This window comes from Taudactylus pleione, unplaced genomic scaffold (genome assembly GCF_031769625.1).
Source record: "Taudactylus pleione unplaced genomic scaffold, aTauple2 ptg000421l, whole genome shotgun sequence".
In the NCBI taxonomy this organism is placed as follows: Eukaryota; Metazoa; Chordata; class Amphibia; order Anura; family Myobatrachidae; genus Taudactylus; species Taudactylus pleione.
The window spans coordinates 454,282-584,159 of NW_028284823.1; the positions used below are offsets into that span (position 1 = coordinate 454,282).

The 129,878-nt window shown below is 43.1% G+C and overlaps 2 protein-coding genes across 3 annotated transcripts; one reads left to right on the forward strand and one right to left on the reverse strand.

Moving 5' to 3' along the window:
* Nucleotides 1–3,947: 3,947 nt before the first annotated feature.
* LOC148506185 (uncharacterized) lies at nucleotides 3,948–17,602 on the reverse strand. Its single transcript, XM_088447134.1, is given in 4 exon segments — nucleotides 3,948–4,433; nucleotides 4,435–5,170; nucleotides 6,185–10,166; nucleotides 17,534–17,602. Coding segments are annotated over 3 exon segments (4,578 nt in total). The 5' UTR covers nucleotides 10,008–10,166; nucleotides 17,534–17,602; the 3' UTR covers nucleotides 3,948–4,414.
* A 9,269-nt stretch (nucleotides 17,603–26,871) lies between these two features.
* Nucleotides 26,872–88,872, forward strand: LOC148506186 (torsin-1A-interacting protein 1-like). 2 transcript variants are annotated; one of them, XM_088447144.1, is made up of 14 exons: nucleotides 26,872–27,015; nucleotides 45,036–45,113; nucleotides 46,379–46,432; nucleotides 48,067–48,114; nucleotides 55,459–55,500; nucleotides 60,259–60,330; nucleotides 63,722–63,772; nucleotides 67,556–67,594; nucleotides 73,480–73,542; nucleotides 73,714–73,755; nucleotides 79,136–79,166; nucleotides 80,620–80,636; nucleotides 83,185–83,247; nucleotides 84,256–88,872. In XM_088447144.1, exons 1-14 carry the CDS (start codon nucleotides 26,973–26,975, stop codon nucleotides 85,035–85,037), a joined length of 1,425 nt encoding a protein of 474 aa, XP_088303270.1. In that variant the 5' UTR covers nucleotides 26,872–26,972; the 3' UTR covers nucleotides 85,038–88,872. The 2 variants fall into 2 exon arrangements, with proteins under 2 accessions (XP_088303270.1, XP_088303269.1); XM_088447143.1 differs by lacking the exon at nucleotides 26,872–27,015 and adding an exon at nucleotides 27,788–27,867.
* The last annotated feature ends 41,006 nt before the right edge of the window (nucleotides 88,873–129,878 follow it).

Sequence of the window (129,878 nt, forward strand, 5' to 3'; positions counted from 1 at the left end):
GTCTACGTGCCAGGATGAAGGAGATCAGTCAGTTTTAGTGCCATCACCCCATCCCCTGGACCTGCTGGCATATCTGTACTAGTGCACGCTGATATTGTCTGGGGTTCACCAGATAATGGGGTCTATTTACTAAGCTGTGTTAGGAGATAAAGTGAACAGTGATAAGGTGCCAACCAATCAGCTCCCAAATGCCATATTTCAAACACAGCCTGTGAGATAGCAGTTAGGAGCTGATTGGCTCTGTTACCTCTGTTCACTTTATCTCCTAACACAGCTTAGTAAATAGACCCCATAATATCCACTAAGGGATATTATGGGGTCAGTGATAGAGAGGAATCACCTCTGTCAAATTACAGTGCCCCTGAGTTTATTGGAAGCCAGGATCAGGGATACTCCCCTATATCCATGGTCATCCTTATTATCTCTGTCGTGTTAGATGGTATTGTCTGTTGATCACAATGATCACCAGAAGTAACTATTAAAGTGGCATGCGCTTAGGTGGCGGAGCTGGCACAGGGTGCCTATAGGGCCCTGCTACGCTGTTGTTCTGAGGTATAGGGTGAGAACAAGAATAGCTATAGGGCGAGGACAAGTCCCACTCATGCTTAGCATTAAAGGGGTTAATATATAGGGCCAAATGTAATAGGGTGAGAGTTTAGAAAAGTGAGAGTTTCTGACACTTTTTAAACTTTGCCAATGTAATAGAGTCCAAAAACAAAGTAACAGAGCAAACTTGCATGTTTTATTAGACTTAGAAAACTCTCAAGATTTAATATCTCATTCAGATGTTTTCCCATTTTGAAGATAAAACTCCACCAATGTGAGAGTTTACAGCTAAACTCTCACATTTTCTAAACTCTCACCCTATTACATTTGGCCCATAATGTTTTTGCACTGCAGAAAGGGTGAAAGTAGACACATCAACACCAAAATATTTTTTAAAGTGCATCTACTGCATATAATGTTATTTTTCTTCTAAGCTGTGTTTTCATGACACAATTACAAAAGCATGTTTTTGCAATATCATATAAAAAGTACTTCTCATGTATATGTATTTATCTATCTATAATATGTATAATACAGTACATACATAGACTGCCGTGATTCCTGCGAGTTCGCCACTAAGTTCAAAGCGGCCGCCAGTTATAAAGCAAACCAGCCGTATATCTGAATTGCCATTTTACTTTTAACAACAAACTCGCCGCAATCACGTTGTTCCGTAATGTCAGAACCTATTACATAGCTCTCACAGGGCCTGATTCCGTGTTGTGAGGAAACCAAAAAGAGCAAATAACTGTGCACCTTAGCAAAACCACGCTGCACTGCAGGTGGGGCAGATGTACAGTGTGCAGAGAGATTTAGATAAGAGAGGGGGGTGTCCAAACGCAAATCTAAATTGTAGTGTAAAAATAAAGCTAATAAAGCTGTCCAGCATTTCTGGGCTACATGCAACAGCAGCCAGTATTTATCCTGTATGCAAAAAGAAGAAATGTTTTTGCACCTCTTGTATTGTAGCATATTTTGTCCATGTACACAGTTACGTGCACTTTTTTACTTTATTCCCAAGTCAGAACCAGGCCCACAGTGTGTATGATAGCTGAGTAACCACAAATGTGAACACAGTGGTAAATGGTAAATGTGCATAAAATGAAGGTTTTAAGTTTCATTTGCATGGGTAATTTTAGTAACAACTACTGTACATGTCGAAACTGCCAGTTGTTGCAATGGCATTGTACAGTATGGAATAATTCCCACTTATCTTACCCAGATGGCTGTAGAGATTGTGATGAAAGCAGGTTCATTAAAACAACTAAAGTAATTCCATTCCATCAGCTACAGAAGCACTTAGAAAGCTTAGTTTACGTATAACGTCTAACCCAGTGGTTCACAAACTGGGTGCCGTGGCACCTTGGGGTGCCTCGGGCTACTTGCAAGAGAGCCTTGGGTTGGTGCTCCGGAACCAAATTAAAATATTTATGGTCAATGTGATAGGAAAATCAATGCTGGTGGCTGCCAGTCATAAAATATTTGGACATATAGGTCACAACACTGTCCACCACCACATAACTGAGCCTAAGGCCCGTATTCAATTTGAGGCGAAAACTCGTTAACGGTGATAATTTATCGCTGATGACGTCATTTTCACCTGTTTCAATTATCCCGTATTCAATAATTTTTCTCCACACAATAGGTGGCGAAAAAAAGTGCAGAATTGGGGTTTAGGGGTGCAGGCTTAAAATAAATAGCCTGCATCCCTGGGAATGACCCCTAAAAGTAATGTGTGTCCAAAAAAAGTAAAAAAAAAAAAACATCGGGACACCCCAAAAAAATAAGTTTCATTTTGGGGGCAAAAAAAAAAAAATATGGGGGACAAAATCCTAAAGTAGCAAAGTCCAGACTTTTCACCTCAAATTGAATACGGGCCTAAGAGTAATAGATAAAGACAATTTACTTAATTTAATAATTGTTGCTAAATTTCTCAATAAAAAACTTTAGGCCTAGGGGTGACGTGAAAAAAATGCTTCTAAAGTGAGAGTTTTTAGAAGTGGAGATGTTGCCCATAGCAGCCAATTAGATTCTAGCTATTATCTTCTAGAAGGTGCTAGTTAAATGCTTAGTAGAATCTGATTGGTTGCTATGGGCAACATCTCCACTTCTAAAAACTCTCAGTTTAGTAAAAATACCCCTTAGGATTTTGGTTCTCCACACCAACTTGACACTTCAACTAACGTCAGATTTGGGAGAGGTACTGTATACTCATATTGACTCCTTCATTCTCCGAAGAGTGTTTAAAATAATAATGTTAAAACTTGCCAATTTGAAAATTCCAGGTTCTGACCCCGGCCAGCAGCTGGGGAAGGAGTAGCAGACTAGAATGGTCATTGCCAGGCTGAAGGGCAGCATTTACATGTGACAGTGTTAAACACAATTGTGCCACAATTCTAGGCACAGAGGGTCTGATTCAGAGCCGCTCGTAAGTGGCCGCTCGTTCGTTCCGAGCGATGTTCGCACATCTGCGTATGGGTTTTAATGCGCATGCGCCAACCAGTCAGTGCGGTCGGAAATCATGTGCTCGCAAAATAGCGAGTGCCTGCTAATTTGAGTGACAGGATGAGGCGTTTGTGGATCGTAATAGGGGAAGGTGCTTGAAAACGGGGAGTGGAGATCCGAAACGCAGGCGTGCCAAGCGGTCAAAACGGGCGTTTTAAGGGTGTGCATAATTAACAAAGCAGCGTCATCGACCACGTCACTTGGTTGTCTTTTAGCCTGAATTGCTCGCATGATTGCGGTAGGAAAATGCTACCACAAGAATAGCGAGCAGTTCATACGCCTTTCGATGTACTCGATTAATCTAATAAATAGCGTAGATGACGTATGATGCGAGCGGCCAGGGGGCGTCTTTACAAAATAGCGAGCGCATGTTTCGTTCGCTCGTTCAGACATAGAGACGTCAACAGACTTCAAAGAGCGAGCGCTTAATTTAAATATCCGGCCCCTTTTTCAGAACGACGCAAATAGCGTCCGGCTCTGAATCAGGCCCAGAGCCCCAAATGCTCAGAAAAGACAAATTAAGATTGGTCCCACCTAGCACTAGATAGAGCTTCCAGCACTAGGCAGGGAATTCATCAATAGTCCATGTTTTCTGTCTTTATGGAAAGTGGTAGACATGTCGCTAAACCCACAACAGTCCAGTCCAGGGGAAAGAGCTCCTACTAATGTAATAAACCTGGCTTGGGCTCACCAGCTGTGGAACTAAAGGTTTCAATGTGTCCTGCCAGAACCAGCAGCTTCGCAGCCTGGAGACACATTAGTTTTGCATTTAACATTGCCAGACGTAAGTACATATATCAAACGAATTTACATAAGAGAAACAAAGAATTGTTAATAACAATTAATTGTAATTACTTGTTGACTTTAACATTAATGCAAAATTTACAAAAGCTACTTTTTAAAAAACCTATTATTTCTTTACATTCATTTTCTTTTGTTCATGGCTTATGTAGTTTTTCCAAAGTCTTAGATATGTGATGTTTAAAACTTGAATTATGTTTCCCTAAAAAAAAAAATTAAAAACCTTCATAATTAATTACTATACAATGTAGTTATTACATGCAATCTTATTGGTTGATCATGATGCTAAGCAGCTCTTTTGATTACGTTGTAATAGTGCAAATAAACTGATTTCATGAAGAAAAAAAAAGAAAAAACTTCGTATTGGTGCCTCCTAGTCTTCTCTTCATTGCTTGATGACCATGACATATTTCAGCCGCTTCAGCGCTCTGCGATATGCGCATATTACAGACAGGCAGCCATTTTATGTGACGGTCTTTAGAAAAGTTAAGGCACACTTAGATGAATGGCAATCTTATGGGCCAGTACACCGTTATCTATTATCGTCTCAAGTCGGCCATCTTTATTTATCTTCCATCTGGATCAGGACAGGTTCCAGCTTCGATGGTGTCCACAGGCAGAACAGGGAGAACAAGGTGCGAAATGCGGCTCCACACCCCGCTCAGTTTGTCACTGTCTAACTCGTGGTGCGATTTGATGCTGTCTGAGCTAATGAATCGTTTCCACAAGAAATCTTTCACTTTCTCTTCCAGTTCTGTGAGAGACATGTCTGTGTTCAGTGATTTCTCTTCCAAGAGTACTGTGAGCACTAGTGCCACTTTCTTAAAGGCAGCATTTTCATGATCACAGTATTTGTAAAGGATGAGCAAGGAACTAGAGGGCAGAGTTTCTATGCGGGAAAAGACTGCTGCCCGAGCGGTAGACTCAAACCCTGCAATAAGCTGTTCATCTATCAGCAGTTTGGCTTGGATACCATCTGTTTCAGCCATAGAAGGTCCATGAATCACCAACCAACTAGCATTGTGGGCGGTGGCATAGGTACTTGCTAGATGATCACTTAAGCACCGTAAAGTGTGTTCCCCGTCTTGGGCTGCAGTGAGGATGAACGTAGCAGGTTCTAGTGGTTCAGATTTGTTGAGATGATTTTTCAACATTTTTCCACTTCTCAACCACAAATAATCCTTTTGTCCAGGGAAATCAGCTTTGAGGTTATTAAACTTATCATGGAAAATCTGCAGGATTGGGTTACTGGAACCTGAAGATTCTGTGGGTCCTCTCCAAAAGCCGATATAGATAAGTACAATAATTGCAATAGAACCTAAGGGCAGACAAGACAATATACAGTAAGTCACGTTTTACTGAAGCTCCATGAAAAGAAATAAAAGCAAATCATCTGCACCAAATAGAACAAAACAAGCACCGAAATCTATTTATATCTAAATAAAACAAAAATTATGTTTAGTTTACAAATTATCACCAAGCAACCAGAAATTTACTAAGCTTCGAGTTTGGGTTTTTATGCGAATTTCGGTCAGATTTGCAATCCAGAGATTTACTAAAGGCAAATCCAAAGGAAATTGGCAGGAAAAACCTGATTTTAGATGGCAATAGACCATCAGACCAACTATTGATTATTTAAAGCCTGGAGCATCAGGCTTAGAACCCACTGCAAAACTAACGGCAAACCCGACCAAGTAATAGACTTCTGACAGGTGAGATGGAGTGAAGCAGTGCACAGATCACTATGGTCTGTGCAGGCTGGGGAAGTGGAGACCCCCAATATCAGCGTCTGATGTGCCCTTTAGATGCAGAAATCTGATCACACTACGCACCTTAAGGTTTGACCATGTTACCGCCAGCCCCGCCATCTTACTACTGATGTTGGGACAGTATGACTGATAAGAGGCGCAGTCTAATGGCCGTGAGTGGAAGCAGTGGCCTACCTGCTCTGGCCTGGGGGGAAATTAGAATGAAAGGGAGACCATTACACACGTGAGAGGTCTTGTTACGTTACTTATTGAACCACTCTCGTACATTGTGTAATTCTTTAGCAACATGTTTGTTTAAATTTTTTTCTATAAAGCCTTCTAAATATTTTTGCTTGTTACTAAACCTATCTTTTTAGCCCAGGACTGTAATACCTGAGGAGAAATAGACCGTTCAAGCTACTTGTAACTTTATATCAGTAAGGCTAGTATTGTATATCACAGAACCACCTAGTATATCATATTACCAATTATATTTAGTGAACTATTTTACATGCAATTTTTGATGATAATCTGTTTATAACGGTAACTTATTCATTTATAGTTTTAGATGTATAGCATCTTACCAATAACCACTGGTACCACCAGGTTCCACGTTGCGCGTATGTTTATACTCTCTGTTTTATCTGCAACAGGGGGTGATCTACCAGTGGCTTGTTTCACTTCATGGGTCTCAGACAGCCTTTCTAGGCCTCTTTTTCGAATGGCAGGCTGTCCTGGCCCAACTACAGCAGATGGTGCCATTGTGTCAGCAGTTGTTTTGTCTTTGTCAACAGAGGGCTTCGATGAGTATGAAGTTAGCGTTTCAATGGCAGGATGTTCTGGGCCCTTTTCTCCAGATGCTGGAGTCATTGTGTAGGCAGTTACTTTGTCTTTATCAACATATGGCTCTGATGAGATTGAAGTTGACTTTTCAGTGGCAGGATGTTCTGTGCCTTTTGCACCAGATGTTGGTGTCCTTGTGTCAGCAGTTACTTCGTCTTTATCAACAGAAGGCGTTGAATAGTATGAAGTCGGATTTTCAATGGCAGGCTGTTCTGGCTCCTTTGCATCAGATGTGTCAGCAGTTGCTTTGCCTTTATCAACAGATGGTTCTGGTGAGCATGTCATTTGCTTTTCAGTGGGAGCCTGTTCTGGCCCCTCTGCACCAGATGCTGGTGTCGTGTCAGAAGTTGCTTTGTCTTTGTCAACAGAGGGCTCTGATGAGTATGAAGTTAGTGTTTCAATGGCAGGATTTTCTGACCCCTTTTCTCCAGATACTGGTGTCGTTGTGTCAGCAGCTACTTCATCTTTATCAACAGAGGTCTCTGATGTGTATGAAGTTGGCTTTTCAATGGCCGGATGTTCTGGGCCCTTTGCACTAGATACTGGTGTCATATTAGCAGTTGCTTTGTCTTTATCAGTAGATAGCTCTAATAAGTATGAAGTTGGCTTTATAATGGCAGCCTGTTCTGACCCCTTTGCACCAGATACTGGTGTCATTGTGTCAGCTGTTGCTTTGTCTTTATCAGTAGATGGCTCTGATGAGTATGAAGTTGGCTTTTCAATGGCAGGCTGTTCTGACTTCTTCACACCAAATACTGATGTTGTTGTGCCAGTAGCTGCTTTGTCTTTATCAACAGATGGTGCTGGTGTGTATGAAGTTGGCTTTATAATGGCAGGATGTTCTGACCCCATTTTACCAAATACTGGTGTCATTGTGTCAGCTGTTGCTTTGTCTTTATCAGTAGATGGCTCTGATGTGTATGAAGTTGGCTTTATAATGGCAGGATGTTGTGGGCTCTTTACACCAAATACTTGTGTTGTTGTGCCAGTAGTTGCTTTGTCTTTATCAACAGATGGTGGTGGTGTGTGTGAAGTTGGCTTCGTAATGGCAGGCTGTTCTTGGCCCTTTGCGCCAAATACTGGTGTTGTTGTGTCAACTGTTGCATTGTCTTTATCAGTAGATGGCTCTGATGAGTATGAAGTTGGCTTTATAATGTCAGGATGTTTTGAACTCTTTACATCAAATACTGGTGTCGTTGTGCCAGTACTTGCTTTGTCTTTATCAGCAGATGGTGCTGGTGTGTATGAAGTTGGCTTTATAATGGCAGGATGTTCTGGACTCTTTACACCAGATACTGGTGTTGTTGTGCCAGTAGTTGCTTTGTCTTTATAAACAGATAGTGGTGGTGTGTATGAAGTTGGCTTTATAATGGCAGGCTGTTCTTGGCCCTTTGCACCAAATACTGGTGTTGTTGTGTCAACTGTTGCTTTGTCTTTATCAGTAGATGGCTCTGATGTGTATGAAGTTGGCTTTATAATGGCAGGATGTTCTGGACTCTTTACACCAAATACTGGTGTTGTTGTTCCAGTAGTTGCTTTGTCTTTATCAACAGATAGTGGTGGTGTGTATGAAGTTGGCTTTATAATGGCAGGCTGTTCTTGGCCCTTTGCACCAAATACTGATGTTGTTGTGCCAGTAGTTGCTTTGTCTTTATCAACAGATGGTGCTGGTGTGTACGAAGTTGGCTTTATAATGGCAGGCTGTTCTTGGCCCTTTGCACCAAATACTGGAGTTGTTGTGTCAGCTGTTGCTTTGTCTTTTTCAGTAGATGGCTCTGATGAGTATGAAGTTGGCTTTTTAATGGCAGGCTGTTCTGACCTCTTTACAGCAAATACTGATGTTGTTGTGCCAGTAATTGCTTTGTCTTTATCAACAGATGGTGCTGGTGTGTATGAAGTTGGCTTTATAATGTCAGGATGTTTTGAACTCTTTACATCAAATACTGGTGTCGTTGTGCCAGTACTTGCTTTGTCTTTATCAGCAGATGGTGCTGGTGTGTATGAAGTTGGCTTTATAATGGCAGGATGTTCTGGACTCTTTACACCAGATACTGGTGTTGTTGTGCCAGTAGTTGCTTTGTCTTTATAAACAGATAGTGGTGGTGTGTATGAAGTTGGCTTTATAATGGCAGGCTGTTCTTGGCCCTTTGCACCAAATACTGGTGTTGTTGTGTCAACTGTTGCTTTGTCTTTATCAGTAGATGGCTCTGATGTGTATGAAGTTGGCTTTATAATGGCAGGATGTTCTGGACTCTTTACACCAAATACTGGTGTTGTTGTTCCAGTAGTTGCTTTGTCTTTATCAACAGATAGTGGTGGTGTGTATGAAGTTGGCTTTATAATGGCAGGCTGTTCTTGGCCCTTTGCACCAAATACTGATGTTGTTGTGCCAGTAGTTGCTTTGTCTTTATCAACAGATGGTGCTGGTGTGTACGAAGTTGGCTTTATAATGGCAGGCTGTTCTTGGCCCTTTGCACCAAATACTGGAGTTGTTGTGTCAGCTGTTGCTTTGTCTTTTTCAGTAGATGGCTCTGATGAGTATGAAGTTGGCTTTTTAATGGCAGGCTGTTCTGACCTCTTTACAGCAAATACTGATGTTGTTGTGCCAGTAATTGCTTTGTCTTTATCAACAGATGGTGCTGGTGTGTATGAAGTTGGCTTTATAATGACATGTTGTTCTTGGCCCTTTTCACCAAATACTGGTGTTGTTGTGCCAGTAGTTGCTTTGTCTTTATCAACAGATGGTGCTGGTGTGTATGAAGTTGGCTTTATAATGGCAGGCTGTTCTTGGCCCTTTGCACCAAATACTGGTGTTATTCTGTCAACTGTTGCTTTGTCTTTATTAGTAGATGGGTCTGATGAGTATGAAGTTGGCTTTATAATGGCAGGCTGTTCTTGGCCCTTTGCACCAAATACTGGTGTTGTTGTGTCAGCTGTTGCTTTGTCTTTATCAGTAGATGGCTCTGATGAGTATGAAGTTGGCTTTTTAATGGCAGGCTGTTCTGACCTCTTTACACCAAATACTGATGTTGTTGTGCCAGTAATTGCTTTGTCTTTATCAACAGATGGTGCTGGTGTGTATGAAGTTGGCTTTATAATGGCAGGCTGTTCTGGGCCCTTTGCACCAAATACTGGTGTTGTTTTGTCAGCTGTTGCTTTGTCTTTTTCCACAATTAGCTGTGGGGAGGATGAGGTTGTCTTTTCAAAGGCAGGATGGTCTGATATGTGCAAACTTTGGTTATCTAGAGAAAACTGTTTTTCAGGGGAGATATTTATTTCTTCTGGGACTTTGGTGAGTTGTTCTATATTATCACTGCTTTCTTGTTTCCTGTCCATTGAAGATTCTATATTATTTCCTTCTTTTGTATTTGGCGAACAAAGATCATCTTGGCATAATTTAGAAGTTATAGATGTATGGTCAGTTGAGAGCTGAGGAACCTCGGGGCTTTGCTGTGTTGAATTAGATGGTTGTTTATTCGGAGGTTCATTACCATATAACGATTGCTGTAAATTTGGTTGACTTTGGCTCTCCTCTTGATGGACTGATGTTGCTGGGTCCATCATTTGTGTTGATGACTTTATTAAGTGGATTGTTTTTAGTTTGCCTTTGTGTTCTCCACGTTTCTTAGGTAATTCTAGTAACTTCTATAACTCAGACATGTGATGAAAACTCAGTCCTCTCATTATATCTGTCTTTACATGCTACAACCCCTTTCTTCTCTCCTAGCAGAGAAAATAATAAAATATTTAATACAAAGCAATGTCTTGATACTAGTCTTTATGGTACAGTACAACCTAATATATATTCATCAATAGGGATCAATATACCAACTATTCACAATGTAAGATTAATACACATTTCTAATAATTCCATTCATCACATAATCCCATATATGAATTGATTTTAGCATTTCGTTTTCCATAGTGATTTCAGACCAAGAAAATAGCTTTTTGGACTTAGAAGACCAAAATCAAACATAGGGCTTGATTCACTACGGATAGTAACTGCGATTGCAATAGCGATTACGCACACAGTCTCACCGCGATGATATGCTAATTCTCTGCGATCGCTATGCCGCTGCAGCTCAACAGAAGGACACCCATTCCCCTTACTTAGCAAGACTGCAAAACCATTGGTAACAAGTACCATCGCAGCCTCGCGCACACTTGCACAAGCTCTGACCTTACTCAGGAATTGCTAACCTCATCGCACGCTGTGAGTACACAAGCTGCGTATGGCATCGCAGAGGATAATTTATGCACACCCCTGCAATGGCGTTCGAACGCACTGGCACACCTGCGTTTTGCCCACCCCCCGTCATCACTCCCAATTGGTACTTCCTGTCAATCTCTCTCCGATGGGTCTGCGAAGTCACTACAATCACTGTCCCGATCGCAGTGGAGTGTTCAGGCACGCACACTTCGATGCCTACGCAACATTCGGCCGATTGTATGCGTAATTCCAGTTGCGATCCTTGCTGAATCAGGCCCATAGTCCAGTCCATGCCAAATTCATTCAATCATTTGTAGTCATTACAGTGAAATGTATCCATCCAAATATTATTAACAAAGTTGGGTGGTTGTCATAAAAGTTATCGTTTTTTATGAATGCTATTTGAAACTAGAAAAAGATAGAAATTATTTATTTGCTGCTATAAAAATATGTAGAAAATACAATTAAGACAATGTAAATAAAAATGGTCATTGTCCAACTGTTGTTGTTGTCCAGAGCATGGATTTGTATCCTTATCTGAGAGGAGAAATGTTGGTCTGGATTATGCAGAGCTTCATAGGAAATCCAGCTATGAGGGCCCACTGTACGAGTATTGAAAATAACATATTGGGTCACCGACAGCTTTGCTGGGCCCAAGTACTGGAAGGGGCGTGGCCAACTCGGGGAGGTGTGGCCGGACCACCTCTTTATGATTAGGAAAAAACATAATATATTCGTGGATGTGAAGCGACTGCGTGCACCACATGTGGGGGGGGGCGCCAGTGTCCGGTGTGGGGCGCCGCAGGTGTCTGGGAGGGGAGCGGACGAGTGTGATTGGCATGGCTCCCCCCAACACATCATGCAGGGAGAAAGAGGACTGACCACTGCTGCAGCAGCAGCCTCTCTCCCTAGCCCAGCACATAGAGTGACAGCAGCGTGTGTGCTGGGGAGACAGGCTGCTGCAGCAGCAGTCAGTACGCTCTCTTCCTGCCCAAAGTACCACATAGGGAGTGGGAGCAGGTGTGGGGAGGGTGGGGTGCTGCAGGATGTGGGCCCCCGCCAGGCCCCTCTAACAGGCTGGAGTTAAAGCTGTCCAGTATTTGGGGGCTATATGCAAAAGCAGAAAGTATTTTTCCTGAATGCAAAAATATTGCATGAATTTGCCCCCCCCTCACATGAGGGCCGGATTAAGGTTTGTAGGGGCCCTGGGGTGACAACCTTGTGGGTCCCTATCTATATAATTGTATTAAAAGTATATATATATTTGTGCAGGAGAGCTGCATGGGCAGACAGGCAGGCAGGACAGGTTGCGGATGTGCTTGGGCAGGTGTGCAGGTTCCGTGTATATATATATATATATATATGTATATATATATATATACACCCCTACATACATACACACACCACACATGCATATATTTATATACTTACACACACATACATACATGTATTCACACAGAAAAACACATACTGTATATACACCACAAATGCGCATGTGTCACACATACATTACACACACACATACATATTTACACACACAAGTATCACATACTTAAGTTGCAGCACCTGCACTGCATGTTGTGGATGGGATGGGGACGGGACCTGGCAGGAAGGTACCATGTTATTAAGCTCCACCCCCCTCACGGCAAAATGCAGCAATTTTCGGGTCAATTGGAAATGATTGACCCATGAATCGCAGCCGTGAGGTGGGAGTGGCTTAATAACATTGCGCCTGCTCTGGTGCAGCTGCTGCTGTGTGGAGGCCCTCTAGGTGTGAGGGTCCCGGGACGACCGCCCCTGTCGCCACCCCTATAATCCAGCCCTGCCTCATATTGCAACATGGTTTATCCAGATGCTAAGTTACTTAGTTGTCTTTGCTTTGCTCCCACCTCAGAATCAGCCCCATTGTGTGTAGCACAGAATTTATTTAACAAAATGTATGTATAGTAATCTATAATAAAGAAAATTGTAACAAACTAAAGATTTTGTTGGTGTTATTTTTTTCCTTTGAAGCCTGAGGTGCGTGCTCCAATCGCCCAGTGCAGTGTGAAAAAACTGTGCTGCAGGCTTGGGTCTTCGGAACCTCTCTAAAAGGAGTTGTCCTATTTCACCCCGTTCCCTCAGAGCCAAAAGCCCCCATTGAGGGGAAAGAGGAATCTTCTGGACCCTTTTGCCAAAGGTAGGAGGTCCCCTTGACTTCCCCAACCCCCCCGGAGCCAAAAGGCCTCTTAGGGGGAAATGGTCTTTGGGTCTCCTTCTGCCTCAAGGATCCTTGCCCCGGCCATAAGGCTATCTCAAAGAAAGGGGCACATAGCACCTCAGGCTTCAAGCAGCTGGCCTCTTGGCCAGAGGACCAGGTGATGGCCCATTGCTTACTGGGGCGCCTTTAAGCCCCATAGCGTACATACTGTAGGCATCTTCACCTGATCTTAGCCAAAAGGCCGAGAAGCAACCCAGTAATTATGTTGCACTTGTATGTAAAGGTGTATTCCTGTTGGAGATATTAGCTGGGAATATAAAGTGGTCTCTTATATGTCTACTACCATATACCTATTGGTAAGTCAGTCTCATTAGTAATGTCCTCCAATACAGCAGAAATGAATGGAACAAACTGGTAAAGCACCAGAAGATGTCTCTTTATCAGTATAGAAAGGCACTTTGCACTCAATTCATCAAAGTGACACTTGTAACTACTGATTAGATGTCTATGAGTCATTTTTCTGAGTGTATATTATTACTGTGGTCAAGAATATAGCAGACAACAGGCAGTCCAAGGGACACAGTAATATTGATAATTCAGAAAAATGTATGTGAAAGTCAAATGATATAGTCTCACGCCATTTAGACTTGCCCTAGTTTTACAGAGGGTGAGTTAATAATTATATGGGAATCTGGAACCAGATATAAGTTAAGAGTACAAAAATATGACATACAAAGTACAAGATACTTACAGAATATTCAGTTCCACTGAGTTCCCACCCACAAAAGTACTAGACAAGGAAGCCATTTTCGGTTTTAGAAACAATATATCTTATTCTATTACTCCAATCATAGATTTATCTATTTTACTTCGCTGAAAATCGCAGTCACCTACTACATACTACAGCAGTGCTGGCCTATACATTGATCGCGATCTACCGGTAGCTCGTGGAGCTCTCGTCGGTAGATCACGACCAACTTGCTGCAGCAAAACGCTGGTCTCTGAAGCAATCAGAGACTAAAGAAGCCTCTGATCGATTCAGAGGCCAGCATTCCCAGGGATGCAGTGCGCTAGTGACGTCATGATGTCACCCGTGATGTGAAGAGTCTGTTAGATCAAGTCGGTGGCAGGCAGCGGCAGCGTGGGAGTGTGGACCAGCATGAAGAGAGGTTAGTACTGCACAGGGGAGGGGGCACCAGAACTGGGTGCACAGCATAAGGAGCACTTCTAGGGACATTACTGGGGGTACAACATAAGGGACACTACTAGGGGCATTACTGGGGGAACTACATAAGGGGAGCTACTGGGGGCACTGCATAAAGGGCACTACTGGGGGCACTGCATAAGGGGCACCAGAGCCGTAACTAGACTTTTTGGTGCCCTGTGTCAGAGAGAGCATTGGCGCCCGCCCTCCTTTTTTAAAAGCTCGTGGACCGGCAGTCAATCAGGAGCGGCCGCAACGGCCGTGTCTGATTGGCTGCCGTTCCGCGATCTCACTCGGGCTGGCTTGTGGCCCCCTCTCTATCCCTTCCCTCCAGGCGCGGGACTCGATGCCCGGTTGTCCCCCCTGAATGCTGCCCTGTAAAGGACACTACTGTGTGTTGTAACATTCATAAGGGACACTACTATGTGGTGCAATGTGAATAAGATTGTGCTGCTGTGTGGAGTAATTTGAATTGGGGATACTATGTGATTTCGTCAGGACAGACCACACACATCCCTTGTTGCGAGGTCATGCCCCATTTTTTGCACACCAAGCCCCCTTTTTCGGGCTCGGTAGATCACAAAAGGTTTTTAGTTTTAAAAGTAGGTCACTAAGTCCAAAAGTCTGGCCACCCCTGTTCTATAGTATATTATTTGTTTGATTACTTGCAAAAGGTTGTACAATAAGATATGCTTAAAATAAAATACGTGTTTTTTTTTAAGATACTGAAAACGGCTAATTTTAGCCAAAACTGAAAACTCAGGGTTTTTTTTAGTTAGAATGTCATAAAAGAAACATTAATCCTGAATGTTACCAACTTCGGAGCCCTCAGTTTTACCAATTCTGGTGGGTCGCCTGATGGCTGCAGCAGTCTGGCAATGCTGTCCTGTCCCTAAGTGTTGCCATTATAAACCAATGCTGCGGCAGGAGCTAGGCTCATTCCCAGGTCACTGCAGACATTGGGGATCACACACTGCACCCCAGATAAATAATAGCGTGCAATGTTTCTCTCAAAGAATTTCATCCAGAATGGATTTATTATTTTTGGGAGGAGCTATCCTTTAAAAGCAGCATTAACAGTAAATAGATTTCCGTGTCTACAACTTAAGAATTAAGGGTCTAATTCAGCAGTTTCCATTATTGGGAATCTGCGCCTGTGCAGAACGGGTCCTGTGCGATCGCATGCAGAGCAGCAGCACAGCCACAGCAGTCTCCTAAGCCTGTGGGGGGGCGCGATCACACTGATTGCGCCCCCCCTGGCTTTGAGCAGGGCTGAGAACCCTGGGGAGCGCCCCCTCCCCAGCGCAAATCTTTTTTTTCCGGGAAGGGGGCGTCCTCCCGCGATTAGGCCATGCCCCTTATTACCCGGGCCCGCCGTGGCTCTCAGCGGGTCTGATTGTCGTGGGGGGGGTAGCATCAGCCTCCATTTCCCAAAACGGATGCGTGTCGCCACCATGGGAGGGGGGAGACGCCATGATCTCCATCGGCAGACAGAGATTTCCTGGCCTCTTTTGACAATCTGCGAAGGCTGGCTTGCATGATTGCGTGACCACATGATAACTCGGCCGGCCGAGGGACACACAGATGATCCAATGCTGCGTCCAAGGACGGAGCTCGGATCAGTAATGCATGCAAGACGCGTGACGCCTCCTGTTGCATTACTATACTACAACTATCGCAGCTGCTAACATGTCACCCCCTAAGAACACATCTTTATTGAGTTGCTGCAAGTGTCCCTCCCTTCTGTACATGATCTACCTTTATCTTGAACCTGCGCCTATGTAACCCTTACACCTTCCTGCTTTTGAACTATCATATATAATATATTAGGAATGTTTGTCAGCCTAGCCTCTGCATATTTATAGGCTTGTGCAGTTAGAAGACAGACTGGCCATGCCAGTTTTTCTTATGCTCAAAATAACTCACATTAGTACTAGAAGCCCTGCTCTACAGAGCGCCTAATAACACCTATCTGTGTGTCCCAGCGAAACCATTTAAAACAGAAGTTGATTTGGACACAATCTGCTACATCTTTGATTGTGTTCATACCCTCTAATTTCTTGAACCATATTACTGTACCCTGCAATATTGTAAAGTGATGGATAAATTATTGGGCCTATACATTACTCATACATACATGAGAGCAAGTACAGATTAAAGGGAAACATGTCAGATGAGCAACAGGCAAAGCTCTAAGCTGGTCCTTACTGGCCAGTAAAATGACTGGGGGTCTAAAGGTCAACAGTAAATCCAAGAAAGTCTGACACACCCCATACACTGATAATATGGGAAAATAATATCTTGTTGATTATTTAACATCTTACTATAAAGCTGATCTGACTATTCTTCTGAAATGTCTGGGAGACTCCTGAATTTCAGGGTGGGCTCCCAGAGAGAGGAGACAACTTTCCTGGATCCCATCTATTTCTTGAGTGTAGTTGGTAAGACAGGACTGTGATGACATAATTCATTGTGAATTGCATCATTTTTGCACCATCTCCTATCTATGTATCCCCTATATATGTGGCTTAATGTTGTGCAGGGCGCCGACAGAATTATGGAATTAGCAGCACCACGCCCCCCCACACACACACCTCCCGCTTGGTACCCCCCCTGCTGAATCTCCCAGAGAGCAGCATGATAAAGTAGATTAGTATGCCATAAAGCCTCATCGCAATATGGCATGATCACCTGTACATAAGGTATAACTAAAAATTGCTACATAAAATATTGCTTTCTAGCAGTGAGCCCTGATAACGGAATACTGTGGATGTCTTCCTCACTGTAGTCCAAAGCTGCTTTATGGATTTTTGCTCTTGAAAGGGCTAATTCACATATAGGCTTAGAAAATGGGTAAAACGCATGAAGCTAACGTGCCTTAAATGCATTTTATATAAACATTTGATGCACTATGTTTTTATCAATAACATCCATGAGAAATAGGTCTTGGCGTGGTAATTACAGGAACTAATAAACCAATCATCCTAATTTTAAGGTGATTTCCAGACATTTTAATTACATTATTAACAGCGGATAGGTGAGATTGAGCAATACATATTTTAAAACTAGGCAGTCCCTTCTCAAGCTGGGTACAACTATAGGATTTGTGTACCCAGCGATGGAACCACCCGTTGTAACAATACATCGCGCGCTCTGTACACACTACACTATTCGGTATGCAATGGCGCGATATATATCGTTACATGCTACATGTAGCAGCATGGCGTAATTCATTGCATTGTCTCATGTGCTGTTCCAAATAGCAGAAGGGACAATGCATTGAACGACCATTGCGAATGACGGATGTGTACAATATATCATTCCGATCCGCGACGGAACTATGTATCTTACAACGGATCGTATAGTGTGTATCCAGCTTTCGCCGGGAGAATGGATTCATCTCCGGCAATAAAAGTGCTAAAATAATATTAATAATAATGGTGACACATAGACAGATAGACAGTGACACATACCTCTGAGTTACAGGAACTTGCAAACATCCACTCTCTGCAGTAATAAAAAACGTACACAGCAAGTTATTCTGTATTTGCCCTCTGTGTAAAAGTTTCCTGTGTAACTACCACTTCTATGACAGAAACGAAAGTGAGCATAAAACAGACTTGTGTCAGGAAGGGAGTTTCCTGATCTTTGGCACAATCATATATGTTGACTAGAGGGAAGGGGAGGGTGTATTACAGCACGGCATTGAGGGAGATGTAGTTCATTAGCTGTACATCAGCTGTACAGGCAGATACTGTATATGAAACTACAATTGTGTGACTAAATGCCATAGTTCCTATTATTTAACACTCTATTTTTATCATTGTAATTTAGAGATTATTTATGTCCTACCTTGTCTAGCTATCTACATTACATTGTTTTGCTCGGACTATTCCTCGACAGGGCCTATATAGAGTTGGACGCATTCTGTATAAAGAGATGCAGGTGCGTAATGCGCCCCCAAAAAGACGCTTTTTGTGCAGTGCCCCGCTATGTAAGACCAGTTTTACTACAGAAGAGAACAGTAGTAGATCATACTTACCTCATTTTTAAATGTCTCCTCGAGCCTTTATGGAAAGGACTCCTATCCGGGTGGGGATGTAGTCGGCATCGCGGCGTCCGGAATGCCGAAGGTCTAAATATTGGCACTGAATTCCCGACAGGTCGGGATCCCAGCATCAGTATCCTGCCCATCAGCATCCCGAATGGTAAGAGTTAGGGGTTAGGGTAGGGAAAATACTTACCTTGCGTTCCTATGGGTGTCGGTATTCTGGCTGCCGGGATGCTCCTGTCGGTATTCTGAACAGCGACTTCCCGAGAGCCAGGATATCATACCCAACCCGGGTGGGTGATGTGAGGGGCATAGTATCATGAATTACAGCACCATGGCCTGGCAGCACAATGCTGTAGTTTGTCATCACATCACTTGTGAAATGGTCTGGCTCATGCTCCCCGGCGTATGGTAGAGCTGCAAGAAATTGAGAAGTCTCCTGTAGATTCCAAGAGATCTGGAAGCAGCTATAAGTAAATACGACAGGTTGACGCTAAGAGAAAACAGTAGTATACGGACTTGGATTACACCAGAAAATAGTGTTAGTAGTAAACGCTAAATTTACAGTACACAATTTATCAAGTTACAGTACACAATTTATACACAGTATAGGACACTCTTGGCCTAATTCCGAGATGAACACAATGGCGATTCCGTACGCAGATCGAGCGATTGTTTGCCATCGCGCATGAGTATAAGCGGCACTGTGCGTGCACTGCGATTGCATTGCGATTACGGATACACATAGGAATACATCACACAATGATTGACAGGTTGTAGGTTTTGGGGGATGGTAAAGGGGGGTGGTCAGAATAACGTAAGTGTGTCTGACCGTTTAAACGCTGTTACATAGGTGTGCACAAATTAGCCCTTACGATCTCCTAAGCAGCATGAGAGCCCTCTGCGTGAGAGGAGAGCTGCCGAGTCTGCGGCTGGTCAGACCTGCCGCAAAGGCAAAATGGCCGCTCGATGTGAGTTGATGTTACCAAAATTTACGCAGGTATGCATCGTCGCATGCAGTTAAGAAGGCAGCAGTGGGCGTCCTTATGCTCGGATGATCGTTTGCAAACATTAGCATATTTTTGCAGCTGCATTGTGAACGAAAGCGCAGCTGCAATCGCATTAGCGTCCATCTTTGAATCAGGCCCTGTTATTAATAAATAAGTCGCGCTTATCATTTAAAATACAATTACATACAGATGTCAGTGGCATATCTACAATGGGTACAGAGTGTGTGCTGCAAAGGGGCCCAGGCGAAATTTGCCAGTATCCGTGCCTCCGGCTGCACAGCCATCTTTCCAGCGATCATGTAATCAGAAATATGGCGCCACCACAGCAGAGAGCAAAGGCTCTGGCATTCTGCATGTGCCATCTTTGTGATCATGAACACCAGAAAGATGGGCACATATAGGTGGTGAACACGAAAATGTAAAGTTACAGCCAGCACAGGTATTGTGGCGGGGAGGGGGCAGCTGCGCAGTGGATGACCCTGACAGATTTAAATAGAAAATAAAAGTACAAATTAACCTCAAATAAATAGAAACATCACTGTTTTCCTCTTCAAATCATATGGAATCTGCTTTAATGCCACAAACCGAATGCAGATGTGAAATAAATAATGTTATTAGATTGCAGAAGCCACACTAATAATAGTAACGCACTCAGCAAATCAAAAGCGGCTGCCAGTCTTCTTCATCAGTGCGTACTTTGCACGCGGCCACCTAGTGTACTCCGTCAATGCTTTCACACTCCCCTCCCCCCCGTACCGCTCATACAGATGTGTGCATACATCTGACATGGTGACATGTGTGACATGTGTAGTACAAAAATGGGAGTTTTCCCCCATAGTGAGAGGTATGGAATTTACTACCTGAAATAATACTATTTTACGATTTTCAAGATAAGGGATTATGCTGTAATTTGATAATAAAATATTATAGTAAAATATACTAAAATACTGTTGCAAATTACCTCCGTCTTTGACAAAACTTTTCCTTGCATCCCCCAACTCCTCATTAAATTGTTTAGCAGTGCCCCTTACAGTGGGGCCGATGCAGAGTGAATAATTAATATGTTTGGTGCAAATAAAATAAATGGTTTACAACATGGGAGCAAGTGTCTGTGACGTATGCTTAGGCTAAACTGAATGCATATGCCGACCGAAATCGTAAACTCTGCGTATGGGTAAAAATTAACCATTAATACTACTTCATGCTATCTAGCTCATAATTCAGTTGTGATCTCTGAAAAAATAAAGGTGCATTTCCTGGTCATCTGGTGGAACTACAGGGAGTTCAGCTGCTATGTGGCCTGGAGGTGAGGGGTCACCACCCATACCGAGTTCCCCACTTTGCTCTTACAGCAGCAGAACAGGAGCCACTTCTGAACCGCTGCATGTGAAGTGGGTGTCAAAACCACTGCAAGTTCTCAGTACAGCACAAGAATTCATGTTTTAATAATAATGCCACTGCAAAACAAATACATCAATCCGCACTGGTATCCATTCTCATAAAGATAACTAGTATATGTATATTCTCATGGGCCCCTTATATCATATAACCTTACTTAATTAATTTTAATTTAGAGGCAGGGGGTGCTATCAAATGACAAAAATTAGACTGTGTAAACAACAAAGAAGAAAAAGGATATGTCGTTACTTGATGCACTTTATTGTGTATATATAAAAATTAAAAATATTGGATAGTAAAACAGTAAGATATAAAAGATAGAATTTTGTGAATAAAGAAGAAAATAGTGTAAAAAAAATATCAATTCTGACCGCTAAAGGCCCCCATACACGGTGCGATAAAGCAGCTGATCCGACTGATTGGTACGATTTGGCTGCTATATCGCGCCGTGTATAGGCCCACACACGGTGCGATATAGCAGCCAAATCGTACCAATCAGTCGGATCAGCTGCTTTATGTCAGATGCCAGACCAAGCGCGCACCCATTAAGATGGACAATCTCCCCCGTCTGATTTATAATACAGCGTACATGACACTATATGGGGATGTGGTCAAGCATTGGCTATTCCATGTAAGAACCTCTATTATTAAGCCGCATAGTAAAGAATATTTCTTGGACTGCATAATACTAGATAATTTATACCTTAGGAGGAACAAGGGACAGTGGGCCTGATTCAGACCCGGTCGCAAGCAATGTGCGCTCGCAACCGGGTCGATGGTGGCCCAGAGCACATGCGCACAACGGAGCCGGCTCCGTCGTGCGCATGCGCGAGACCCGGATAGCGACGGGCAATCCGTCACTCCAGGTCTCGCACCAAAGGAAGCGTGCTGTCGATGTTGAGTGACAGCTCGCCCCCTTTGGTGGGCGGGCCGGGGGGGTGGTTGCCCAGACGGAGGCGTTCCCATGAGAACGCCTACCGTCTGGGGGTCAGTGGGAAAGCTTTCGGCCACAAGACCCTACCACAAGGGTCTCGTCGCAAGCCCAATGGTCTTGACCATCGCGACCATCATCCTGGCCGCTCGCATTAGCTGTGGGTGGTAACCGCCTCGCAACAAAAAAAACCACGCCCTGATTCAGAGATGTGTGATGCGAATGGCAAAGGGGCGTCTTTACAAAATAGCGAGCGCATTTTTCGTTCGCTCGCTCAGACATAGAGGCGTCAACAAACCGCAATGAGCGAGCGCACAATTTAAATAGCCGGCCCCTTTTTTTGAACGACTGTCCGCATATAGCGTCCGGCTCTGAATCAGGCCCTTTGTTTGCTAACACACATGATACCACAGAGGTAGTCATATTTATTCCCTGGGAACACTGATTTATAAAGCATATGTAAACAGTATTTATAACTTATTTCTAATAAAAACACGCACAGGTGATCATTTGAGAAAAAATACATTTGTTTATTTATTCCTGTGTAATATATAGATTAACATCAATAATAAAATATAGTTTAGGTCATTAGAAGAGCTCCAAGCGGTCGGAATTGATATTTTATTTACACCATTTTCTTCTTTATTCACACATTCTATCTTTTATATCTCACTGTTTTGCTATCCAATATTGATAATTTTTATATATACACAATAAAGTTTATATTTTAATCTAAGTGCATCAAGTAACGACATATCCTTTTTCTTCTTTGTTGTTTACATGTTTTAATAATACAATATAAAATATTGTGTATAGTAGTGTTCACTCTAGCTCCGGCGGCAGGCAGGGCCCTGGAGCTAGAGAGCGCACCCGAAAAGGGGGCATGGTCATTGAAAAGGGGGCGTGTCAATAAGAAGCGTCACCTTTTCGTCACTCTTTGGGGTGTGCCTGGCACTTACGGACACGCCGGGCAGCCCCCAAGCGCTGCTGACAGGTAGAAAAGATGCCGGGCGCATGCGCCCAGCGTCTATTCACCGGCGGTGACCGGGTCACCGCACATTTCCCCACCCGCGGGTCGCAGGGTGAAGACGGCACCCACAGGCCGTCTTAGCGGTGCGCTGCGCGGTGAGGGAAGAGCGCTTTTTGCCCTCCAGAAGGGTAGGGTGCAGCGCCCTGCTAAAACAGCCTAGCGGGAACGCTATATAGGACTTTATATATAAAGAGGATACTTTTTTTTTTAAAGGCAACATTATATTTACATAGTACCCTGAGGCAAACTGTTTATGCTATTTGCGTTTTGTCAAATGTTTTACTTGAAGTCTGTGTTTTGAAAACACGAGGCATGGTAGCTGTGATTTAGGAAATAGTTTTACCGGTAGTGAGAATACCGAGGATTGATCATTATGTGGCAAAAAAATCAAGAACAATCACTACATTTGCATATACCTTACACTGTAATCATTCAGCACATAAAATTGTCTGTGAAATAGGGCCCTGATTCAGAGCTTAACGCTCTGACAGAGCGCTCGCGCTGAATCATGGCATCTTTTTTTTTTTTATGGAGCGCCCTCCTGGCCGCACGCATTGCTGTGGGTTACCACCCACAGCTAATGCGAGCGGCCAGGATGATGGTCGCGATGGTCAAGACCATCGGGCTTGCGACGAGACCCTTGTGGTAGGGTCTCGTGGCCGCAAGCCCAGAGAGATTTCGTCTCTAACAGAGCCGAAAGCTCTCCCACTGACATCACTTGTGATGTCAGTGGGGCCACTCCCAGACGGTAGGCGTTCTCAAGGGAACGCCTCCGTCTGGCCCAGCCACCCCCCCGGCCCGCCCACCAAAGGGGGCGTGCTGTCACTCAACATCGACAGCACGCCCCCTTTGGTGCGAGACCAGGAGCGACGGATTGCCCGTCGCTATCTGGGTCTCGCGCATGCGCACGACGGAGCCGGCTCCGTCGTGCACATGCGCTCTGGGCCACCATCGACCCGGTTGCGAGTGCTCAGCGCTTGCGACCAGGTCTGAATCAGGCCCTAGGTGTATACCTCCTAACTATCCCAATTGTTTGTTGATTGGGTAGTAGCAGAGCCAGATTAAGACACCATGGGCAAGACAACAGCCTGGGGCCCTCAACCTCCGTTACATCCGGATTACAATTTACTTACCAGGCCCGGGCTTGTTAGAGGGGCACGGCTGTCTGGATCTGCTGGTGCCCCCTGTACAGCAACGAGGAGGAGGGCACCTCCTGCAGATCACACAGCCCCTCCCACAGCAGCCAGCACCTATGGGGAGAGACTTCCTCCTGATTGCACAAGGGTTATGTAGTGCCATACAAGGGGATGCAATGTACTACAGGATACATAAGTACAGAGTAATACAGACAGTATAAGAATTCCCTTAGATACATAATTAGTATAAAGTAAGAGGCCAGCTGTGTATATTAATGCAGTACGCTTTGAGGCCTGCTGAATATTGTCATGAAAAATTGAAAAGTCCAGACTGGTGATTACAAAATGTTTCAGAGTGGGGCTCATGCTCTCATCCGCTGCCGTGAGAATTTATCTACCTCCGCAGCCTAAGCTTACTCACAAACGTTTGATTCCGCTACTGACAGAAGGGAAGCCTTGAAGAGATAAAGAGGATAAAGTGGATTAGTTGCCCAAAATGGGATGCGGTCAGGATACCGGCGGGCGCCATCCCGCCCGCCGATATCCCGACATTCACACACCGACATGGGACTAAAGATAGCCGTCAAAATCCTGATGCCTATCATTAGCCCCACTACTAAATCCTGACACCCGTCTTACCAAATGAAGGTAAGCCGGGTATCCTAGTGTGTAGCCGCGGGGGGGGGGGGCGGGCTATCTTTAGGGACCCCCGGGGAGAGTTGGTGTTAGGCACCCCCCGAGAGGGTTAGTGTAGGGAAAGGGGTGGTCAGGGTTAGGAACCACTAGGAGGGGTAAGGGTTAGGCACTAAGGGAGGGTTAGGGTACTTACCTCCTGCTGTGGGGATTTCGACGCGTCGGGCTGCCGCTTTCTGTATTTGATCCGCCGGCATTACATACCGATTCCGCCCAAAATAACCAGTCAGCTCCTAGGCAGATTCTTCAGAAAACATGCAGCCTCGATACAGCAAACTCTTCCCATTACATTTACTGCTACTGTCTTTACAGATAGTCTCACATCTCTTCATGTCTTCTGTCTTTATCACAAGTAACAATTTTTGTAAAAGAAAAGTGAGGTGAAACTGGAAAGTAAAAAGTAAGGAGTGGCCTCAAGCTGCTAAATTCCTCAGATCGTCATGTGCAAAATGTTTTACCACCATTGTTGCCTAAATCATGTCCAAGAACTCCAATCGCTTAAGATTAGGAGCACTTGCACAAAGCATAGGCATATCACATCACAAAACAGCATTAGTACTGTTTATGTAATGGACCTGTAGGGGCTGATTCTGAGTAGGATGGGTCACACGGACGTAAATAGCGAGTCACAGCATATGCACAGATGCAAATGTATGAAATAATTTTTGCAAATCTTTCGCCAGTTTTGCCTTTCTGTGGAATAGGTGTTCCAGGGAGAGAACAATGCGATCGCATGGAGCTGTTCTGTCTTGCGGGAGTGTAGTGGGCATGAAGCTAGCGTTCCGTATGAACGGGGCAGGGAAGACTGTGTCAGGCAGATTTCTTGCACCTAGCATGAAGCTGGTGGAGTTACAGTGGGGGGAGCCGCACAAGTCCTCGCATTAGCCCTGCGGAAACTCACATTGGCATAGGCAGTAAAACAGACTTCTGTGGCATCATCAGCCCCTTAATTTATTAGCAGTTATTTATACAGTACACACATATTCTGCAGCGCTTTACAGAGAATATTTGTCCATTCACATCAGTCCATCCCCAGTGGAGATTCCTACCACATGTACACATACACACACACTAAGGTTATTTTTTGTTGGGAGCCAATTAACCAACCAGTATATTTTTGGAGTGTGGGAGGAAACTAGAGTACCCGGAGGAAACCCACGCAAGCACAGGAGAATATACAAACTCCACACAGTTAAGGCGCGTACACACTAAACGATTAAAATAAGCGATTGAACGATTACAACATCGTTCAATCGCTCATTAATCGTCCAGTAAAATTTCGAAAATGACTAGCGATGCGCGCTCCTGCTGGTCGTTTTGACATCTGTCATTGCCTGAACATGCCGATAATGACAGGTTGGGCATGTTCAGTGTGGGCACATTATTCACTGCACTAGATGGAGAACAATTGCATGTCTAGCAGGGCTGGATTAACAGGGGGAAGACAGGGGTTAAAGTGGGCTAGAGGAGACTCATGAGCTCCGGCTTCCAGCTCACACAGTGCACTATGGGAAGGACGTCATGACGTCTCTACCATTGTGCAGAGGAGCAGCCGAGCGGACTGGACGTGGATGGCAGAGGACGCAGGGGCGGGGCTTATGGTATTAGCTTTTTTTTTTGTGCAAGCTGGTTTTCTATTGGGGCATTACTCGGGGAGTAGGCATTACTACTGGGGGCATTACTCAGGGGGGTGGGCATTACTACTGGGGGCATTACTCGGGGGGTTGGCATTACTTCTAGGGGCATTACTCGGGGGGGGCATTACTACTAGGGGCACTACTACAGAGGGAGCATTACTACTGGGGGCATTACTGTTGGGCACACACAGGGGGCATGACTACTGGGGGAATTACTATTGGGAGCACAACACAGGAGTATTACTACTGGGGCATTAACTGTATACAGGGGGCATTACTATTGGGGACACTACCACAGGAGGCATTACTAATGGGAGTATTGCATAGAGGGCACTGCATAAAGGGCACCACTACTGTGGGCTCTGCATACGGGGAACTACCACTGTGGGCACTGACACTACTGGGGGCTCTGCAGAAGGTCCCCATTGCGCATACCCCCAGTTCGTCACATTTAATCAGGGCCCCCACGACCTTAATCTGGCCCTGTGTATACGCACCATTAGGGTCATAGTGGGAAGTGAACTCACGACCTCAGTGTTGTGAGGAAGTAATGCTAACCATTACACCATCTGTGCTGCACATTAATGGCTAGAGCAAAATAAATAAATAAATTAAAAATCCCGAGGTACTTTATCATGGATGAAGCAACAATACCAGATATCTCCCAATACAGGCAGCTAAAGAGGGACGCTTAGAAACTGATGTACATAATGCTCTCTTCTACTGTGTGCTTACTGACACCAGAATGTACCGCAGCTTAGCTGGCATATAAATTACAATGATATCACCACCACCAAATAATAGAAACTACGGATCTGGTTTCTTATTTTGATCTACAGATCATAATATTGGACAGTGCACACCGGAACTGGCTGGTGAAGGGTGTACCGCGGCTTCATTCCCGGTGTAGCACGATTAACTGTCCCCCGGAAACCTATCCCCACTGTATAATTTCCTACCCAGGAAGTAACAGGGAATATACCCGTGCAGTCCTGGTGTGGCCGACGTTACCGCTGATAGTGAGACATGGAAGAGGGGAAGATGATGACTCGGAATATGGCAAAAGCCGGTGAGTGGGGTACCCGTGCCCGTGGGATCAGTACCAGCATATCTCCCAGCATTGTTCCATTGATCTGGAAACGCGGTAGAGCGCGCTAGTTGCAGTGGGGAAATCGAAACTATTTCTCCACCAGAGTTTCTGTTCCTGTCATTTACATCTACACCCTGCTATGTGGTTATAATAATATCACATCACCAGTTTTAATTAAGCATTTATTGCATTTTCATGACTGACATCAGCTCTGTTTACTTAAGTTAGCATTTATTCAGCTTTCTAACACAGAGTAATGGGGGCATTAGTTTTACAGCCCTGTCGTAGTTCTTATGAGGAAGTGTTATTTATAGGTGCCAGAAGGGTTCTGTAGCTCTGTAAAAATGCCTTGTTCAGTATGCATTCAAAGTCCCTGGTTTTAGAGATTTCACACTGGCATTGTCCCGATATTAATGCTGTCCAACCGTAAAATAAAACAGAATTCTGTATCATTCTTGTAATTCTTCATATTGCAATGAAATCATGTTCTAGTCAGTTTGAGGGACCATGACAATGGTAATGTAAGGCACATCTATGTCCTTTTCTAAGTCGGACAAATCTTCTGCCATTCTGTGGAATAGCCAACCATCCAACATGACCCGTTCCACCCCACACAAATTATTCTGCCGCTGGGCTTCCCATCTAATGTATGATTGCAGACACCTGTGTTTGACCTAGGTAATTGATGAGACAGGTGTTTTTCAACACAGGTGTCTGCCATCGTAAATTAGGTGGGAAGTCCAGGAGCAGAGCAATTTGTAACGGGTCATGTTGGAGGGTCAGGAATGGGTGTTTCAGGGCGAGAACAATGCGATCTATGTTTAAGACAAAGTAAGAGGCCCACTGTGTATATTAATATACTCTCTATTATCTCTTGTGATGGGCCTATATACATTGGCAGACAATCGGGAGGGAATTCAATTGTTTTTTTTGTTGTGTTTTTTCCCGTGATAAACGTGTTTAGCTGTGATAAAATTTAGTCGCTATTCAATTGAACATTTTTTGGTCGTGATAATTGTGGTTTATCACGCCTAAATTCCAGCCTATCTGTAACATAGTCAGAGTCTATTAAAAATACATAAAAAAATGTGATGTTTTCCTGCAAGCCCTTAGGAGCAGTCACTGTTAAGAACATATCCCCTATGTAGAGTCTGATGCTGGTAGACAAAGACAACACAATGAATACAGATAAAGGGATAACTGCTCTTATTTTGGATGTAAATGGCTCTATTGCACGCATCAGTTTGTAGATCTTGAACTACGCTCCATATTTTTTTTTTTCGTGGGGGTATTTTAAATGACGCAACACTGTGGATGTGTTTTTAGTTTTCAGTTTGACCTGTAGAAATAAGTAGTTATAGAGAACTTACCTTTGTGGTGCAGTGTCCTGTACAGTGGCGTAACTATGGAGGGTGCAGGGGGTGCGGTTGCTATGGGGCCCGGCGGCTTAGGGAGCCCGCCGGCCCAGCAAAGAACCCCCTGCACTCAGGGCCGTATTAACAATGGGGCGAGTGGACAGCATGCTGGTCCCTGCTGCAGTGTTGCCTAAGGGGAGGGGACCTGGGGAGTAAGTACCCCCGGGCCCCCCTCTCTAAGAGTCCCCCCCCACCACAGATCGGATCTCTATTACCGATCCGGTCTACAGCGTAGCACACCACACTCACAGCAGTCAGTCAGTGACAGCCGTCAGCACCGCGCAGAGCAGTGCGGGGTTGAACTGCTGAGCGACGGCTCAGCTGTCCAATAGGATGGGCAGCTGCAACCTGTGGCTCCCACTTGCTGGCCAGGCTGCAGGGAAGGAGGAGGCGGGAAGAAGGCAGGGCACAGCCGCAGCCCGCCCCGGCCCCACTAAGAGGTTGACTTCTTCTGTGGAGAGAAAGGAATGTGTAAGTGCATCCACATAGTGCTCTCTTCTTGTTCTGTGTCACAACCTGTCTATGTGTGTGTGTGTGTATGTATATGTATATATATATATATAATTACAAGTAGTCCTGCACTCTCAATCAACAATTGTCAATATAGGGGTGCTTCCAAGGACCCTAAGGTCCCAAACAACAGACATGGATTTCCCGGAAGGAAGGATGCACTCGCCATTCAGTATATCATCTCCAACTTTATTCGTTATGCAGCTTGATTAGAAGGATATGATTATGGTCGACGTTTCGGTACACATCTGGACCTTTTTCAAGACCTCAATACAATCATATAACATGAATGTTGTATTCAGACAATAATGTTATACATCTGTGGAGAATAAAAAAAAAAAAAAAAAGAAAAACCCCAAATAACCTGTCTATCAGGCTCCTGTAAATCCCAAGTGCTACGATAGGTCAAGAATATATCAATGTATAAATATCCAAAGTGTGGACCAACACCACACCAGAGTGCAATAATTCTATAAAACTACCAATTTGCCAGTGCTCCCAGCATGCAGACTGTCAAATGATATAATATTGGAATACCTCTAAACACTTATACATTGATATATTCTTGACCTATGGTAGCACTTGGGATTTACAGGAGCCTGACAGACAGGTTATTTTTTATTTTTATTTTTTATTTTTATTTTATTCTCCACAGATGTATAACATTATTGTCTGAATACAACATTCATGTTATATGATTGTATTGAGGTCTTGAAAAAGGTACAGATGTGTACCGAAACGTCGACCATAATCATATTCTTCTAATCAAGCTGCATAACGAATAAAGTTGGAGATGATATACTGAATGGCGAGTGCATCCTTCCTTCCGGGAAATCCATGTCTGTTGTTTGGGACCTTAGGGTCCTTGGAAGCACCCCTATATTGACAATTGTTGATTGAGAGTGCAGGACTACTTGTAATAGTTTGGGTATCATTGACTGGAGTCATTTATACCTTTCCTGACACCCAATAAGAATATATATGTAGATGTTTTTTCTGTGACGATTGATTAAGTCATTATAACATATTTGACAGTCTGATTTATCTACAGTCTGCATTTATTTACAGTCTGCATTGAAAGTCACATATTATAATTGTGTTGTTATATGTCTTTTTTTATATATATTTTTTATTTTTGTTTCCATAATACATGTTATATTGATTAGTACTAATAGGTGTGGTATATCCATCCATATTTAAAACTTTCACTCTTTTTGCGTACATTTTCACCTATATTATACCAATAGTAAATTGCTCTGTCATGGCATATGGAGGCTCAGGCCTACTAGATGAGGGACTCCTTTCCCAAGCGGAAAGTGGGGCGATTTCTTTTACTGATGACGAAATCAGTAAAGTATTATTTGATAAATTAGATTTCAACACTTTGCCAGCTGAAACATGTGCCGATCTGTTTCATAGAGTATTGAGGCTTCAGAGGAGAGAAATTGATCTACAATTACATGGACAATTTCTCTCTGAATATCATCGCAGGAAACAAATACCACGAGGATTCAGAATCCACAATGTTCCAACATTGGGTAGAAATATCCCTGTGTTTTGTAGCAGGTGGTGCGCAGTGTTAAATAAATGTTCATTAGATTTGATGGTCCTTGTAATAGAGGAGGTTGGCAGTGAATTGAAGAAGGTTTTGATTGAAATCGAGCAAGCTAATATTGTTACGTTACCTACATTAAGCGAAGATAAAGGCACTAATTGGCTTGAGAGATTGCAGACACAAGTTGAGAATTATAAAAGAGATTTAACCTCCTTTAAATGGAAGAAACTTGATGTAGTCACTTTAGACTACCAAAAACACACAGTTTATCGGTGGTTAATGGGCGATAACAACCAACCCAGATCTGGACAACAGGGGTATTTGACAAAACGTAGAAGGATTCCGCGTGTTCCCTTTGAATCTGGGTCATCGATTTCAACCTCGGACACTGATGCCAACTTTGAGTCACAGAAATCTGGTGACCATTTTTTAGATTCAGGTCTGAATCAGGAGTACATTGCTCCCAGTATAGACGACGTAAGAATCGCAGACCGCACCCGCGGAGGGGTGGTCACAAGGAGAAGGTGAAGGGGACGACGGATTTAAATTCTGTTTTTATTTTATCGAGTCAGATTCTTGACGAGAACCAACTAAGTGTGCTAGCTAAAGGCCTCTCATATGTCCCGACATATAGACATAGTGATTTTAAGAGAACGGTAGACATGTATAAATTTGGGCGAACGTTAAGATTAAAAGATTTTTTTTGTAATAAAGGAAATACTTCAAGTATGATTAAAAAAATGTAAAAGACCATCTACATTCGATCCTCCAACCAACAACGCTAGTCTCAAGACATTTATTCGTATGGTTACTAATGAAATTAAATCCCATGATGTACCAAGAATATACAACAATCTAACCACTATGGAAGAGCAGGCACTGCAATCCCCTGTTGAAAACCCTAATCTTGTTATTAGACCTGCTGATAAGGGTGGAGCGGTGGTGGTACAAGATTGGGTCGACTACGACGCTGAAATCATGCTGTAGTTGGCTGATGATAAGATTTATCATAATGTGGTTATGAAACCAGTCGATAGGATTAAGGCGTCAGTTGACACTAGATTACAAACTGCTCTGGCACAAGGTTGGATCGATGATGATAAATTTCAATTTCTTACGGTAGACAAACCACGTTGCCCCATATTATACACATTACCCAAGATCCATAAAACTGTTGTCAAACCACCTGGCAGACCAATTATTTCTGCACAAGGTTCGGTCTTACAGCCTTTAGCTATATTTATTGATAATGAACTGCAACCCCTAGCGAGTCAAAATGATACTTACCTTAAAGACACGGGACATTTATTATATCTATTGGGTAAAGTAAAAGAACTGAATGATGTTATATTAGCAACCATGGACGTCAAGTCATTGTACAAGGTCATCCCACATCAGGAAGGCCTAGAATCTCTGAGAGAAGCATTGATGGTTCGTACATCCAAGCGCATACCCACTGAATTCTTGATTGAACTGGCAAATTTAGTATTATGTGAAAATCATTTCCAATATAAGGATAAATTCTATTTACAAATATCCGGGACGGCGATGGGCTCGAATCTAGCACCATCATACGCTAAACTTTTTATGGCCAAGTATGAGAGAGAACATATTATTTCACAATATGGAGAACATATTGTTTTTTACAGACGATTTATTGACGATATTTTTTTGATATGGCGTGGCTCATCCGATGGTTTAAAACAGATGGTTAATGATCTAAATACATTAGTAAGTCCCATACGCTTCACTTTTGAATCTGTTAATAGATCTATTAATTTTTTAGATGTCAATATTAGTTTGATTGATGGGAAACTGGTTACATCATTATTTTGGAAACCAACCGATAGGAACCTGGCTTTATTGCCCACCAGCCATCACCCTACAGCCTTAAAGGACAATTTGCCGGTATCACAATTCTTGAGAGTTATGCGGATTAACACCTCAACTGAAATGAGAGAACTACAGTTGAGGGAAATGAATACTAGATTTCTTGACAGAGGATATCGGCCATCAACATTGTCTAGATGTCTCAGAAAAGCCTATTGTATCTTCAGTAGTGTCTCTGACAAGGTGACCCCTAAAGCAGTTAAGGAGCAACGGATGATCTGCACCACTACCTTTGATGGTAATGCTGGTCGGACTCAAAAATCTATTAAAAAATTTTGGCCCATATTACAAAGTGATAAAACACTTCCTTTTCAACACATGCCACCACCAATGATGGCGTACCGCCGTGGCCCGAAACTAAGACAGGTGCTGATGAGGCCAACTACATATCCAGGTAAAAAGAGTGAGGTATCAAATGTATTACTATTAAGACCAGGTAGCTACTCCTGTGGGGTCGCATAACATGTGCATCCATGGTAGTAGGGCCCACCTTTCCACATCCTCATTTGGGTACTAAGATTCCCATTAAGTACAGATTACACTGTGCTTTGGACCATCTGATATATATCATATGTCCTTGTGGCCTCTATTATGTGGGCCTGACCACCCGGAGATTCAGAGATAGGATGGCCAATCACCGAGCATCCATTAGGGCAGCTCTACAAATGGGTAAAAGTGATAAGCCTGTGGCCAGACATTTTGTTGAAAAATTACATCCAGCTGCTTCTTTACGTTGCAAATTAATTGATTGGATTCCCCCAGATGTTGGGCATGATCGGATCCTACGTTTAAAAAGAAGAGAAAGTTTTTGGATATATAAACTTGACACAGTGATGCCTCGAGCACTCAATGAGCACAATCCTCTAGGAGTGTTTTTGTAGTTCTATTCCTTTATTCTTTTTTTATTTTTTATTATTTTTTTTATTATGTATTATTTTTTATTTTTTTATATATTATTTTTATATTTGGTTGGTACTAAAATCATACGAACCCTGTTTCACCTAGGGGTGTATTTTGAGTCTCCTATCTAATCAATACATACATACAGTCTGGCCAACTGATTAAATAGTCAGGCAGTATGAGCTATTCCTTACTATATTCATTTAGTGTTTGTAATAGTTTTTTCAGTGATGTAAATGTTAATGTCCATGCAGTCTATTAATTTTTGTATTGTTATATCAGTGTACTGACAGACTGTCAGTCATATCAGGTTCCTGTAACATCTCTCTATGCGCTACATTATCCCATTTACCATGTGACTGAAAAGTCACATGATCGCGAGTTCCTGCTGCCTACACGCGGCGTGCGTGTCATCCTGACACGCGGAAGTAAGACAGATGATGACCACTTCCTGTTGGACGGCTTTTTAGCCACGACGGAGTATGAGGTATTATATCCACGAGGGTACAAGCCTGTACCCGCGGCGGCGTTCGGCTAGTGACAGCATACCATATGTATATACAGTTTGGGGTAAGTTATTTGGCGCATACTGTCTGATGCCTTGATTATACCCTTGTCATGTATGTCTTGTTGGTCTTACACAAGATTACCATTATGTTGAACTTCTAGGTCTGATGGTCTAGCTTGGACCGTGTACTTATTTGCCTCATTTGGGATGTAATTTCTTTGACACTATCTTAACCCCACCGTCGCTGAAAGTGTTTAGAGGTATTCCAATATTATATAATTTGACAGTCTGCATGCTGGGAGCACTGGCAAATTGGTAGTTTTATAGAATTATTGCACTCTGGTGTGGTGTTGATCCACACTTTGGATATTTATACATTGATATATTCTTGACCTATCGTAGCACTTGGGATTTACAGGAGCCTGATAGACAGGTTATTTTGGGTTTTTCTTTTTTTTTTTTTTTTTTTATTCTCCACAGATGTATAACAATATTGTCTGAATACAACATTCATGTTATATGATTGTATTGAGGTCTTGAAAAAGGTCCAGATGTGTACCGAAACGTCGACCATAATCATATCCTTCTAATCAAGCTGCATAACGAATAAAGTTGGAGATGATATACTGAATGGCGAGTGCATCCTTCCTTCCGGGAAATCCATCTCTCTCTCTCTCTCTCTCTCTCTCTCTCTCTCTCTCTCTCTCTCTCTCCCTCTCCCTCTCCCTCTCCCTCTCCCTCTCCCTCTCCCTCTCCCTCTCCCTCTCCCTCTCCCTCTCCCTCTCCCTCTCCCTCTCCCTCTCCCTCTCCCTCTCCCTCTCCCTCTCCCCCCTCCCTGCAGGGCTTGGGGGCATGCCCGTAAGTGCCGGGCACGCCCCCTTTTTCGATGACCACGCCCCCTTCTCGGTCGGCGCGCGTGCATGCCCTCTCTAGCTCCGGCGCCCTGCTTCCCGCCGGAGCTAGAAGGAACACTATATATGTGTTGATATATACACATGTACTGTGTGTGCATATATATATGTGTGTATAGATAGATATATATATATATATATTAGTAAAGGGTCGCAGGCGGCACTCGGAAATAAATGCCAGTACACAGCTGGTTACTTAAACATCAACGTTTCAAGACTTTAATGGTCTCGTCATCAGGATAAAATACAAACCAAGTCACTGACCTTATATACCAAACACCGTCACCTCGTGCACCACAGACGCCGTACCTCCCCACAGGAGCATACACATGACGTCATGTCCGGGAGACCCGTCGCCTAGGTAACAATAATAACATATAGTGAAAACGTCATCATAAGGCCCATGCAGTATGCTATATCGAATATTATAGAAAATAAACAGCTCTAATCCATCATAAATCAATGCTGTTCATACTAGTAGAATACAATAATAATCAGAAGCAGTTATAGCCTGTGTAATCTATACAAAACAGTGTAATCCTAGGCTTTCATTTAAGCCTCTAGGTGATAGTGTTCCCAGCCTATGGATCCACCGAGCTTCACAGCGCAGAAGCTTACCAGACCGATCGCCCCTGCGTATAGAGGCAGGAATATGGTCTATCAAAATAAAGCGTAAAGTAGAAAGACCATGTTTCATATTTAAAAAATGCCTGGCCACAGGCTGGTCACTATAACCATTCTCTAAGGCTGCTTTAATAGCCGAACGATGAATGGCCATCCGTTCTCTTATAGTCCTCTCCGTCTTCCCAACATAGCTAAGTCCACAAGGACAAGTAATTAAATAAATCACAAATTTGGTAAGACAAGTCAATCTATATTTAATGTTCAATAATCTACCACTGAGAGGATGTCTAAATGAACTGCCTGTGCTCATATAGCGACATGTAAGGCAGTTCAAACACCTAAAGCAACCTGGTTTTAAAGACAAAAAGCTAGAGGTAGAGCTGTTTCATACACATTTCGGTAATATCAGTACGCATGATCATATCCTTTATATTCCGTCCTCTAGAATAGCAAGGCATTAAACGCTTATTCTGTAAGTGCAGGATCTGATTGTACTATAGGCCACAAATTTTTAGTGATCTTACTAATCTTGGTACTAAGGGGATGATAATGGTCACCCAGGGTATATAAGTTTGTGTCTCATCCTTTACTTTCTTAGTGAACAACTGTTCCCTTGAGAGAGATAATGCTCTATTCTTGGCCTTAATGAGGCCCTCATAATTATAACCCCGTTCTATAAATTTATTAACCATCTCATTGATATGATACTCAGCCTTTTTTCTGTCACTACAAATCCGTACTGCCCGAATAAATTGTGAGTATGGGATACCCCCAATTCTATTTCAGTCCTTAGGCAAGGGCCTTTCATTTGTACCTACCACTTCTATAAATGAGCTCTCATGGGAAGTAGAAAAATATAAATTAACCCGTAAATTAAAACTACAGGAACATTTTAAAGGATCTAAAAGTGATCAGGTTCGGGAGCAACGGGCATCAAGTGAAATTCCTCATCAAGGACAGAGATTACAAAAGAAGAGTTCCTTTGAACCTGTCTCAAACAATGGATCGATACGAACTTTTTCCCGTATGGTTGACAGCAATGTTGACATGATGATTAAACAAATAGGCAACAATAGGAATATATCTCGATAAAACCTGTCAAAACTAGAACGTGATGCTTTACGTAGCTTAATGGGGTATACAGATATTATTTTTCGGCCCGCCGATAAGGGCGGTGCAATAGTGGTTCAGGACCTTCATACCTACAAATCTGAAATTTATCGACAGTTGTCTGATAGTAATGTATATAGGGCCTGATTCAGACCCACTCGCGATCGGCTGTCCGCTCGCAAGTGGGTCGATGTTATGGACTGAGCATGCGCACGACGGAGGGAGCTCCGTCGTGCGCATGCGCCAGACGCGACGAGCGAAGGAAAGTCCTTCGCTCGTTGTGTCCGATCAAAGGGGGCGTGCTGTCAATGTTGATTGACAGCACGCCCCCTTTGGTGGGCGTGCCGGGGGCGTGCCTCCGTGACGGAGGCGTTCCTAAGGGAACGCCTCCCGTCAGAAGCCGGCCCACTGACATCACTAGTGATGTCAGTGGGAGTGATTTTGGCTCTGATAGAGCCAAAATCACTCCGGAGCTTGCGGTTGAAAACCTCAACCGCAGGCTCCGGCTCGCAAATTCGATGGTCGCGATGGTCTCGACCATCGCGACCATCACAATGCACGCTCGTATAGCCTGTGGGTGGTGACCCACAGCTATACGAGCGTCCAGGAGGACGCTCCATGAAAATGGAGCCCGGCCCTCATTCAGAGCGTGCGCTCTGCTCAGAGCGTACGGCTCTGAATGAGGGCCATAGATTGTTACCAGGTGATCCTTCTGTAAGTTTCCGGAATGAATTAATTACAGTGTTAACTGAAGCAGTGTGTGATGGTCATATTTCTGAAGATCTGAAATGTGCTTTGGTTCCTGCCAATCCAGTGGTACCGGTGATGTACACATTGCCTAAAATTCACAAGTCGGTTACTAGCCCTCCGGGGCGTCCGATTGTAGCGGCAAGGGGCTCATTGTTTCAGGCATTGTCTACTTATCTTGATGCTATATTACAGCCATGCATTACCGCTACTACTGGGTTTATTCTTGACACCACAACTTTTTTAAAGAAGTTGAATTTGGTGGGCAGGGTATCATCAGAGTGTTTATTGTGTAGTATCGGTATCTCAAATCTGTATACTATTATCCCTAATCGGGACGGAATTAGCGCAGTAAGAAATTTGATTGTCGATAATGAAAATTACAAGGGTCCTCAAGTGGAGTTATTTTTGGAATTATTGGAAATGGTTCTGACTCATAACTTCTTTCTACATAATGGAAAATTCCTTTTGCAGGTATCTGGATGCGCAATGGGGTCGAATGTGGCCCCTGCTTACGCTAACTCTTTTATGCTTGTTGCTGAAAATGAGATTTTTTAAAATAACCCAGATATAAGAGCGTATATTGTAACATACTGTCGATATATTGACGATATTTTTATGATTTGGTCAGGATCGAAACAGCAGTTGGTCGATTTTATCCAACAGCATAATGATACCACTAGTCCTATTAAGTTTACTTATCAGGTTGACGTACATACAGTTAACTTTTTGGATGTTGAGGTCACTCTAATTGAGGGACAACTTAGCACTTGTTTATATCGTAAGTCTACTGATCGCAATACATTGCTTCATGCCAGCAGCTGTCATCCTAGACCTTGTAAGTATGGGCTCCCATACTCAGTGACTTTGTTTGTATTTTATCCTGATGACGAGACCATTAAAGTCTTGAAACGTTGATGTTTAAGTAACCAGCTGTGTACTGGCATTTATTTCCGAGTGCCGCCTGCGACCCTTTACTATATGTTGGATCCGGACTATGGATACCTAGGAGGACACCGGCTGTTGGTATTATATTTGGAAAGGAGTGCTGCTCACCTGCATTGTGTACATATATATATATATATATATATATATATATGTGTGTGTGTGTACATAGCGTCCTTTCGTTATTGCTAGGGGTTCCTGAGTGCCATTTGATTTTGCACTATATACTGTGTGTGTGTGTGTGTGTGTGTGTGTGTGTGTGTGTATATATATATATATATATATATATATATTTATTTATTTATTTATTTATTAGGGATGAGCGTGTTCGGATTTCTGAAATCCGAACCCCCCCGATCCGAGGCCGATCCGAGTCAGGCTCGACTTTACCCGCCTGACTCGGATCTGAAATTGAGGCAAAACGTCATCATCCCGCCTTCCGGGTCTCGCGGGATTTGGATTCCATATAATGTACCCGCGTCGGCGCCATTTTCTCACTCGGCTGTGGACAGTGAGGAGGGAGGGTGGGAGTTAGGGCTGGCTGGGCTGTGTAGTGTAGTGCAGTGCAGTGTAGTGTTGTGCTGTGCTGCTGTTGTCCATAGGGGCTGTGTCCACTCCTCCAAAGTCCATAGGGGCTGGGTGGACTGTGTTGTGCAGTCAGTTGTCCATAGGGGCTGTGTCCACTCCAAAGTCCTGTGCAGTGTCCCAGTCCTTAAGGGGTGCTGTAGTGTTGTCCAGGGGGTGCTCTGTCCGTCAGGGGTGCTCCACCCAAGTGCAAAAAAAAATTTTTTTTTTTCTGTGTTTGTGAATTGTGTGCGCAGTAGCCGCACATGCATCCACAAAGTAGCGCCAAGCGTGCGCCTGTGTCATAAGTAAAGTGCTGGCTGGCTCGTCCGTTAAAGGGTGCTGTAACCCCCAAAGTGCACTCCAAACAAAATAAAAAATTATTTTCTGTGTTTGTGAATTGTGTGCACTGTGGCCGCACGTGCATCAACAAAGTAGCGCCAAGCGTGTGCCTGTGTCCCATAAGTAAAGGGCCGACTGGCTTGTCCGTTAAAGGGTGCTGTAACCCCCAAAGTGCACTCCAAACAAAATAAAAAAATATTTTCTGTGTTTGTGAATTGTGTGCACTGTGGCTGCAGGTGCATCAACAAAGGAGCAGCGCCAAGCATGCACCTGTGTCCCATAAGTCTGTTAAAGGGTGGTGTAACCCCCAAAGTGCACTCCACAAAAAATAAACAATTCTTTTTTTTCTGTGTTTGTGTGCGAAATGTATGCGCAGTAGCCGCACGTGCATCAACACAGCAGCAGCGCCAAGCGTGCTTCTGTGTCATAAGTCAAGGGCCGGTTTAAACATCTGGTCCGGACTGAAGGACGTGCCAACAATTTCTGACATGTCTACTGTCACTGCATATGATACTGTCACCACTGACAGAATGGTGGAGGAATTATTTTCTGTGTTTGTGAATTGTGTGTACTGTGGCTGCACGTGCATCAACAAAGGAGCAGCGCCAAGCGTGCGCCTGTGTCATAAGTAAAGGGCTGGCTGGCCTGTCCGTTAAAGGGTGCTGTAACTCCCAAAGTGCACCCACAAAAAAAAAAAATTCTTTTTTTTCCCGTCTTTGTGAATTGTGTGGGCTGTAGCCGCACCTGCATCCTCAAAGCAGCAGTGACAAGCGTGCGTCTGTCTGTTAAAGGATTACATCGGTGTCAGCATCCAAGTAGGCATGTCAGATAGTCCGTACCTGTACTGGCAGTACAAACTGGCTCTATTTTACCTGAGTTGCCCCCCCTCCAGTGTGTACTCCAAAAGAGTGTTTAGTGCAGCCGGGAACCTTGTCAGCGAAAGGCGTAGGAGGTTACTTCCACAAAATGTGGAGAAGATGATGAATTATCAACTCTTCAAGCGAGACCAGCCTCCAGAACGTACAGAGGGACCTGTGGTGGTGGATTCCAGCAGGGACGAATTAATACTTTGTGAGGATGAGGATGTACACAACACTGAAGAGGGTGAGGAATCTGTGAAAGAGGAGGATGAGGACGACATCTTGCCTCTGTAGAGCCAGTTTGTGCAGGGACAGATTAATTACCAGGTTGTTTTGTGGGGGCCCAAACGAACCAATCATTTCAGCCACAGTCGTGTGGCAGACCCTGGCGCTGAAATGATTGGTTTGTTAAAGTGTGCATGTCCTGTTTATACAACATAATTTCCCAAGGACAATTCCATCTTGTACCTCTTTTTTTTCTTTGCATTATGTACTGTTTGGGGCCTAGTTTTTCAAACTGCCATCCTGTCTGCCTCTGCAGTGTCTCTCCTAGATGGGCCACGTGTTTGTGCCGCCCACTCATGTCGCTTAGCATAGTCATCCAGCTACCTCGGTGCAACCTTTTGGCCTAAAAACAATATTGTGAGGTGTTCAGAATAGACTGGAAATGAGTGGAAATTAAGGTTATTGAGGTTAATAATAGCATAGGAGCAGAAAAACCAACACATTCTGTGATTTTAGCTGTTTTTATGCTTTTTTTCAAAAAAATACAGATCCAAAACACAAAACCCATAACCCAAAACACGGAAGGGTGGTTTTGGCAAAACCAATCCAGATCCAAAACACGAAGAAAGATCCAGATCCAAAACACGAAAAGTGGCAGGTGCACACCCCTAATATAGATATATATATATGCCGAACGACATTGGAGAAGATCACGCTCTAAGGCTGATTTTCTCCATTTCAAATTTATGCTCTCATCATACAGTGCTGCCCTTTCCCTCTCTAAACAGTCATATTTCAAGAACCTCATCTCCTCTCAGTCCTCAAATCCCCAACGTCTCTTCACCATCTTCAACTCCCTCCTCCGCCCACCCCCTCCTCGCCTCCCCTCCTCGCTCTCTGCCCTTGATTTTGCTACCTACTTTACATCTAAAATTAACTCCATACGTCAGGACATCATATCCAACCAGTCCCCCTGTCCCCGACTCTAACTTTCTTCTCCCCTGTATCTGGAGAGGAAGTCATGTCCCTCATCCAGTCCCCCCCCCCCTTCCACCTCCCCCCTTGACCCTATCCCTTCACGTCTCCTCCGCTACCTCTCTCCTTCTGCCTGCTCCCATCTTGCCCACCTCTTTAATCTCTCCCTATCATCAGGCACTGTCCCGTCTGCACTCAAACATCCCCCATACTAAAAACAAAAACCTTGATTCTAACACTCTCTCCAACTACCGTCCCATCTCTCTCCTCCCTTTTGCTTCCAAGCTTCTTGAGCATGTTGTTTTCAAGCGCCTTACCACCTTTCTTTCCTCTCATTCCCTCCTTGACCCTTTTCAGTCTGGTTTCCGCTCTCTCCACTCCACTGAAACTGCCCTCACAAAAGTCAGCAATGACCTCCTTGCTGCTAAATCCAAGGGCCACTACTCTCTGCTCATTCTCCTTGACCTTTCTGCTGCTTTTGACACTGTGGACCACCCTCTCCTTCTGCAAATCCTTCACTCCCTTGGTCTGCGTGACACTGCCCTCTCCTGGCTAGCCTCCTACCTCTCTGACCGATCCTTCTCTGTCTCCTCTCATGACTCCTCTTCTCCCCCACAGCCTCTTGCAGTGGGTGTTCCCCAAGGTTCTGTTCTTGGACCTCTCCTTTTCTCACTCTATACATCCTCACTAGGTGAACTAATCAGCTCTTTTGACCTCCAGTATCATCTCTATGCTGATGATACTCAGATCTACCTTTCCTCCCCTGACCTCTCTCCCTCTCTCCTCACTCGTGTCTCCAACTGTCTCTCTGCCATTTCTTCCTGGATGTCCCAGCGATTTCTTAAACTTAATATGTCTAAGACTGAGCTTATCATCTTCCCTCCCCCCTACATAACCACACTTCCCACCATTTCTTTATCAATTGATAGCACAACTATCTCCTCTAGCCCCAAAGTGCGCTGTCTTGGAGTTATCTTGGACTCCTCCCTCTCCTTCAAACCACATATCCAGAATATCTCACAGTCCTGTTGCTTTCATCTTAAAAATATTTCCAAGATTAGACCCTTTCTCACCCAGGATGCCACTAAAACCCTCATACACTCATTGGTCATCTCCAGATTGGACTACTGTAACCTTCTCCTATCTGGCCTCCCCAAATCCCTTCTCTCCCCTCTCCAGTCTGTCCTCAATGCTGCTGCTCGGCTCATCTTCCTCTCAAAACGCTCTGAATCTGCCTCCCCTCTCCTACAAGCCCTACACTGGCTCCCATTCCCCTTTAGAACGCAATTTAAGGTTCTCACACTCACTTACAAAGCCCTCAGCCATTCCTCTCCTATTTACATCTCTGATCTCATCTCCCTTCACTCTCCTGTCCGCCCTCTTTGTTCAACAAATGCACGCCGCCTCTCATGCCAATTGATTACTTCCTCCCACTCCCGCCTACAAGATTTTGCCCGCGCTGCTCCCCACCTTTGGAACTCTCTCCCGCTTCCCATCAGACTCTCCACCTCTCTACAATCCTTCAAACGTGCTCTCAAGACCCACTATTTCATCAAAGCCTTCCAGCTCTCATCTTAACTTGCTGCTACATACTCCTCTCTCCCTGCCTACCCCATCTGTTTCACCCCTGTCTGTCTGTCCCTCCCCCTTAGAATGTAAGCTCCTATGAGCAGGGCCCTCTACCCTCTTGTGCATCTTCTTACTATACCTTAATCTACTTCTTACTCTCTACCAGGGCACCTAACACTTGATTGCTTTGCATTGTTGCTTATCTGGGTGTTATGGCCGTGAATGTAGCAATGTATATTATCCATGTCCTGTAATGTATTGTACTGTACTGTAAGTCACTGTAAATCAATCTATTTGTTTATGTACTTTGTAAGGCGCTGCGGAACACTTGTGGTGCCATATAAATAAACGATAATAATAATAATTATATATATATATATATATATATATATATATATATATATTATATAAAACTTGCTATACGGACCGGCATTCACCCCAAATGGTCAATGGCTCCGGTGCCCTCCGGATATAGATAATGTAGAGTAGTCACTATATTGACTATTCTATATATATATAATTTAACGCCTTAGGGCCCTCTGGTTGAGACCTGAGTTGGGGGCCCCTTCAAAATTTTGCTATGGGGCCCACTAAGTTCTAGTTACGTCCCTGGTCCTGTATATAGTGGTAATTGTATTGATTCTCCTTGTAGGATGATTTTATTGTTTATCTTGCTTATTTGTACCAATTGTCCTTTTAGAATATTCAGGATATTCGTACAGATTTCGGCAGAAAATGTAAAGTGGCCTTCTGGCTCTTCTGATGTTTTTAACCTTGACATTTGGTCTCTAATATCGGTAGAAGTTAAATTCTTATGCTGGGCATACGCTATACAATTATCTGTCCAATCTGGCTGGTTGGAGTGAACACCTGGTAATGTATTGGAGCAAATGACATTGGACCATATGATCCCAAAAACATTAAAATGGACAAAAACGATTGTTCAAATTGGTTAAATATGTTTGCTTTAACTAATTTGTCTGAACAACCATTTTTGCCTGTTTTCCAGTGTTCATGAGCAAATGTTAAATTATCATTTGATCCCATACACTACCAGGTTTTCATTCCAACCAGACAGATAATTGTATAGTGTATGCCCAGCATTACTCTTTACAGGTAAAGGGATAACTGCTCTTATTTTGGATGTAAATGCATGCAGGAGTTTATAGATCTTGTGGATTTGTTATCTATGGTTAAAAAACACGGCTTGCCAGGCAATTAGGTCTAACCCATTTCAGTTAACCTTTGGTGAGCAAGGTGGGGTGTTACATACTGCAACAAGATTTAAATACCTATAACGTTTAAAAAAATTCTGCGGTCAAGTTGCCGTTTCGTGTAACTAGAGTTGCAACTTTGCCAGTTCTGCTTGTTCACAGCGATTTAGTGCGGTGAGCGCTAGCACAGCGAGTACACGTGCGGAAAGTGCGTGTGGGTATCTCCTGCCACATCTGCTTCGGCACCTGCCTTGATGTCAGCCAAGAGTCGACAAAGTTTATTTTGATTACTTCTGATTGTTCATAAGTTTTATTTTTACTAACGATTGTGATTCAAATGTTTTTCAAAGATCTTTTTCCAAAAAGTTGTTACTAGAAAACTTATAAGTTTAGTTCATAAAAATAGTTTTATTTTTGTTTTCTTCTTTTAAAAGATTAAAGAGTTTATTCTATTTTCATTATTTTGGTTTATTATTATACCTTAAGGGACAAGAATCGATGTTATGACAGTCGGAATTGCTGTCGTACTAAATTAGTATACTTATGGTGAAGTATAACAGGAGGTATGGGATACCTTGCATGATTTGCCATGTTGATTTTATTCACCTGGTTCATGGAAGGTTAAGAAAAAATAAAGTCCAGTGCGATCAGTGCTATGATTTCCGCTTATAAAAGAGCCAATTGGCAAGAGGCTGGGCGCTCTGTTGATTTGCTTCTGTGCACTCGCTGACAAACACGTGGCCACTAGCTGCCTGCCTATGCAAAGCAAAAGGAAATTTCCCAGCATCTCTAAGGGGTCTATTTACTAAGCCTTAGATGGAGATAACGTGAACGGAAATAAGGTTCCAGCCAATCGGCTCCTAACTGTCATTTTTCAAACACAGCCTGTGACATGTTAGTTGTGAGCTGATTGGCTGGTACTTTATCTCCATCCAAGGCTTAGTAAATAGACTCCTAAGTCTAGCATGATGTTTTCCTACAAGCCCTTAGGAGCAGTCACTGTTAAGAACATATCCCCTATGAAGAGTCTGATACTGGTAGACAAAGAGAACACAATGAATCCCGTTACCTCCTAATAAGGTCTCAGCCTGTGCCGCATTTCCGCAGGGTCTTATTATTTCTTTCATCCTTACAGCCAACCCCTCTGTGCAACACGCAGATATTGACCAGCGAGAGCGATTGCAAACCCTTCCAGGATCCAGGGACCTTCATGGTGAGTCACACAACCCACCTAGTATCAGGCGCAGGCCAGATGGCTTTTATAGTGCCAGCATGTTCTGTCCTTAAAGCATAGTCGAGTTGGCACATTTTAAAACGGGAGTGTCCATGTCTTGGTGCCGAATGTGTTGTCTTTGTTGGGGATGGGCTGGTTAAGGGATAAAATTAGTTAAATAGTTTGGTTAGTGGAAAAGAGGAACTGTACTCAGAAAATGAGCTCTTGTCAGCAGGGCATAGGGCCGTATTCTATTAGGTGCAAAAAGCCGTTTTCGGCGAAAAAGTTTTGCTGATGACATAATTTCACCAGCGGAAACTTATCCCCGTATTCAATTGTGGAGACTTTTCACCGGGGTGGAAAATCAATGCAATGAACCCGGCAAAAAAGTTTCGCCTATGAGTAGCAGTCGAAGGAAAGTGCAGAATTGGGGTTTTGGGGTGCAGATGTCCGGAAACCACTCAGCACCCTTGGGACATCCCCCCAATGGTAAAGTGTGTAAAAAAAAAAAAAAAAAGTTTAAAAAATACTTCAGAACACCACAAAAAAACACTTTCATTTTGGGAGCGAAAAAGGACAAAGTTGGGGGGACAAACATAAAAACTAGCGAAATAGACTCCAGGGAGGTCCCCAAGTATGCCCCAGGTGTTTTTAAAATTGCAGGTGCTTGCGGCAGGTGGATTTTTTACGTTTTTTAAAACTTCACATTAGCAACTTTTAAATATGCTAGCACCCATTTTCATGTACCCCAAATTTTCTGGGACTAGTTATTTTGTGGAAAACATATTGCTTAATGCCATTCTTCACCACTTGTGCAAAGACGCTAATCGCAAGCTTTTGAAAAAAATTAAGTACCCAGAAAAGCTTTATTAGGGGTACTAGAACACCCCTATTGTGATCCCCTATGTTAGTGCATCTTTTCGGGGAGTCCAGGCATTTTCCCCATTTCTGACAGGACTTTTCGCCAGGGCCGAATTTGCCGGGTGCCGTTTTCGCCAATTCCTAATTGAATACGAGGAAAAGCGGGGACGCACGCAATACTTTTCCACAGGTAAAACTAGCGATGATGGCGGAAGGTCCGGCATGCGAAAAGTTTTTGACTTTTCGCACCTAATGGAATACGGCCCATAGTGGGGAAAAAAAACAGGAAAGTTCCAGGGATAAGCACGTGGAAACAATGTTATCAAACAGACACTAATGTATTACAAAAACACTCACTAATGTGTTACAAAACTTAGACGTAACAAAATGTTTTTGTTCTGCAGACAAAGGGAAACCAGATGTTTTGGTCCGAGGCCCAATCAGATCATATGCAAAAGGTAAATAGCTGCAGTACATTACATAGTGTTCCCTAAAATTATGGCAATATGTGGTAACGTAAAGGGCAATAAAATAATGAACAGCTCTTTTTATGCATCTACTGTTTTACTAAAACCGTTTTCATAATATTATAATCTACAATCCCTTATTTTTCTACAATATCCTTTATAGCTTCTACAGTATTTCTCTCCTCTATTAATCGCTTAACTGTATTGCCTGTAGACCCATCATTCTAACGGTCTCTTCAAAAAAGTCTGTTTGATTTCAAAGGAACATGGCAAAACTCATATTGGCTGTTCAGTTAGCAGCCTGGGGGCCTCAATGGCCTTCGCCTTCTCTGGATTAAACCAAAGCCCCACTAAATGATATAATTAATAGCATCTCTCCAGCAAGTACATCTCAATATACAGCTCCTTGCTATAGTATTCAGACCTATGCATTCATTTTACTGAATAGCAGATCCTATTCTGAAATGTTGTTTTCTGTGAACTTTTTATATCAAAGCTGTGAAACTCAGTATGTGTTTCTTAGATATTATATTGTTTCAGGTAATAGACATCTTGAAAAAATTCTGGATTTAAAATCTTGACAAGGAAAGATCTCATCAAAATTGGAAATTATCTCTATTATATTGGGTACACAGTGTACGATATATATCGTCCGTACAGCCGACAAACTCTATATAGTTCAGCGCATCGGCTTGTGTGTACACACGATATAAAGGACGACGTCCTTCACAGATGTATTTTGTCGGCTGTCAGTCAAGGCAGATGTGATATATCTTGTAGATAAATCGTGTGCATCTGCCAGTGTGTACGGGCGACCGACCGATCCGTTGTGCTGGCCGCAAGAACCATCAAAACTGGGCGGGCAAATTTAAATGTCCGCCCAGTTGTGATGTATGGCCAGACATATCGAACGGCCGATTGGTGTGTATTCTTACCAAATTGGTCAGCGGGACGGTTGGCCGGTCGGTGGGTAGACCAAGTGTGTACCCCACTTTATAGTGAGGAAAAGTAAAAGCCCTTTGCACTGTAGAATGAAATACCTGATGATGAGTTTGTGCAGATAGGCATGTCTTTGTACTGTCCTCGCACCGTTCAGAGGAGAAATGAGTGTTCTTTCAGGTTCATTCGCTTAACGTATTACATGTTCTCTTATGGACAAACTGGAGTACAGAAGAAATATATTTAAAACCTGGTGATCAATTCTCTTAAGTGTTCCAAACCAGATCACTATTAATCTAGGTAAAAGAGTATAGCCTGTGTTACTTTAGCATTATAGAGATGATCTGTGTATAAATTTATCGTACTGGATGGCTTGTATTTCTCTGAAAGTCCTGTCTCTTTTCACAGACTTCTGTATAACTTATAATGAGAGCTGTAAACCTGTGTAGTGTTGCACACAGCTCTACCCCATCAACAGTCAGTGACACTGTGTAAACATGGCAGCATGGTTACTTTTCTAAACACCCAACTTTTCATCTCAGCCAATGAGAATCCATTAAAGTGTTTTTTTCTGAACCTCTACTGCAATGGAAAAATATTTGTTTAGGCCAACGTTTAAATGTTAATACAACTGATATGTCCAACATATCTCCTTATTAATTTATAGTATGTCAATTTACCTGTAGATAAAAATGAAGACGGACGGATCACCAGCAAACACAACTCTAAATCAGGTAAGAATTCTAGTAATGCATGGCCTAATTTTCAGCAAGGTTTGGACAGTTGAGTGCAACACAATAGAAAACACGGAGGTTACTGAACAGATATATATATAAAATCCGTACTGGTTTGAGTAAAATCAGATCATAGAACTGTGACTAGGTACCAATATTCGTGTTGTGAGCTCAGCGCCAGTGTGTCACTTGCCCCTTCAGTGGTCCAGGATTACTGTGCTTCGGTGGGCCACCTTCATCATTTCCTTGATCCATGGCTATCTATATCAGAGTGTTGATGAACTACATGCTTGATTCCTTACTAATTATTGTTTCTCCTTCATCCACTAGGGGACACTGGAGTTCAAGACAGTGGGGTATAGACGGTGGTAGAGCAGAGCCTGGCACTTTAAATAATCTAAAAGTGTGACTGGCTCCTCCCCCTCTATGCCCCATCAGCCCCAGTTTTTAGAATGTGCCCGAGAGAGCCGGTCGCACATCTGGCTGTCTCCAGCCTTTTTCATATTTTTTATTTAAACAAGCATTGAGGACAGGCAGACTGCTTGCTGTGACAGTCTGCCTGCTACGGGGGAGCCGCCGGGAGGGCACCACACGGCTACTGCAGCCTGTGTCCGGTGACCCTGAGGAGGGGGCACCAGCAGATGGAGTCATCGGACCCTGCGAGGACCCGCCACTGCTGACACCGGCGTGTCCTCGCCGCCCCCTCAGCCCAGCATCCCGGCCGCAACAGCCCGTAAGTATATCCCACCACTCCTGACTAGCTGGAGTGGTGGGCGAAAATGCTGGGCTCAGGGCAGCGCGCGCTGCGCGGCTGTTACACAGCCTCCTTCCCCCTGCCAGTAAACAGGCAGTGTCGGAGCTGCTGATGAGACCCGCTGCTGCACTCGGCAGTCAGCGTCCGGGTCTCTGGCTTAGCCTAGCCACTGTTCCCCCTCTCCTATTTAAATGAGGGGATGGATAAAGCAAGAGGCCCTCTACGTTGGTGACAGCGCGGTGGTAGCCTGCTCCTCACTCCTATATGCAAGGAGGGAGACTGCTGCGTCCCACTGCTACCATAACAGGAGCTCTTGCAGGGAAGTGCGGGCGCTGTTGCAGTGCTTGTACAGGGAGGAGGCTTTCCGGTGGCGCGCACTCCACGCGCTACAGACCTGGGCCCTCCATTTCAGTATTCGGGCTAGGCATAATGCAGCACTGCCTTAGCGATTAGCAGCTCTCATCTATTAACAGGAGGAGACGCTGCGTTACGCAGCTCCTGGCTGTGCTGAGCAACTTTACATGCCCGCTCCTCCAAATGATGATTAAGCCCCCCTCGCTTGTGTAGGAGCCATGATCGCTCCTCCCGTGTTATCGGCACCGGCTGGACCTTCAACTACTCCGCTTTTATGCGGTTTTACTGCGGGGGCAAGTAGCGCTGTGTTGACTGGAGTATATCAGTGGCTCACACAGCGTGGTAATTCAGGAATGCATACAGTCCAGCGACTACAACAGCGCCCCTGCTTCCCTATTATGGGCAGCAGTATCTACCTGCACACAAGCAGTATAGCTCAGTGCACTACCTGTAGCAGGGAGTGCTTTAGCACTGGTCTCCTACGAGACCCCCCCCTTTTTGGGAGTGCTTCAGTAAATAAAGGGATGTCCGTCACTGTATGACAGGAGTATTCCCAGCTAAATACGCTGTGCTGACGGGACACGGTCCCGCCATTTTGCCAGACAGTGTAGTGGTAGCGTTGCTGCCTCGCAGCAGTGAGGTCGTGGGTTCTCTTCCCACCGTGGTCCTAGCTGTGTGGAGTTTGCAAGCAACGGGTGTTACCCCCCTGTCATGGCTTCCCCTTGGTTCTATAACAAAGGGCACCTGGCTTAACCTAATTAAAGATATATAGTATGTATAGTACTTGTACTAGTCATTGTTCTGGTTGCTGGGGCCAAAACTTATGGTTATAGCTTACCCGTAACCAGGGTTAGCACATTATTGCGTCCCATCCCCAGGCTTATGCCTCATAACCCTGAACACGCTCTATCTCGTCTGATTTTGGAAGCTAAGCAGGGTCAGGCCTGGTTAGTACTTCGATGGGAGACCACCTGGGAATACCAGGTGCTGTAGGCTTATATAGGTGCCAGCACATATACTACATTATAGGCTGGTTTTAAAACCTTCCAGTTCTGTATAGTGCTAGCTACTGTGCATAGCTACTTGTTAGCAGAATGGGAACTAGCCTAAACCCCTGTTTGCACTATAACACCGCGTTATGCGGTTCTGAGAGGGGCCAGTTACTCAGCCAGTGCACATTCCCGGCTAGAGGTGCTGGGCTGACGGGACACAGTGCCGCCATTGCAGCGCAGGGTATTACCCACTGTCAGGCTTCCCCTTGGCTTTATAACAAAGGGTGCCTAGCTTAATCTAATGGCCTGATATCATAACCTGTGAAGGTTACTCCATGGTGTACTAGGTACTCTGCCTAAACTGAGATCGTCTTTTTGATTCCCTCTTCGAAAAACGGGTCAATCTGGAGCTAAAATAGCTCACCTGAAGCACGCACGCTCATGATATATAAGGCGAGTACACCAGTAACAGAAGTCCCAGGAACGACACCAGTCTGGGACAGCACGCTGCTAACACATCTTGCCTCTACGCCATAACAGAATGATGGCCACATGAGCAGCCTCCCGGCGTGGAGGTAAGCCACGGTATATATATGTGTGTGTGTGTGTATGTATATATATATATATATGTATATATATGTATGTATATATTAGTATATGTTGTATTTTATACCAGCCCTGCTTTAGAATATATACATGCTGGAGTGAATTTGTCCTTCCATGGCGCTAATTATGCTCAGGTTCTATTTTAAATATTATCGTCGCCTACTAAACTTGTATGTAGGTACACGTATGCATATGTGGATATCGCGTCTTATCCTTACCATAACATACTAGCATAATTAAAGATGCTACGATTGGAGGCTGGACGCTCCTGATGCGGTAGTTGGTACAATGACTCCGCTTTACACTATCTCTCCCTAGAAATTGGGTTGTGTGTGTGTGTATGAATATATAATGTTTATACTTCCACATTCATTAGGTTTACCTATTATTCCACGGATGCGTAGCCGTCTGGGTTTACCATAAGCTGTAGGCTATATCCATTCCTATTATATGGTGGTTCTATAAACTAGAGTCATGTTCTGCAGCTTACATAGGGATAGTCACAATTCCCTGGGCATTGCTTCCAGTATGGTCCCTATACATGTCCTGGGGCGCGCCCCATTCGGGGGATCTATTCTCATTACAACTACAGTGGTGCACTTGTATTAATATTTCCGAACAGGTACCCTATCTATTCCGGTACTCCATATTTTTGTCGCATATCTCAATAAAATGAGTCTCAAAAGGGCCCTTAGGTACAATTCATAACATGAGGCCTTGGGCCGCCCAGAGTCCTGTTATACGACCACCTTGTCTCCACTAACATTTTATTAGTTTCCACAGTAATTTCTACTGCACTTCTCCAGACTAAGGTCCATGCTGTGGAGCATTGGTCTTAGCCTACTGAAGCTACTCTTTATACCTAACATGGCGGGTTGCTGTGTGATAAAAGGTCAGTGACATTCTACATAGCGTCCAGAGTGCTTCTGGTCGCTCACAGGTAAGAGCTTACCTCACTAATGCCTAGGAAGATGCTCCTATTTCATGCAACCTGACATACATAACGTTAATCTCCCTTGCGGAGCCTAGCGGCTGTCCTAGCAGCCCTCTGCTCTTTTAATCAGTTGGCTCTACACTTTAGAGTTTCCCTGGTGTGTGGGTGCATAGTTTGTACATTGAGATTAGCGACACTATTCTACTAGAATCTGTTGGGGTTATGGACCAAAGCGCATCTCTGGGCTAGTGCACATCTTTACATAAGTGTGACAGTCACTATGTTCCACGCAGGGGGCCTGGTTGGGTTTTCCTGTTCAGTATCTGTTGATATTTTATCACACTAATAGGTACCTGACGGGTACTTGCAGGGTTGTCCTGCTGCCCTGGCCTTGCTGTGTGGGATGCTTCCCCATATTGGTAGCTCTCCCTGGGTGGGGTTACATCCGTGCTCCTTTACTGCTAAGTTCCTGGTTGTTTTCACACTATGTTCGGGCCGGCAGTTGGTACTGACTACGCACTTCCATCAGGTTGGAAGTTGTCTTTTTATCCCTGTTTTCAGTATGGGTTATACTGCTGTCTGACCCTCTGAAAGGAATTGTAGTCTCCATCCTCTCGTATTCGCCTCTGCCTCATGTCCCGTGGGATCTCCACACGTTGGAGACTTCTATGGTATAACCTTTCCGCTGGTTCACAACTTTGTTGTAGTGGGACCTCAAGGATCGTTCCAAGCGATTGTTCGGTCTTGTCTTTGACCTCCCAGCATACTCTTTATTGGGAGTCTGTGGACAGGATCAACTTTGTATCTGTCAATTGGTATTGTCATACTTCTATCTATATGATTATGACCAGCGGTGCTGGGATTCTGCTGTCTGCAGCTGTTGCAGTTTCCTGTGCAGACTCTAGTACGATTCACGAGTTCTTCTTGTTTTCTGCCCTTCTCCTATGGATTCTTGTTGGGGCTCTCTGCTACCAGCTGTCTGGTTTGGTCTATTTTCAGCCGCTTCTCAACTGTGATTGTTTTCTCGCCAGCCGTTCTGTTCATTTTGGCTTCCGCTGTGCGTACGTTGTGGAAGTTCTTCTGTGACTGTCTCCTGAGGAGTAGTGTTTGTCTACTGTGCTCTACGACACTTGATCCTCTGCCTCTGCTGGGCCTATTGTTCTTGGCAGTCCCTGTTTCGGTTTGGCCGAGGGGTCAGCAAGTTCGCGCTTCCCACCCAGGAGGTTGGCTTTGGGACGTCCCTACTGTCTTGAACTCCAGTGTCCCCTAGTGGATGAAGGAGAAAACAGGATTTTGGTACTTACCGATAAATCCCTTTCTCCGATTCCACAGGGGACACTGGACGCCCGCCCAGCGCTGCGTACCTGACGTTTTGTTGGGTTCATTCTATGGTTGTGTGACTGCATGGTTCCCTGTTATGGGTTCCACTGTTCTCATTCAGTCGGTCTTGTTCCGTTCTGTGGTCTTCTCCTTCTCCTCGTTTTCTTTTCTCTTGTCCTCCGTCTCCTCTCGGACTCAGTTCTTAAACTGGGGCTGATGGGGCATAGAGGGGGAGGAGCCAGTCACACTTTTAGATTATTTAAAGTGCCAGGCTCTGCTCTACCACCGTCTATACCCCACTGTCTTGAACTCCAGTGTCCCCTGTGGAATCGGAGAAAGGGATTTATCGGTAAGTACCAAAATCCTGTTTTTCCACATGTCACATAACACATAGACACAGCTTGAGTTCCAATTTTGCTGTTGTTGTTCGAGGTTCTAGTTAATGGCTGTCATTACAAAATACATATACCGGCAATTAACACAGCTTTCAGACTTCTTAAATAATGCTTAGAGCAGCACTGGTTTCATCTCTGATTTTATACCTTAGCTGGAGCTTGTAGTTCGTTCTATTACTCAAAGGCCTTAAATTGCCAGCTGACAAAAGTGGAGTATAAAAGATGGACAATTTACATAGAGACAGAACATTATTAATGCATCTTAAAACTTCCATGCAGCTAAGTATGCTATGTAATTAATCCTCCCGTGGACAAAATAGTGTGTAACTCAGAAGCCAATCAGCCGGCAAGATCTTTTATAGAGCCCGAGAAGGCGTGCATCCATTGACCTCAGTGGAAGTTACTCCTAAAAGTTAGGTACCAAGAGTATTTTATTTTTTGTGAAGTGTTGGTTACCTGGCTTCTAGGAGTTGTCACCCCTCAGCATACCCATAGAACCACTGTGTATATTTATTAAGTATTCATTTTCTGAGCTCCTCAGACAAGTTTGAAATTGTGGCAGAAGTGTCAGAAAAAGTGTCCACAGGTCCACGTCCAATATTAGGACAGTCGGCATCATAAAGCGTCATAAAGCATTTAATGGGATTTGAAAATTGTGTTTTAAATATTTTTAAAACAATGTCTGTGCCTACAAGAGTTTAGTGATGACAGCTGCTGTAATGCTTGCTCTCCCCCTGGTCACACTGGAATACATAAGAACTAATGGACACACACACACACGTATCAATCCTTCTATAAGTCGCCCAAGGCAACCAATCAGCTCTGAGGTAGCATTTATCAAGTAAATTCTATAAAATGATAGGTAGAAGCTGATTGATATGGGCAACTTCTCCATTTGTCCACTTCTCCACTCTTTAGAAGACTTGATAACCCCCTAAAACCATGTGATAGATTCTCATTAATAGAAGTCTTTTTTTAATTTGAAACTATAAAACTGGCTATAACTGAGTATACATTGCTTGAGCTTTGTGTAGTCTTTTGATTGATGCTGTAGAGATGATATAAATTACAGTACTGATGGCTTTAAGCAATAGTCTGAACTTCCAGAAGCACATCACAAGACTATAATGAAAGATGTAAACCTGAATACTGATGCGCACACCTCCATTCCACAACATACATTTTTACGGCAAATCAAGCAAAATGAATTGTAAATTGGTATGAAAAAGTAATTTTTCAGCTCGGCCAATGAGAATCCAATAAAATATTCTGTTGTGGTCTTAGAAGTGATCAGTCACTGCGCAACAGAAAATATTTCTTTAGGCCAGGGATGGGGAACCTCAGGCACGGGGACCGTATAAGGCCCCTGGAAACATTTGGTCTGGCCCTCTGAGACGAGGGCTAGCAAGGTGCCTAGAATGGCACTTTGCAGCCAGAATCTATGCAGCAGTGCCTCCTGGAGCGTCCTTAAGATGTTTCAGGCGGTCACACCGCTGCCCTTACGGCTCCCCGAAGCGTCCCCCCGAAGCATGCTCCAGGCATTGCTGTAATCACCGGCGAGTGTAGCCCTGCTCTCGTGTAACGTCACACAGCAGGGGCGTGGCCTGCAGCTGGCCCGCAAATAATGTTATATATATCAAAATTGCCCTCAGCAGAAAAAAGGTTCCCCACCCCTGCTATAGACCAACACTTAGAGGTCAATTCAATTAGGTGCAAGTGGGCTAGTTGCCACTGTAATGGCTTGGAAACACTGCCAACGGCACCGCAGCTGGCCCCCCTCACGGTCCGATCTTGCACCAGACTTGTGGATTTTTGATTGCAGCCCTATGGGGCTGGGAGCAAAAATCTGTGAGTTAGTGTACCATAAGTGCGGTGTCCGCCTACTTAAATACCCCTAAGTTGATGGCATGTCTATCATCTCCCCTTACTAATATCCATTCTGTGTTTTTTTGTTTTGTTTTTCCATTATGCATGCTAATTTACCTGTAGTTAAAAAGAAAGAAATACTCTTCACAAAGACATCTGACTCGGGTAAGAAATAAAAGGTGCAAATATTGGATATGTAGTCACCTGCTTTGCTCTCACAAATGGTCACTTGCAAATTTCCCCACCATAAGAGTTTATTTGAAATTTATTTGTGAACCAAAAATGCATTGCTTGTTATAAATAATACTTATTGTGAGCAATAAACCTGCCCTGAGTTTGCAGTGTAAATATTTTATTGTACTTTTAAAATATATATATATATAGTGAAGACAGCAGCACTCACAGGACTTCCAGTCCGGTTTAAATCATAGTATACTGTGACCTTGTTTTGCCGTTTTATACCCCTTTCAGACATACTGTATGACCCGGGAATTTATTCTGGGCAAATTCGCGGGTATTTGGTCAAGACCCCCCTTTCACACTACAGCATTTACCCGGGAAATTCCCAGGTAGACCCTTTCCAGACAAGAGCAGGGTTTATTTAGATTACCTGCCTCTCCTCTGCCGTCTGTCCCTCCTAGCCTATCCCCTCTCCGGCTGTCGCTGATGAGGTCATCAAAATGCAGCAGGCAGCCGGCCAAACCCAATGCAGCCATTTTTTTTATTTTATTAATAAATTATTTGTTTTTAACCCCTATTTGCCATCCCCCACCCCAATGGGGAAGAGATGGAACCCCTTCCGTTAATGTACTGCCCTGGTGGTCCAGCGGGAGTGTGGACGGCCAGCTGTGGCAGAGACATGTCGGCGGTCTCCATCGCTGGCGAGTGTCCCCGGCGTCCGGCTGGTGTCCTCTGTGTCGCGATCTACAGTGACACAGCCACCGGCGCGGGGGGCGGTGAGCGGCTGCGCTGAGCGTCCTATAGGAAAGCAGCAGCGCTGAACGTCCGCGCTGCCAACTCAAAGCAGCAGCGCTGAGCGTCCTGTAGGACGCTCTGCGCTGCCAACTCCTTGTAAAAGCTGCTCGGTGCAGCCCGGGAATAGTAAATTCCCACCGTCCGCGTCTGTACACGCAGTAATGCTGATTTTTGCGTCCTTACACACCACCATCAGACGCATCATCGAAACTTGCACCAACCTATTCCTGTGGTTGTGCGTCTGTGTCTGCAGCTGCTTTCAGCAACACTACCATAACACGCCCAATGGACGGACCATTTTTGCCTGCATTTCTAGCCAATCCCAGGAGTGCCCCAAGTTTTTCACAGGAATCCTGATACCGTGTGTCACGATTTCAAACAGCGCCTTTGTGCGTACACTTTGTGTAATGCATGCACCGTAGGAATTGTGGCACATGCACAGTTGCAAAAGATTGCACTGCTGCGTGACCAGCGCATTGCACACTGTTTCCGTGCAGCTCTGAATCTGGCCCCCTGTGTGTCATTTGCAATGTTAATTTGTGTTTTACGTTATATTAAATATTATTCAATGCTGATAGGGCACCTCTGTACTTGTTCCCTGAAACTGTCCTCTCTCCTGGGTATCACAACAGTAGCAAATGCAAATGGTGAAACAAAACCTTTTATTGCTTAGGAAAGGTGTTGAGGTTGTGTATTGCTTGTGACTTGTGTCAAGGTCATCTCTACAAAATGTAGCTTGATTGCTGCTTAGTTTGAAAATATATACAGTATACTGTATATTTTTTTCTTACTTAATTGGTATAACTTTATATATGCAATGTTTTTCATTCAGATTAAAATAGTACTTTGTTGGCATAAAAATAATGTTGTTTAGAATTCACCCGCCCTCCCGCTCTTTATTTTTTCTCTTCTTCTTTTCTCTTTCTCTCTTCTTTTTTTTTTTGTTATAATATAACATTTTTGGGGGGTTATGGATTGTAATACTCAGTAAATTATCGGTATTATATTTGCTGACTTTGGCTAATATATTAATTACCGAGTTGTTTATATACTGTTACTATTTATTTACTTCTGTAAAATTATACAGTTTGAATGTGTTTCAATCCATTTCATATTCAAGACAATGTTTTGTTTGTTTGTTTTTCTTTATGCAAACTTTTGATGTTCTCCAATAAAATATTTTGTTTTAAAAAAAATAAATAAATAATAATTTTTAGTTTGCCAAACTAAACTTGTTGGGAAAGGATTCATGCAGATTTTAAGTTATTACGTAATGCTGTCTATTTAGAGGTCTGTCTGTTTCCTGTGGTGTTAAGCTGGCCACACACTAGACCATCTTACATCCAACCAGCCAACTTGTTGATTGGTTGGAATGAAAATCTGGTAACGTATTGGAGTAAATGATGATCAGCAATTTGCTCCTAAATGCCAGAAAACAGATGAAAATGGTCATTCAGACAAGTTTGTTAAATGTTTGATCTAAACTATTTGTTCAAACAACAGTTTTGGTCCATTTTCCAGCGTTTGGGAGCAAATTGCTGATTTTATTCCTTACCAGATTTTCATTCCAACCAATCAACTAGTTGGCTGGTTGGACAGATAATCTTTAGATGTGTGGCCAGCTTTAGTCTTCAGTTCCTCTTTGACCACAATATAACAAATTGGGAGAGCTACCGCATATATTTATTTCAACCCTCTAAGCCTGACTAACAAACTGCGGCTCTCCAACAAATTTCAGTTGTGCCGCAGTTAGAGGACAACAGGTTACCTATCTGCATTCCAAACTGGGACACCAAGGGCTCGCTCTGAATCAGGGCGGCGGCTTTGTTTTAAAAAACCCGGCCTCCTGGCCGCTCGCTAAGCTTGGGTGACCACCCACAGCTTTAGTGAGTGGCCAGCTGTTGGTCGCGATGGTCGGGACCATCAGGCTTGCAACGAGACCCTTGTGGTAGGGTCTCGTCTTTTGCAAGCCCCAGTGAGCTTCTGGCTCTAGAAGAGGCTCTCGTGATGTCAGTAGGGCCGCCCACAAACAGCAGGCGTTTCTTCAGGAATGCCTCCGATTGTCCAGCCACCCCCCCACACCCCGCCTACAAAACGGAGCAAGCTGTCGATCAACATAGACAGCTGCCCCCTTTGTAGCGAGCCTCGGAGCGAGAGAATTTCTTTCTCGCTCCGGCGCTTGCGCATGCCGTGCGTACGCAATGCCCCACCATCGACCCGCTTGAATCAGGACCCAATACTTCAGTCTGTCTGGTATCTACCCCTCTCTCCTTGCCTGTATCGGTTTAAAGATTAAGTCATCTACCATTCAACATGTATGTTTACTAGTGGTCTCTTAACCAAGATACGACCATACCAGACCGGGCTTTCCCTGACATGGTCGTATCTGATACGACCAGTCAGAAATGCCCTGCGGGTGGCTGTTGGAAGAGAATCTTCCTATAGCCTCCAGCCTCAGAGGGACCTGCTGGTCCCTCTGCACCTTCAGTTCTTCCCCTGTCTCTGCTGATCACTGCTGGGCACAGTGATCAGCCAGCCCGGCTCCCCCCCATCTCTGGCATCTGCAGAGAGAAGCAGCCGCTGGTACCTTGAGCGCCCTTCACTCCAATCTGTGATCACCCAGCGGTTGCAGATAGAAGCAGCCGCCGGGACCTTCCGCGTCGCCCTGCCCTCTCTTGTCAGACTACCCGGCGGCCGCTTCTCCTGTCAGCAGCCACCGGGCCCCTCCCCTGTGCGATTACCCGGCGGCTGCTTCTCCACTGCAGCCGCCGGGTGATTACACAAAGGGGGGGGGGGGGGCGGCTACAGTGAAGAAGCAGCCGCCGGGTTTATCGCTGCTTCTCTCTGCAGGCGCCGGGACTGTCAGCGCCAAGCCCCCCTTGTAATCACCTGGCGGCTGCCTGTCCTCTCTGCAGCCGCTGGGACAGTCAGCGCCACCTCCTAACCCTGTGCGATTACCTTCGTGCGGGCCGCCTCCCTCCACTGTGATGACTCGGCGGCTGCTTCTTCTCTCTGCAGCCGCCAGGACCTTCAGTGCTGGCGTCTCTCCCCCCACCTGTATGTAAGACCCGGTGGTAGTGATGGCCACTGTCCATCAATGTTTTGTAAACTATCGATTGGTGCTGTCAACTATCGATGGTTTCAAACATGATTTGTTGTTAACAGATGTCAACCATCAATGTTTATCGTAATATCGAGATGAATGTGTCAACCATCGATGTTTATGGAAACATCGATTGATAGATTTATGTCAACCATCGATGATTTTAAATATTGATTGCTGATGGTCGATGTTAACTACTTTTGCGATTGATGGCAGAGAACCAATGGTTCTCTCATCGATGGATGAGCAGGAGCCGCTCCACCCCCTGGCTTTTATCGGCCCACGGTCCGCCGTACAGCGGTGACCATCAAGTGGTGCAAACCATTGATGGTTCACCATCAATTGTGTTTTTATACAGTCGATGGTAACCATTGATGGACACCCCACAATGGTCATCTCAAGTCCATATTTCCTACAGACCAGTCCCGAACATTGTTACGATCAATTTTCCCGATACATCAGATCAATTTTATGCGGAACTCATCGATGGTTTAAAGCAATCAGCCATTGATGGTACAGCCGTCGATGGTCATTGCTACAGTATACCATACAAATTGCTATTTTTATGGTATACTCTTTTTTTTTTTTTTTTTTTTTTTTTTTTCTTATATATAAAATTGTGTTGGGTAAGCTTTAAATAGATCTTGACATAATTCAATCATAAACAAACCTGACAAATTCTGAGCGGTTTTTGGGAAAAAAATTGTCAGTTAAGTGGTTAAACATGTTAATAGATTATGTTTACTGATTTACCTGTTCTAACCAGAATATGTATATTGAAAAGTACCTGAAGGATATATTACAACATCTCAACTTCCCTTATATTGTTTGTTTGTCTATGGCAGATGATGGTGATGCCAGTGATGATAGTGAGAGAAGTTACAAAGTAGACCCTAACATACAACAGCAATCAAAAGGTTAGTAAACGGCATAAATATATATATATATATATATAACTATAATCCTACAAAATCCCTGACTTTGAGCAAGTGTACCTAAAAGAATTGGTGCTTGAAGGCAAAGGCTGGTCACACCAAATATTGATTTGATTTAGATTTCTCTTCTGTTCATTCACTTTGCATTTTGTTAATTGATAAATATAAACTATTAACACTTCTATTTTTGAAAGCATTCTTACTTTGCAGCATTTTTTCCACACCTGCCTAAAACTTTTTCACAGTACTGTAATTATTCACATCAGTCTCTGATCCATTGGTTCTTATAGTCTAAACTAGTATTTTGAACCCGTCAATTGCTGGGTCGCGAGCGCACAAAATGCATAAAATTTGCAACCTGCACAGGCAACTGTAGTTGTTGTGGTTTATATTTCCTATGTCTTCCTATATCTCTTACCCCAAGTCTTCCCCTCACTATCCCCGTCTCTTATTCCAGCCCCCACCTCTCTTCCAGGACGTTCCAGTTTCACTAATCCGAGAACACACGATATTGAGCGTACACACTATGCAATCTTCTTAACGATGGGCACAATATATTGTGTCGGGGGATTGTATCTAATTGTATTTTCCTGTACAGAATACGCAATCATCGTGTAGATCAATTGAATACAGAGGAAAGCTTGTACCAATATACCAATATATTGTGTGGTTGTACGCTTGTGTGTACACAATACAAGATGTGTGCCACATCGTTCATTGCATTGTCCCATCTGACATGCAGCACATCACATGGGACGATGCCATGAACGACGTGTGTATATGATGGTCATGCAGATTGGTCGAAAGTACCAAGATTGCATGATATATTGTATAGTGTGTAGCCAGTTTAAGAGATCCCAATCTCTAACTTCTGTCACTAACTTGTCATGGTCAGCACTCACTTGAGCATGCGTGACGTTTGTGTGCCATCACAAAAGGTTGGTTCAAGAGCGACACACTCCAAATAGGAAACCTTGAGTCCTCCCTAAACAACTACATTAGACCTTAAGTCAGTCTCAGTTATCATTGCCAATATAATAACCTGTAGTACATATGTGTAGCATGGTTTACCTGAATACACAGGCAAAATGGATCTGTTGACATTCACAGAGATTGTTCTTATTATGAAGTTTAATATGAGAAAATACAATGCTCACATAAGCAAATAAAATAATGGTGACATACAGAGAGAGTCTTAATGCAAATAATTTTCTTATAAACAAAAAGGAAATAATTTACAGAAATGTCTCACTTACATGACCCTAACTGCAAGGAGAGATCAGATAGAGCAAGTCCCAATGTCAGATTGCCTCCTAAGAATTGTACTAAGTTTTGTAAGTGGGATATCGTATTTATCCCTATCTGGGTGTCAGCAGGCCCCCCTTCCTTGCTTGTGGGCAGTGGCGTAACTGGGTTCTTTGGAGCCAGGGCAAGTTTAAAAACGAGGCCAAAACACACACACCAAATTTTATTTGCGCGCCTTTGGTGGGCGTGGCCAAATACCGAAGAGGCGTGGCCAATGTTAAATGGGGCGTGCCAACATAACACGTCACCCATTTCTCAACACTCTGGGAACATTTCTTTCCATTCTGTATGCACCTTATACGGTAGTTTCTCACAATGTGGAACCTCTGAAGAAATACATCCTCCATGGGAAGACGGCGTCTTCAGTCGGTATTCACTATTTATGTAGGTCACATCGTCCGGAAGATGCCTGTTTGTGTAGGAATATTAACAATATATCATAAAACAGCGGTTCAACCAGACTAGTTCCCCCTATGTAACTTCCTTCCACCTGCGTCTCTCAGCCACACAATCTCCCCCTGCGTCGTCTCTGAGCACACCATTGCCTACCCCCTGTGTTGCCTCTCGGCACACCATCACCTCCCCCCCCAGCGTCATCTCAGCACACCATCAACTCCCCCCCCCCCCCTGCGTTGTCTCTCGGCACACCATTGCCTCCCTCCCTGCGTTGTCTCTCAGCACACCATCACTTCCCCCCTGTGTTGTCTCTCAGCACACCATCACCTCCCCCCTGCATCGTCTCTCAGCACACCATTGCCTCCCCCCCTGTGTTGGCTCTCAGCCACACCATCGCCTCCTTACCTTACTTCATCTCTCAGCACACATCACCTCCCCCCCCTGCATCGTCTCTCGGCACACCACTGCCTTACCGCCCTGCATCGCCTCTTAGCCACACCATCGCCCCCGTGTCGTCTCTCAGCCACACCGTCACAGATAGACACACACACTGGCACAGATCAACACAACTCTTTCACACAAATGCACCCCCCCCACCCCCCGCCCCCCCACCAGCAAAAAAATGAAGACACACCTGGCTGCTCTGGAGCTGAGAGAGTGTCAGGGAAGGAATAGTGATCATTCGGCAGCTCTCAGGATGGGAATGATTGCCTGGGAGGTGCTGGGTGCCTTTGCTGCAGCTCCCCTTACAGTCAGCATCAGCAGGCACAGTTGCCTGCCAGTGCTCTTTACATTATTAAACAAGTCTTCGGTCCGGGGCCAGACGCAATGGTGGCGGGCGGTGCGGGTATGATGCCCTGGCCAGAGGCGCCCCCCTCTGCTGGGCCTGCCACGGCGCCCATGGCATATGCCCTGCTCAACACCCCCCCCCCCCCCCTAGTTAACTCACTGCTTGTGGGCACTGACCAGTTACTGTGTCCATGCAAAGTAGCCAGGATTCTGCTTACAAACATTCCTAAGGTGTGCTAGTGAGCATGGTATAATCACCAGGGTACAGAGATGCGACACTCTCCAAGCCACCATCATTTTTACTGTGAGAAGTGCATGCCTGGGATGTATAAGACCCCATAATTTTACCATTATCTATGTGGTGAATCAATTGCTAGCTCCAAATGGACCATACATAAATCTGCCAGCCCCCCCTTCATATGGCATCTTACACAATTATCCCAGCAGCTGGACATTTACATAAAGGTTCATTTACAGGTCACCTTGCTAATAAAAATAACCTCAAAGTATTATACGTTTGATCAACATACATGGTTTCATGTTGCCCAATATATCATGATCAATAACAATCAATACAATGTACAATAACCGTAGACTATAAATAAAATACTTGTAATTAGCTTTTCACTTCACAATACAGATGCCTATGAATAGTATTGCATTACAATGAATGCACCAAGATCACATGACATTCTGTATGATCTGTCCAGCAGTGATGGCAGCATGCAGGGTCTTGTAGGCAGCAGGTATAAGGTTCATGATGCAGTTCAAGCAGACAAAATGCAGAATACTGGACATCATTTCTTTATCCAATATTTAAGATTAGCACTTATAATACAGTACCCACATTGCTTCCTCTTATGCTGTGTCATTTATTTCATAGTACTTTATGCTTCAAAAGAAGAAGAAAACACCAACAGACGTCAACAAAGAGGTACTTCTAGTATTATGTGGCATAGATGTAATACTGTGTTAAAAAATATTAATTTGCCTTTTTTAATTTAAATATAAATGAAAGGTAAATGCCTTTCATCATACACACACATATATATATATATATAAGTGTGGTGAAGATAAAGCCCCCTAAGTGCAAAACAGTGAGGGAAAAAAACCTTTCAAAGTCTGTAATGTTTCAGTTTTTCCTGAATGTTCCAAGACTCCCCTGATGACAATCCTTGGGGGCTCTCATATGATATTCACAAACAATGGACCTCATTCAGAGCCGCTCGCAAAATGCGAGCGCTCGCTCTGAATGAGGGCAGCCACATCTCTAAAATGAGCTGGCCGCTCGCTAAGCTGTGGGTGACCACCCACAGCTTTAGCGAACGGCCAGGTTGATGGTCAAGACCATCGCGACCATCGGGGCTTGCGACGAGCCCCAGTGAACTTTCGGCTCTATTAGTGTATAAAAGCACTCCACTCGTTGTTATTGTGTGTCCAGCACCTATTAAGAAGTCACAAAAATATCAAAACTTGTATCGACACTATTCGATTGTGGTCCGGCACGGTGCAACATCTCATAAATACACTGCCGTTCTTCCAGGAATGGTATATGAGCATGTATAGTGGGAGATACAAGAAACAGTCTCCAATCGTGTGGTATAAAGGTACAATCATACACTTTAATTAAACAACAATTAAGACTTGTACAACAGAAAAAAGAACAGTAATCTTATCTGTCATGTGGATTAGAGGTGACCTCCGGAACAACCGTTCCAGCGCGTTTTGTCCCGCTATATGGTATGGGGACTTCTTCAAAGGAATGGTTAATGCAAGAAGCGCTTTTTTGGGGGGAGGGGGGGGGGATTTGTATGTACTAATTACTATTGATACCTGCTGGTCCACAGAAAAGTGAATAAATAAATAAATGATCAAACTGCAAACCAAACGAACAAATAAAAAGGAGGTATGTAAATAATTAAATAAAATAAAAAAGAAGAAAAGAGGATGAGTTACTTTGAATAGAAATGAAGATGAAATAAAAATAAAACAACAAAAACGAAATGTGGCTAGTACAAAATTAAATTAAAATGATAAAGTACCAGTGATAATTAAGCATTAATGTTTACACTCCTTTTGTGGGAATGATAGGTGCCCGCTGCTTTGGTGCAGTGCAAACGGGTAACTGTCCCTATCTTACCCTAAAAGCGGCGTTGTCCTTTGATGCTGGTGAACATGTGCCTCTTGATGCTGTACTCGCTCCCACTCTGCTGTCCGCGGACTGTACCCAGTCTGTTAGCGGGGGTTGCAGCTCAGCATGCAGCGATCTCCGCTGTGCCTCCGGCAATCTTTCTGGCCTCTGGCTCTATTGATGAAAGGTGGCTGGTGGCTTGTGTAGTGGTCAGGGCTTCAACATGTTTCGTCCACTTGGTGGACTTTTTCAAGTTTTCAAGTTTTCTATTCAAAGTAACTCATCCTCTTTTCTTCTTTTTTATTTTATTTAATTATTTACATACTTCCTTTTTATTTGTTCGTTTGGTTTGCAGTTTGATCATTTATTTATTCTCTTTTCTGTGGACCAGCAGGTATCAATAGTAATTAGTACATACAAATCTCAAAAAAAAGCGCTTCTTGCATTAACCACTTTTACACTATTTTGAGTAGTGACAACAGAAGCAGCTATAAATTTCACAGGTGCGCTACTAGATTATCAACCAGGACTATCTTCAAAGGAATAGCAATAGTGGGACCCTGCACTTACATTTAATATATAGTGGTATCCTAAATAATCATAATTGCGCACATTTATGATTATTGAGGATACCACTATAAATTAATTCTAAGTGCAGGGGCCCACTATTGCTATTCCTATATAATAATATCTTTGCAAAACAAAAAGCAACAACCACGGGTGCTCTTCTCCAACGTATAGAAACAGGGAACACTGGTGGCACTCTCAGGATTTATCAGCATTGAAAAAAGCTGGTACAACAGGCTATTTAGATCAACGTTTCAATTTATCTAAGTAAATCTAAACAGCCTGTTGTGCTGGCTTTTTTCTATGCTGATAACTCCCATGAGTGGGCGCCATACCGTTTTTTTTCCCACTTTGTATTTGTTTTGTTTTTAACACAGACGCATAGACTGATCTCCCTGTTCCATGCAAGCATCTGTGTCTCTGTTATCGTGCACGATAAATCGTTAGATCATGCACAATAGTTCTTGTGTCACATCGTGCAGCTTTGGCGCATGGCGTCATCCACGCCTGTGTTATCAGCAGCCAATTTTATGATTTGTCAAACAAAACAGATCTGGCCAATTTATAAATTAATAACCACTATAATATGTTGATAAGAATAATAAAACTTGACTACATAATCATATATTTTCTAGTTCAACTTGAGAAAAGGATTAAAATGAGAACTATCAGAGGATTAAACAGCACTCATGCGTCTACATTTTAAAACACAGAAAGTGACTCCTTATAGTTAGAAGGCAGAATGACTTTGTAGAAAACAAATATAACAGAAATAGCATAATAAAATAAATTAACTAGACAATAAAACAATGACAAATAATCACATTGTACATAATGATAATAGTCAGTTGTAATAAATTACAGTTTAAAATATTGTATATCAACAATAAGAAATTATAAAAATGGGGCTATTTCATAGCATTTGCAGCATTTTCCATAAAATTGTAAATAGTCTTCGCTCCCCCAGCAGGGATTAATGGTTGGCTTTGCTGCTGACAAGGTTAATGCTGTAGACAGGTGGGAAGAGCTCACATATACAGAATACTGGACAACATTTCTTTGTCCCATATCAGGGCCGCAACTAGGGGGGGGCTAGAGGTGCACGTGCACCGGGAGAGGATTGCGGGGGGGTGAAAAAGCAGACTCTGCCATCTGAAAATGGCCGCCGCCGCAGAGGAAACTAATGCTAGAGGTCCTTACTGGACCTCTAGTGTCTGTCTCTTTCTTGGCGCCGGCCATTTTTGGATGGCCGTTTTCAGCAGATTCCATGCAGACTAGCCATCCGCATGGACTCTGCTGAAAACGGCCATCAAAAAATGGCCGCCGCCAAGGAAGAGACAGATGCTAGAGGTCCTACTGGACCTCTAGTGTCTTTTAGCAGAGCGCAGTGCACACAGCGTTCCCGGAAGTGCCGGGAACGCTGGCGCTGCAGGGAGAGGATGCTGAGAGCTGCATCTTCTCCCTTCAAACCCCCCTGGCAACGAGCATAAAGCCCCCTGGCTGAGCATAAACCCCCATGGCAATGAGCATGGAACCCCTGACAACAAGCATGAATCCCCCTGGCAATGAGCATAAATCCCCTGACAACAAGCATGAAAACCCCTGGCAATGAGCATGTAACCCCTGGCAACGAGCATGAAACCCCATGGCATCGAGCAGGTAATTTTAAAGTAATTAGAAGCATTACTGTGGGGCATAAAATGGTGTCGGGCAAATATGTAAGTGGCACTTTGGTAATAGGCATTACAGTGTGTGGCATAATGTGTAATGGGCATTATGGTGTATGGAATAATGTAAGTCACTATACCAGGGACATCTGAGTAATGCACTGCCTTATGGAGGAGCAAGGACAAAATCCAGGTACGGGAAGGGAGGGGGGCGCAAAATTGCTGCCTTGCACCGGGTGACAGATATCCTAGTTTCGGCCCTGCCCATATTTAATATTAGCACTTATAATACAGTACACACTTTGCATCCTCTTATTCTCTGTAATTTATTACATAACATTTTGTCCCTCAGATAAAGACGAAGAAAGGACAAACAGACATCAACAAAGAGGTACTTCTAGTAGTATGTGTTATAGATGTGCAATAGTATCTTTCGTTATATAACGTAGTTAAATATTGTATCCAAGGCTTTGATTTATAGGCAGAAATTATTTCTAAGCTACTTAGGAAATCTAAAATTAATCACTAGTGAAAGCCTTTAATTATGAATTCAACATAATAATAATTTCTTATATCTAGCTTTGCCGTTGCGTCACTCTCTAGCGCCGAGCGTCTTTTCGTGTGACTATTTACCTTGAAATGCATCTTATTCGCACAGCAGCTGACACTGTAACGTAGCATTTTGCATGCAGATACACCTGCAGTCACACATAGAATATAGGCATGCCGCATATCATCTTAATCAGCAGAAGCTGATTGTGCGTCCTTTGAAGGTAAAAAGTTGCATGAAAAAGACGTTCGGTGCTAGCGACTCGCACGGCACTCGCACATGTTTAAAGTGAATTGTAGCGCTCAGGGGTAAGATGTATGTGGACAAATCTGTATTGTTCCTTATGGCATACGAGTTTGGAGGCAGGCGTTGAGTCCAAAAGGACTCTGGAGTTTCTGTCCTTCTCTAGGGAGGGAAGCATATTCCCCAGTCACAGGAGGAAAGAGTTCCTTTCTCCCAGTTATTGTCCCCAAGTTTTGTTTCTCAGAGATGGTGAGGAATCAGGACTCCAAAGGACAAAACTCTGCTCCTTTTGTAAGTCAGCAAATAATTTAACATGCCTGAGCAACTTGGTGTCAAACCTTTGGACAAACAGTGTGGATGACAGGCAGAGGGATCACATTTGCTTATTTTACAGGATCGGTAGCTCCTGGTTTTACAGGTGCTAAGAGACTGATCCTCCTAGATTTTTTCTTAAGACTTCACACAGAGATATTTTTCTCCTTCATCCACCAGGGGACACTGGAGATCAAGACACTGGGGTATAGACAGGTGGATGAGTGGAGCTGGCACTTTAAAATGTATATGTGTGAGTGACTCCTCCCCCCTATCCCCCAGAAGCCCCAGTCTTAGAATTGTGCCTGAGGGAGCCAGTCGCTTAAGGCTGAGCTCAGCCCACACTTAATATATTTATTTTTATTTTATCTTTATTTTATTTCATAGCAGATTTCTCGTTCAGTCTTCATGTGTTTGTCTCCAAGGCGACTCACATTCAAGGTTACCTTTATAAAGTTATATGTGTACCCCTGCGTTTAATAACTAGATTAGTGTGAACAGGCATAACCTTGGGGCTTATGCAGGTTTCAAGTAGCTCACTGTGCAACTCTTGACAGCTATCCTGGCAGACATCTGTCTCTGTAGGGTACCTCCTTCATATCAGTTTGGCTCTACACCCTAAGAGTGTTTTTATATCGCTGTTTCGCACTGACCTAATGTACATAAACTACTACATTATTGTTTTATGTTAGTTTTGTTTTTTATCTGCTGCTGGTTCTTCATCCTTCTATGTTGGATAAACCTGGTCTGCCAATCCTTTATTGCGCCAATATCTCCTTGGGGGGTTATATCCACATTGCCTTCTGAGTTATATATGTGTTCATGGTTTTAACTTAACCGTTTTCCATCCTTGCTAGAGTGATACGCCATGGCTAACATACTTTAGATGCTTGGTTGTTCTGGACAATCATTTCCAGGGTCAATGGTCACATCACGAGTCAAAGCTACTGATTAGGGTGCTGGAATTTTCAACGCTCTTCTGGAACCTACCTCCCTTCTCGGAGGCCGGCCTGTTCGAATCCAGTAGGACAACGCCACGGACGTGGTGTACATCATCCTTCAAGGATGGACGCACAGTCTCAGAGCTTGCACGAGGCGAGTTGCCTTCTACAGTGGACAGAGCCCTTGCTTTGGTGATCTCGAGGGTGTTCTTCCAGGAGTGAATTTCTGGGAGGCCGACTTTCTCAGTCCTCAGGACCTTCAACCTAGACTGCTTGTCAGTAGGTGGGGCAGGCCAGACATTCATCTCGGGGCTTCCAGGCACAGTCATTGGTTCCTCAGTACGGCTCCAGGACTTGGGACCTGAATGCAGAGGTGGTAGGCTCTCTGACAGTGTTTGGAGGTACGATCTCCTATACCTCTTCCCTTTTTTCGACTAGTCCTCATGCGTATCAAACAAGAAGTGAACACAGGTTTTCTGGTGGTTCCGTACAGGCCCGTCGGGCCTGGCTCTCAAATCGCCAATTGCTCCTCGTCAGGGATCCCTGGCTACTACCTTTTCGTCCGGACCTCCTGCTTTTCGGTCCGTTCGTATTCTCTGACTTTCAGCAGCTGCATTTCAAGGCGTGGCTGTTGAGGCTACTATCATGTATTGAGTTTTCCGGACTCTGTGGTTCCCACTGTGTTCTGGCTCGCTAGCCGGTTATGACAACTCATTATCATCGCATCTGGTGTTCTTGTGTATTCTGCTGTGAAGAGCGGGGGGTTTTCCCACCACTACTTTCCTTCGTTCCGTCTCTTTTCTTCTTCAAGGGGACCTGGATGCTGGGTTACGCCTCAGTTTTATCTCAGCATGGTCTATTTTTCAGCGCCGTCTGACCTTTTTTCCCTCAGATTCAATATTTTCTTCAAGGGGTTCTCATAGGACAGCATACGTGGTCCAGCCTACACCTTACCCTGGTTCTGTTGTTCTTCCAGTCTTCTCTGTTCGAAACTGGAAGGATGTGGAACTGTAACTCCGCTCTTGGAAGATGGTCCTCTTATTGGCTTTGGACAGGCGGGTCTCGGAGTTGGGAGCTCTCTCTTGTTGGCTTCCTTGTCTCCTTTTCTCATTTTCATGATGACAGCGCGGAACTCTGTTCAGAACAGTCTTCCTACTTATGGTGATTTCGGCCTTCCACATCAACTAGCTTATTGTGGTTCCGCTGCCGGATGGCTCTCAGTCTTCCCTCACCGTGGATTTGTGTGGGTACTTAGGTGTTAGGTGGCCCGTTTTGCAGCATGGCGGAAGTCAGGTTCCTTGTCCTTCATGGTGCTGCTAAACGTGCTTGTTCTGCTTCTTTGCAGATGTTGCCACATGGATCCATTTGGGTATCTGACAGGCGTATGTTGCTAGTGCCTGGCTTTCGCTGGTTTTCTATTCTGCGCTTTTCTACTCGTACAGTGGGTTCCTCTTGGGCTGCCCATCGTGGCACCTCGGCAACTTTGTTCTTCTGTGCGGGCCCGTGCACCTGGGTCTGCATCTTTGTGTTAATTTTGTTACCTTTGCGACCTCATAATCTACTTTTGGTTGCAGGGTTTTGCAGGTTACTCAGGGCTCTCCCACCCGGGGGAGGAAACTTTGGGGCGTCCCCAGTGTCTTGATCTCCAGTGTCCCCTGGTGGATGAAGGAGAATGTAGGATTTTGCTACTTACCAGTAAAATCCCTTTCTCTGATTCCACAGGGGACACTGATTGCCCTCTCAGCACTGCTTTACCTGCCATTGTGTTCTGTTTTTATTTACTTATGTTGACTACGTTCTGTTATGTATTTTTCTATTCGGCTTTTGCCATCCTTGTTGTTCGATTAATTCTCCTCACTTATGTCTTCTGATTCTGTTCCGTCTCCTCGGGCTCCAATTCTCTAACTGGGGCTTCTGGGGGATGGAGGGGGAGGAGTCACTCGCACTTTTAAAGAGCCAGCTCCACTCGTCCACTCGTCTATACCCCAATGTCTTGATCTCCAGTGTCCCCTGTGGAATCGGAGAAAGGGATTTTACTGGTAAGTACCAAAATCCTATTTATGCCACTGGCCTTTCTGCAAACAAAACCTAGGGTGAGAAGCCTTTTAGTTATTGGTCTCCTCAGAACTAGTTGCTCCAGTCCCAGAAGAGCGTAGGGGTTACGGAGAGACTGCCATTCCCTACATGGACAATCTGCTAATCAAAACAGGTTCCCATACCTTGCTTTAGGCCCATGTTCAGAATTTGGCTCCAACCTTAGAATCTCACAGTTGATCATCAACTAATAGAAATCAACCATGATTCCTTACCAGTCAGTGATCTTTCTGGGGCTGCTGTTTAGCCGAGGGTATTCTTACCAGAGTACAGGATCCTCTACCTAAAGGGACAAATGATCCTGTTAGCTCTCAGACTGGTGTCAGTACACTTTTCATGAAAGTACTAACAAGCTGGCCTCCACCTTTGAGGCTGCACAATTTGCATGATTCCATTGAAGAGAGTTCTAGATCTAACTTAATTTGAAATGGAACATATCTTCCAATCATCTTTTCAGAACAGTCTTCCTACTGATGGTGATTTCGGCCTTCCACATCAACTAGCTTATTGTGGTTCCGCTGCCGGATGGCTCTCAGTCTTCCCTCACCGTGTATTTGTGTGGGTTCTTAGGTGTTAGGTGGCCTGTTTTGCAGCATGGCGGAAGTCAGATTCCTTGTCCTTCATGCTGCTGCTAAACGTGCTTTGCCTCCAAAGGTGTGCTAGTTCCTCATTTGGTGGCGGAGGGGTGACAATCTCATCTGAGGGGAGTCTGATCACTGGTGACTACCGATGGGGCTTGTCACCTTTCAGTGCCATTTCTAGGCAGGGGCATTCATAGGGTAGGCTCCAAGAATGCCCTTAGAGGAACCAGCTAGTTGGGCAGTGTGACACATTCCAGCCACTGTGGTGATAGTCATTTGAAGGATGGAGAACTGGGAAGCAGATTTCATTGACTGGCAGGTCCTTTAATCTGGAGAATGGTTCCTTCACCTGGAAGTTTTCCAGCAGATCGTGGACAGGTGGGTTAGCTAGATGTCTATACGATGGCACTATGGTTGAACCACAAGATGGAGTGCTACTGCTCCCGGAATATAGGTCCACAGGCATTGTTGCTAGACACCATGTCAGTACCCTGGGATTGATGGAGAGGGTTCTCTTCACCCTCAAGATGTGGTCAGGGCCTTAAGGACCTATATCAATAGGACCCATGAACTCTGCAGTGTAAATAACTTCTTGGTTTTCTCTGATGCCCAAGAGTTGTTTGCCGGCATCTAAGAAGACCATTACTAGGTGGCTTACTACGGTAATTCACCAGGCTTACATTAAGACAGGACACAAAGTGTACTTACCTCTAAGGGGTTTATTTACTACTTGTCACATTCTAAAACCCAGCACTTCTAATTGTGTATGTGATCAAAATTTAAAAGGGCAATGATTTTACTAGCAAAACATGGCTGGTAAAAGCATTACCCTTTTAAATTTCGGGCACAAACAGGGTCAGAAGTACTGGATATTAGAATCCAACGCTTAGTGTTCCCTTCTATAGGGTCAGCTTGGTTATATCTACAGTGTTGCAGTGTCCTCTGTGAATGGAAGCGAAAAAAGGATCTTTATACCGATATTTAAACCGTTTCTCTGAATCCACTGGGGGACACTAGAAGTACACTTTTTTTACGCTGTTTTTCGTTACTTTTCACCTTGATTTTGTTCTGTTTCAGTGCCTTGTTCTCTCCCCTCTGTCCTTTACTCCTGGTTCTGTATTTGGGGCTTTGCTGAAAAGAAAAAAAAGTTAAAATATTGAGTGTCTCTGGCAGTCGATGGTTTAATAGATGGGGAAGCGTTTTAAGTACCCAAGTTCCTACTCTGAACCACTATACCCCAGTCTTCCATTTTCCCTATTGGACTCGGAGAAAAGGATTCAACACAAATATACAAACACCTATTTTCTTTTCCTTACATAACTTCCTGGATCATTTTCCAGATAAGTGTTTTAGGCAACCAGAACATTTGAATACATTATATTAAACTGGAAACTGGCAGAGCCTAAAATTGGGCTTAAATATAAATGGTATGCAGGTATTGTATGTTATCTGGTACTATTCTTTATACTTAAGAGCATGTCACATATCTCATGTATTTCTTCTTCTTTTGTGTCCCTGTAAACTGATTGTTTGTTTATTATTTACGTCCATCTAGTTGCAGACCCTGTAAATTCAACCCAGGATTTAGAGACGGGACATCATGGCAGTTTTTCTGATGGTATGTTTATTTACGTGCATCAACGCGATCCAAAAACTTTTCGACCAATGCTCTATTTGCCCTGTATATACTGTAGGTACAAAACCTAAAATACAATATCCATTCTATACCACGTTTTTGTTTTTTTTAATGTTACTTTGTTTTCAATGTTACTTGTTTTTGATTTCACAGTTGAAGATGAAAGAAAGAGTGCCTACCGTTCACAGCAAAGAGGTACATCCAGTAGTCCTTTATATGGCAGAGCAGGGCATCATACCCTGCAGTCTGACATCAAAGTGTGTCTATTAAAATTTTCAAATATGACAATTATATTGGGGAAAAACTCTAAATTGAGCACTCAGAAACAATAATAAATAAATAACAGCGCTAGTGAAAGGCTTGGAGTGTCTGGATTGTGGGGTTTGAGAAATTAGCCCTATATCTAGAAAATGATTTATAGATACACATGGCTTGTTATAAAATCACATTTATTAAACACATTGATAGCTCATCCTTTCTAGAATTAACGAATGTTGACAAACACATAAAAATAGACAATTGCTAGTAAAAAGGTTACTGGTATTCAGAGTCCTGCTGAGTGCAGTTCCCACCCTTCAATGGAAATCACTATTGAGGTATGTAAGTAGGGATTGGTGTGTCCCGGTATATTTTCCAGCAATTTTTGGGTAAGCAGAGGGAATCGTCCGGCGGTTCAAATCCCGACAGCGGCTGCCCGACATGGGTGAAAATCCCGATCGTCCCCAGGTAAGTATTTTACTAACCTAACCTCCCCCCCCAACCCTCAGGGGTGCCTAACCCTAACCTTCCCCCCCCTGTGCCTAACCCTAATACTCCCTCTAAGTGCCTAAACCTAACCCCCCCTTCCCCGCCGCCTAAGCCTAAGTCTCCCGGGGGGTGCCTAACCCTGAGTCCCACCCTGGGGTGCCTAACCCTCCCCCCCCCCCCCTCCCTTTAGCCTAACCTCCTGGGGGGATTTTTATTTGTTTAAACAAGTTCTATTATATTTATTCATTTAATTAGGATTCAATATATTTAAACATCTAGTCGACATGTATTCTATTATATTTTCATTGTGGTAAAGTTGTGTGAAACATTATCAGCCAATCCCCATATGGATCCTATCCAACATAGTGGATATATTATTCTGATACAATATGAGTCCTGTACTCAAAGAAGATACACTATCCATTGACTATGAAGACTGGGGAGATATATATACATACATGCATGTGTTATTGGTTATCTCTCGTTGACTCTATAGAATGTTATTAATTCTGACTGGTCGCAATGATCTATAACATGATCATAATATAACAACATTAAATCACACATGATAGTTTGTTTACATCATGTGATTCCGTCACATGCTCTGGCTCCATTACTATTTGTTTACTCTTGAGCCTGCTGTTCATCAGTTCATATCACACCCATGTGACAGGCTCTGAACCAATTATCACTTTCCCCATGCCGTGGGACACGTGACCGGACTCCGCTCACATGACCACGACGGGGGATGAACTGACAGGTAATTACCTAAATAAAAGGTATTTTAACACTCGTTTTTACATTTAAATGTTATATTAATGTTTGATATGATTGCCTTCTCCTACTGCGTGATTTTAGTTAACTTTTATCACATGGCTTGCTTGATTATTTCTAAACTTCTGAGACACCTGTTAATCATTTACTTATCAAAGTAGTATAAATATCTGGGATGCTCACAGAAGCTCACACACTTGCTCCTGATGAAGGTGTGGGTTACTTCCACCCGGAAACGCGTTGAGCCTACAGGTACTGGTTCCCCTACCCACTGGATTACCTTGAGGAAAGGATCACTTGAAATATCTACAGATCCGGACCAGCTTCTCTCTGAATAGAGACATCACTGGACTGTCCCTTACAACAAGGATATATTATTGCGAGGACTCCTTGCTAAACAACCAGGAATGGTAATATCTCTGCTTACCTAAAAATTGCTGGAAAATATACCGGGACACACCAATCCCTATTTACATGCCCCAACAGTGATTTCCATTGAAGGGTGGGAAATGCACTCAGCAGGACACTGAATACCAGTAACCTTTTTACTAGCAATTGTCTATTTTTATGTGTTTGTCAACATTCGTTAATTCTAGAAAGGATGAGCTATCAATGTGTTTAATAAATGTGATTTTATAACAAGCCATGTGTATCTATAAATCATTTTCTAGATATAGGGTTCATTTCTCAAACCCCACAATCCAAGCCTTTCACTAGCGCTGTTATTTATTTATTTCTCTCCCTTTGTATCTATCAAGGAGATTCACACCCTCCTTTCAACAGCTGCTTTTTTACAAGCGCCACTCTATTTAACTCCCTTTCCTTTGTATTCAGAAACAATAAACAGTACTGCGTCATGTACAATAATTAGTACTATGTCTTGTGCATTTTGTGTGCAGATGTTCCGAAGCCCAAATCCTGTAGTGGAACTGGTCTCTCATGGGCAGTTATCAATACCTCCTGGTTCTAGCTAATTGATCCTTGAATTGGCTCAGAGGTTTACTTGCCTCCAACATATAAAGAATATTCCCACTGCTCTGTCAATAGCAGCTGGTGTAGGGGGGTCACTCCCTAAAAAGAGCATAAGCAAATAAATAAAGTCACCAGCGCTGTTGCTAAAAATCAATATAAAGGATGGATAAGTATTATAATGTACAAATTTATTTAAGCATTAAAATTATTATGATAAAAATTAAAAACACACACAATGGCTCATCTTAACTTTTCACTACACCGGATATTATAGTAGGACCTATTATACGGATCTTTACTCCATAAAATTCCATATTTAGAAGTGGCATATTACCATATACGTGGAAGCAGTCCTTAACAGTCCCTTTAAAGTGGGTATACTAGGTGGTAGACTGAATATCCCAAAACCGCAGCTGTCAGGATGCAATGGAGAAAGAAGTTCAGTCCATAAGAGATTGAACTCAGCACGGCCCAAGATAGGGGACTTAAGCAAACAAGGTGACTAAAGTCCAATAATGAGCTTGACTCGTTTCTCTGGGTAATGGTCACCCAGTTTCCTCAGCAGCTTCTGATTCCGCACACACAGAGAACCCATTCGCAAAGTTAGTGACAGATAGTCGTCTTTTTGGGGAGGTAACGGGGTGGTTAGAAGAACACGGGTGTGTCTTACCATTTAAACGTCGTTACATGGGCGTGCATAAATTAGCCCTTGCTATCTCTTATGCAGCATGTCTGGAGAAATGCTGTATTTGAGACAGGTTAGAGCTTCCACAAGGGCTGCATGGCTGGTCGATGCTTCTGATATTTACGCTGGTAAACCACGTAGAAGGCAGCGGTGAGCATCCCTATGCTAGCATATTTTCACAGCTGCGGTCCGTGCAAAATTGCAGCTGCGATCACATTAGCTTCCATCTGTGAATCGGGCCCTATCACCGTTCCAATGTGAATACATTCACATAGATTAAATTGGGTCCACACAATTGTTAAGCCCACTGATATTAGTATAGGTTAGTTTTAAAGGTTAATGCACCAAGGTCCCCTACTGGTGAAATATATATTGTAATACTAATGAATATCCACTGTTGGTTAGTGAAAACTGCATGTAGTGGAAGAACATAACATGTGAACCCTGTAGCATGTAAAAACGCACTATACTGAATGTATCCTGAAAGCTCTCTCACCCACTCAAGAGTCACAGGTCAGCTGTCCTAGTAGTACTCCCAGCTGTTTCACCCTTCAGTGCCCAGAATCAATGCAGGGTAGACTGTGTTCCAGCCTGGGTAGATAAGGCAGTAGAAATGCTGGCAGCAGCGTGTATGCTGTGATTAAGTGGTGATCCAGCCACAGTATAGTAGAATTGTTTAGCTGTCCAGATAGCCTGTCTGTAAACACTGACAGCGCTGAACCGAGCCGCTGGTGAGGTCATGGCTGGGGGAATACCACAGTATAACAGGAGAGGCTGTGTGCTGACTAGCCGTGCTGGATGTGTGCACACTGACAGCCTGGTGCTTCTGAGCTGGGAAGTAAGGGGGTCATTCAGACCCGCTCGTGAGCGGCAGTACGCTCGTAAGCGGGTCGATGTTCCCCCACTGCGCATGCGCACGACACGACGGAGGGAGCTCCGTCGTGCGCATGCGCGAGACCCGGCGAGCGACGGGCTCTCCATCGCTCCGGGTCTCGCACCAAAGGGGGCGTGCTGTCGATGTTGATTGACAGCACGCCCCTTTGGTGGGCGTGCCGGGGGCGTGCCTGCCAGACGGAGGCATTCCCATGGGAACGCCTACCATCTGGGGCCGGCCCCACTGACATTCTGATAGAGCCAAAATCACTCCAGGGCTTGCGGCAGCGAGACCCTACCGCAGGGTCTCGTCGCAAGCCCGATGGTCGCGATGGTCTTCATCATGGACGCTCGCTATAGCTGTGGGTGGTAACCCACAGCTATGCGAGCGTCCAAGAGGTCGCTCCATTTTCAGGGAGCGTTCAGCTCTGAATCAGGCCCTAAGGCAGCTGGTGGTGAGACACAGAACCGGGAACAGAAACAGTAAAACTCCGGATCAGAGCAGAGATCTACATGCCGGTCAGACTGGAGGGTGCAGCTGTTCCACAAACAACACTGGGGGAGTGGCCAGGTGCTTTTCTCGGCCAATGGGGGGCCGTTCAGGGGAGAGGCTGCTGGCAGCGATTGGCTGGGGAGACACTGAGGATTGCCACATGTCGGTGAGTCACAGCGCGTCTTATTGGACCTGCTCATTTTTACAAACTGGGTCCCTCACTCCCTGTAGCAAGTAAAAACGCACTATAGCGCGTATTTTGCGATCACTGTCCTGTGCCGGGATACTAAATGTATCCCGAAAGCAACATACCTAAAGACCCATCTCTAGGGAAAAACAAATTACTTCTTGGAGATGTGTATTTTCTAACATTAGTTTCTTGAATAATTTCTTGTAATTTAGCGATTAGAATAATAAAAAGTGAGACTATTTAAAAATGTCACCAAAAAGCCCTATCTGTTCCATAAGAAAATATCACATCCACTAATCAAATATAAAGAGTTACTGTAGCATTAAGGACTTATGGTGCATACACACGATCAGATTTTTTCTTCAGATATGGACGATAACGATTTAAAAATCGTTCAGTCGTTCATATCTGATGGAAAATCGTTCATATCTGACATGCCTGAACGATGGACGATCAACGATGCGCGTTCCCGTTTGTCAGATAACGATTTCTGACATCTGATGTGTTTGCAGTCAGACTTGGACGATTCCATTCATTTTAATGCAGTCAAAAATCGTTCAATCGTTCAAATCGTTCAAAACTTTGGTAAAATCGTTCAAATCGTTCAATCGTTCATCTGACAAATCTGACAAGTCTGACAAATCTGACCGTGTGTATGCTAGAGTAATATTGCAGTTTGTGGGCTTTTTTTTTTTTTTCTTTTAAGTAAAATGTTTATTTTGAATATAACAGTCTATACAGCTTACAACATTGTTAGCATACATTATATAGGAAGCTGTGTGGCATGAATAGTTTATATACTTATAAATGTATTACCTTATGTCATTCTCTTTTGCTTCAGGTGGATTTAGGCCCCAGGCACCGGTTATAAGGTAACTATTTTTGCCTGTGAAATATATAGAAGTTCCTTTTGAAGTTGGATGCATTTGCGTCCAAAGCACATAAGGAAAATGTCTGCCGCAAAAAAACGTGATTATTATTGCACACGTTATGATATGTGCCAATGAACAAGTAAACATGTCTGCCTAAGATATACTTTAATATATCATAATGTGGTGGCATACTCAAATTGATGATGGTGAATGGAGTTTTAGTGTTACAGATGTGTCCATATACATCTATCCTCCGTGCGCTACACAACGCGGGAGCTCCGTATGACTCAGTAGTGCCGAGCGTGTTTTCGTGCGACTTTTTACCTACACATGCATCTTAATCACACAGTGATGCAAATAGGTAGCACATGCAGCTTCTGCTGATTAAAATGATATGCAGCATGTCTATATTCTGTGTGCAACTGTGGGTGTATCTGCATGTGATATGCTACATTACAGTGTTACAGTCACTGACACTGTAATGTAGCGTTTTTACATGCGGCTACACCCGCAGTTGCTCACAGAACATAGGCATGCTGCATATCATTTTAATCAGCAGAAGCTGTTTGTGCTATGTATTCACATCGCTATGCAAATAAGATGCATTTGAAAGTAAAAAAGTCGCACAACAAGACGCTCTGCACTACCGAGTCACACCACAGCATGGCGGACTAGAAGGGCTGTTTAACGTGCAAGGAGGCTAGATGCATGAGGACACATCTGTATGTGACAGTCATCGCCAAGTGTAAGAGTAGACCCGGGTACAGTATTGCTATATTGTTAGAGGATGAAGCAGAGCCACCTGCCAGGATTTGTATCAGTTACTGGCAGGGGCGCCGAGAGGGGGGGAGCGGGTACAGATTACCCGGGCCCGGGATTCCATAGGCCCGGGTCCGGCGCCACTCTCCCCCCCCCTCACAGCAGCTCAGCAGCTGAGCTGCAGTTGGAGACTGCTCGTGGCTGCTGAGCAGCAGCCACAGCAGTCTCCTATGCCTGTGTGGGGGAGCGATCACACTGATCGTGCCCCCCCCCCTGGCTTTGCGCCGAGCTGAGGGGGCTCAGAGCACCCCCTCTTGTTTTTCTCGGTAAGGGGGCGTGGCCATGCCTCCTGCGATTAGGCCACGCCCCCTATTACCGGGGCCCGCCACGGCTCTTGGCGGGCCTGGTTACTGGTGCTCAACCCCTGGAGCAACGATCCATGCTAATAGTGATGCATCATCTCTATTGACATTTCCTTTGTAAAAAAAAACAAAAAACCCAATATGGATTTGTTCTGTGACTGCAAAAAACATATACTGTAAGTAGGGTCTATTTTTGTAGCTGGTGTTTGAGTTGTGTAAAATACTGCATTGTATACTGTACACATGCTTGGTCTTTGTCAGTGGTTCCTTTACTCACAGGCGTCTTTAGCTTGGTCTTCTGTAAACTGACTCCTGTCATTTTTCCTTTTCAGGAGTCCTCAGGCTACTGGTAAGTATTTCTTCTCTTTTATTTCTCTTCCACTTCCCTAATATTCAAATTAGGTTTGCAAAATGTGATGTATAAAAGTACATATTCAGTGTTCTCCCCAGAAAATGTTGGCAGCCAGGTGGCATAAAGTAGCAGCCGGGTGGGGGTCAGTGTAATCTGGCTGGACACAAATATAGGGCCGTATCCAATTAGATGCAAAAACGTTAAGTTTTCGCATGTGAAAACTTTGCTCACTGTACGCCTGAATGTGTCACTTTTTGCATCTATGGCGTCTGCCGTTCTACACGCAATTCTTTTGTAAAAGACACGATGCAGCATTCGCCCGAAAAAATACCTTGGCGTTAGCGGTGAAAAGCACAGCTGAAAATGGGGAAATTTGCCTGTACCCCCCCCCCCCCCCAACAAAAAAGTCAGCCAAGATAGGGTAACAAATTATAGAAGTCTGTTAGGGGCCATAATTAAGAGTTTGGGAGGTCTCACATTGTGTCAAATATCTGTTATAGGCATTTTTCTCTAAGAGTGAGAAAATATTAGAAAGAAACTATTTTTTTTTTTTTTGTTAAATAAATGTTGTTGTTAAATTGGGGGCAGATTAAAAATGGGCGCAAATATGTTCTTTGTGTTATGAAAGTGCATTTTGCAAAATTGTTAAAAATACACCTGGTGCAGCCATCTGCAATCCTAAAAACACCTGTCCCATCCATAGAGCCTCCCAAAATACCAATACCCTTACTTTAAACCCATTTCCCAAAACGTTTTAGTTTTTCACCCTAAAAATGACATGTCATTATTGGCCAAATGAAGCTAATTGAAAAATTATTTTTGCCTAAATAATCATTATGGGGTGCCCAAAAATATGGGTTTTACACAACTTTTCACCTGCTTTGAGATGGTAAAATGTTTTCGCCGCTCTTGACTATGAAACATTTGCACTTGCGAAAAGACGTGCCTGATAGGATAGCGCGAAATGTATTTTTGCCGAAAAGTTCACACAAATGTAAACCTCACGCACACCTGCAGCTTATCACAGCCCATAGTTGTTAGACTCTTGCAGATTTTGCTCACTTGCTAGCTGCATACAGATATAATTGTGCCCATAAATGCACACTGAGATACACTGTGGCACACTGAGACATTGTGTACATCTGCACTTTCCATCTACCCTTTCTGCAATGTTCCCACCGTCAAAGCCGCACCCTGCCTCTTAAAGACGGGGCGCAAATCTGATTTTGCCCGTCAGACCCCTGGAGCAGGATAGTGCCGGGTGGCATGTAAAATAAAAAGCTGAGTGGAGATTGAGATTGGTATGCTCCAGCTACTGATGTATAAAATTATACATATACTATACAGAGTGCTGGGAATGATTGCAATTGCCTAAAGGTTCAGCTGCATTATTGTATACATGAATACCCAGAGCTGCAAAGGTTCAAATTTTTACCTATAAAATCTTTTTCATGGTATGTGATTCACACACACATGATATAATGGGAACTACTTATATATATCACATGCAGTGGAGACCCATTAATACTAGGTGTGTTGACCAACTATATACTAACATAATATACCTGCTGTGTGGGATTTACCCTTATAGCTAAGAGACTCAGAACTACAACATATATTTGTACATACTGCATAGCTAAGAAATATTTACTATAAGCATTGCATGGCAATACATGAGTATAGGAAGAGAAGACACTATTAGTTTGGAATACTGACTATACACATTATTAGTCACTGTATTGTTTGATACAATTTGATACTTAAGTTTAGAAGCTGATGAAGGCATTTAGCCTTAATAAATAACTATTTGCAACATAAATAACAGAATAAACTATAATAAGTAATGAATCACTGTGTTCCTAAACACTGATCATATTAAAAGAATGACAAATTGACAACGGTTTCGTTTTGAATATTTTATTGTACACATTAATTTTCATCTCTTTTGCACAATTCTATCTTTTTATATTTCACCATCTTAACAAATTTAATACAGTGAGATATTTGAATGCATACCTATTAAAAATATTACATTTTAAATGACCAACGTGGGTCCCAGTGCACCCATTAAAACTACTTACTTTTCTTCTTTGTATATGTGAATATATATATCTATATCTATATATATATATATATATATATATATAATTTATTATATATCTATGTGTATATATATATATATACAACACACATATATGCACACACTAATTATCTTATATGAATTTGTAAATTTGGCCAATTCTATCCTTTATAAATAGTGTTGATTTTAATTACTTGTGGTATCTGTCCATTCATTTTGAATATTTTCAGTATAAAATATGAAAAAGTATTTAATGCCTGTTTAATATCTGCAGTTCACTTTTCAATTTACATTGGAGGCTGGAAAATTTGTATCAGCCTTTTGACATAGACACAACTTGGAAATAGCAGCTTTTATATTAATCGTTATTTGCAGGTTAAGCAACTGTTTTTTATTAGTAAAGTTTCATTTTTATGTCTGTTTGATCATGAAGAGTGACAATAAAAATGTCTGTTTTTCGTGTAGAAGTAAGAGAAGTGATTCCAAATACTCCTGGCTATGCCCCACAGGATCGGACTAAGAACATCGGTATGTTTCTTACAAATTGCAGTATTCCCGAGTGTTTCCACAAAGGGTGTTGCATGTCTATTACAACTAGATACATCTATAGAACAGTGGTGCCCTAACCTTTTCCAGACTTTTTCCTACTAGGTAGGATAATGTTATCCGGAGCACCACAGTCCCATTGAGGAAGATGACAAAAATATATTATTATTAATTTAACTACAGGTAGACAGATGTGCCCACATACATCTATCCTCCGTGCGCTACAAGTTGCGCCACACAACGCGGGAGCTCAGTGTGACTCTGTAGCGCCAAGTGTCTTTTTACCTTCAAGTGCATCTTATTCGCACAACGATGACACTAGATAGCACAAGCAGCTTCTGCTGATTAAAATTATATGTTCTCTGAGCGGGTGCGGGTGTATCTGCATGCAAAACACTATGTATGGGTGTTACAGTCACTGATACTGTAACGTAGTGTTTCGCATGCAGATACACCCGCACTCACTCACAGAACATAGGCATGCTGCATATCATTTTAATCAGCAGAAGCTGCTTGTGTCATCTAGTTGTGCAAATAAGACTCATTTGAAGGTAAAAAGATGCACAAAAAGACACTCGCCGCTACAGAGTTATGCCACGGCATGGCGCGACTAGAAGGGCTGTTTAACACGGAAGGAGGCTAGATGTATGTGGACCCATCTGTATTCAAAATCCAGTCTGCCTTTGTCTTCCCAACGCCCCCCAAAGGAGCTGTACTGATATATAAGAATGACAACCAAGTGTATAGAGGGTTCAGAGTAATTTGTGGGAAAAAGATAAGTATTTTGAGGGCCATTGGCAATGCAGGGTTTCAATCCAGGGGTGCATAGTGTTTTCTTTGCTGGAGGACTGAAGGTGAAAGGAGAATGTATAGCTGATTTCACTTATCAGTACCTCACCCTGGCATTGCCATTCATTAAAATATTGGCAGACTTTCAGGATTTTTGTGAATGTCTATATTAAAAAACACAATTCTCTGTCTCTTCTCTAGGTAATTACCTGTTAGTTTTATTAGTAGTGTTAGGAGCACTTGCTGCTTTCGCTCTGAGGCCTTTAATCCTGGAGAAGCCAGACGGAAATAAAGTGCAGGAAGACTCAGGCATGAAAGATTTCTATGATGGGTTTAGAAAGTTGCCAATTAATTTTACCAATCAGTCACAGTCGCTGTGGAGCAGAAGTCAACGTATTCTAGAGCTGCACCTCCGTAACCAGGACAACAAGCAACCTGCTATAATTTTACTAACCGCTGCCCAGGATGCAGAACAGACTCTACATTGTGTAGGCAACAAGCTAGCAAAGACCTATGCTTCTGCCCTGAACAGTAAATACACGGTAATCTCTGGGCCAGACAGGAAATCTGAGGACAGTGAAGACGTTAAAGAGGAAATTGACGATAAACTGAGTGCAGCTTTCCAGGCCACGGCCAGAGCGGCAGTGCTGCACCGTTTAGAATTACTGCCGCCCGGGTCACTGCTCATTCTTTACAAATATTGTGACCACGAGAATGCCAATTTTAAAAACGTGGCACTGGTGCTTACAGTGCTCTTAGACGACTCAACCCTTAAGACTGATATAGCACTTAGCGATCTGGAGGAGAAAGTAAGAGACTTCTTTGACAAAACATTCATTGTCTCAGGCACCAAAAAGTCCCACAATGAGATGGATGTAGACAAGCTAAGTGGAGTGTGGAGCCGCATCTCCCATGTGGTACTCCCCGTGTTTCCGGAAAGAGATGTTGGGAAGCATTGTGAGGAAACCGAAAGCAAAGTATAAAGAGATGAGCTGTCTCTGGTATTCTATTTGACGTCGCTCCTTAGTACATTGCCAGCTCCAATGTCACATGGGGATGTGTTTGTATAGTCAGGTGATCCTAAATGATACCAACAGTAGAAGCAGCTGTTTATATCTTCATGTACTCTCCATGTGGAATCCTCTCAAGCCTCTAAAGGAAATAAGCATAACAAAACTGAATTGGCCTTTCTATATAGTACATGTTAACCGCCAGCATTGAAGATCTCCAGCTGTTCAGAAGTCAGCTCTTTGTGATATGTCCTGCGAGGTGAAGCTGAGGAGCAAAAGACTATTTTCTACATACACATGACAGTCTTTAAGATATTGTATATATTCATTGTCCAACAGCGGTGAGGTCTGAAAATATCACTGACTGCAGTGTCAAGTGAAATAACTTCACATTATTATATTTTTTTTTCATATTACAAAGCGGAGCTATAGGTTGGAAAATATTCTGTTCTGCTGCAATGGTGAAATAACATTTATAGGGGGATATAATTATACTTACCATATGAAAAATGAAGACCTTTAAATTATATTGTAATGAAAGTGTGAATATAATGGGCAATTCTGCAGCTAGGATTTCTATCATAAGGCAAAAATAATCTTCTTGCAACAAAAATACTGCTACAAGGCTTTTACCAGTAGTGTCTGCAGCTCATCTGGCCATTATAAATATACTCCTAAAAGGTCATTTTATAGTGGGACTACTGGCAATGCACACAACCTGCACTTATCCAGGTTTATCCATGTATAGATGATTATAGGTCAACACTATTATGTCATAATGCTGGAGACCGTGAATGACTAAAATAGGCTATACATTGTATTTTGTTCTGTAAAACAACCTCATTATACTAGTGTAATGAATGTCCCAGTTTGAAGACTAAAGTGCATCACTTGAACGTTTGATTGCTTTGACTCAAAGCTTTTCAAAAGTTTTATCCAATAAAAGTAAGTCTTTGAAAGTTTCCTTCACAGTTTGCGCCTAGACTCCAAACAGAACATGTGAGTAATGTGGCACAGTTGGAATCCGAAAAGTAGAAATTACAGCACATCTCCAAAGCCAACCTGTTGGGTGACAGAACTAAAACTGTCACGTTTTTTTTTTTTTTTTTTTAGATAAAGTAATAATCCACACAGTTTATATGAGGCTGTAGTGGGGGTTTAATCACTTGATGCCATCTAGTAAACTCATGCTTACCCGCTCCATATTTAAATAATTGTCCTTATTGCCTCTCATTGGCTGATATCCAGCATCTTCACTATAATTTTTTGTTTCCTTACCAGGAATGTAAATATATGTGAAAAGCCCACTGGGAATTAGACATTAGAGGAACATTAATCCACTCATTTATACTACATCACATCCTAATAGTCCCTTTGCCTGCAAGGCATCTATGATCTAATCCAGTAACCAAGCAAACTATTAAAGTTTATGATTTATTTTAGATGGACACTGCTTCTACACAAAATGCACACACGCCTGTCTCTAATTTGACCAACATTTGCATTATGTTCAGCAGTATCTAAATTAGGCTGTCATCTGTGACATTGCCAGCCCATACAGAACAGGTAGTGTCCTCACTCCCACTGCATGAAGCTAAAGGGTTTATACACACTTCACCATTTTCCATCTGGGTGTGATGCAATTTGCTTAAGAATTTAATGAAAACTCATTACAAATAAAACAATTGAGTCAATAGAAAAGTTCCCTACATGTATGACCTCAATTACACAGTGCCCTGATCTGTAGTATGAACTGTCTGGTTTTTTGTACTGGCGTGTCTAGAACTCTAGTTGATCTGTGCAGTGTATGTCACGGTGCCTCCCTGGTCTGTGGAGATGTACCTGCTAATTAACAGTATACAATAATCACTTTAGAACTAGCGCTTTCATTAGAGCTTCTATGCCACTGTATAAAAAGAACGGAGATAATCTAAACTCTGGCTAGAAACTGATTTTAAAATCAATTTATTTTTGTAGAGTGGAAATCCCAGGCAAAAATCCCCCAACAACGTGGCCTCTCCACCCCTCTATCTCCTTACAATAATCTCCTTCCATGAAATTAAATATAACTTTTACAGAGCAGTTTAAGATCAGGGCCACTGTTACACTTCACATTTTATAAGGAATGCATCCACCACCAATTTCCCCTCATCATCCATCCTAAACTTCTGCTTGTCAAAGACACCGCCAGCTTTCCCTGCTAATCTATGCACTTCGTTTGAAATATTAACGCACTTATGAGGATATCATTGACCATGGCATCACCAAAGAGTATTCGCAGTGGTGCACTGTTAGTTTGTTTTCAAAATGTTCTTTTTCCACATAAAAATTCTTTAGGCAGCATTGTGAGCTGAATCATGGAATTAGTCCGCTTTGCATCCTGTATTGATACATTATTTAGCAGCTCCAATACAATCCAGCTAAATGTTCAAGTCCCTCTCCCAGTATATACCAAAAACTTAGATAAAAACTTTGTTTATTCTGGAACACATCCTCCAAAATAGCAGAATAAAAGGGATTGTGTGTGTGTAAAAGCAATTATGAGATGCACCTATTCCTGGCATGCACTGACTGTTCATAATTTACTGGGGAAGGTAGAGCTGTCTTGGAGTTGGCATCCCAAACTATATTGGTTTGACACACGACCATGGTAGTTTTGGTAGAGTGAGGGTTTCGGTATTATCTTGGTTCTGGATGGACTTTGTCGTATTAGTTAACCTGAGCCCCCCACCCACCGCAGACGCAATGTACAAATGTGGGGAATTAAATGTCTGAAATTGGTGCCAAGCAGATGAGACATGCCGAAGACGTGTTGCATTTAAACACTTGTCTATCAATGTTGGTACTCCCATAGCTACAACCATCTTGTTTTTATATTGTGTCTGTGGTGGGTGCGGTGGCTTCTACAAGTGAAATGTGCTGTACTTTTGTGGCATCCGTGTAGATCTCACTTCTAGGCCCTAAGTGTCATTTCAGCATGCAGAAGAGATATTGAATGGTAACTTGAATTGCCTTCAACAGTGCTTAGAAGTCAAGATGTTACTTTTAGGTTTAACTATAGCTGCATTTGCATAGCTACATCATCTGAGCTGGGTGTAGCTACCAACACATGCTTTACCCATATCCCATATGGTTTCGTTCAGAAACTGTATAAAAAATATTTTGTTTCTAAGGTAATGTATATATTTTAATGCACTGATTTTGTATATATGTTCTGATTTGGTATGGTTCTTATTTGTGAAAGGTTGTGCTTAAATCATACACAGATAACTAAATAATGTCCTTGATTATTTTAGAAAATACAGTATATTTTACTATATTTTTTTCTAAAAATAAAATGTTTTTCGAATTTTAAAATATAATGATGATTGAGATTAAAATTGGTTCTTAAAATGTAATTTACATTTGTATGGCTTTTTAATTAATTTTATAAGTGAATTAAACATTTTATTTTATCTCCTACTTGATTTAAAAATTTCATACAAACTTTCTGGGTAAACAAACAATCGTGGACATTGTAGAGTAAAGTGACTCATTTTTAGAACTTTTGTAGCTCTCCTATTACTAAATGAAAAGGGTGGCGATTAAAAGGTTTTTTGGTTCACCAGCAAAAGTTTGGTCTACTTTTTTTTTTTTAATAATAATAATAATTTAGGCCAATTGGACACTGCTCTGAATCTTCCATATGTTAGCCATTTGAACTTCAATTTAAGGAAACATTTCACACAAACAGTGGCTGTACAAACTATTCACTCCCTATTTTTTTCTTACATTATAGAATACAAATTAATTTATTTAGGAATTTTTAAGAATGATCAACAAAAAATTCTGTAATGTTGCAACAGGAGTGAGTTAATTAAAACAAAAAATGTCAATGTATGCTTAAAGTAAGATTAAAGTTGTGTTTGCAACACTGGAGTTATATCAATCATATATCTATAACACAGGACTTTAATGTATTTATCACCTAATATATTATGAAAACTTCATATATTGATCTTTGTTGATTGTATGTTTTCATATTCCCAAACCATGGTACAAGACATAAGATTAGATCAAAAATGACATAAGACCGTATAAGAATAGACTAAAATAGGCTATACATTGTATTTTGTTCTGTTATCAATAACCCATCTAAAACTATAAAAAAAAAAATATTTCAATGCATAGCTTTAATGGGAGGGTATTTGCATCTACATGGGAGGAATGGTTTAGTAATTACAGCTTGAAAATATGTAGCCCTATCTTTTTCATGTGATCAAAAGTATTCGAAAACTGATTCATAGGCTGTTTCCTGGACAGATGTCTATTACCTTATTTCCTTATCAATTAAGCAGGCCACAGGTCTTGAGGTAATTCCAAGTGTAGTATTTGCATTTGGAAGTGGTTGCTGTGAACCCACAACATGTGGTCAAAGGAGCTCTCAATGCAAGTGAAACGGACCAAATTTAGGCTGCAAAAACAAAACTCCCTCAAATTAATTTGATGACAACATCCTCAGCAGAACAAAGGGAATAGATGCTCTGTCGATCGTATGAAATTTTCAACTAGGGTATATGTACCCTCCTTTTCTTCTCATTACTCTGCTGAAAAAAAAACTATTTAGCCAAGTGGCCTGTGGTTTGCAAGGGTTGGGAACGGGATGCCGGCGCTTGGGATCCCAGCGGTGAAGCACCCTAAACCTAACCCTCCCCCTTTAATGGCTAATCCAAACCTTCCCCCTAAGCCCAGAACTTACTGTTGGGGTGCCAGGATTCTGGTACCAGCATCCTGTCGGGATATTGAACGGATCCTGGTTTCCAGTGGTATTGGAAATTCTTCTGGAATAGCTTTGGCCTCTAGTCACCTTGGTCAGATCATCTGCACCAGGGAACATTTTTTTTTTAGCACATCTATCCCTTAGTGTCATTCATTTATTTACCTCTATGCAATAACCTGATATTTAACAGTGGTGTCATTATGGGGGTGCGGACTGCACCGTGTGTCACCCTTTGAGGGTGTGACACCAAAACACCGGCTCCTCAGTGAACAGTAGCCAAGGGCTGCATTCTGATGTTATTGTGCAGTGCCCGGCTCCCGGGCACTGAGGAGGAGCTAACGTTGGTATAGTCTCTGGAGACAACCCGGTATCTCCGGGAGTGCTGGACAGTGCCCCCAGAGTGATAAAACCGAGGTGTGTGCCACAAAGCCACACCCCCTTCCAGCAAGGCTAAGCCCCATTTTCAGACGTGTGCGCAGGGAATCTATTGGGTGCACTGGGTATCACCGACCCCAGTGATGCCACTGATATTTAATGAGTTATATGAAACTAGCTGGGATACCCGGCATTTACCTGGTTGAAGACTGGACCCTTAAGTACACCTGCAGGCTTTATTTGTTTACATTGTCCTCGCCTATAGCCCCATTCCATTGATCCTAAAAAAGGACCCCATTGTTTGCTAACATGCGTAACTACAGTGGGTGCAAGGGGTGCGGCTGCTATGGAGCCCGAGCTGTCTCTGTGGCCCAACACTCCCCCTGCACCCAGTCAAGCACACAGGGTGGGCCGCCCAGGGGGGCCCGGGTGACAGCAGTGTTTAATTAGTGCCGGCCTGCCAGCTCATTACAGCTGGCGCACTGGAAGGCAGACATGGAGAGAGCACCGCCGCTCGCGAAGCAATCAGAGCTTTTGGACTGACAGCCAATCAGCACTGGCGGCTCCTGATTGGCTGCCGGTCCGCTAGCTCCCTTTTGACTCGCGACAGACGCCAGATTCAAGTTGCACTGGTGCTGTCTGTCCACGTATGTTGCCTGCCGGTGCACCAGCTATCCACATCTGCTGGCTGCTGATGGCACACGGGGAGGCTGCTGGAGTGACATGGGATGGTGAGTTGCTGGGGGGGGGGCATAATGTGAATGGAGCACTACTATATGGCATAATGTTATAAGGGGCATTACTGTGGCATAATATGTACGGGGCACTACCATTGTATGGAATAATGTTGTATGGGGCACTACTACTACGTAGCATAGTCTGTAAGGGGCATTACTGTGTGGTATAATGTATAAGGGGCAATGTTTTTCTCCTGCTTGTCTACATTTTACCAGCATAGACTTTTTCAGTAGATGAGACTATTGATCTTGCGCTATGCGGTGACTTGTCTGTGTTTATCACTGTAAAGAAAAAGCTTATGTTGTTATGCAGCGAAACACGATAGGAACTGATCACTTATTGGGACCTTTTCTTTCTTGTATTTGTGATCATAAGATTAATTCCATCCCTACCAACAGCCATTGTGGACAGTTTATCAAGCCAGCTGAAGGACCCGGTGAACATTCATCTCTATTGCGCAGATATTTGCTAAAGTCACGTCGTAGTATCTTCTACTCCTGGTAAAATTACCTTTCCATGTAGTGCTGGACATTGTCAGATGGTAATATTCCACTATTTTTCCATTAGTTGTGTGCACACATGACTATTCAATAGATTACCTATATTTTCGAAGAATGACATGTCATGTTCTAATGACCCAAAATTATATCAATCAACCAATAGATAATTCCATCTGAGTCATATAAATGATCTCACTTACCATTTCTTAATTTTGTATGAATTATGGTATTACCTCCTAGCTGATATACCCGTCTTTGCATGGGTTGAAAGACTGGACCCTGAAGTACACCTGCATCGACCTTCGATGATTCAAAATGATCGATTATTTTTGGCTGATGTTGAATTAGGTTTTTTTTTTTGCCTGTGTTTCTAAGGGCTGCTGCTGCACAGAGCTGTCAGCCAGCAGCCCTACGCCGCCTCCACCTCTTGCACTATGTGAAGGATCCGGAAATGGGATGTACCGCCTTTTTCACAGACTGAGCTGTCATTCACAGCTCAGCCCCGCACTCGGCTCTCTGAGAAGCAGAGTGCCTTCGCAAATACAGCGATAGTAAAACCATTGACGGCACCGCTCTTAATAATTACCGACCTTCAATGGTATGTGTCACCATCACCATTGATGGTAACATCAATGGAAGCCACACCAATTGCCATGCCTACTTGCATGTAAACACAGAGGCTCTGGATCTATCACGTTTGCTCAAGGTGCCTACACACTAGGTGATATTTTACATGATTCGCCCGATTCCGACGCATCAGAATGACAGATCGTGTAAAATATGTCCAAATAGTGAGTGGTCCACTCACGATCATGATGCAGATGCTCGTCCCTGCGGGTCGTACATCTTATCTTCAGATCTTGCTTACAGCAGGTGATATCTGCCAATCTCGTACACGATCCTGCGGCATATCGTACAATGTTTATGCCTGTACGATACGTCATTCGGATCCGCATACAATGCTTGCAGGCATTGATCAGGGAGATCTGTGCTGCAAGCATAAAGACTGTCAAAGTCATATATATATTAAATACAAAAATAATCCCTTATGTCCCAAATCTTATGCAATGGCTGCAGGGGAATATCTTCCTATTGGCCTGGATGGCCTTCGCCAGGGGCGCCGTTGCCACCCGACATCATTAGCAAATAATCACTGGTCTCCTGTTTGCTCTGCACAGTGTCCCGCAGACAGCTGTCATTAGTAAATGATCCCTGGTCTCTTTCTGTCTCCTCTGCTCTTATCAGTGTACTCCATTGATTGGTAATGTGTATCAGGCGTCTTATATGTCCCTTTATATCAGAAACATTTAAAATTAGAGAGACTCTTTTTTTTTTTTATAATATAGCTCTTCTCCCACAATACCCACCACATACCAATCACCACTCACTAATTCCCATATGTCAACCTTGCAGGAAAAGAGTGCAAGCACCACATCAACCACAATGCTCTGTTTGCAAGGTAATTTGCATATATCCAAATATCTTGCCCACAATGCACCTTGTTTGTTATTGATGCCCTCTTTTCCTGTGTTGTTGACATTATAGAAATTAATAAACAGTGCTTGCATGTAGTAAGTGTTATAACTGAAAAAATATAACTATATATATATATTTTTTTTTTTAAAGTGTGTGTGTGTATGTATGTGTATGTATGTATGTATGTATATATATATATATATATATATATATATATATATATATACACATTGTCTCCCTATTTCTACAGGCGTGTAAGTTGAACTACTCCCAGTGTAAGTACTAATAAATTTATTCTCAGTATGGGGAATTGACCATGATCTTTATAGGTTGTGGATACTCTGGTGTCAGGATTAAGACATGATCCTTATGGACTGTTTTTATTAATGTGTGTGAGATTGCAATGGACCCATGTGGGATGTTTTACCAGTGAATTATTTGGCAGAGTTAAAAAGCACAATGCAGTGTAGACAGTCCAATTTAAATATATGTAAATTATTTTACCCATAATGCATGTTTGTTTTTGATGTTATGTTTTCAAGCTTTTCCTGTGTTTTTTGGCATTAATAAATAGTGGTTTGCAATAGAGTAAGTTCTGTAAAAGATATATATATATATATATATATACATATATATATATCTATATTAAAAAGAGAAATAAAAAAAAATATTCTCCCTATTTCTACAGGTGTCTGAATTAAACTACCCCCAGTGAGTGTTATTTTATTTTTTTCAAGTAGAAGCAGTCATTGGAGGGCGGCGCCAGTCCCTTAGTTTGCCAGGGGCGCTCGGACCCCAAGATACACCCCTGAATGGCTGGCATGGTCTCACAGATTCCAAGTGCAATAGATAATTATAGGTTAGCCAGTAACCTCCAAGGAGATGTAAATCATGTTTGCTGGCCCAGGTTGAATAGGTCTGCTCAAACAAGCATGGTGTCATAAAATGTAGAATTTCTATTCCCCAACATTTCCCTGTGTTTGATGTACAAACAAGCATGTGATGCCTGAGGTCTCTTCGCACCAACATATACAGTCAGGTCCATAAATATTGGGACATTGACAGAATTATCATATTTTGGCCTCTATTCACCACCAAAATGGCTTTGAAATGAAACAAACAAGATGTGCTTTAACTGCAGACTTTCAGATTTAATTTGAGGGTAAGTACATCCAAATCAGGTGAACGGTGTAGGAATTACAACAGTTTCTATATGTGCCACCCACTTTTTAAGGGGCCAAAAGTAATGGGACTATCAACTCAAAAGCTATTTCATGGACAGGTGTGGGCTATTCCCTCGTTATTTCATTATCAATTAAGCAGGTAAAAGGTCTGGAGTTGATTCTAGGTCTGACATTTGCATTTGGAATCAGTTGCTGTCGACTCTCAATATGAGATCCAAAGAGCTGTCACTATCAGTGAAGCAAGCCATCAGGCTGAAAAATCAAAACAAACCCATCAGAGAGATAGCAAAAACATTAGGTGTGGCCAAATCAACTGTTTGGAACATTCTTAAAAAGAAAGAACGCATCGGAGAGCTCAGCAACACCAAAAGACCCGGAAGACCACGGAAAACAACTGTGGTGGATGACAGAAGAATTATTTCCCTGGTGAAGAAAAACCCCTTCACAACAGTTGGCCAAATCAAGAACACTCTCCAGGAGGTAGGTGTATATGTGTCAAAGTCAACAATCAAGAGAAAACTTCACAAGAGTGAATATAGAGGGTTCACCACAATTGGTGAGCCACAAAAACAGGAAGACCAGATTAGAGTTTGCCAAAGAACATCTAAAAAGCCATTCAGTTCTGGAACAACATCCTATGGACAGATGAGACAAAGATCAACTTGTACCAGAGTGATGGGAAGAGAATAGTATGGAGAAGGAAAGGAACTGCTCATGATCCAAAACATACCACCTCATCAGTGAAGCATGGTGGTGGTAGTGTCATGGCGTGGGCATGTATGGCTGCCAGTGGAACTGGTTCCCTTGTATTTATTGATGATGTGACTGCTGACAAAAGCAGTAGAATTAATTCTGAAGTGTTTTTGGGCAATATTATATGCTCATATTCAGTCAAATGCTTCAGAACTCATTGGACGGCACTTTACAGTGCAGATGGACAATGACCCAAAGCATACTGCAAAAGCAAACAAAGAGTTTTTTAAGGCTAAAAAGTGGAATGTTATGCAATGGCCAAGTCAATCCCCTGACCTGAATCCGATTGAGCATGCATTTCACTTGATGAAGACAAAACTGAAGGGAAAATGCCCCAAGAACAAGCAGGAACTGAAGACATTTGCAGTAGGGGCCTGGCAAAGCATCACCAAGGATGAAACCCAGCGTCTGGTGATGTCTGTGCGTTCCAGACCTCAGGCTGTAATTGCCTGCAAAGGATTTGCAACAAAGTATTAAAAAGTGAAAGTTAGATTTAGGATTGTTTAGTTTGTCCCATTACTTTTGGCCCCTTAAAAAGTGGGAGGCACATATAGAAACCGTTGTAATTCCTACACCGTTCACCTGATTTGGATGTAATTACCCTCAAATTAAATCTGAAAGTCTGCAGTTAAAGCACATCTTGTTTGTTTCATTTCAAAGCCATTGTGAATAGAGGCCAAAATATGAGAATTCTGTCAATGTCCCAATATTTATGGACCTGACTGTACATATAACTCCTTATCTGACCCTCACTGGACAATGGATGAACTGGTTTTAATGACATCCCCAGGTCTGCTGTACTGAGATTTGATCTTATTTATACATATCGCCTACACACACCTGTGCACACGAGTGCTCAGCCCATTGTTTTAGGACATAAGCAGGAAAACTTGTTCAAACTGCCTCCCTAACTAATATATTTGATGTACATTAATTCAAGAAATTCCCTATTTGATACATGTATACATACAAACACATATGAACTCCTTGCTACAAAATATATATATACTTGGTGAAAACCACTTTTAACATTATGGTATATTAATTTAAACAATTTCCCTTTTAAATCTTAGTGTTATTCAAGTATATTTGGGTTTGCAGTTGATTGCTAGCTGCAGTGACAATGCTCCCCCTTGTGGCCATAATTGGACACACATTAATCTTCTAACGTACCGTATATACTCGAGTATAAGTCGACCCGAATATAAGCCGAGGTACCTAATTTTACCACAAAAAACTGGGAAAACTTATTGACTCGAGTATAAGCCTAGGGTGGGAATGCAGCAGCTACTGGTAAATTTTAAAAATAAAATTGCCCCCAGTAGTTGCCCCACTTGCAGTGCTCCCAGTAGTAATCCCCCCTGGTAGTGCTCCCAGTAGTAATCCCCCCTGGTAGTGCCCCCAGAAGTAATACCCCCTGGTAGTGCCCCCAGTAGAAATCCCCTCTGGTAGTGCCCCCAGTAGTAATATCCCCCCCTGGTAGTGCCCCCAGTAGTAACCCCCCCTGGTAGTGCCCTCAGTAGTAATCCCCCCTGGTACTGCCCCAGTAGTAGCCCCCCCCAGTAGAGAAAGACTTAATAATAAAAAAAAAACACTTACCTGAAACCCCGCTCCTGGTCCCGACGCTGCTACCAGCTCCTCCGGCCGCTTTGCATTATGGGAGAGACGTCATGACGTATCTCCCATTACCCACTGCGGGAGCCGGAAGATGGCTCCCGCAGTGGGAGCAGCAGCAGCCGATGAGAGTCTGACAGACTCTCAGTGGCTGCTAATTACAACAAACACACAGTTGGCGGCGGCTGTGTGTTTGGCATTGTGTAGTGCTGACCGAACTCCGTCCAGTCAGCGCTACACATGAGGTGCAGCTGTGTCACAGAGACACAGTCTGCACCGCGCCCCGCATGGTACGCAGCTGAGTGAGGCGCCCTCCAGTATGTGGCGCCCTACTCAGCTGCGTAACAGGAGAACTGGCCCTGGTCACTCGAGTATAAGCCGAGGGGGGCTTTTTCAGCATAAAAAATGTGCTGATAAACTCGGCTTATACTCGAGTATATACGGTAGTTATATTCAAAATAGACTTCCCTTAGTTTACTCTTTTGTAATTTAAGTATATATATATAGAAGTAGACATTTATAATACATGTCCAATGTATTCTATATATACCAGCCTTTGTTACTCACATAATACATATAGTCTAGGAATAGGATCACATATTAATATCGTGTTTAGTATCATATTGTGCAGAATTGAGGTAGCAGTAATCCGATGGTTGCGAATAGATTGTCGCACATTGCGGAGAGCAGATATTAGCAATGTCAGATTTATGTTTAATAATCGCATATAATAATGGTTGAGCTGAGCTCGTTTTTGGAGGAAACCCCAGAGGAGAGTTCCTGTAACAGCGTCCTGAAGCCTAGGCACCACCCACTGTTCAAGCCAGCCAATGACCCCCAGGGAACTGGAGACGTCCCGCCCTTGGACCAATGGAAAGATACACAACTTGCCATTATACACACCCATCATCTAACTGTATAAAATAAGGCTCCCCTGAATCCAGAGGCCAGTAGCTGTAATCTACCAGTCATCTGGTGACGACTCTACTCTGGTCCAGGGAGCGCATGCGAATGTATGTATACTGGTTTGTAACTCTGACCTCTATTCTTGTACTGTATTGTACCACTGTATAACATGTTCATTGATAATGTTGTATATTCTTTCAATACAATATTTACTTTTGTGTGTTGGACCACAGAAACTGTGTGTGTGTGTTCACTTGCTTTCACATAAGGTTAATATACTGTGATATATATTACACTGTAATTCACATGGTATTTTGATATGGAGGTAGCAATTATTATGTATACTGTTAGTGTTACAGTATAGGAAGGTATTGCGTATGCATCACGTTGCGTACACTGTGCATTCACATTTGCATATCACCATACGCAAGGTGCATCCACGTAGCGTCAACAGCCGCAGAGAGATTTAAAGTAGGATTTCACAGTTGGGGGCTGCTGCGTCCAGTCCATCTCACACTCGCAGACTAACAGGACAGCACAGACATTGGTCTACCAACAAAGGGTGGAAAGATTCATCACTAAAACAATTTTGTTTTAAAACTATCTAATGTTGTTAAACCACGTCTGTCCTGAATAGTCTCAGAGGTGCTGGTGTGAACTGAAGGACAACAAAGAAAAGCTATTGTGCATACACACGGTCAGATTTGTTAGATCTGTCAGATGAATGAGTTGAACGATTTTACTAAAGATTTGAACGATTTTTGATTGCTTTACAATGAATGGAATTGTCCAAGTCTGACTGCAAACACATCAGGTGTCAGATATCGTTATCTGACCATCGAGAACGCGCATCGTTCATCGTCCATCGTTCAGGTATGTCAGATTTTCCTTCAGCTATGAACGACTTAACGATTTTTTAAATCGTTATCGTTCAGATCTGAAGAAAAATCTGACCGTGTGTATGCACCATATTTCTTTGGGCTGTTGGCACGAAATTACTTACAGCAAAATTATGCACACTGTATAAATTATGTCCTTGTATTGTTGCCATAAGTATAGCACTCATGTTAGGCCTGAATCAAATCGGATAACTTTATTTGTTTCAAATTATAAAAGTGTGTGAGCGTATAAGCGCATAAAACTTGCATAGGCCTGAGATAACAAAAGCTCCATTCACACTTAAACGTTTAGGTAGCAGGCAGCGGAAGTTGTCCGACTGGGTAACTTCCGGTGCTTGTGGGGAATGTGGAATCATATAAAAGTGCCAATCATTAACACCAATAAGAATACAGTTTGTTTTATTGCCAGATTTGATTGTTAACGTGTGATAGTTGTGTACACAGGCATGCAATGATACACGTGCGTGCGTAAGCAGACACACGTTGAGAGTGTAAAATTTGCTGCACTATTAGCAACGGGTTAATACATTAAATTAAGATATATATATATATATATATAGACAAAAATAACTATCCGATTTGAATAGTATTACTGTAATATTTTACAACGAAGTGTAAAATTTCTGGGAAAGTACCACAAGTTTCTGTGAAATTATTATTTTTTTCTGTACAGAAAAGTTTTTTTTGTGTATGTGAACATTTGAAAGAGAATTGCATGAGTGTGTGAACCAGGAAGGTACTGCAGGTAAACGCTGAACAAGGAGAGGTTCTGGTGGTGTGTAGGATCGCTACCACACGTTGAAAGGTGCAGGAATCGTGTCCTATTTGAAATCGATTTCCAGGTGTGAGGCTGTCCTATGAAGACCTCAGGTGCAGGGGGCATGTCCTAGTTAAACTGCCTCTATAATCATAAGGCACATAGATAACCAGTACCTGTGTATCTTGCGATTGGATCGCACGTTTGTGTATTGTACGCATAGAGTATAATACGCAAGCGTGAATTTGTGTAAAAGAAAGAAAGGAAATTTCACTGATTCTCTTGGTTGAAACATCCTGGTTGAAGTCCACTGGATGGGGAAATAGACCAAAGTAGGTAGGGACTCCCACTGTATGCGTTGCCTGTTGTATAGCGATCAGTTGCATGTATGCGTTGCCTGTTGTATAACGGTCAGTTGCATATATGCATTGCCTGTTGTATAGCAGTCAGTTGCATATTGACGGGTAAGAAGTTCTGTGGGAGTACTTAGAAAGAATCCCTCACCGGTCCCCTTAAAGAATTAAGTTAGCAGTTTGGGGGGGCGTGGCCTGACCTTTGAGAAAGATGGATGCACGCAGCCTGAGCTCCCGCTGATTAAGGGGATTATCCAGCTCCTGACACGACTTGGTGGCTGATTTTCTCCCACCATACCCACCAATATACTGCCTGATCAGAGGTGCGAGGTCCGCGGAATCGGGCAGTGAGTTTTCACGCTGCTGCGGGTTGCAGCCTCCAAGCACACTTCAAGCCGCGACCTCGATTTCCGGTCGCCTCCAGACGGGACTCACGGCTGCCACACACGCTGCACATTAAGGTACCCCCTCTCCCTCCACCCTGCAGTGATACTCCCGCAACTTACCTCCACCATCCTGCAGTGATCCTCAGGATCCGGAGCTGCCCTCTGGTGCGTGTCTTGCGGTGGGTCTGAGAGGAGACGCCGGCGTCATTTTGGAGAGTGCTGGGAGCAGTGCGCTGGCCGCGGCTCACAGCTGAAGAGCAAAACACTTGGAGACGGGAGGTTCATTAATCTCTCTGTTCTCCCAGCTCTCAAGACAGACTCTGTCCACCCTTGCTGAGTCCTTTCCTCCACATCTGGTGCGTGCTGCTTACTTTTGGCCCCAGTTTGCTACACACTGCACAGGCCCGCTATTACTATCTGACATGTTGTAAAAATCTGCAGGCCCTGAACCTTTGGCAGGATATGGATTAGATCTATATCGCAACTCCATTGCCACCCCGACCATATGTTAACCGCCATTTAGGCGTTTACGACCCCCCTCTTTATTTGACATATCTCCTGCTGAGTGTCTCCACTGTATGGAGAAATTCTTCCCTCCGCTGATGCCAGGAAAATCAAGTCAGAAACAACGGGGAGACAGACGCAGGGATTCCACTATGGCCGCTGTCATTGAGCCGCAGGTGAAAGACTCTAACTTACAATCTTCCGACTTGATCTCTACTAAACCTGCACATTCTAACCCTGAACAGCCTATAAGTTATGCATCAATGGTGCAGGCTATAAAAGACACAATGGGTCCGATGCTGCAAGATCAAGCTACCATCTTTACACAGGCTATAGCTGACATTAAGTCTAATGTTACACGGGTGGAGACACTTGTGGCCACAATCGAAAATAGAGTGGGGGTCAACTTCCATGACATACAAATTCTTAAAAGTAAATGTGAAACTCTGGAAAAATCTAACCATCAATTATGCAGCAAGATTGACGACCTGGAAAATCGTTCCAGAAGGAACAACCTGAGACTAGTAGAACTTCCTGAAACTTTCAAGGGAGCTGCCTTATTCCATTTTCTACGTCAGACTCTCCCTGAGTGAGTTGTTGGGACTGAGTGATATTAGCTCTGATCTTGTGATTGAACGAGCGCACCGTCTAGGGCCTGTCAGAGATACAGGTTCGACTAGACCTAGAGTAGTCATCTTCAAATGCTTAAATTTCACGCATAAAGAAGCCATCTGGTCAGCTTCTCGACGTAAATGCAATTTAGTGTGGGAAAATACCAAGCTACTTTTGTTCCAGGACTATTCTACCGAGGTTACCGTAAAGAGTTCAATCCAGTGTGCTCTCGGCTGATTAAGGATGGGTGCAAGTTTGCATTACTATTCCCTGCACGCCTTCGGATGTTTGATGGCTCCTCATATCAAGATTTCTCTACGGCAGCAGATGCATCGGCTTTCCTATCGGAAGAAGGTGACACTGTTCAAGCATCCTCACCTGTCCATTCCGCCTCTTCAGTGGGATGACCTAGAGACTACCTTCAATATGTTCAGAAAATGTTCAGAAAAGGTGCATAGTGAATGGGATAAATGCTATAATTTTCATACTTGTTTCTTTTTGGTTGGCGTATGTTAACGTTCTTAGAAGCATATATGATAAATGTCAACACCAATATTATAGGGTCGTGGTAAACTAGGAGTATAATATGTTATATTGCTCTTTTTTTTTTTTTTTCCTTGCCTGAGGTTTTGGGTATTAGTACTAATGATGTCGGAGGTTCTAGTGTGTTGCCCGAGGGCATCAGTTATAGATTACCTCCCTTTGGAGGTTAATTATATATGTTTTTCTTTTGTCTTTAATTTGTTGAACGTCCTTCTTTTTCTTTTTTCCCCCCCTTCCCCTCTCTTTCCACTTCTGAACCCACCCCACTCCCCCAGACTTGATGAGGATAATGTACTTAACATGCAGCACACAATTTTTGAGAATACACCAAAGCTTACTTCTTCCAACCTGGTATATGAGACAACCTTTAGTAGTGATACTAGTGTGAGACCTGATTTATCTCTTACACAATGGGCTCCCTGAACATTGGCTCGTGGAATCTAGGTGGTTTGCATTCGCCTATTAAAAGGAAAAGAGTGTTTACATATATTCGCAAACTACACGTTGACTTGATGTTTCAGGAAACCCATCTATTAGAGCCGGAGGTAAATAAATTGAACATGTTCCAATATAAAGTTCTTGCCTATGCTTCTTTCACTTCCAAGGCGAGAGGTGTGGTGGTATTACTACATAAACGTCACTCCTATGTGATACATTCTTCTGTTCTAGACCCAGAGGGCCGTTTTGTAATAATTGACGTGACTATAAATAGTACTAGATACAAAATATGCAATATTTATGCCCCTAATGTATATGACAGATCTTTTTTTCAAAAAATTCTTAATAAACTAAGCTCACCTACTGGGACCAGGATTATAGTGGGAGGAGATTTTAACATGGTATCGTCACCAATTCTAGACAGGCAAACATTTAAGACACGCCCCACTAAACCGCCTAAACTAGGTATTTCATCCTTTGAACAACAATTATATCTTATAGATATATGGAGAACGCTGCATCCATTAGAAAGAGAATACACATGCCTATCGGCTGCTCACGGCTCACTTTCTAGAATCGACTATTTGTTGATTTCGATTAATCTTTTCCCTAAGGTACAAGAGGCGCATATTGAGACGATATGTATATCCGATCACGCATTGATTCGGGTCACTATTCTGGAAGAAGTTGACAAAGGTCCTTATAGGCAATGGAAATTCCCCATGCACTTGGTCAACTCAATAGCATTTAGATCCATGCTGGAATCAGCCTGGCAAAAATATAAAAATGATAATGAGGAGCACAGGCTCACGAATCCTACCCTGTTCTGGCAAGCGTCCAAAACAGTAATAAGATGCGAAATAATATCTTATGTTAAGCAACATACGAGGAATTACTATAAAAATTACCATAAAGCCCAACGGGAACTAACTGCCGCTTTCCAAGCATATAAATTAACACTTTCTCCCATACAAACAAGAATTTACCTGGATAAAAAATAGATTTTTGATTCCATTGTGTCGAACTATCATGATAGATCTCAATATATAGCAGATTTTAAATTTCACAAATTTGGCAACAAAACAGGTCGTCTACTTTCCAATCTGTTACGTGGCCCGCGCACAAATTTCATTCAATCCCTAATAGATAAAGAAGGTAATCAAATACACACCGGTGCACAAATATCTGAAACTCTTAGGACGTTTTACTCAGATCTATATGCAAACAGTCAGATAGACTATACACAAAAAGATAGGTTCTGGGAGGATCTACACTTACCTCAAATCAGTCAAGAAATTGCGGGAAGTCTGAGTACCCCTATTACGTTATTGGAACTCACTAAAGCTATACAATTACTCAAACCCAATAAAGCTCCGTGTCCTGATGGCCTTACCGGAGAATATTTAAAAATTCTCTTTCCCCAATGTGGAGACACTTTATTAGAAATGTATAATGATATCCTTCAAAATAAGTCCTTACCACTTTATTTTAACAGTGCTATTCTTAAATTACTCCCAAAGCCAGGAAGAGATCCTGAACAACCAGGGTCTTACAGACCTATCTCTCTACTAAATTCGGATTATAAACTATTTACAAAGATTTTGGCAGATCGTCTTAAATTGTGTCTTCCATCAGTAATACATACAGACCAAACTGGTTTCATCATGGGTAGACACAGTAACCAATATCCGGAGAGTTATTTCAATTATGCAGGGACTAGAATTCAGAGGGAGCCAGGGGACGCCTTTGCTTCTTTCTTTGGATGCCGAAAAGGCGTTCGATTTGCTAACATGGGATCATCTTTTCGAATCTCTAAGGCGTTTTGGATTCCCTGAAAATTTTATAAATCTAATTTCTGCTATTTATGCTAGTCCAACAACCCAGATAGCCTGCAACGGTTATCTTTCTCATCCTGTTACGATAGGCAGAGGGACGAGACAGGGATGTCCGTTGTCCCCCTTGCTGTTCGCATTAGCACTGGAGCCTCTGGCGGTCACCCTAAGGAGAGACGAGCGGTTCTCAGCTATCAGAATAGGAACAGTGGAGTCCAAGTTGGCTCTATTTGCGGATGACATGATGCTGTTTGTCTCCCGTCCAGATATTTCTCTACCCGCAATTTTAGAAAACATTGAACGCTTCGGATCCTTCTCGGGATATAGAGTTCATTTCCACAAATCTGAGTTATTATATTTGGGAACAAACCCCCCTTCTATTCCACCCACAATTTGCTCCCAATTCATAAGATCGCAGAACACTCTAAAATACTTAGGAATTTACATTCCCGAAATAACCTCTAAAATATACAGCTGTAATTTTTCCCCAATGCTCTCAAAAATCAATAAGCAATTGGAGGATTGGCGTGACCTTCCTTTGTCACTAATGGGACGAGTAGCGGTCCTGAAGGTTATAATCTTCCCAAAAATTGCTTATTTGATTCAAATGCTTCCTATAGCCCTTACCCAACTTGATATTAATACTTACGCAAAAGCAGCCTCCAAATTTTTGTGGCGCGGCGGGAAAACTAGAATAGCTTTGGCTAAGCTTAAAAGCAATAGAGGGAGGGGTGGTTTGGGTATCCCGGATCTGAAAGACCTCTCAGAGGCTGTGTTTTATAGATATGTGTTAGATTGGTGTCTTGAACGTAATATATATACAGATCTGTCTCTAGAAACAGAACTACTCTCTCCCTTTGTTCTAAGTGCTCTTTTGCACACGCCTAAACCCAAACTCCCCAATTTAATTTTAGAGAATATTATTTTTTGAGACACCTACAAGATGTGGTGGGCCATCAACCGGAGACTCAACCAAAGCGCCAGCTCTACAAAATACAACACTCTTTGGGGTAACCCTATGTTTAGCCCAAGCTGAGAAAACTCCCACTTCCTCGTCTGGAAAACTAAAGGTCTTGCAAAAGTCAAAGATGTTTTTGACCCAGGGGGCACCCTTTTTACGTTTCAAACTCTTAAAGAAAAATGTAATCTCCCTAATTCGCAATTCTTTATGTATCTTCAAGTCAGACACTTTGTTCAACATATACCTCCTGCTCTGAAAGACCCAGCTGCAAAGGATACATTAGAATCCATGGGCCTGATTCAGAGCCGTTCGCTATTTGTGGTCGTTCGTTCAAAAACAAGGGGTGGCTATTCAAATGATCCGTTCGCAAATTGCAGTCTGTTCCCACCTCTAAGTCTGAACGAGCGAGCAAAACATACGCTCGTTTATTTGATAAAAACGCCCCCTGGCCGCACGCACCATACGTCATGTCCGCTATTTATTAGATTAATCGAGTACATCGTACAGCGTATGAACTGCTCGCTATTCTTGTGGTTGGTGTTTTCAACCGCTAGTTAAAAAAAAAAACAAGTGACGTGGTCAATGACGCTGCTGTATTAATTATGCACTCCCTTAAAACGCCCGTTTTGACCTTTAAGCACGCCTGCGTTCGGATCTCCACTCCCCGTTTTCAAGCACCTTCCCCTGTTACCACCCACATACGCCTCATTCTGTCACTCAAAATAGCAGGCCCTCGCTATATTGCGTACCAACGATTTTCGGCCGCACTGACTGGTTCGCGCATGAGTACTAAAACCGTACGCATGCGCAGATGTGCGAACATCGCTCGGAACGAGCGTACTGCCGCTAGCGAGTGGCTCTGAATGAGGGCCCATATTCACGTTCACAATACAAAATAATTACAAAACCAAATTTTTGACTACTGAATTAATTTCATCTAAAGCAAACTCTCTATGGCACAAATGTGCGGTGAGGTGGGCTATGGACATCCCCGTAGTAAATTCTCCTGAAATTCTTTTGAGATATTATGAGAACACCTTGAGAATCTTACACTCAGCTCGCCTACAAGAAATCCATGTGAAGATTCTACACAGAGCTTACATTTCACAAAGTAGTAGAGCTCATATGGTATTAGAAGAGACAGGACAGTGTGTGAAGTGTAGAGCCTCTAAAGCCACCTTCTGGCACAATATATGGGATTGTGGTCGCATCCGCAAATTTTGGGATAAACTTATGTGCTTTATAAATTAATTGCTATCATTACGTCTACTAAAAGACCCTTTAGCCTTAATTTTGGCGAATTTTAGTAATTGGGATGTATCCCCGCACAATAAAAAAAACAGTAATACCGCTCCTTACGACAATAGTGATGATCGCTAAGAAAGCTATTCTCATAAATTGGACGGTTAAGACGCCTCCCTTTCTTGGTGATGTCAAACGTATGTTACTTCCATTACTCTATTTTGACCGGCGTGACACTCTCCTGGATATAGAAAGGGGTGTAGAACGTTTTCAAAGAAAATGGGGACTTTATCACTTCTGGATGACACTACTCAATCCCATATAAATACCATTTTTTAAACCACAACGTGGTACTTATACCAGCGCCTGACTTAGTTCATATAACGCGACTGTCTCAAATGAGAGATTTGAAAAATTTGGTTGTCTCTACTATGGAAGGTTCAACCTTAGAAGCACCTAGAATTATGGGTACTTATTCCCCCCCCCCTTCTCTGGCCTGCTTCTTTTTCTTTTTACCCCTTCGTTGTGATTATTGTCTATATATATTTATTTTAGTTTTTGTACTATTGTACTATTTTGTATTATTTTGTTATTGATATGTATTGCTTTATTCAACAAGATACCAGAATTTGAAAAAGAAGAGACCTCAGTCTTTACAATTTCTGTATGTTTTATGAGATTGGAATTCCCTTTAGAGCTCTCTATTACTACATTGTTTAAATTCATTTGTAGTCAGGCTGAGACATTTGATAATAATTGTCTAAATTCTGTTTGTATTTACTCTGTCATATTTAGTGACTACTTTTTGTCATATTTGTGCGAGTACTTTGTTAGTACTTTTTGTACTTTTTTGTCAGAAAAACTAAAATAAAAAGATGTTTGAATTTTTTTTTTAGCAGTTTGGTCAAGCCACCAAACATGGGTGCTAGATCTACTCATGGGATGACCGAGTCGACTGTGGTTCCAGTTGAGGGCGGACCTAAAGGATCCGCAAGGTACATAGGGGTAGATGTACGATAGCGGCACTTAACGTGTAGCTATAACGCTTCCTGCTTTGCCTCTTCACCGAGGCGAAACTGGAAGCACTACCGATTAGATTTAAGAACATCTCATCAGCCGGAGAGGGGGAGCATTAACTCCCCCCTCCAGCGCTAGCCGCTAGAGACCACAGCGCATCAGCCTAGTGCTGATGCCCTGTGTCTCTGTCCCGGCCGGCTCCACTGGACATGCGCGGGATCTCGCAAGTATCGCGAGATCCCTGCGTGCAGCCTGGAGCCGGCAGCAGCCACAGCGCTGTAATTTACCGCCCAGACCCCTGATCGTACATCGGGGAGAAGCAGTATCAGTGCACATAACGTGCGGTGATACCGCTTCTGGGCTTATACATCTCCCCCATAATGCATAACAAGTAATGGTAAGTACGCAATGGCTTAGGTTAATTAATGGGTGTGCATGACTGAGAGTGGTAAAGTATAATTTCCAACAATTGGTAGTTTCGATCATGAGGTATTTTATAAAAAATCAAATATGCCTGTTAAAATCACGCAATTTGAGGATGAAACATAATGATTGTCTGAACTTGTGGCAACAAGAAAAAGGGAAATTCAAAGAGAAATGAGTAGGGAGCAGAAAAATGGCACTTTAGAGAGAGCGAAAGCAAGTGCACCACCGCCACCAGTGGGAGGAAAAAGAAAGGTCAGAGTTGCAAACCAGTATAAATAAAAAAAAATATTAATAAAAATAATTGAAATAACTGTAACCTATACCCTGTACTAATTAATTTGGAAAGTTTTTATTCAGGAAAAGATGATTCTACCCTGGTCTCGCCCATTTCTCATGCACTCAGCATCCAAGAAGGGCAATATTCCCAAAGTAAATGAAAGACTGCAGCAGAGGCAGGAGAGGTGGCTGGGACCAGCGAAACAGGTAAGTATGGTGCCATCTATAGAACAAAGATGGTAGATATGTATCATCTCTTATATGGTGTTTATTCCCATGAATATATATTAGTTATGTAATTCATGTACCATGTAATCTTCAATCTCTCATATACCCCATAGCACCCTCACTCAAGCAGATTAAAATGCATGAAGAAATATTTCTACCCTTTTACAATCCCCCAAACATAACAACACAAATCACATAACCCATACATACACAAATAATTATTTTCTCTGATAGATTGCTTACCACAATTTATCTCTAGACTATTAGTCGGGCCGGAAGTGCAGGTGAATAATTAACATTCCCTTAAACTATACATACCATACATCATATATTCCCCCATACACACACGCATATACACTTCTCACACTACTGCACAGTAATATATCACTCCATTTATTCTGTTTAATTCACCCTGCAGTATATCTGCAGTGAAATTTGTGCATTAAGGTCACACATTAAAACATGCATTGTACATGAGCCAATGTTTTAAAGTTCTAGAGAAGTTCATAATAAATCGCAGCAAACCCAAATATTAAATATATATATTTTTGTATACAAATATTAATCTTCAAATTAAAGTAGTTGAAAATTCATTTAGTAATGGTAATATATTTTTTTTTTTTACCTGTTGAATTAAAATATATTGCGAGTATATTACAATGGGGTGTGCTGAGGCAGGGCCGAAACTAGGATTTTTGTCACCAGGGGCAAGACAGTAATTTGGCGCCCCCCATGTAATTCCCCCTGCAGTAGTGCCCATATTGTAATGCCCCCATAGTAATGCCCATATGTTAATACCCCCATAGTAATGCCCCTGTAGTGCCCATGCTCCCATATTAATGCCCCTGTAGTGCCCATGCTTTCATAGTAATGCCCCTGTAGTGCCCATGCTCTCATAGTAATGCCCCTGTATTGCCCATGCCCTGATTGTAATATCCCTGTAGTGCCCTTACAGTAATGCCCCTGTAGTGCTTATGCCCCCACAGTAATGCCCCTGTAGTGCCCATGCCCCAATAGTAATGCCCCTGTAGTGCTCATGCCCCATTAGTAATGCCCCTTATTGCCTATGCCCCCATAGTAATGCCCTGTGGTAATGCCCCTGCCCCCATAATAATGCCCCTGTAGTGCAGCTTATTAAAAAAAAAAATACTTACCTTGAACCCTGCTCCTGCATCCAGCGTCGCGTCCGGTCCGCCGGCTGCTCCTTGGAACTATGGGGGAGATGTCATGACGTCTCCCCCATAGTGCCCGTGGGGAGAGCCGGAAGCTGGAGTTCGGGAGAGAACTCCAGCCTCCGGCTACACCGCGTCGCTGCAGAGAAGGAGCCGGGCGCCCGCTGGTAATAAATATTACCAGCGGACGTCCGGCTTGGAGCCTCTCTGCAGCGCCGGGCTGGAGGTCACTGGCACCAGGTACAGCGGCTCACCTGGTGCACGTGCACCTCCAGCCCCCCCCTAGTTGCGGCCCTGGCTGAGGTAATGACACAAATATATGTTTGTAAGAAAGTCATGCTTCACACAGGAGCTGGAATTAACCATGAGTTGAATTTACCACCTTCTGTTCACAAACCAACAAAGGGGAGAATGTGACATAAAGCAGATTATCCCTGATTACCCATTGTGTGTTCATTGCAATACACAAGTTGATGGACTTGTGTTAAATAGTCTGAGTCTAATCACTGAATTTGTTTGGATTAGGAAAAATGCAAGTACAGGAATAAATAATAATGCCTGTGGACTTGTACAATACTATGAGTAGCTTGTGAGGTTTATTTGTACTGTATACATGATCTTGAAGGTTATCTGTAGTTTTTGTGTATATCTGTCCAGAGCCAGCCCTAGGCATAGGCATTATGAGCAAATGCCTAGGGGTGACTTGAATGCCTAGGGGGCATCCAGGGCTCTGCAGCTACCCAGCCCGCCTGTCACTGCCCCCCTAAACACTCCCCCCGCTGGCTCAGCTCCGATCGGGCAGCGCAGCGTGAGCCAGGTCAGAATGAGCTTCTGCATAGAAGCTCATTCTGTCTAGGCTACAGGAGGCCACAACAAGATGGCCACGGTAGGGCATGCCGCGCATGCCCAGCTGCGGCCACTACTCCCATGGGCTTTTGCGGAGCAGAGATGTCTCTGCCTCTGTACGGTACATCACATAATAGCCTTCCGCCGCCAAGCAATGGAGTTCGGACCAGGCTGAATTTTCAACAAGGTATTAGCGTTAGCTGCAGGTACTGACTGAGGGCATAAATATATATATATACATATATATATGTATATATGTGTGTGTGTGTGTGTATATATATTGTGACACAGGTTAGGGGGTCCCTCTCCTGGGTAGAGGACTCCTTCCTTACACACACACACAGCAGCAGGGAAGCAGCACACCAGTCTGGATGCAAGTACAAGCTGGTCGGCGCCAGTCTTTATTGTACAATGTCAGAAACATAAAGAAAACATAAATATAAATCCTAGCCCTGTCGGGGCACTAACTTCACATGTAGTTCCCTCACTACCAGAACCTGGCAGGGCCTAATGCCTTCGCCAGCACAAAAGCACAGCACAACACTCACGGTTAGGTTTCCAAGTGTCTCTGAGCAAACTCCCTGCCTGTTCTCCCAGGTGAGACAATCAGCCCTAAACAAACTAGGCTTATATTGGCCACTCTCAGGTGGAAAACTCTAACAAGCCTGTTACCAGGCTAAGAGAACCAAAACCTGGAGTGGCCGTGGGTGGAGCCCTCCCTCTCCTCTCACCCACAACCCCCAGGTCCCAAACCGGCTTTTCAAAAAGCCGAAACTCAAGCCTGCTACACTGCAGACTTTCTCCTGGGGATTTTAAAACACATAAGACAGGAATCTGGGATAAATGTCCCTGTCACAGACCACTTTACCAGTGATCCTATCACATATCCCCGCCCTTTGTTTCGACCTATGGGGCGGAACAACTGAAGCCCCCAAACAATGAATGCGTGACAACGCGTCTGCTTTAAACAACAGGCCCCCCGGCCTGTGTTCCACCGAAAATTTAAAAGTTTGTAACGCCCACTTTATGGCCAACGCCTCCTTCTCCACTGTGGCACCGGGTAGGCATCGAATTTTGAAACACTGTTCAACTTTCGGAAGTCATTGCAGAAATGCACACTCCCGTCGGGCTTTGGAATCAACAAAATGGGACTTGACCATTCACTATGTGATTCTTCAATAACCCCTAACTCTAGCATATTTTTAATTTCTTTCGACACCGATTCTCTTTGTGCTTCTGGTAACCTATAGGGCTTTAGATTAACTTTAACCCCTGGGTCAGTGATGATGTCATGTTTAATGACCGAGGTTTTCCCAGGTATGTCAGAGAACAGCACCCTATTTCTAGTCAGAAACTCCTTGACCTCTTGTTGTTGAATTGCCGACAGGGTTTTTGCCACTGTCACTTCGGAAACTAAGGGCCCTGGACTTACTGGAGGGTCTCGGACGGCCGACAGTACCGTTCTATCTTTCCAGGGCTTTAACAGATTTATATGGTATATCTGTTCCGGCTTTCTTTTCCACGGCTGGTAAACTTTGTAATTGACCTGCCCCACTCTTTCTAAGATTTCAAAGAGCCCTTGCCATTTAGCCAAAAGTTTATTTTCCACAGTGGGAACCAATACTAACACTCTGTCCCCAGGAGCAAAGCTGCGTAACCGAGCATTGCGGTTGTATACCCTCTGCTGTGCCTGTTGAGCCTGTTCCAGGTGCTCTCTCACTATCGGGACTACCGCAGCAATTCTCTCCTGCATTTGAGAAACATACTCAATCACCGTTTTGTAAGGACTAGACTGCCCCTCCCATGTCTCTTTGGCAATGTCTAGTAACCCCCTTGGGTGTCTCCCATACAACAAGTCGAAGGGTGAAAACCCGGTGGAGGACTCTCTCACTATCTTATTAACTTCTCTTATGGCCAACAATAAATACGGCAATAAGTAGTCCCAATCCCTACCATCCTTGTCGACCACTTTCCTAAGCATGTGTTTTAGCGTCTTGTTAAACCTCTCGACCAGCCCATCGGTTTGGGGGTGATAAACCGAAGTTCTTAACTGTTCGATTTTGAACAGGCGGCATAACTCTTTCATGACTTTGGACATAAACGGTGTACCCTGGTCAGTTAGTATCTCCTTAGGTATACCCAGCCTGCTAAAGACATGAACTAGCTCTCTGGTAATGGTCTTGGTTGACGTATTGCGCAACGGGATCGCTTCCGGGTACCTGGTAGCGTAATCCATTATGACCAGAATATACTGGTGTCCCCTGGCAGACTTCATTAAGGGTCCAACCAAATCCATCGCTATTCTTTCAAACGGCACCTCTATGATAGGCAATGGAACTAGTGGACCCTTAAAATGTGGCCTGGGAGCATGATACTGACACTCAGGGCAGGATGCGCGAAAGTCAGATACCTCTTTATGAAGCCCGGGCCAGAAAAACCTCTGCATTATTCGCTCAGTGGTTTTCTCTACCCCTAGATGGCCTGCCGTTATATGACCATGGGCCAGATCCAACACTGTTCTTCTGTAGGCTTTGGGAACTATTAGTTGTTCCACAACATCTTCCCCCTTCTTAGTCACCTGATATAACAAATCCTGACACATTGCCATGTGGGGATAGGACAAAGGACTATCAGGGTCTACGGGTTTACCATCAACTACTTTTACATTCTCCCTGGCTTTTACCAAAGTAGGGTCATTCAACTGCTCGAAGGCAAAGACCTCTCTTCTGACCTCTAAATCAGGCAGACGATCACCTGGCCCAACAACACTTCCCACCTCAATGGGAGGCACATCAGTTGGCGGGCCACCGTCACGTTCCGCATTCTCTAGTTCGCCAACCATACTAGAAAAAGGGAATAACTCTGACTCAGAAGAAACTCCCTCCTCCACTACATCGACAACCTTCTCAAATGGATCGGGGTTGTTCACCTCTGGAACAAAACGGCTTTCCCACAACTTCCAGAAGTGAGCAAAGTCTCTCCCCAATATTGCATCGTACACCAGACCATGTACCAAACCCACAGAAACTATAGCAGAGCCACATGGTGTCTCGATGTTCACCTCGGCCATAACATAATATCGAGTATCCCCATGTATGCAGGTCACACCAACAGTTTTCCCTGTATGCCTCAAGGGGTTCACCAGCTCAGCTTTTATAAGTGTCACCAAGCTACCAGAGTATAACAGTGCCTCTACTCGGTTGCCATCTACAGTGAGTACACACATGTGCTTATCAGTCTCAGCCTGCCGGTCAGCCGTACAGGCTATCTGTGCAAAGAAAGACCCCCTGCGGTAGACATGAGCAGTATCACATTGCATAGGTTCAGTTGTAAGTGCACAATTAGCGGCAATATGGCCGAAGCCACCACATCGGAAACACTGAGTCATATTAATGTCTAGTCGTTTACGGGGCAAGAACCTTCCCGGCCTGGCAGGCCTGTCTCCAGGTTCTACACCCTCAGTCTTAGGTACATTCCACCGCCCAGCACCCTTCTCCCCTGGAACAGTCTTACCAGTGTCTCTGGGAGTTCGCCGGTGCCCCATCGGGGCTCAGTGGGGCATACTCATCAGCTCCTCAGCCGCCACGTACCTCTCCACCAGCTCGACCAACTGGTCCGCGGACTTAGGGTCTGCATGGCTCACCCACAGGTAATGATCACAGGTACCGGTCCATCACGACCCTTTCCACGATCTGTAGTCCCGTCAGTGTCTCGGGCTGTAGCCATTTTGAGGACAGATGGACGAGGTCATGCATCTGTGAACGTGGAGGCTTGTCCTTATGGAACTCCCAGCGGTGGACCCGTTGGGCACGAACAAAGGTGGTGACTCCCAAGCGAGTTAGGATCTCCTGTTTTAGTTTTTTATAGTCCTTGGCATCAGCCAGGCATAAGTCGAAATATGCTTTTTGTGGCTCCCCAGACAAAAAAGGTGCCACCAGACTTGCCCACTGCTCCTTGGGCCAACTCTCCCTTTCGGCCGTTCTTTCAAATGCGGCGAGATAGGCCTCCACATCATCACCGGAAGTCATCTTTTGGAGGAAGTGACTGGCTCGTACGGAGTGAGTGGTGGTGGGAGGACCAGTACTAACATCTCTGGGCCGGGCGACCAGGTGCTGTACCACCTCTCGTATGGCCTGGCTGTTTGCCGCTAAGGCCTGGCGGGTTTCCTCAATGGCAACCTGTTGTTGCCTGGCGGATTCCTGCTGAAGTTTGTTAGTCTCCTGCTGAGCCCTGGTAGCTTCCTGCTGAGCCCTGGTAGATTCCTGCTGAGCTGCTGTAGCTTGGAGCAAGGCCTTAATAATGTCCTCCATTTTGTCCTGGGGTGTAGGTTGGAAGCTGAACCTTGCCTCTCTGAGCATTGGCTGACGCCTCCTCTATGGGACTCCAAGGACACAATGTTATTTCCACACTCACAAATTGGGTGTCTGTCCCTTTAATTTTTAAATGGAAAGTTTTCCTCTTGCTGCAACTTTATTGTGTGTGGTTGCCTGCATTCTCCACCATATTGTGACACAGTTAGGTTAGGGGGTCCCTCTCTTGGGTAGAGGACTCCTTCCTTACACACACACACAGCAGCAGGGAAGCAGCACACCAGTCTGGATGCAAGTAAAAGCTGGTCGGCGCCAGTCTTTATTGTACAATGTCAGAAACATAAAGAGAACATAAATATAAATCCTAGCCCTGTCGGGGCACTAACTTCACAGCAACAAAAGCACAGCACAACACTCACGGTTAGGTTTCCAAGTGTCTCTGAGCAAACTCCCTGCCTGCTCTCCCAGGTGAGACAATCAGCCCTAAACAAACTAGGCTTATATTGGCCACTCTCAGGTGGAAAACTCTAACAAGCCTGTTACCAGGCTAAGAGAACCAAAACCTGGAGTGGCCGTGGGTGGAGCCCTCCCTCTCCTCTCACCCACAACCCCCAGGTCCCAAATCGGCTTTTCAAAAAGCCGAAACTCAAGCCTGCTACACTGCAGACTTTCTCCTGGGGATTTTAAAACACATAAGACAGGAATCTGGGATAAATGTCCCTGTCACAGACCACTTTACCAGTGATCCTATCACAATATATATATATGTGTGTGTGTATATATATATATATATGTTTGTGTAAATATGTGTGTGTATGTATATATATATATATATATATACATACACACACATATTTACACAAACATATATATATATATACACACATATATATAATATATATATATATACACATACACACATTTATTTATAGATTGTATATATATATATACAGTCAGGTGCATAAATATTGGGACATTGACAACATTTTCATATTTTGGCCTCTATTCACCACCACAATGGCTTTGAAATGAAACAAACAAGATGTGCTTTAACTGCAGACTTTCAGATTTAATTTGAGGGTAATTACATCCAAATCAGATGAACGGTGTAGGAATTACAACGGTTTCTATATGTGCCTCCCACTTTTAAGGGGCCAAAAGTTATGGGACTATCAACTCAAAAGCTATTTCATGGACAGGTGTGGGCTATTCCCTCATTAGTTCATTATCAATTAAGCAGGTAAAATGTCTGGAGTTGATTCTAGGTGTGACATTTGCATTTGGAATCAGTTTCTGTCGACTCTCAATATGAGATCCAAAGAGCTGTCACTATCAGTGAAGCAAGCCATCATTAGGCTGAAAAATCAAAACAAACCCATCAGAGAGATAGCAAAAACATTAGGTGTGGCCAAATGAAGTGTTTGGAACATTCTTAAAAAGAAAGAACGCATCGGAGAGCTCAGCAATACCAACAGACCCGGAAGACCACGGAAAAGAACTGTGATGCATGACAGAAGAATTATTTCCCTGGTGAAGAAAAATCCCTTCATAACAGTTGGCCAAATCAAGAACACTCTCCAGGAGGTAGGTGTATATGTGTCAAAGTCAACAATCAAGAGAAGACTTCGCAAGAGTGAATATAGAGGGTTCACTACAAGATGTAAATCATTGGTGAGTCTCAAAAACAGGAAGACCAGATTAGAGTTTGCCAAACAACATCTAAAAAAGCCATTACAGTTCTGGAACAACATCCTATGGACAGATGAGACAAAGATCAACTTGTACCAGAGTGATGGGAAGAGAAGAGTATGGAGAAGGAAAGGAACTGCTCATGATCCAAAACATACCACCTCATCAGTGAAGCATGGTGGTGGTAGTGTCATGGCGTGGGCATGTATTGCTGCCAATGGAACTGGTTCCCTTGTATTTATTGATGATGTGACTGCTGACAAAAGCAGCAGAATGAGTTCTGAAATGTTTTGGGCAATATTATATGCTCATATTCAGTCAAATGCTTCAGAACTCATTGGATGGTGCTTCACAGTGCAGATGGACAATGACCCAAAGCATATGCAAAAGCAACCAAAGAGTTTTTTAAGGCTAAAAAGTGGACTGTTATGCAATGGCCAAGTCAATCCCCTAACCTGAATCCGATTGAGCATGCATTTCACTTGATGAAGACAAAACTGAAGGAAAAATGCCCCAAGAACAAGCAGGAACTGAAGACATTTGCAGTAGAGGCCTGGCAGAGCATCACCAGGGATGAAACCCAGCGTCTGGTGATGTCTATGCGTTCCAGACTTCAGGCTGTAATTGCCTGCAAAGGATTTGCAACAAAGTATTAAAATGTGCAAGTTAGATTTAGGATTGTTTAGTTTGTCCCATTACTTTTGGCCCCTTAAAAAGTGGGAGGCACATATAGAAACCGTTGTAATTCCTACACCGTTCACCTGATTTGGATGTAATTACCCTCAAAATAAATCTGAAAGTCTGCAGTTAAAGCATATCTTGTTTGTTTCATTTCAAAGCCATTGTGGTGGTGAATAGAGGCCAAAATATGATAATTCTGTCAATGTCCCAATATTTATGCACCTGGCTGTATATATATATATAATATATATATAATATCGACTGCACTCAGGAGGCTTTTATCCATAAATAAGTTTCTGTGCTTTTAATCAAAGTTTCGGGGCATGGAAGCTCCTTCCTCAGGGTACAGCATACATGCTGTAAAAGCACATAAATGTATTTATGGATAAAAGTCTCCTGAGTGCCGCCGATATTTTATTTCTACATTGTGGGGGATTCGTACCCCAAAGGAGGGCACCAGGAGCAAGTTGTTCCTTCATCAGGAGGGGGTTGCCGGATGGAACTTGGACATATATATGTGTGTCTATATGTTTGTGTGTATGTGTATATATATATATATATATATATATATATATATGTGTGTGTGTGTGTGTATATATATATATATATATATATATATATATATATATATATACACAAAGGGTTGATCGGCTCTCCATATACTTCCGGGATGCAATTTCCCAAGGAGCCTGACACAGAGCCACAACACCATCCATAATAGATTGTTTTACATGTATTTTATAGCCATATGTCATCAGAGACATCCTCCATCGACCCTGTATGCAGGGCCGATGGGGGATATTGTTAGCGAGGGCCATGCTGAATGCAGCATTGCCCCCGCCGTCGTTGCCGGCATCTGCAAGTGTGTATTGCACTTGGCGATGCCGACTCCCCTACCGGGTCCAGTCGCTGACGAGGTTGGGTACACTGGACATCGTCTAGTGTGTACGCGACATAAGTTTGCTGGTGGGATTATCTGCTAGTGGGCACCAGTCCAAATTTTGCCTAGGGCACCAAATTGGCTAGGGCCGGCTCTGTATTTGTCTATCCAATGTTAAGATAACTAAAAGAAACAACAGTTAATAATGTGACATTTCAAGGGCCCACTCAGACTATAATACAATAAAACCAGGGTTTGTTAACATTTTGTATTCTCTAACTGATTGGCATATAGTTATTGGCCATATACCTGGCCGATTAATTTGTGATTATTGTCAGCAACTAGTGGCTAGATTAAAGCAATCCAAAGGAGTTGTTGAATTACATTGATAACAAATGATAATAATATAGAAATGTAGCCAGATACTAGAATCATACCCCTAGCATATAATTTGTCTCTAAAAAATTTTGTTTAAGTTTGTTGAACCCAGATTTGTTATATGTATATGTTTGATGTCCATACACTATTATATGTTACTACATGAGGTTAAGTGTAAGGTGTTTTTAAAGGTACCTGTATTTAAAAGCTTCCATGGAGAATTATAAACCTAAGCGCTTGTTTATAGTCTCTCAGAGAGACAACATGTAGAGTGTCATTCTGAAAACACCACACAAAATGACAAAAATAATCACCAGGAAAAAAAAAATATATATATATATATTTTTGTGCCTTTGGGCCACAACCATTTTTTTTTATTGCAGTTCTGGACAAAGCCCTGGAACCATCAAATGATACATGGCCTAATCTAACAAGTTTTTCTCTGCATGAGAATATTTTACAGGATATCAAAGATTTGTCATGGCTAAGGAGTCCCACTGACCAGGAAAAAATCCACGATTGGAGAATGGCTGGATCGTGACTAATCCACAAGGGAGTATGTCCACAAGGAAAGACGGTAGTATCACTTCTTTTCCTTGTTGCCTCAAATGCAGCTACCATGGGGATTGAAATTAGAAATTTCCATATAGAAATCCCACATAGTTAAATAATCTTTAATTCCTTGATTGAATCCAACCTGCAGATTATCTGCAGCAAAGTTGTGTTGTCAATGATACACAATATTACAGAGAGAAAAGTTCTGCATAGGCCAGAAACTGGATGTTAGTAAATCTTTAAAGATACATATCTGTAAATTCTGTATCTGCTATAACCTGCAGGAGACAGGACAGAACGCATTGCGAGCAGTGCTAAATCGCTTGGTAAATGGCCATTATACTCACTGTATTTCTTTTTTTTGTTTGCATTTTAGTTTACAAGTTCAGCTTTGCTGCAGAACCCATGATGTTGTCATCCCATCAGAAGATCAGTAGCTGACAGGGTTGTCACCTGTCTGAATATACTGACACATGGATAATATCCAAACAGTTTACAAGAAAGGGACAGTCCCCGTTAACCCTGTCCTCACAGAAATCATTGTTTGTCTTGTCTTTCAACCCATATCCATTACAGTGCACCTTTCATTACTGCAATTGTACTGTAGACCTTTGAAACCACATGCCTGTATACAGGGTGCATTGTTTATTGTCACAACATCATACCTTGTAAATAGTTTATTTTGTTGTGTGTATTACACAGTAGGATATTTATACTTCCGACTTAAAGGCTTCAAACATACAATAAATATCTAGTGAGAATGGTCTACCCCATTGGAAAAAAAAATGATTAATTGGGAGAAATTATTATTCTCTTAATACAGATAGCAATGGAGTCTAAGAGAATTTCATTTTAGCACAAAAAGGGTCATTGTAATTATATGCATAATGCTGAATGGGGTTACACATATTTAAAGTCATTTCTGGAAGATATTTAATGCCTGTACGGAGCATATACTGTATGTATAGTCATTTATTTTATTGATAGGATGTTATGATGAATATATCAAAGCATTCCAAATAGTATTGATAATTATATTGTAGGTTAAATATTGAAATCTAGTTAATAGGATTATTCTGGGGTAGGGTTAATTTAGTTTTAAATTAGAAAATAGATATAATATAGGAACATGGTAAAAATTACCTAACTGTATGGAAGTTTATTCAGTGAGGAAAAATTAGATAGAAGTATAAAGTAGAACAGTTTACTGTTGATCTTGTATGACTGCTAAAAATACCTTATAGTTTGTGTGCCTTGTAATGCACAAAGGGTGGAGGATGAGAACACTAGTGAGGAACAATTTGTGTATGGTATCCCTAAGATTATTGAAAGTGACAGGGGTACCCATTTTTTTTCTGGTGAAGTCTTTCAGGTCATGTGTAAGCTTATGGGCATTAATAGAAAACTTCATACTCCCTTCCGTCCCCAAGCCAATACGAAGGAGGGGAGAATGAACAGGACAATTAAGAACAAATTGAGCAAAGTGATGACTGAAACAGGAGTATATGTGGCCAGAGGCACTGCCACTAGTATTGTATAGCATCAGAACCACTCCCAGATCCCCGCTTAACCTATCACCCTTCTAAATCCTTTTTGGATGACAGCCACATGTAATAATAGATCCCCAGGACGATTTGCAGTGTAACAGTGAAGTAACAGTACAATACCTTGTCAGGATGAGCCAGCAGTTGAGAAATCGGCAAAGAATCCTGAAGTTAGCGATTCCTGACCTACAGTACCAAACCCCATCTGTCATGATATTGAACTATGTTATGATTCTAAATTTTCTACGCTCAGGTTGCCTAATAGACAGGTGGGAAGGACCATACCAAGTTTTATTGACCAGCATGAAATCACTGAAAGTAGCCGAGAGAGAGACTTGGGTCCACTCCTCCCATTGCAAGAAGGTCGCTAACCCGGAGAGAACTCGTGAAGCAGAAAAAGGTGAATCCACACTAATATCACTTGAGAACCTGTTCCAGGAGGACTGAAAGGTAGCACTGTTGAACTGTACCTGAGCGTATCAGAGTTATTGGAGGACTGTTATTTCAAGAGGCAATGTCTTCAATCAAGAATTGTTTTGTTCCTGTTTTCCCTTTGTACTTTTATTTTTGATCAGGATATTTTGTTTTTGTGAGAGGCCTCGAGAAGTCAAGTATGGGTCCGGAGGTGGTTCTGATGGAGAGGACGAGAACTTGATAAAATCCCAGGATCGGTCTATCACCTTGATCAAAGCCGGAATAAGAGATGATGTGTATTTCAAATGTGGAAGGAAAGTGTACAAGTGTCTCTCTCCGAACACTGAAGGTTTATGCTATCTCGGAAGGGTACTACCAGAAATCATGACCCTTACACATGGTAAAATGATGGACATTCACCACAACTCTTCCCCTCCTTATACCCATACTCATTATGAACACATTTTTAAAAGGCACCTCATAGTCAGGGGAGAACCCTTAGCCTCAAATTTGATACAGGAATCCACCGGGATTCAATTTCCTCATCGCCTTAGATATCAGCCGTACGGCCATAGTAGTTATAAATTATAGGTACATCCAAGCGTTGGCAAATTTGATTGATAATATCACTGAGATGTATGATGACACCTTCAGGTTTACTGGTAGGGAATTGCAAGCCTACAAGAAAGAGCTTGTGCAACACAGGATGGTTTTGAATTATGTCACGGCTGTAATGGGTGGGTACTGTGTAACCTTAGCAACTCAGTATGGAGTAAAATGCTGCACTTACATCACTAATAGTACATATGATCCGAAGGAGGTGATTGAGCAGAAAATGGACGAAATACTGCAGTTGAAGTGGGAATTTAGGAGGAAGCACAACCTCACTTTAGCTGCCGTGGGCAAGGAATTAACTGGATGGGTCACCTGGTTAAACCCACTCAAGAGGTTCTCAGGGTTAGGAGAGTGGGCACAAGAAACGGTGATGTAGGGAAACTTTTACTGTGTATCCTGGGTGTCATCATACTTATCGGCCTGATATTCAAATGTGTTCCAATTAAGACCTGGCGAAAGAGGGAAACCAGAAATACAAATTTAATGAGTCTGAGGAGGGGCAGTGTTGAAAATGTGGCAGATTTGGTGTATAATCCTGAAATCGAAAGCACAATCTAGTGATAGAAATGTGAATAGGTTTAGTCAATGTTTAATTATATGTGTAGTAAATGTCACATCAGACATCATAGAAAATGTCCTAATTTCCCCAGGCATTCTTTATAGGTTAGATGAGATCCCACATCCTACCAATGATCCCCTGAGGACCCACTGATTGTGTATAAAGTTTGTTTTACCCTTACCCCTGTAGTCCCCAACCTAAATTTAATAGTTGATGTCTGACTTGCAATATTGAAAATATTTAATATGTTCTTCTGTGTGATAACTTATGGAGGCTATCAAAGGGTGGCCTATCAAAGTCATATATATATTAAATACAAAAATAATCCCTTATGTCCCAAATCTTATGCAATAGCTGGCATGGTCCCAAATGCAATAGATAATTATAGGTTAGCCAGTAACCTCCAAGGAGATGTAAATCATATTTGCTGGCCCAGGTTGAATAGGTCTGCTCAAACAAGTATGGTGTCATAAAATGTAGACTTTCTATTCACCAACATTTCCCTGTATTTGATGTACAAACAAGCATGTGATGCCTGAGGTCTCTTGGCACCAATATATACATATAACTCCTTATCTGACCCTCACTGGACAATGGATAAACTGGTTTAATGACCTCCCCAGGTCTGCTGTACTGAGATTTGATCTTAATTATACGTATCGCCTACACACACCTGTGCACATGAGTGCTCAGCCCATTGTTTTAGAACAGTGTTGGCTAACCTTGACACTCCAGCTGTTATGGAACTACATAACCCAGCATGCACTGCTACAGTGTTGCTATTAGGGCATGCTAAAACTGTGGCAGGGCATGCTGGGATATATAGTTCCACAACAGCTGGAGTGTCAAGGTTAGCCAACACTGTTTTAGGACATAAGCAGGAAAACTTGTTCAAACTGCCTCCCTAACAAACTAATATATTTGATGTACATTAATTCAAGAAATTCCCTATTTGATACATGTATACATACAAACACATATGAACTCCTTGCTACGAAATATATATATATACTTGGTGAAAAACACTTTTAATCATTATGGTATATTAATTTAAACAATTTCCCTTTCAAATCTTAGTGTTATTCAAGTATATTTGGGTTTGCAGTTGATTGCTAGCTGCAGTGACAATGCTCCCCCTTGTGGCCGTAATTGGACACACATTAATCTTCTAACATAGTTATATTCAAAATAGACTTCCCTCAGTTTTACTCTTTTGTAATTTCAGTATAGACAGTCAGGTGCATAAATATTGGGACATTGACAGAATTTTCATATTTTGGCCTCTATTCACCACCACAATGGCTTTGAAATGAAACACACAAGATGTGCTTTAACTGCAGACTTTCAGATTTTGAGGGTAATTACATCCAAATCAGGTGAACGGTGTAGGAATTACAATGTTTTCTATATGTGCCTCCCACTTTTTAAGGGGCCAAAAGTAATGGGACTATCAACTCAAAAGCTATTTCATGGACAGGTGTGGGCTATTCCCTCGTTATTTCATTATCAATTAAGCAGGTAAAAGGTCTGGAGTTGATTCTAGGTGTGACATTTGCATTTGGAATCAGTTGCCGTCAACTCTCAATATGAGATCCAAGAGCTGTCACTATCAGTGAAGCAAGCCATCATTAGGCTGAAAAATCAAAACAAACCCATCAGAGAGATAGCAAAAACATTAGATGTGGCCAAATCAACTGTTTGGAACATTCTTAAAAAGAAAGAACGCATCAGAGAGCTCAGCAACACCAAAAGACCAGGAAGACCACGGAAAACAACTGTGGTGGATGACAGAAGAATTATTTCCCTGGTGAAGAAAAACCCCTTCACAACAGTTGGCCAAATCAAGAACACTCTCCAGGAGGTAGGTGTACATGTGTCAAAGTCAACAATCAAGAGAAGACTTCACAAGAGTGAATATAGAGGGTTCACCACAAGATGTAAACCATTGGTGAGCCACAAAAACAGGAAGACCAGATTAGAGTTTGCCAAACAACATCTAAAAAAAGCCATTACAGTTCTGGAACAACATCCTATGGACAGATGAGACAAAGATCAACTTGTACTAGAGTGATGGGAAGAGAAGAGTATGGAGAAGGAAAGGAACTGCTCATGCATGATCCAAAACATACCTCCTCATCAGAAACACAACTTGCCATTATACACACCCATCATCTAACTGTATAAAATAAGGCTCCCCTGAATCCAGAGGCCAGTAGCTGTAATCTACCAGTCATCTGGTGATGACTGTACTCTGGTCCAAGGAGTGCATGCGAACCTATATATACTGGTTTGTAACTCTGACCTCTGTTCTTGTATTGTATTGTACCACTGTATAACATGTTCAATGATAATGTTGTATATTCTTTCAATACAATATTTACTTTTGTGTGTTGGACCACAGAATCTGTGCGTGTGTGTTCACTTGCTTTCACATAAGGTTAATATACTGTGATATATTTTACACTGTAATTCACATGGTATTTTGATATGGAGGTAGCAATTATTACGCACACTGTTAGTGTTACAGTATAGGAAGGTATTCCATATGAATCACACGTTGCATACACCGTGCATTCACATTTGCGTATCACCATTCGCAAGGTACGTTCCCGTAGCACAGAGAGATTTAAAGTACGATTTCACAAGACAGATGCATGGACAGATCTCCGTCCGTGCATCTGTGTCTAATAAAAATTAATAACCTGTGAAAAAAAAAAAACAGCGTGGGTCCCCCCCCAAAAGAGCAACCGACCCCGGGCTTAGTGATCCAGTGCTGGTTGTGCAAAATACGGGGGACAAACTATGTAGGGGTCCCCTGTATTTAAGCACAACCAGCAGCGGACTAGTCAGAACCAGCCCTGGTTGCCAAAATACAGGGTACAAACGATATAGGGGTCCCCTGTATTTTGCGCAACCAGCACTGGGCTCTGATCCGGTTCTGGAAATACAGGGGGGGGAAAATTAGTAGGGTCCCCCTGGAGTATCCAGAACCAGCACCTGACTTTTTCTAGCAGGGGGCTAATGCCACAGCCAGGGGAGCCCTATCACCAGGCACCCCCAGCCGAAGCATTAGCCCAGGCCAGGGATCCCTGGGGAGCTGGAGACCCCCCCAATAAAGGGATCCTCTCCAGGGCACCCCAGGCCTCGGCTGATAGCCCGGGGCTATCCCTGGCATCCCTGGGGCGGTGGGTGCCGGATTGATAGTGTAATGTAGTGCATTTGATAAAAATAAAAATATTGCCTTTTGCTGTGGAACTACAGATCCCAGCAAGCCTCCCCCGCATGCTGGTACTTGCAGAACCACAAGTACCAGCATGCGGGCCATTACGGGACAGCTGGTACCTGTAGTTCCACAGCAAAAGCAATATTAAAATAAACACAGGACACACCATACAAAATAAAAGTTTATTAAACATACATGCCACACACACATACTCACCTATCCCTGTAGCCCATCGGTCCTCTTCTACAAGTAGAATCCATAGGGTACCTGTAAAAAAAAATATCCATACTATCTCCTAAGCGAAGTTTGGGTCCTCTTCATTCCATGTACGCAATCCATGGGGTCTTGGCAAAACAAAAGGGCTTCCCTGGCTGTGGTATTAACCCCCCCGCTAGAAAAAGTCTGGTGCTGGTTCTGGATAATATAGGGGGACCCTACTCATTTTTTTACCCTGTATTTCCAGGACCAGATCAGAGCCCAGTGCTGGTTGCGCAAAATACGGGGGACCCCTACGTCGTTTGTCCCTCATATTTTGGCAACCAGGGCTGGTTCTGACTAGCCCGGTGCTGGTTATGCCTAAATACGGGGGACCTCTGTCGTTTGTCCCCCGAATTCTGCGCTACCAGCACTCAGCTACTAAACCCCGTGGCTGATTGCTCTTTTGGGGGGGAGGGGCTATGCTGTTTTTTTTTTTATTTCACACAGGCTTTCGTTTTTGTTTTTTTTTAAACGCAGCAGCACAGACGGATCTCACTGATACGTCTGTGCATCTGTGTTTTATTTTTTTACAGACAGATGCATCACAGGTATCCCTGATCCGTGCAAGCATCTGTCTGCTATCCTGCATGATCATGCAAGTCTTTAGATCGTGCACGATAGATCTTGTGACACATCGTGCAGCTTTTACTGCACATCGTGTCCTGGAGTGCCGGGGAGAGTTCAAGGGAAATTCTTCACGATATCGCATCGTGAGCACAGCACGTAATGTGTAGGCACCTTCAGACTGAGGTTAAAAGGTTTTGTAGCTGTCTCACAGGTTTTTGGCAAACTGCTAATTTCCACTGGAGCCAGCCCTGGAACTTGTGTAATTTAAGAGTGTCCCTATTTTCAGGGATTGCGTGACAATGTGTGGCCTTGACGAAGTTCAAACCTAGGGAAAAAACCTAATCCTGGTCAAACTACACCGCCATGCCAAATTTGGTGGAGCTAGGTCCAAAACTCTGGTCGTGCATATAGGACAAAAAAAACAGACAGACAAGCTTTCTTGCTTATTATATAGATAATTAGCATAAAATATGGAGACGGTTGTTAACCTACTTTGTGATTGGTAGTTAATAGTATATTCTGTAAACATATTTTTTGATATAGCAACATATGTTAGAGGCTGCGTCCATAGATCTCTCTCAGAACTGTGTGCCCCTCAGACTGGCTCCTGTGCGGACAATAAAAAGCCAATTCTTTATCCAGATTTGTAGAACAAATAAATCGCAAAGAAATGGATGTGAGATGGCAAGTAACAGAGGTACATTCTACAATGCTGGTGGCTGTCTCCTCAACATGCTTCTGCAGATGACTCATTCAAGGTAGCAGCGAGGTCATCTCCTTATACACAACAGTTCTTCAATTATTCTATATATTGTTGTGGTGTGTGCTATAAGGTTTGGTTAGTTGAAAAGCAGATAAATTATTACAGGTAACTTAATATACTTAAAATACTCCATAATGGTTGGATATTTCCACATTTTGGGCCTGATTCAGAGGTGTAAGCGACGGATTCTGAGCATACTGAGATGCCCACTTGCTGCAGCATTAATCCGTCTTGATGCACAACTGAATCTTGCATCAGCCCTATGGCAGATGCAATTTCTCCATCCGAACATGACATCATGTGCCAGCGCTACTGTATCATTATACGCATTCGCTGTCAGCGTCACTTCTGCGTCTGGCTAGCTGCCCCATTACCTCCTAGGAATACCCATTGAAACCTGCAGCTCTCGCGTTCCAAAGTAACCATTGAGGCACATACTCAGTACTTCCAAATACGGCCAACTGTGTGCATATCGGCATTGTGTGCAGTTAGCACGCACCTCCGATCAGGCCCTGTTTTATAATTTGTAGAACAGCTGGGGATGATTCCTCCCCATCAAAGAAGAGGATGCGCTGTTATTGGCTGATTGCACTAACCGGACCCTATATTTGTCTCTTCCTCTGAGCTCTGAGAAGCTTGTTCCTTCCAAATTTATCAGCCATGTAAAGATACTGTATGTATGTTGTAGCCGTATACTGTTATTCGACATCAATAGTCTAAACCAGAATGGATACAAACACAAGTTAGCTTGCACTCACTTGTATAAAATGATGTGGCTGTGTCAAAAGTGTGACAGCAATCACAATAGTAAGTTGGGTTAAGATTTAAATGATTTTTATTCGACCCATGTACATGTAAAATCACATGGGTGGGACAGACATAAAAACATTGTTCACATAAAAACAATAGGAGAGGGAGGTGGGGAGAGACAGGGGGAATGGTAATTCCGAAAAGGGAAATGCCATGGTAAAAAATAAATACATATAAAAAATATAGAAAAATGGGATACAGTCACTGACACTCGATGGGTACGAATGTGAACAAATAGATTTCAATCAATAAACAGCATATCCATATTGAAGTTTGATTTCCAGCAGAAGTTCCTGTTAGAGTATGTACTTATAGTACAGCTGGTGCTGTTGGTAATAGGTTTATTTGTAGCAACATATAGAATTTCTTAAGAGACCGGACCCATATGTGATAAGTAAAAAAAAACTATCAGCCCTGCAGTGGCTGACAGTCTCTCCCAGCAGCAGAAGTGTGGTGGGGGTAAGTGCGTCTTGTCTGACAATAGTGCTCCGGGCGGTTCTCTCAGGCCCGTTGCTAAGAGAACGGGACGCCGGGCTGTCACTCATTGAAGTCCTCTTACCTGGCTGCTCCATCATCTCCGTCCTGTCCTGATTGGATCCCTCTCCTTTTTTATCTCTGCTGAGTCTCTGCTTGGATGCTGGCTACAGCGTTCATTACGTGGTTTCCGGTTCCGTGTGTGGTATCATCCTCGTGGTGTGTTCCAGTCTCTCCTGGTTAGGGTGTATCTTGCCTGTCACTACCATACTGTGGCATCTGAGGAGACTTTATATCTATTTCATCACGACAGTCTCAGCCTCACTGAAGTGTTCAAGTGGACCATTTGTTATCAACCTTACAGCTGTCTCAGTCGCACTGCTACGTCTGAGTGGACTCTTTGTTACCAACTTTACTACTGTTTCACTCCCTGCAGTATATAGTGGTGACAGCAATGCTCGGTGATCAGAGTACAGGCAGCAATACTTAGGGCCTGATTCAGAGTTGTATGCAAACCCAATGTTTTACGTACAACTCTAATGTTTTGCGATCTGAGCATGTGCAGACCTGCACAACGGTTGCAGTGCCCCTAAGTCACACCATGATTGACATGCTGCAACTGTTTCTGGGCCGGGAGGGGCTGCATCCTGGAAGGAGGCACAACGGCCCCATTTTCAAGGCATGCCGAGGCCAGGGTCTTGTGTCTTCCAAGATTTGCTAGCCTTTGCAAAATAATTACACCAGAAATCTTGAGCAACCTGAGGGTTATTATGATGTCCAATGGTCATACAAGTGATACGATGCTGTGCCACTGGATACAGCAGCAGAACACAGTAGTCAACAGGAGGCGTTATTTACACAACACGCCTCCTGCATATTGTAGAAAAGTATTAGGAGCCGCGGAGTCTCACGGCGGGTCCCGGACGTTGCTGGGAAAATGCCTCCTACATATTGCAGCACAGTGTTAGGAACCGTAGTGTCTCACGGCGGGTCCCGGCCATTGCTAGGAAACGCCTCCTTTATATTGTAGCAGTGTTAGGAACCGCCATGGCTCGCAGTGGGTCCAGGTTGTCTGCAAAAGGTCATGGCCCCAACTGGCTCCTAAAAACAGGGGCCACAGTCAGCTGATTGTTTGCAGCAAGTATACCCTGCAAATAGAACATGCAACAGCGCAGCTGCTTGTTACTATTAGGGAGTGCTTGACTTTGGCTTCTGTGTCTGTTAAAAGGAAGGGAGGACTTAAGCTGGCCACACATCTAAAGATTTTCTGTCCAACCAGCCAACTAGTTGATTGGGTGGAATGAAAATCTGGTAAGGTATGAAAGCAAATGACAATCAGCAATTTTCTCCCAAACGCCGGAAAATGGACAAAAACTGTTGTTTGAACAAATTGTTTACATCAAACATTTAACAAACTTGTCTGACGACCATTTTCATCTGTTTTCTGGCATTTAGGAGCAAATTGCTGATCATCATTTACTCCCATACGTTACCAGATTTTCATTCCAACCAATCAACAAGTTGGCTGGTTGGACAGATAATCTTTAGATGTGTGGCCAGCATTAGACTCCCTGCCGGTTATAACTTCTTGGTTGGAATTTACCCTGCTGATTCAGAGTTGTGCAGTACCTGTGGATTTCAATATCGCTGTATGCCTAGCTGGTCTGATCTATGGTCTTGTTACTCCTGAAAACATCTAATGCTAAGTCTCATCTTGATTACTTTTGGAAGTATGACATTATTGCTGATTGCTATTGCTGTCTGTGGTTATTCTGATTTCTGCTGTTATTGTCTACACACTAGTCAGTTCATTTTATAGCACGTGTTTGCTACTACTCCAGAGTTTAATTCATGTGATCACCTGTAATTTTGTTTAAACCTCTACTACGCTGAGTATAAGACCTAGCGGCATCTCAGTACTGGTGAGAGCATCTATCGCTAATGGATTAAGATTGGTTGTGATAGGCATAAGACCTCAGTTTATGATGCCAGAGGGCTTATGCTAAATAGGCAGGTGCATTATAACACACAGTCGCTGCTGCTGTGCTACAACGTTCTTCTCTGCAGCAAGTCCTTAGCCATTAAAGCTTGAGACAGTTAAACCTGCATGCTTCATTGAAAAGGGCAGCTTCAACAGAACCACAGAATAAATGCAACAGGCGCTGACACCTTAATGAAACAAGACTAAAAATTGGATTTTCCACTCACTCTACATACATTTCGGTCATTACAACGTTGACAGCTGTATCCAAGCTAGCCAAGTGTGACTACTACTACGATCATGTGTACACAGATTG

What these genes read in the sequence shown, in the direction of transcription:
- LOC148506186 (XM_088447143.1), top strand. Translation starts at nt 27,822, where the DNA reads ATGGGTGTTTCAGGGCGAGAACAATGCGATCTATGTTTAAGACAAA. An exon ending in CGATCTATGTTTAAGACAAA is followed by an intron (nt 27,868 to 45,035) that starts GTAAGAGGCCCA and finishes TCATCCTTACAG; the next exon opens with CCAACCCCTCTGTGCAACAC. An exon ending in CAACAGACGTCAACAAAGAG is followed by an intron (nt 63,773 to 67,555) that starts GTACTTCTAGTA and finishes TTTGTCCCTCAG; the next exon opens with ATAAAGACGAAGAAAGGACA.